The sequence below is a fragment of the Notamacropus eugenii genome, chromosome 1, assembly GCF_028372415.1.
Source record: "Notamacropus eugenii isolate mMacEug1 chromosome 1, mMacEug1.pri_v2, whole genome shotgun sequence".
Taxonomy (NCBI): domain Eukaryota; kingdom Metazoa; phylum Chordata; class Mammalia; order Diprotodontia; family Macropodidae; genus Notamacropus; species Notamacropus eugenii.
The window spans coordinates 278,839,044-278,983,222 of NC_092872.1; the positions used below are offsets into that span (position 1 = coordinate 278,839,044).

The following is a 144,179-nucleotide window of genomic DNA, read 5'->3' on the forward strand; positions in this document are numbered from 1 at the left end:
AAGAATTTCAAGCTCAATGAGTCATAATTTCAGGAAGATCATCCCCTCCATCTACACCTGGAAAGAATCATGAAATCATGAAATCTCATCACTGAAAAGGGGTCCCGTCTAGACTCTTATTATTTGTTTTGGTTTTTCTCTTTTCCCCCAATGGAATGGGATGCTTTCAGTTCAAATCCATTAAAACACCTATTATGCACCACTGAAGACAGCTAGATGGTTCAGTGGTTAGGGGGCTGCGCCTGGAGTCAGGAACATCTGAGTTCTAATCCTGCCTCAGATACTTACTAGCAGTGTGACCTTGGGCATGTCATTTAACTTCTCTTTGCCTTAATCCACAAGAGAAGAAAATGACAAATCACTCCAGTATCTTTGCCAAGAAAACCCTACTGGCAGTATGGCCCACAGGGTCACAAAGAATTGAATACAACTGAACAACAGTGACAATACACTGGGCCCTGGGCTAGGTGATATGGACCCAAAGACAAAAATTAAGCCTGTCCCCCTCCTTCAAGGGGCAGGACCTGCTCTCAAGGACCAGTTCTCCTCTCCATCAGAGCAGATTCCTCCATGCCTTAGTAGGCAGGCTGAAGTGTTGTTGTTGGCACCATCCCTACACCCGCTCAAAAAACAGAAAATCACCACCTGATGACCAACTTCACAGCAATGAGTCTGCCAAGCCAGCCTGGCTTGAGGCTCTAAGTCGCTGAGTCCATCTACTTTGGTAGAGGGAGTCTCCTCAGCCGAGAGGTCCAATTCCCCACCAACAAAAACTCGAGACCAAGGACCAAGGGGAACCCTTGGAGAAGTCCAAAGCATACATGGGGGGTGAGGGGCATGCACATGGAAAGAAGCCCACCCCACCTTCTCCTGCTCAGTTAAGTAAGTTTCTTTTTACCTGCTAGCTCTTTACAGTGAGATGAGTGACTTTGTCCTATTGGTTCTAGAAATGATTAATATTAATAAAAGTTAATTCAGGGGGGCGGAGCCAAGATGGCAAAGTAGAAAGACAAAAAAATGCAGACTCTCCCCACACAGCCCATAAAATACCTATACAGAGGGACTCTCAACAAATTTTGGAGCAGCAGAAGTGGAGAACAACAGAGTGGAGGAGATTTCCAGCCCAGGGTGACCTGAAAGGCCCATGGGAAACATCTATTGCACCGGATGCGGAGAGCTCAGAGCCCAGCCCAGCCTTGGCCACATATGCACGGCTCGTGAACAGCCCTCTGGTGCGGAATCTCCAGTCGAGGAATCCCCAGTCCTAGAAGGAAAGGGTCCAAAGATCCCTCAACCCACAGGCACCAAAGGTCAGTGACAGGGGTTTTTCAGCTGGCCAGGAAGGGAGAAGGGCCTTCCCATAGCTCCAACCTCAGGCAGCAGCCCCATAGAGGCCACATCAGGCAAGCGGCAGCAGATCTCAAGGCAGCCCCTACAGCAGCCCAAGACCATTGCTGGATCGTAAAAACCCCTGGGGGCGCTGAGGGAGCTGGTCTTTGTCTTGCACTGAATCATGGCCCTGCCCCCACAGCTTGACTGAATCCCATCCCCCCAGCCCTAACTTGGTGGAACTGGAGGTCAGAAGCCTGTGGAGAAGAAACTCTGCTAAGATTTCAGGCACAAAAATCCTTCCCTGCGCCCAGGCCATTACACACTTGATTGGGCCACCTTGGAGGAACTGATATCTTACAGATCCCCAGGGTATACCCTACTCTTGACAAAGGACCCAAAAGCCAAGTAATTGGTTGGGAAAATGCCCAAAAAAGGAAAAAAAATAAGACCATAGAAGGTTACTTTCTTGGTGAATAGATATCTCCTCCCTTCCTTTCTGATGAGGAAGAACAATGCTTACCATCAGGGAAAGACATAGAAGTCAAGGCTTCTGTATCCCAAACATCCAGAATAAATATTCAATGGACTCAGGCCATGGAAGAGCTCAAAAAGGATTTTGAAAATCAAGTTAGAGAGGTGCAGGAAAAACTGGGAAGAGAAATGAGAGAGGTGCAAGAAAAGCACGAAAAGCAAGTCAACAACTTGCTAAAGGAGACCCAAAAAAATGCTGAAGAAAATAACACCTTGAAAAATAGGCTAACTCAATTGGCAAAACAGGTTCAAAAAGCCAATGAGGAGAAGAATGCTTTCAAAAGTAGAATTAGCCAAATGGAAAAGGAGGTTCAAAAACTCACTGAAGAAAATAGTTCTTTCAAAATTAGAATGGAACAGATGGAGGCTAATGACTTTATGAGAAACCAAGAAATCACAAAACAAAACCAAAAGAATGAAAAAATGGAAGATAATGTGAAATATCTCATTGGAAAAACAACTGACCTGGAAAACAGATCCAGGAGAGACAATTTAAAAATTATGGGACTACCTGAAAGCCATGATCAAAAAAAGAGCCTAGACATCATCTTTCATGAAATTATCAAGGAAAACTGCCCTGAGATTCTAGAACCAGGGGGAAAATAAATATTGAAGGAATCCACCGATCACCTCCTGAAAGAGATCCAAAAAGAGAAACTCCTAGGAACATCGTGGCCAAATTCCAGAGTTCCCTGGTCGAGGAGAAAATACTGCAAGCAGCTAGAAAGAAGCAATTCAAGTATTGTGGAAATACAATCAGGATAACAGAAGATCTAGCAGCTTCTATATTAAGGGATCGAAGGGTGTGGAATATGATATTCCAGAGGTCAAAGGAACTAGGACTAAAACCAAGAATCACCTACCCAGCAAAACTGAGTATAATACTTCAGGGGAAAAATTGGTCTTTCAATGAAATAGAGGACTTTCAAGCATTCTTGATGAAAAGACCAGAGGTGAAAAAAAAAATTGACCTTCAAACACAAGAATGAAGAGAAGCATGAAAAGGTGAACAGCAAAGAGAAGTCATAAGGGACTTACTAAAGTTGAACTGTTTACATTCCTACATGGAAAGACAATATTTGTAACTCTTGAAACTTTTCAGTATCTGGGTAGTTGGTGGGATTACACACACACACACACACACACACACACACACAGAGCACAGAGCACAGAGCACAGAGCACAGAGTGAATTGAATAGGATGGGATCATATCTTAAAAAAATGAAATTAAGCAGTGAGAGAGAAATATATTGGGAGGAGAAAGGGAGAAATGGAATGGGGCAAATTATCTCTCAGAAAAGAGGCAAGTAAAAGACTTTTCAGTGGAGGGAAAAAGAGGGGAGGTGAGAGAAAAAAACACGAAGCTTACTCTCATCACATTCGACTAAAGGAAGGAATAAAACACATTCATTTTGGTATGAAAACCTATCGTACAATACAGGAAAGTGGGGGAGAAGGGGATAAGCAGGGGGGGGATGATGGAAAGGAGGGCAGTGGGAGGAGGGAGCAATTTGAAGTCAACACTCTTGGAGAGGGACAGGATCAAAAGAGAGAACAGAAGCAATGCGGGGCAGGATAGGATGGAGGGAATTATAGTTAGTCTTACACAACATGACTATTATGGAAGTCATTTGCAAAACTACACAGATATGCCCTATATTGAATTGCCTGCCCTCCCAAAGGGAATGGGTGGGGAGGAAGGGATGGGGAGAAGTTGGAACCCAAAGTGTTAGGAACAACTGTTGAGTATTGTTCGTGCAACTAGGAAATAGAAATACAGGTAATGGGGTATAGAAAGTTTTCTTGCCCTACAAGACAAAAGAGAAGATGGGGATAAGGGAAGGGAGGGATGTTAGAAGAGAGGGAAGATTGGTGATAGGGGCAATTAGAATGCTCGGCGTTTGGGGGAGAAATGGGGAGAAAATTTGGAACCCAAAATTTTGTGAAAATGAATGTTGAAAAGTTAAATAAATAAAAATAAAAAAAATAAAAGTTAATTCAGTTTAACTATTCCTATTATTATAGCCTATTATTCTACTACCTCCCCACCTCCCACCCCCATACACAGTTCTTCCATCAAGGAATTTTGTCTGTAAGAAGAGCACACACCTCTCCCCCTTCTCTAGGGCTTTCTGGTTTCCCCCACAACTATCCAAGAATGTAGAGCAGTACAAATAACACTGTACCCACTGTTCAAATGGGTTTAGTGACTTGCTCAAGGAAATACATGCCCAACTCAACTTCCCTGGCTCTCCAGTTATACATTTTTTCTGTGCAGTTTCTCATTTAGAAAACCATGCGACCTGCTGACACCCACCATCACTCAATCAACAAGCATTTATTAAGTTCCAGCTCTGTGCCAGGCACCAGGGACACAAAGAGCCTGTGCTTCTCTCTCACTGCCCTCTGAACGAGCCTGGGCTTCAGTTCTCCAAAAGGGTGCTGCATTCCACCACTCAGTGCCACGTGATAAGGCCAGAAGAAGGTTAAAAGATAAGCCCTTGTTCCAAGAGCAAGCTGGGGGTCAATCAGCAGCATGTGCTGAAGACTCAATGAACAATGTTTTTGGAAAAGAATAGGTGGTTTCTTTCCTCCCACTCCCTATCCTCCCCATTAAAAAAATCCATTTAAAACTGCCCTACTCATCATAAAAATGAGAAAGGGTCCCATATGTACAAAAATATTTATAGCAGCTCTCTTTGTGGTGGTCAAAAAGTAGAAATCAAGGGAATGCCCATCAATTGGGGAATGGCTGAATAAATCGTGGCATATGAATGTAATGGAATACTATTATGCTGTAAGAAATGATGAACAGGAAGACTTCAGAGAGGCCTAGAAAGACTTATATGAACTGATGCTGAGTGAAAGAAGCAGAACCAGGAGAACTTTGTACCCAGTAACAACCATTGTGGGTGAGGAATTCTTCTGGTAGACTTCATTGCAATTCAAGGATTTAAAAAATTTCCAGTGGTCTCTTAAGGTAAAATGCCTTCCACGTTCAGAGAAAGAATTCAATTGCAGAATGTAGCAGATCATTTTCTTTTGTATTACATTTTGGTTTGTTTTATGATTTTAATTCATTTTAATTCTTCTACGCAACATGACTAAGGTGAAGATGTATTTAATAGGAAAGTATGAGTAGAACCTATATAAAATTGTATGCTGTCTCAGGGAGCAACGGGGGCGGGGGGGAGGGAGGGGAAAAAAATCTAAGTTATATGGAAGTGATTATAGAACACTGAAAACAAATTAAATAAAATACTATAAAAATAATATAAAATATTATAATATAAAAAAAATAAAATACCTTGTAATCCCTCACTTAGAGGTCTTGGGTCATTGAGACCCAATTACTGCTAGACTAATAAATTGATTATGTTCAGAAAAAAACAATAAAATAAAACTGCCCCACTCCCCAGGCCTGCAGACAGCAACTTAAGATGTTTGGAAAGCCCTCTGGAAACACAACAGGCCAGCAAGGCCTGCTCAGACCCCTTGGCCTCTGGAGCTGCTTACTGGGAAGAGGGAAACAGAGGACACTAGAGGGATGATGAAGACCTTGCAAGAGCTGACCAGAAGTAACAGCAAGCTAAAGAAGGAGAATACAGAAAAATGAATGCTCACTGAGCACATCTACAGGTCAGGTCAGCTTGAACCATCCTACTGATCAGAAAGGATGTAAAGTTTGTGATCAGGTGCTATTCATCTGGAGGAAAGGACATTTTTATTGATTGTCCTTCCAGACTTTGAGAAACCATACTATCACAGGGCTGGGAGCTCCTATCAATAATATCGATATCCCAGCTCTCCTACGGCTTAGTAGATGGTCTTCAGGGGGAGCTATGGCTAGCAAAACTTCCTCCTCTGGGAGGCAACCTGTGAGTTCACCTAGGCCAGCCCCGGAGACAACATGAATGGAAACCTTTCAGCTGTGTTGGGCCTACCTGAGCTTGTGCTGTGCTAACAGCCTTGAAGGACCAAAGGTCACCATCCAATCACAATGAGGCCCTAGGGGACTACTTCAATAGAGGATTTTCTTAATTGTAAAGTTTATCACATAGAAAACAAAGCAAAGCATTAAATAATGACAACTCTATAACCTGGGAATCCTAAAACACTCTTAAGTTGCCAAGAAAGGTACTCATTGATATTGACAGAGGCAGTTTCCTCATTGGGACCTCTTAATACCTATGAAGACACAGATTCAAACCAAAAGAAAAAAGACAATAGTAAAACCAAATCAGAAAAATTTGACAAACAATAATTTATACAATATGAAAAAAAGATAAAATTGCATAATTTCTTCTTACAGATGCTGCCCAGTGTTTCTTACCTAGCATTTCATAAGATTCACTGATCTCTAAGCTCTGAATCTTAGGAATATTGAGCTATTTGACCACTTATGAATAGCTGATTGGCTAAGTAAAGAAAATAAATGGAGTTATATGGGGAAACTTAGAGGTTTTCATATTCATTCAAACATACACACGCACACACACATATCTCAAATACACTTTCATATATTTTCTCTTTTCTAAGTTTGTCTCAGCCTAAATGTCCCATGGACATCTCAAAGTACACATGTCCAAAATGGCATTCATCATCCTCCCTACAAAACCTATCCTGTTTACGTATTTGTCTCTAAATCCCTAGCACCCAGCACATTGCGCTGGTATGTAATAGGTGCCTCATGAATCTTGCTGCGCTCAGTCAGATGGCAAACCACCACCATCACTCCAGTCACTCTGGCTGCCAATATCAGAATAACCCCAACCCCTTCCCTGTGTCCTGTCCTCTGTGATATACTGAATCAGTAATCAAGCCTCTTCACTACATTTAGCCAAAACCCTAGCTGGGGTCCTTATTACTCCTCACCTGAACTGTAACGACAGCCTTCTAATTGATCTCTCTACTTCTGACCTCTCCTTTTTCCATTCCATCCTTCACACGGCTGTCAAAGTAATATTCTTGAAACACAGATCCGACCCTCCCAGCCTCTAAGAAGAGGAAGGTGGAAGAGCAAGCATTGACCTGGGAGATGTGAGGCTGGAGACAGAGAGGAGGGAACAGCCTGATGGACCAGAGTTAGGTCAGTTGGCTGGAACATGGAGCCCATGGAGAGGAAGAATATGCCATAATCCTGGAAAGGCAGCCTAGAGCCAAAGAGCCTTGGATGAGGGAGGGAGGGAAGGAAGGGAATCAGCATCTTTATAGCATCTCCTACATGCCAGGCATCATGCCAAGTGGTTTTTACAAGCATTGTCTCATTTGATTCTCACAATAGTCCTTTGAGTTAGGCACTATTATTATCCCCATTTCACAGCTGAAGAAACTGAGGCAACAGTTAAAGTGACTTGCCTAGGGTCACACAGATAGAAATAATAATAGCTAACATTTTTGAGCACTTATTGTGTGCCCAGACTCACAACAACCCTGGCAGGTAAGGTGCTATTATTATCCTAATTTTACAGATGAGGGAAATAGAGGCAGACAGGGAAAAATGACTTGCCCAGTGGCACACAGCTAATAAGTATACAAGGCCATATTGTATCAGGTCTTTCAGACTCCAGGACCAGCACTCTGTCCACTGTGCTCCAACTGCCTCTGATACCAAGATAAGGAGGCTGCATTTTCTCCTAGAGGAGGTAAGCAGCCAATGAAAGCTTTCAAACATGGTGGCGAATATGCTGAACCTGTCCCAGGTCAGCTTTCATTCATTCCTCATTCAGCCAGCTTAAGTTAAGTACCTACTATGCATCAAATACCAAGAAAAGATGATTGGCCTAAAAAGACCCAGTCAAACACAGTCATCACTCCCAAGGAACTCAGGTCCTAATGTGGAGAAAGATCTTGTGGGGAAGAAGCCTTTGGTGTCAAGTTTCTGAAAGGAAACTTGTTCCATAAAAACATTCAATTGCAGCACTAACACAGAAGGACGTCTGCGATCTACAGTGTGGGGTGGCTCTCCTTTGGCTTCTCAGGCACTTTTCTCCTTGTAAAACAGCCCTTTTGTACTTAGTGACAGCTTTTGTTTTTATTTAACCTTCATTTCTGAATAGATCCCTCACCCCCCATTCCCAGCCCATGGAACAAATTTCTAAAAATGGCAGGGGCTGGGGGGGTGAGGGGCAGCTCCACAAAAACCGATCGACACTGAGTCAGATGATATTTGCAAACTCCATACCCACGGTTCCCCACCGCTGCAAAACACATATTTATACTTATTCTCTTTATGGTTATTCTATATATACGGGTATATTTCCTTTTATCTCCCTCATTAAATCTAAGTTTCTTGCAGGTAGGAATTATTGTGTTCTTGGTCCGCCAGCAGCCACAGGGTCACTCTGGCTTATTATAATGAACAAGTGGCCACTTGATTTCTTTCAGTTCTTCTTTTCCTTCTTTCCATTTACATTGCTGCTGTCCTTTTCCAACAATATTTAAACAGAGGCCCAGAGTTCGAGATTTCTTCCTCCCATCCTATACCACTGGGCTGATTCCTTGAAGAGCCCAACATTATGTTTGGTGCAGGATGCTATGAAGAAACAGCTCCTCCAGAAGCGGTAACCCCGGGGAAGTTTCTCTGGGAACAAAGCCACCACCATGAGCTCATTCATCCACAAATCTTTTCTGAACATCCCTGAGAGGGCAGGAGCTGGAGCCCTCCGAGCCAGGGACATGGAATCCAGACACAGAGAAGCTGGATGGAATCATGAACAACAAAAATCCCAAAAAACCCCTAGCCATTAACCATGACTCAGCTTTCAACGCAGAGGCCAAATCTTACACACCACTTCCCAAGAAAATCTTATTTCCATAGAAAGATGAGGCCACCATACTGAGAGCGATGAGGAAATTTACAACAAGTGAAGTCATTTACCTGGAGAGTAGGATTCTTTTTCTTCATCTGTTTTCCGGCCACTCTAGAGAAAAAACAAACACACAATAAGCCAAATTTCAAAGCGCTCATAAGGCACTAGAGCAAGAGGTGAGGAAACACAATGGAAATGAACTTCACTCTATCATTCACATTGGCTGTTACCCACAATAAAACATTCACCTCTGCGGCAGTTTCCCTCATTCTCCAACAGAGCCTACGAAGGATCAAGGGGGTCACGCCTCGGAAATGCTTTCACTTTTATATCAGAGGCCTCTGCTTTTTTTCAGGAAATGAATGAAATAACATTTATTAAGCATTTACTCCAAGCCAAGCACTACACTCAGTCCAGGAAACACAAACCAAAGGTGAGACAATCTCTGCCTTCAAAAACCGTACGTTCTTATGTACAATATAAGAATAAAAACCACACGGGGAGGGAGGGGCCAAAAAAGGGCTAGGATCTGGGAAGTCATTGGAACAGAGGAATGGGACCACAGGTCACTGATGAGTACACCCTTTCCAGAGGCCATGGGAATGCCATGCCTAAAGGAATGGGTCTGGTGCTGATAGCAGCCCCTCTAGGACTTAGCAGAGGGGCCCGATGTCACCACCCTGCAGCTGCTCAATGCTGGGAAAAACACCCCATGGAACGTGGTGGTCCATGTTGGGAGACTGGAGGAAACAGTCGAGCTGGTAAACAAGCAGCAGCAAGAGGGTTTCCGAACAACAGCCACACAGTACACCCATGAGGCCAGTTGCTGCTTTCAAGGGCCTGGATCCCCTCTGGGCCAGGGGAGAGGCATTGAAGGAAGATTTGATCAAACAAAGCCAAGACAAATGAAGAATGAGAGCATGCTGCCAGTAACAATCACGCACAACAGCGAATCCTAAAACACAGGCGATTTTTTAAACAACTTGCTCTTTTAGATGGTGTGAACTGCTGTTCTGTCCACTCAGGCAAATAATCAAAAGGGCATGGCACAGAAACCAGGAGAGAACAGGGGGAAAAAGCTCACTTTCTCAAGTCAAAAGTGGTAACTCCTGTGGGAAAAGGGAGAAAAGTCTTAGGTTTCCTTTCTTTAACCAAAAATAATGCATTGTTTAATAATAAATTGGGGGAAAAGGCAAAGTAAACACTCGATCACCCAAGCCCACCACTGATGGCAGCCTTCCACATGGGTTGTAAAATTACATTATCCTAAAGTCTCAAAAACTCACCAAAAGTTAAATAGTGATGCAATAAACACACTTCATGCCAACATGAAGGATTTCCTCATAGCCAATGGCAAACAAGCTTGGCTCAGCCAATCAAAGCCACGAAGGTAACTTCTCTGTCTCCGCAGCAGGCGGGGCTCGTTGGCTCCCAAATGAGATGGCATCTGTCGAGTGTGTGGCTCGCAGTAGGCACCTAATAAGTGTTTATTTCCTTCCCTCTTTACCCTACCCGCACTGCCATTTCTAATCTCTAGGCCTATGTTAGAAGCACTATGCTCAAAGTAAAGCAGGTGAGAATCCCACTGGATCTTACTGTGGGAGGACAAATTAGAAAAGTGTCCAGATCTGGGAAACATGTTCTAGAAGGACGCTGATGAATCAAACACATCCCAAAAATAGCAGTCAGGATGTGGATGAGACTCAGTCAGGGTCCCAGAGGAGCTGTTGGGGTGCTTAGCCAGGACAATGGAAGATTCAATGGGACATGCTAACAGTCTCCAAGCACCTGAAGGGATGTCCTATGGAAGAGAGATTAGCCCTGATCTGCATGGTCTCTGATGGACAGAATGAGAAATAATGGTGGAGAGGAGGGGAATATTGTAAAGAAGTAAAGTTGGGGTGAAATAAGGAAAAACTTCCTGAGGATTAGAGCCGACTGAAAGTGGAAGGGGTTGTACTGAGTGGAGGGGACTGCCCATTGCTTAAGGGCTCTAAGAAATGGCTAAATGTCCATGGGACCACCAAGGCAGAAGGTCACAGACTTCAAGTTGCTAGGGACCTCCAAGGTCATCTAATCCATCTGCCCCACCACTGAAAATAAGGTCCAGGAAAGTTAAGTCCAAGGTTACACAGTTAGTTTCAGAGGCAAGGTTTGAACCCTGGTATTTGCACTTACAGTCCAAAGCTGTCTGTCAGACACGGGCCCCTGAGGCGCCTTCCCCATTCTGGACGATTCTCTGTTTTCATTTGAGTTAATTTTGAGGCTTCCAATACATGTAACCAAATATTTTTCTGCCACCCCCATCCCCACATTCTCTTGGCACCCCCAGATTTTCTTCTTTGTCAGACTCTCCACCAGTACAGCTGTATGAGGCTGTGAGAAGGCTCATCTTCAGACAGTCAGAGGAAAGCCGCCACAATCACCAGCTCCTGGGTCACCTTTTTTAGAGCCCGTTGGGAGCCAAGCAGCCCATACCACTCATCTGACAGATGAAGACACTGAGATCCAGGCCAAGAATGAGCTGCCAAAGAGGGAGAGAGGAGGTCCTCAAAAGAGAAGACGCCAGAGACCAGAGGCACAGTCATACCAGTGGGCCTTTCCTATCAATCAATTTTGCAGCCAGTGATGCCCCTCCCCAAAGACTCCAGTGCCAGTGTTGTGGCTGACCACAACTTAATGAGATCAGGGGAGGGCATGCTGACATTCTAGCTGACAGAATTTCCTGGAGAGGTCCTGGCTTTAATGGTGCCCATCCTAGGGGAGAAACTACATAGCACGATGCCAGCCTCCTTTACAACGGTACCCCAGAATGCACCGGCCAAGTCCCTCAGGGGCTTATATGGTCACAAGAGTTTGGATTTCATTGTGGAAGGGACCTCAGACATCATCCAGATGGCCTCTCTCATTTTACACAGGAGGAAACTGAGGTCCAAGAGGTGGGCTTGACTTGCCTGAGATCACTCAACTAGTGCGCATCTGAGTCTGAATTCGAATCCAGGTCCCCGGGGGCAGAGTTAGGGGGCTCTTCCCATTCTACCACACTGTCACCCTGCCACCCTAAGGTCACCCTGAGGAAGAAAAGCCAGGGAGCTAGAGAAGGGCATCCCCTAAAGTCACCCTGGCAGGAGCAGCTTGGGATTTTAGGGCAAGACAAAGATTTCATCTTATGAGGTCAGCAGAAGACCCTGAAGTAGAGAGATAGATTGTTTGTTACATGCTGACTCGCACCCCCCAGCACCTGAAGGTGAGAATGACAATAATGATAAAACCTAACATATATATAAAATATATTATATATATTACATATATATGTGCATGTGTATACACACACACACACACATTTCTGGGTACTACACCAAGCACTTAACAATCATTATCTAATTTGACCCTCACAACCTAGGAGGTATATACTATTAATATCTCCATTTTCCAGATGAAAAAATTGGGACAAACAGAGGTTAAGTGACTTGTCCAGGGTCACACAGCTAGCAAGAGTCTAGAGCCAGACCCAGTGCTCTGTCCACAGCACTGCGTAGCTGCCTCTAGCTTTACCTGACAGGGGCAAATCATGGTTCAGTCTGTTTCTTCCTGGTATGGAAATCTCTTCATTGAAATTCTTTTCAGCCACTCACTAATAAATCATATTTTTACCGAGGTAGTTAGAGGTGGAGTGTGAGGGGACTTGTCTTCCAGCCTCAGAGCCTCTTTTTTCAAATTCTGATTGGCTCTTTGGATGAGAAGGGGGAAGCTGCTCCCAGCTCTAGAGTTTTATGCAATTTATGAATCTGGGTCATATGCTTTGCATTAAAAGCTCAGTGTTAACAAATTGTTAAGAAAATGACCTAGGAAATATACAGCCTGCTTTGAACATACAAAAGGTCCAAGTTCCTCTGAACTTCCAGTCCTTTCTCCCCCTCTTCAGCTTACTCAGGATCATCCATCAGGAAAGGAAGGAGGGGACAATCACTTCCTCAAAACCAATCCCCTTGGGTGGCTGTTCACCAAAGAGATCAAAGAAAGAGGAAAAGGATCCATACATACAAAAATAATGAGACCAGCTCTCAGTGGTAGCAAAGAACTGGAAACCAAGGGGATGGATACCCAAAAAAGTGAAGTACCCCTGGTAAAGAAGTTTCGGAGAGCTAGGGCCTGAGTTCAAGTCCTACACTTCCTAGCTGCATTACCTTTGACAAGTCACTTAGCTCTCTGGGCCTCAGTTTCTTTATTTGTAAACAAAGGGGTTGGACGGATGACTTCTGAAGGCCTTCCCAGCTCTAAGTCTGAGCTATTAGAATTGTTTCTGGGGCAGCTGCCTCTGGCTGAGAATCCATGATAGGTCCCACAGCAAATGTCAGAAATTAGATTCAATCGCGTGCCTTCCTATGCCAACGGCACGCTGTCTTTGGTTTCATGGTGACTATGCCACCAGTACCACCCGGCACCCACAGGAGCACATCTGGACCTCAGCCCTCATGTCATTAGTCATCAGCGCTGGCACCAAGGCCAGTCGATAAAGAGGCCCAGACAGCATTCATAAGCAACTAATTGCCTCCTGAGCCACTTCTCCAAAGCAAACCTGGATTCTAAGGTGGTGTGTGTGCGTGTGAGTGCGCGCACACGTGTGTGTTTTTAAAGGCACACTAATAATATTTACTAATAAGGCCCACCAGGCCCAGAGGCCTCCGGGTGCTAGTGAGAGGTAATTAACTGTCTAGAGAAAAGAGATCAGGCAGTGCAGCCAGGTTCACAGACTCCCAGGTGAAAGTGTGGAATCTCTGCTGTATAATTAGATCCCATCCATTTCCCAGTAAGCACAATGTAGAATGAACCACTGGCAAGTCACAACACTTTAGAGCCTCACTTTGCTCATCTGTAAAATGGGGCTCCTGCTGCCCTATGGCTCACATGAGAGGAGGGCCCCAAGGACCAGGAATCACAACATCTCACTCCAGTCCTGGCTCTTTGACTCTCTCCAGTTGTACTGCCCAGAAGGCAAAGGAGTTGGATTCAAATCCTGCTTCTTCCACTTGGGCACTGTGTGACCATGACCAAGGTCATGGAACCCCTTCAGCTCCTTCTGGATCCACATTCAGGGTCCTACATTTACTGACCTATTTTAAATGGAGGCCATAGATCATACACGGACATTGGAAGGGACCTCAGAGTCCACTTAGTCCTTATTTTACAGATGAGGAAACTGAGGCCCAAAGCAGGGAGTGCCTTGTCTAACATTGCTAAGTACGTGTACTTCCTTGAGTCCACTGCCCTGGCCACTGTATCACAACCCTTACACAGTAGATACTTATCACTATGATTAACATTTATATAGTCTTATTAAGTGCCTACTATGTGAGAGCGCTGTGCTAGGTCCTTGCTCTCAAAGTGCTCCTTTTAGGAGAGACAGCATGATAACAATTATGTACAAACAAGAAATATGCAGAATAAATTAGCTACAGCCACACAGGGAAAGGACCAAGTCTAAAGACTGGGAAGGACTTCCTCTAGAAAATGGGATTGGAGCTGGAACCAAGCAAGCCAAGAGGTGGAGATTGGGAGGGAGAGCATTCTAGCCATGAAGGAAGCAGGAAAAATCAGGTGCCTGAAGTCAGGAGACGAAGCGTCTTCAGCCAGGAGCGGCCCAGGGCCTGGTTACTGGCTCATGGAGTCCCTGGGCATGGGGCAGCATGATAAAGTAGAGGAAGGCCCACAGGTTAAGACATTTGATCCTGGAGGTGACAGGGAGACACAGGGCTTTGAGGCTGGGGAGGGGGTGATAAAGTCTGACCTGAACTTTGGTCAATCACTGTGACAGCTGAGTGGAGGGAGGCTAGACCAGAGTGGGGAGAGATTTGTGGCAGGGTGGTGACAAGGACCAGGATACACCAGGGCAGGAGCAACTTCAGACAAGAGGACAAGACAGAGACAAGAGATGTCACGAAAGCACAATTGACAGGCAGAGTGGGAGTGGGGGTTGGGGAGGGAAGAGGGTCAGAAGTCAGTGGTTCCTCCACTGTGAGCCCTTGACAGTAACAGCACATTGTGGAGGAGGGGACCACTTGTCAGGGTTGGGGAAAGACAATGAGTTCATGTGGGGCATGCTGAGTTTAAGATGGACATTCAGGTCAAGGCAGGTGGAGATGAGAGGCAGGGTCAGCAGAGCTGGACAGATAGCTTGGAGAAACATTAGCATAGAGAAGTTCACTGAATCCATGAACGCTGATGAGATCGCTAAGTGAAACAGTGCAGAGGGACAAGAGGGTCCAGGACAAAGCCTGGGGGACACTTACAGTCAGCAAGCAAAGCCTGGATGAAGATTAGGAAGGAGACAGAGCAGTGGACAGATGGTGGGGGAGGGGGTGGAGGTACGGAGGGGCATCAAGATGCAGTGATCAGCAGTGTCAAAGGTCCCACACAAGTCAGGAAGGATGAGAAAGGAGATCACTGGTATCTTCGGGGAGGGCCATTTCAGTAGAATGATGAGGTTAGAAGCCATAAGTGGTAGCACAGAGGATACAACACCAGGCCTGAGTTCAAATCCAGCCTCAGACACTTACTAGCTGTGTGACCTTGGGCAAGTCACTTAGCCCTGATTGTCTTAAAAAAAAAAAAAATGAGAAAAAAGGAAATGCCTCAAATGCAAGGTTTTAGGGGATGGGAGAGATACAGGCATGTTCATATAGATTCAGTGCCCACAAACATGCCCAGCTGCTCTCAGACTCCCCAAACCCTCATGTAAACCATCTGTCCCTGTCACTGTCCCATATTTCTTCACTCTTTTATGTTGAAACTCCTCAAAAATGAGGTATTTCCTATGGACAATAGGGACCTTCACTTTCTCTCCTCTCTCTTAACTCTCCCATATGGCTTCTGACCTCATCATTCAACCGAAATCCCTGTCTCCAAAGTTACTAACACACAAATATATTACATGATGATAGTATAAATGTAGTATATATGGTATGTAATAAATACATAGATGGCATTTAAAGGTATGAAAAGTGCTTTATTCACATTATCTCACTTGATCCTCTGTAATATTTGTTGAATTAAATTGAAAAAGCCCATAAAAACACAATGAAAACCATAAAACACTAAACCAAAGGCATTCATAACACTATCAGGCTATTTTTCATAATACAATGAGATTTCAAAACCATATTACTCAAGTTGATTTCTGCAGTAATAGTTCTTGCTTTGCCCCCAAATCTGGAAGTCAGTTAACAGGACATAAGCCCGGTGCTATCCCACTGACAATCACTTGGCCAAGTCTTTTCCCTCATTTCAATCTTGTGGGGTAATGGCTACAATTATTAATAATCCCATTTAACATATGGGAAAACTGGGGCTGGGAGCAGAGAAGTGACTTCAATAATTCAATTCAATAAACATTAAGTACCTACCATGTGCCAAACCCACTACTGAGCTTCCCTAGTATCACAGACCTAATATGTATCTGAGGCAGATTCATCACTCAGGTCCCCTTGACTCCAAGCTTGTCTCATATTAACTGTCAGCACCTTTTTGATGAAACAGTCCTCCATAAAGACAAGCGCTAAGCCAAGCACCAGCACTCTGCAAGACCATGGGCTGTCTCTGTATTCACTCTGGATTAGGGATCTTAACCTTCTTCTGGATCATGGATCCATGTCTTTGGCAATAATTCTAACTCTGGTTCTCAGAACATGTTTTTAAATACACAAAATCAAATACACAGGATGACAAAGAAAGCCAATTATAAAGAAATAGAGCAATCAAAGTTTAAAATAAAAAGAAAAGTTGGCAGACCCTGGGCTAAGAACCCCTGTGCTAGAAATATCCACTTTCAAGCTGGTGGGTAATCCAGACAACACCAACCAGCTCCATCTATTTGCTGAAGGTCCCATGTCATTGTGGACCAAGAACCAGGGAGGTGGCTGTTGTCCCTCCAGCACACATTCCCACAAAAGAGCCAGAAAGCTGGGCTGCAGCCTTGGAGCATCAGGGTTAACTCTGCCTACAGGAGACTAGATCTAGGCCTGCTGGGCAAGAGAAGAATGGAAGTCAGCCTGGAGACTGGCAAGGAGCTCCTGGGACCCCAAGGAAGCCTCTTGCAGGCTCTTTTTTGCACCATCTTGCCAGCTGTTTTGACTCTGAATGGTTTCTATGTTGTCTGGAGAATTACTTCTCCCTGAGGGAATGGAATAATTTGACTAAAAGGACTATTTGTCAAAATCTTCTGGTCCTCAGTGGACCACGGTACTAGAGGCAAGAAAGCAAGCAGCACACATAATCACCTTCATTAGCATAGAGCACCGAATGCCAGAACTGCAAGGGAAAAAGCTTGTCTTCTCATCTTACAGATGGAGGAAACTGAGTCTCAAAGGCAGGAACTGACCTCAAGGCCAGAACTGAGGTCTTCTGTGAACTGTTCTCCCCATTCCTTGATCCTCTGGATCCTGGCCATCTGAACCCTCTTGCTACTCACCAATGGGGTGATCCCCCGTTTTTGCCATCTCTGCTCGAGCTCACCGTCAGTTCTGAGTTTATTTTCATACATAAGCCCAGCTGGAGCAGAGGGAATTAAAAACCAAGGAGGATCATCCCACCTCCCAGAAGTCCACAGCCAGAGATGTCTCAATGTCTCTGCACATCTGCATACTCCCTTTGCTAGCAACAAGCCACTGGACACTCAGTCTGCACACGAGGCTGCGAGAAATGGGGCTGCAAAGCAGCAACCCATTCTGAAAAGCTTGTTTGTTTTTCCCAGGAAGAATATTTTTACACGGATTTAAGGCAGTGACTTCAATAAGGTGAACAAAAAGACCAGTTAAACCAAGCCAAACACTATGGAACTGAACTAATACATTTTAGTGTTGGTGAGGAGGCGAGACTTTCTCACATCTTTTCCTTGCATAGCTGAGGGCTTTGGAAGCACACCATTCAAATGCTGTCAGAGGTGGTCAGTCAATTTGTTCCTTGCTTGGAAAGTTGGGCATAGAGCTCATATCAACAGAGTTGTGCACATACTCCATCAGAACATGGGCTCCCTGAGAGCAGGGGCTATGTTTTGGCCTTTCTTGATAATTCCCAGGGCTTTAGCACAGTGCCTGGCACTTAGTAAACAATCATAAGTACTTCCTGACTGTTGTAATGGCTAGAACCTTGGACAAGCCCCTTAACCTCTCTTAGCCTCAGTTTCTTAGTCTGTAAAATGAGAATAATTATAGCGTCTGCCTCCCAGGCTTCTTTGATCCTATGAGATAATACATGTAAAATGCTAGATAGATGTTGGCAATTATTATTACTGTAAATCCCAAGATTTCCACCAGAACACTGGAAAAGAGGCAAACAACTCATTCATTACACTGTGGCAAAGTTCAAAGCAGATAGTCCTCTTTACGCTCCCCTTTATGGACATTATTTCATCTGCCGTAAAGAACTGGAATGTAGAGACTGAATTATCCATCTCCTAACCCAAGAACCCTGTCCTGTGGAAGAAAGAGCACTACATTTGCAGTTCAAAGAACAAGGTTCAAGTCTTGATGGCTACTTGCCACCGGCAGGATCTTGGGAAAGTCACTTCCCCCAATCTGAGTCTTAATTTCTTCATCTATCAACATGACAGAGCTGAAATCTCCTTCTCTCACTTCCAGTCTCAGTCTATTTCCCCCAAAATGGGACCAGACGGTCTCTGAATTACCTTCCAGCTTGAGAGCTGACAACTTTGCACAACTCTGCCTCATGTAATCCAATTCACAAGTCAAAACATCACCCCATGATGTCACTGATCCTCCTTGAAAATGAAGGACGAACAACAACTGTATAAATCTATGATCTGTCAAAGCACCAGTTTCCCAGAACTAGTTCTCTAAGAACTGACCTCATGCTTTCAATCCACAGGTGGTCCACTCCCACTTTGGCTGGGCTACAAGTAGATACAGATTGCACCATGGATTTGCAACACATTGCAACAGTCATGGGGAAGTAAAAAAATCAGATATTGGAGGCTCAGAGCTCTAGCACTGGAAGCTTTCTAATCCCACTCCTACATTTTACAGATAAGGAAACTGAGGTCCAGGGAAAGGAGGGCATGAAGGGAGTGAATGCTAGAGAGAGAACCCAGGTCCTCTAAGTCAGCATCAGTGCCCATTTCCAAAAAAGACTTCCATAATGTGCTACTCCACTGCACCCAGTTACAGAGTTCACCTTGGATACCAATGTCTATCAACCCCATTCTGGTCCCACTTATTTTAGCACTTCACTGAGGTTGAGTAAGTTTACAACCTTGCTCAGAAGGAAAGGAAATGAAAGTTCCAGCTCCCCTGAATTCAACTGCTGTGAAAACCCCATGCTTTTGGAACTAGCTAAGAAGAACAGGACAGAAAGCTTTAAGGGGTAACAGAGTTAGAAGAGAAGTTAAGTAGGACCAAAGTTGTCCAACTTAACAGTTCCTTTCAGGAAAGTGATAGAGGGCAGGGTGGAAAGAGAGACAAGCAAAGTCAGGAGCCCTAGGCTTAAATGCAGACATATTCACAGTACAGCCAGGGCTAAAGGATGGGGGAGGGAAGGCCTTTCTCCAGTCAGATCCCCAGGCTTGGCATCTGTAAAGTGAATATTAGCTGTTAAGTACCTATTCTCCCAAGCTGACATGTGATAAAAGAGGATCAAGAGCAATCTGCAAGCCTTCAAGAGCCACAGAAACAGGGCCTGTCATTCTTATGACAGTCATTCCTGTTAATACCTCACAAGGGTGCTGGAGCATGGCAGCAGTCCCTGGGACCAGCTACAGAAATACAAGCTGTTACTGAAAACCAACTTTCCTTCTTTTCTTTTTTCTTTTGGAGACTAGGCTGGAAGGGCAGCAGCCAACCATGGGCCCAATGGCAATACCCCTGCCAGTGGACACAAAGGCTCTGCCCAGCTCCATTTCCAGCCTAGGTTGATTCACCCCTCTTATGGCAGCCTGCGGAGCCACCTGATTCCCAGGGGTTTACCATATTAATACCAGACAGTACAGACAGCCAATCAGCTTAGGCTACTACAACTCAGAATTCCTGCACTCAAATGGCTCACTAGCCTCACTCTCCCAACAGAGAGATTATATGTGTGCACCATCCACTATAGGAGAGCTATTTTCAAATGGAGGTTGTGAGAGGAGACTTGTGATCCTTGGATCACAGGGTTATTATAACCTTGGAGCCAGAAAGGCCTGAGGAGCTAATGCAATCTCATTTTACAGACAGAGAAACTGAATCTCAGGGAGGCAGATAGTGACATGGCAGGACTAGAACCCAAGTCCTCAGATTCCAGAACCCAATCTTCTTTTCTACCAATTCTTTTATCCTGTTGCTCATCTCTCCCTTATTTTTCTCAATTTTGAAATCTTCTTCTCTATATTCCATTAGTAAAAAGAATGACATTTCATGCACAGTGCTGAGGGTCCTAGTCGTGAAATCTGTTCCTCCTTTCTTTGCTAGGTTTTCAAAGTGGCCTGGTGATTCCAGTCCTGGTCCTATCTAGTTCAAAAGTCATATCCAATGGGGAAGAGCTAAGAAGCCCAAGATTCATGTACTCCCTTAGGTCTCAATATATCCAATGGCTAAATAACCCAAGAAAAACATAAAGGGAATAATCACTTTAAAACTCAGAACATGGTTTCTTTAAATACCCATTCCCCTCTCCCACCCCTCACACACACTCCACCACATATTTAAAATGTAACTGTCTACCAAAATAAAAATCTTATTTATGCACAATCTTTTTTCTGTTACATAAAGGGTGAGAAAACTTGGCCAGTAAAGGTCTGGGGTGGATCTGTGCCATCACCGGTATGGGGACTCCCAGATGAGAAAATATCTATAATGCAGATAGATGCCACCTCTGAGACTTGTCCTTTAGATAAGCATTAAGACACTGAGAGGTGTTGTGACTGGTCTGGAGTCACACAGACAGTATGTATCAGAGGCGGCCACTGAACCCAGGCTTTCCTAGTTCTTCTGCCTTATTTGGTTGTTCAGTCACTTTTCTTCTGTCATACCAAACTCTTTGTGACCCCATTTGGGGTTTTCTCAAAGATGCTGGACTGGAGTGGTCTGCTATTTCCTTCTCAAGCTCATTTTCCAGATGAGGAAGCTGAGGAACATAGGGTTAAGTGACTTGCTAGAGTTCCACCTAGTGCATGGCTGAGCCTGGATTTGAATTAAAGAAAATGAGGCTTCCTGACTCCAGGCCCACCAGTCCATCCACTGTACCACCTAGCTGCCCCTTCTATTAATTTTTCACTATTTTTCAAACTCCATACTTTTAATTAAAGGCATTCTGAAATCAAACACTGAGCAGCAACCCAAACCCTCCCCACCCACAGACAAGGGACACCAGTCTCTTTGTGGGATTCTCTAATCTTATCAACACAAAGACAAAATCTGGAGGATTTCCTTTTCTTTAAAGTGAACCAATTACTTTGGAATGAAATTAAAGTCTTCAAAACAAATACTCTAGGAACTGAGTGGTTGGATTAACATAATGTTCTAAACCACAAATTCTTTTTTTTAGCCTTTTTTTTTTTTTGCTGAATAGCCTTTATAAACAATATTACTTAGTCTGGAGAAGAAAAAGCAACTCCATGTTCAAACATGGAAGAGAAAACAATTGGCCAACTGCATGTCAGTGATCTTGGTTTCAAATCCCGGCAAAATTCTAGACTGTATTGTTAAAGGGATAATTCAGAGAGAAGACCAGTGGGAGCAGATGAGGACTGAAGAAAGCAGAACCAAGAGAAAAAGTTTCATAATGAATTACAATTGTATAAACAAAAAGATTGCCACAAGAACTCCAAGGTCAACCTTGGCCCTAGCAAAGAGATTGGGAAACACGCTGAACTTTTCAGTAGAGGAGAAAGGACTAACTACCAACCTGCCAATGTCTCTGAAGTGCCTACTCTATGCCAGGCACCGCATGGAATGTTGCCAACCCTGGTTGGACTGTCATTTCTGCTTAAATGGCTTTCTTTGTCTGAGGGAGGATATATTGGGCTAGGACTTTGGTGTATAACAACAAAGCTTTAAAAATGTGTCAGGCTAGTTTCCTAGTATAACATCCTGGGGATAGCTGACTTTTATTTGATGATCACAATTGCAGTTTCAGGATCTTAACTTATTTGTACAACATCAATTCATGGTTAAAGAAAGACCCCCAAAGAGAAAGAGCCACCCCCCCAACCCCAATCCCATCCCGAGGCAATACTTACTGTGGGACTGTTCTCACAGGGAGGAGGTACTCCCTGACATCAGACTTTCTGGCCAAGGTCACAAACATAGTGACTGACTTGGCATCAGAGAATCCTGGGTTCAAATCCCACACCTCACAGTTAAGAGCTGTGGGATCATATGAGTGAATTGCCTCAAGTAGGGATTTGATCCCCATGGGGACCTTCTACACTGGAATAATAGGAAGCTCAAAGAGGACTTGTGTGGGAAGTCTGGCAAATATTACAGCACACCAGAAATGATGCCACCTTTTATCAAAAGGATTGCATAACAGATAGTTCTGTGACTGCACACTCCAAATACAGGGCTCTCCACCTCCCTAGGACATGTCAACAGTTGCATGCATGTACCATCCACAAACACCTTTTTTATTTTGGACTTAACCCTGCTATTTCCCTGGTGAATGACCAATGAGAAATTCCCTCCACCAGGATAGCCCGCAATTCTGAGGAAGTCACAGTCCTGAAGGGTGGCCCGGGACACTGCAAGGCTAAGGGACTTGCCAATAGAAGTATGAGTCAGGACTTGAATTCAGATTCTCCCACAATTCCTGTTCCCAAATCTCATGAACTTGTCCTGACCAAGTGGGTCCTGAAGTCCTCGGATGAGTCTGTCCCAAACTCATTTTTGCCCCTAAACAGCAGGGAATGGAGAACATGCCCTTCACTTCTGGTGCCAACACTGTGGTGGCTCCATACTCAAGGGATACCCCAGTCTTCGGGTCCTGCTTATGCCCAAAGGAGAGGAGAGGACAAGCACCTAGCAGCACATACTGGCCTGACCAGCGTGCAAAGCCACCTGGGGGGCCATAGCATTGCCCAACACCGGCTGGAAAGAAAGGCACTTCTCTATCTCGGACCTTGACAGAGAGGGGTGCCCACACCAGGCAGCAAGAGGGGATTAAGAAGGACATGAGGAGAGAGCTTTACTCCTGCCCTGGATTCCACCCAGGCCCAGAATCAATGGGTCTGGGTTTAAATCCTGCTACAGTGTCACCTGGGCATGAGCCACTTTGCCAAGGCCCCAGTTTTGTACTCTACAAAATGAGGGAAGAGATCAGACACGGAAGGGTGGTTCCTGCTCTGGAGCCACACTCCTATCTTGCCTTTCTCAAGCTCACCTGCCCCAAATGTAAAATGAAGAGGCCAGACCAAATGACCAGATGCTTTGCTTTTGCACTGGCTATGACTGGCTGCCATCCTTTGAGACTCAGCCTCAAACCCACCATTTGTGGGGGGCCTTTCCCATGCCCGACCCCCACTGTCCTCCAGTTACCTTCTCCTTACATTGTATGTAACCTGTATGTAACATGTTTTTTCACATGTCATCTATAGGCAGCTCAGTGGTCAGTGAGTAGTGTGCTCTCCTTGGAGTCTGGAACACCTGAGTTTGAATTCTGCCTCAGGAACTTACAAGCTAAGCAAGTCACCTAAACATTAGCTGGCCTAGTTTTCTCCATCTGTAAAATGAGACCAGTAAAGGCACACCCCTCCCAGGGCTATTGGACTCTCCAGGAGATAAGAGATGAAGTGTTTTACAAACCTCATATGCACTGCACAACTGTTAGCTATTGTTACAGACCCTGGATAGACACTGAAAGCAGCTAATGACTTGAGTCCAAAATGGCGAATGGGAGCAGTCTAAAAGGAGAAGGAACGGGAAGAATGCAAATAAACACAAATAAGCCAAGAAAAGAGTTCCAGAAAACCAGTGAATGACATCTTCTGTGCCTCCAAGGCTAGCTCCACAGTCGTGACAAAGCCAAGAATGGCCTTAACACATCAGGTGAATCCTTAGGACAGAGATAGTAGAGGACCCCCCCTCTTTGGAGGGGAGAGGCTGGACAGGCACTCATAACTCAGGTATGGACTGGATGCCATGAGACCTGAGTGCAAATCCAGACTCAAGCAGCTACTATTTGTAGGATCCTAGGCAAATCACTTGGTGTCTCTTTGCCTCAGTTTCTTTAACTGTAAAATGAGGAATATAATATCACTTACATCTCAGGATTGTTTTCCCAGGATGAAATGAGATGTGTGTTACATGCTTTGTGAATCTTAAAAGTACTACAGAAATGTTAGTCGTTATATTTATTATTCTGACTATTACTCCACCTCTCAAATTTTGTGACTTGGAGTTACAAGTTAACAAAATGCTTTTCCATACCCAAGAGTGAAAAAGATGCATAAAGTTATTTCTGTGTTTATTTTTGAAGGCAACGAGATAAAATGGATAGAGGTTTGGTGGGGAAGACCTAAGTCTTGGGTTCAGATCCTCCTCTGACAGTTACTAGCTGGGGGGAACACACAAGCAAACTACACAATATTTCTGAGCCTCAGGCACCTCAGACTCTTGCAATCTGCCCTACTGAAGATAGTCTCAAATGGGACCCTTCCACATCAAGGAAATCACTGAACTGAAGTCGGGGTCAACAGACACTGGTCTCTTGAATAAGTCCCCTCGCCCCATACTACCTCAGTGTTATCACCTGTAAATTGGGGCTAAGAATACCCCCAGACCCTTCCTCCCAAGTCCAAATGAGAACATGTATGTAAAGCACCAAGAAAATGCTGATGGTTCTCTCTCCTTTAAGAAAGCTGCAAGCCAGTCTTCAGTCCTCCTCATTGTTCATGATAAAAGCAAAAGGCTTTTAAAACATCAAAGTTTTAAAAGATAAACACAAATCGGCTATTTATATTTCAACTGCAAAAAGTCCAACAACAACAACCTTGCAGGGCAGGGGGAGGAAATGAACTATTTATTTACTCAAAGAATGATTCCAGAGGAACACAGTGACCAGAACAAGACATGTGAATGGCTGGTAATATTCTCCAAGGCTGATTATTAAACACAAGGAGTCCATCGAGGACCTCTGGGCATCACTAAGACTCACAGGAAGCTGCAGAGAATAGCCTGAGCTGCCGAGGTCTGGGAGCCAGCTGCCCACATCAAGAAAATAACAGCCCTGTTCAAGCAGGCGGCCACCCATCCAAGCAGGTAGCCTGAACAGGCAGCCATCCATCCAAGCAGGGAGCAGCTCCTCCCAAGGACTGGTCATCTCTCTGTAAATTCCACCCACAGAGATGAAGGTAACATAGCAGCCAGCAGAGCACACACTTCTTTCTAGAGCCCTTGGGAGTTTACACACAGTCACTCCTGTGAGCCCCACAAACGCTCTACCCTGGGAGGAGGAACATCGCAAACAATGCCCGGAGTAAGAGTCATGGGCACCCAGAACACTCAAGGGCCAGACCTAGGGCAGAAAGCACCTCGGACATCATCTGGGGCAGACGTTGTAAAACTCTTCGGTCTCAGAAATGAATCCTTTACACTCATAAAAATTACTGAAGATCTCAAAAGTGTTTGTTTATGAGGGTTATATCCAGAGGCATGTTGGCAAATATTAACAATCGGCTCTCCAGGAAAAGAACCGTATTTCAATACACTCAAGTTTCAACAGCATTATTATTATTATTTTCTCCACCGCTTAAGTCTAGGTAATCAACTAAACAATAAATGAATTCTTATTTGTAGCATTTGCTGATTTCCAAGGTGCAAACATTCATGATGAACATTTTACGATCAGCTCTTGGGAGTTGATTTGAGCTGGTTCTAGCATGCCCCTGGTTTTACTACATAAGAAACTAAAAGTTCTTAAAATTATTATGAAAAGAGATTTGACCTCACAGACACCCTAAAAGGGTCTTGACTAAGTGGTAGAGCCGAGATTCAAACCCAGATCTACAGATTCCAAAGTTGGCGCTCTTTGCCTTGCTCCCAAAGTCAAACCAGTGAGGTGAGAAGGTAGGGGTCAACCCTATGGAATGACGTCCTGTCCACCACCCTTCTTGATAGGAGGAGCACAAGGAGAGACAGCAAGTCCTCTCCAGTTCCCTCAGATGGGCAGAGATTGGCCAAATATTAAAGGCACAATCAACAACCAGTTCAAGCAGGAGTCAAGAAGGAGAATTGATGGAGAAAACCATGCTGCCCCACGTCTTGGCTAGTGGGGGGGACATCATACCACGCAGAGTTTGGGGAAGAGAGAGACAACGGGAGAAGAAGGGGCTCACGCCGGCAAAGAAAGCAGCAGCCAGACCAGGGAAGGCCACAGGCCCACAAGTTTGTATTCTGTCTTAAAGCTCTCTGGGCCTCAGTTTTGTCATCTGTAAAATGGGAGGGTTGGACTATGCTTTCCCTAGTATGTATGTATGATTCTGTGAACATTCCCCAAGCCAGTGTTTCTCAGATTATATTGCAAGGAGCCCTGAAATCCCCCAAGCTTGTTTGCTCATTTATTTTAAATCAGCTTTATGGTGTTTGTTAACAGGCATCCAAAATAATAATTTTGGAGGATTTTAATACCACAATTCTACTAAAGTTTTGCTTAAACTGAAGAGATCTCCCCCAGTGGCAAGAGATCTCTGGGAGGGGGTGTTTTCCTGTCATTTCCCCAATAAAAATAGTCCCTTCTATTATAACTGGAAAACAGTTGGCACACAAATAAAAAAGGCTTTAGTCACTGTGTGGAGCTGGGAGTGGACAAGAGACTCAATTCAGAGAGATTAATCAGGAGACTAGCCCAGTCAAGGCATGAGCAGAGCCTGAACCTGGACGATGGTGGTCCTATAAGTGGGGAAAAAGCAGTTATGTCTAGCCCTCTTGAAGGCTGCCATGATGAGGAACTCAACAGTGACTCCTTTTAAAGACTCCCACAAGAACTCAAGACAAACATTTCTTCAGCATATCCTAGGTCCCAGGGACCAGGCTAAGTGCTCAGGTTACTAAGAAAGGCCAAAAACAAAAACAAATCCGCAAAGAAACACCAAATAACTTACATTCCATAAATATGGATTTTCTATTTGGAGGAAGCTAGGTGGTAAAGATAGAAGGCAAATGATCATGTTGACTTTAGGAGGAACTGAGCTGGATTCCTGCCTCAAATATGACTGTGTGATACTAGGCAGCTTTCTGACTCAGTCTGCCGAGATGTAAAATGGGGATAATAATAGCTGCTTTTACACAGGGCTATTTTGAGGATCAAAGGAGAAAACATCTGAAAAATACTATTTAAGTCTATAAAAATGACAGCTATTATTTTTTCATTTATCTGTTCAATCACCATTTATTAATAATATAATATTTATAACAATATGATATTTATTAGTAATACAAAAAACATAAATTTATTAAATGCCACTGTGAGTCATTCCAGCAAGTTGGGAGAGTTCACTGTCAGAAAGCTGACCACCCGGCTCACACAGAGGGGTGTGTGTGGGGCTGTCTGCCAGGTTCTGTGCAAGACCCTCAGGAAACAAAGAGTCAATAAAAACAGTCCCTGCTTCAGGGAATTTCCATTATAACTGGAAAAGAGTTTGGAGACAAATAAAATAGACAATTTTATCACTGGCACGTGAATCACTCGTTAAGGTTTACAATGCTCTTTATATGGACATGTCATTTTATTCTTCTAACACCCATGGGAGATAGGTGCTAATATGATCCCCATTTAACAGGTGGGGAAACTGGGGCAGATAAAAGTTGGGGGCTCACATAGTTAAGTCTGACCATGCTGTCCACTGAACTATTAAGGAACTCCAGGGCAAGGTCAGGGGAGGAGGAGGGACAGGGGACAAAAGAGTAATGACCTCATGGAGGAAGCAGAGGAAATGCAGAGATCTGAGGGAAACAAAGAATGCTGGGAGCCAAAAAGGAGAAAGTATAGATGGGCACAGAGGACGGCCTGAGGACATTGAGTCTCAAGAAGGCAGCAGGCCAGTTGGCTGTTCAGTTTGTAGAATTACAAGGGGAGCTAATCAGAAATAACTGGTGGTGAGGGGGACACAGCACTGGGGCCCAGAGTCAGGAAGACCCAAGTTCAAATCCAGTCTCTGACACTTGCTGGCTGTGTAACCCTGGGCAAGTCACTTCCCCTCTGTCTACCTCAGTTTCCTCAACTGTGAAATGGGGGTCATGATAGCCCCTCCCTCCCAGGGTTGTTGTGAGGATCAAATGAGGTCATATGTGTAAAAAAAGTGCTTCGCACAGTGCTGGGCACCTAATAGGGGCTTAATCAATGCTTACTCCTTTCCCCCTTCCCCTCCGGAATCAGCCTGAAAAGGCACACTGGAGCCAGGTCATGGTGGTATCTAAATGCCAAACAGAGAAGTTACATTTGAGAAGATTAGCCAACAAGTCAAACACTCTAAGTCAAGTCAATTAGCATTTATTAAGCACCTACTGTGTACCAGGCCCAAGCAACGGGAGACAAAGAAAGGCAAGCCTGGCCCTGCCCTCAAGGGCAGACAATATGGGAACAACTCTGAACAAGCCAAACCCAGGACAGACTGGAGATCATAACCCAGGATTCCCCGCAGGCCCAACATGCCCCTGATGCCCCTCTGCTTCCCAACTTCATCTCATCCAACTCTGATGTTCAGAGTCGCACTCCTCCCTCCCCCTTCAAGGCTAGTAGCATCTAAAATACCCCTCAGGAAGCTTCCTGACCCTCGGGCCTCATCCAGCCACCACACTCGCCCACCCACCCAATTAAGTCAAACACCAAGGAATTCATTCCCATTCACCCAAGATGAATTATTTCTAGCCTGTGACAAAGGGTTCGTCTGGAAGTCAATCCAAATTAGAATTAATACCCCAAATCACACTAGCAAACCAGGGTCACAAAGCTGAAGTCCAGACAAAAAGGGACCCTTGCACCCCTCACCTCACAAGCTCAGTCTCATCCGTGAGCTGGAGCACTGGGTGCTGGGGGGCACAGAGCAACTTGCTGATTTCTGAAGTCAGTGGGCCCTTTCAGCCCCCAAAGAAACCTGCCCCTTCAAATGCTCTGCCCAAGCCTTCTGGCCTCCCTCCTCCCCAGCAGCTTATTTTCACATTCCAAAGTCCTAAACCAAATAAAAAGAAAGTTATCTGTGCCCAGAAAACAAAAGGGTCTGATAATCTTATCTAGCCGTTCCTAAAATGCCCTTTTCTGTACTCAGACACCAGCCTCCAGACAGGCTGGGCTAGGTCTGTGTCAATGGGGCCGCCCAGACAGAAGGCACTGAGATAACTCACCAGCTCTCCTATGATCTTCTGATAATCGTTTTATTAGCTGTAACCACAAACATCTCCACCATCGCCTCCATTCTCAAGATTACTAACCAGAAAACTAAAACAAGTTTCATAAAATGCTCAAAAAATGAGGCCTTCTCCCCAAAGAGAGATGTGAGAAACCTCCCCCCCCAGGATGGGGGTGGGGCTGTAGTGGCCACAGTGAGTGGAAGGGCAGGTGGGAAGGTGGGCAGATCATGGGCAAAACGCAGAGAATCTGAGAGAGAAGAAAAAGTTGGTAGGGATGAGGGGTAGGGGGAAACAGAGAGAGAGCCTGGAGAAAGACCAACACTTGGGGGCTGGGAGAATCAGCCAGGTAAATGTCCAAGGAGCCACTGTACAAGAGGAGAACCAGAAGCCAAAGCTGGGTATCCGGAGATGCGTGAGATCAGGAGTGTTCCCCAGCAGCAGAGAGGTGAAAGACAATGAGGCTACAAAGAGCCCCTTGGGGTCAGCAGTCAGGAGAGGCTGATGAACTTGAGGATGGGGTCTTCAGAGAGCTCAAATCACAAGCTTCATGGTAAAGGTAGAAAAGCAGAGATGGTGAAGGCACCCAGGAAATGGCTCCTTCTAGGAGGCTGTCAAGGAAAAGGAAGAAATATAGAAAAGACTGGTTTGAGGGGATGGCAAGGTGAAGGGAAGACGCATTTATGGGCAGAACAGAACAAGTCAATGGGAGGAGCCAGGGAGAGACCCAACAGTACTGGGAGCTCAGAGAGCCAGAATCCTTAATCAGAGAAGCCAGCAACAGGACAGAAGAACCAGTGCTCGTGAAGGGTAAAGATGGAAAACAGGGCAGGAAGTTGTGCTCCCACAGAAGACATGGCATGTGCTAGGCACTGCTCTGGTCTTTCCCCCTAAGTTATTCCTTCTTCCATTATCTCCTCACCCCAACTCACTGCTGACCACTGCAAGAATCATCGTTCTGGCTCAGGAGAACGTAAGCAGGTCAAGGGCAGGGCTGGTTTCATTTTAGCCTTTGAGTCTGTGCGGCTCAGAGTAGGCAGGTGACAATGTCTATGGAACCGACTGGTCATCGGATCACAGTGAGCCTCTGTTAAAAATCTTCAGTGGCTCCCTTCTGTTGAAGAGTCCATTTCCTGGCATTCAAGGCCCTTTACCAGTGGGTATCAGTCTCTTTTTCAGCCTGATCTCACCCTAGTCTCCTGGTCCAGTCTTGGCTTTCTCTCTATTGGAATCTCAGCCATCCCTGCCTCCTGACTTCAGGACCGGCTAAAGGGGAGGCTCGTGCAGACAAGAAGATCCAATGCCCTATGTGTGCCAAGAGATGCTGATTACAGCAGCAGCAAAGGACTCAGCTTTCCAGAGGCCGTTTCTGACCCCCAAAGAAGAAAAGCTCCCCTGAGAGACGGTGACCCAGCAAACATGGGTCTCTAAGTAGCCACCCCAGAGTATTTCCTGGGACAATGAGGGGAAGGAATGGGATGAGAATCAGCTTTCATTAAGCTCCCACTATGTGCTAATTACTTTACAAATATAATCTCATCCAATCCTCACAGCCAACCTGGGGGTTAGGTACTATTATCCCCATTTTATACTTGAGGAAAACAGAGGATGATAGAGACCAAGTAATAAAAATAATTATGATGATGATCATCCCAATGATAATAAGAGCTAACATTTGTATAGCACAAACTCTGTGCCACACACTGCGCTAAGCACTTTGAAATGATTTCATTTCCTCTTCAAAACAACCCTGGGGGAGAAGTGCTATCATTATCCTCTAGACAGATGAGGAAACTGAGGCAAACAGGGTTAGATGACTGGCCCAGGGTCACCTAGTTAGCGTCTGAGGCAGGATTCACTCAGGTCTTCCTGACTCCAGGCCTAGCTCGCTTATCCATCACATGGGGAGCTAACGGACTTACCTTTCTGGTGACCTCGAATACTCTTCCTACACAGCTGTCTCTTCGCTTCCCTGACCTTGGATCCCATCGTCTGCAGGGGGCTCTGGTGGGGCCAAAGAATCTTCTTTGGGCTCAGTCTAGATCTTATATGTAAATAGTTACTGCCTTGTCACTCTATTTAGAATGCATGTGAGCACTTAGAAAGCCACGCTGGGTGCTGGGCCTCTCTGTATGTCCCTACGCATCCCATAGTGCCTGGGGCATCACTATCTCCAGTACTTAGAGTGTTTTTTGACAGTGAAAGGTGGAGACAGGCCTCAATGGCCTCTAAGCTACTCAGAATACAGGCCTAAGGGCATCACCCCAAAACCCAAGGAGCAAAAGTCAGGGAGGGATTAGAGTCCACTGGAGAGCACACTGACCCTGAGGCCTAGGTTCAGATTCCAGCTTGGCAACTTTCTCCCTGTGTAGCCTCAGCCTGTCTGTTCCCCTCAAGCCTCATTTCTCTCCTCTACTAATTGAGGGTACTGGTATTGGGGGAATCACACAGGACCTCTCCACCTCAAGTCATCTGGGCCCAAGTCCCAAAGACCAGGAGCAGGTACTCTTTGAAGGGCCAGACCAAGCAAAGCCCTTTAGGGTACCTGAGGTGGCACGGGGAGGTGCCGTTCCGACGAACACTTTTGGTGATTCCTGGGCCTATCATTCCCTGGGCAAAATGAAGGAAAGTCATTGGATACAGAGGAGACAAAGGAGAATGAGGAAATCAATATCAGTCGTAGCTTCAAAGATGATCTCAAAGTTGCTTTAAAGAGTAGGCAGAATCAACCAGCAAAGGACAGGAGTAAAATTCTGTAACTGTTCTTGATCAGTCCTCCACAATGCATAACGTAGAGTACACCTTTCTTTTCAGAGGCTGCACCAAGTTCTCTGGTCCATGGTGATCCGATTTTCTGTTGCGCTATGGTTAGGCCTCCCATGTCCAGGCTCTCTCTCCTCCCCCACAAACAATCAAGCCACCACTTTGGACGATGGCTCCAACAGTTGAGAAAGGATGTCTCTGCACCAGTAGAGAGTCAGCAAGCACACCGGGAATCAGACCAGTGGGGACTCACATATGCATGGATCTTGATCCCAAATCAGCCATGAAACATAATGGAAGTCAGAAAATCCGGGTTCAAATACTCATTCAACCTGGATGACCTTAGTCAAGTTCATATCCCTCTCTGGGCCTCACATGGGTCTGGATGATATCAGAGTCCCTTCCGTAAGTCCTTCACGTTAGAACAGAAACACTGAGGGGGGTAGGAGGGGTAATGCTTCATCCTTTACACTTAAATCTACAGTACTCACCACAGTGTCTCACACCCAGATCCCTGGGACTCCTTCCTCAGGAGTCTGTCAGTCAGCAGCATGGCATCCCACCTCCATGTCAGAAAAGCTGGAGTCCAAAGATGGTTCTTCTCTCCCTGGGCCCTAAATCCAGCCGTCTTGCTTCAGGCTTTGAACCTCTTCAATGATTCTAAGTTGGGTCCTTTGACAGTGATTCTGCGGAGAGTTTATTCTTGGAAATCCGCCTGAAGCTGAAACTTAAAGTCTCAGGGAAAAAAAAATCAAGAATTTCTGAGGCAGCTTTGAACTAGGTTTAAAAAAAAAAAGAGAGCCAACTCATTTATGTAAAAATGATAGAACTCACTATTTGAAAAGAAAAATTAAGTTCCTTGGAAAAAACCTACAAATTCATTTTTTAAAAATAAATACCAACTAAAAATGCAATCTTAGTCAACTACTGGTCTAAGCTAGCAGCAGCATCACTGACACAGACCTTTATGGCATAAAAGCATCTCTTGAGTCGTCTCTGGTTTCTCAGCTTTCATTCTTTCCCTTCTCCAATCCATCCACTGCAAGTTAATAGCCCAAAGGCCATGTCACTCTCCTGTTCACAGTCTTCACTGGCTCCCTATCACCTTGAGCATGAAATACAGTCCAGTCTGGCATCCTTCTAGTTACTCCACCATCTGGCTCGTTTTGCTGTTCAATCACTTTTAGTCATGTCTACCTTTTTGTGACCCCATTTGGGGTGTTCGTGGCAAAGATGCTGGAGTGTTGCCATTTCCTTCTCCAGCCTATTTTACTGATGAGGAAACTGAAGCAAACAGGGTAAAGTGAGTTTGCCCATAATCACACAGCTAGGAAGTATCTGAGGGTGGATTTGAACTCAGGAAGAGGAGTCCCATGCCTGTATGTGTTCCCTTCTCATCTTGGCCCTCTTAGAATCTAAGTACAGTATGATCCCAGGTGCTGGGCTCTCTCCCTCTGTCTTTCCTTCTCCGTTTCTACACCGAATCTCCCCGGTGAAATATAAGCTCCTTGAGGACAAGAACCTTTTTTTTTTAACTTTGTATCTCCAGCACTTGGCACATAGAAATTGCTTAATATATGCTCGCTAAATTGAAGTGCGTTTGATTAGAGCCCTATGACCCAGCCCAATCACTGGACCACAACATTCTCCACATCTACCATTTTCCTTTCCACATCTTTTGTCCGCACTGGAACATGTTCCAACTCCGAACTTCACAGTCCAAGACACCCAGGGAGTAGCAAAGTTAGGACCAGAACCCAGGTCCCATGACTCCCCATCTGTCTCCAAACAGGGCTTCACAAATTTCCTTCCAACCCAAGTCAGTCCCAAAATTCAGCGATGGAATATTTAGCTTTCAAGAAAAAGAAGGGGAGAGGGAGTGGGGAGAAGTCAGTCTGTTACTTTGGAGCAGAATCCCAACCTTGAGGTGAGGCTCTAATTAAAGTCACAAAGGTTGGCCAGCAAGTCTCCAAGGATCCTTTGGAAGGAGCTCGACTCCATTGGGCATCCATTGAGCTGAGCCAACTCCCTTCCCTCCTCTCTGACCTTAGGAACAGGGGTGGTGTTGAATGGAGGAGCTCAAGGGTCAATGGCCCCATCTGGGGATGAAGATATAATTTTTAAGGAATTTTTTAAGGGATTGTGAGAGGAAAAACTCCAACTCATGTGAGCAGGAAAAAGGAAACACACTTTGGGGTTTGGGAGAAAAATATAACAAAAATACTTGGCAAGAAGATCTGGTGACCTGGAGCGCAGACCCCGTCACACCCTAAGTTAAAAGAGGCTTTTGTGGGTTGTCTTGGGAACCTTCCACTTTTTCTAACATTGTTTCAAGCAGAAAACACATTCCAAGTTCCAAAGGCCTGACACAGGACCTTCTGGCCTCTGGGTATTGGCGCCCTTGTTTACGTGGGACTTCACAGGACTCAGCACCTCCCAACAGTCCTAGGTCATTCAAGGAGAGGGGAAAGAAAAGGGGCATAGAAGCTGGAGAAGAGAAGACTTAGGGTGATGTGAGAGTGGTTTTCAAGTATCCAGCATATGACTAGAGACTCCAGATTGTTCTGCTGAACCCCAGAGGGCAGAACAAGGACTAACCTGCAAACATTACAGAGACCAGTTTAGCCTGATGTGCTAACAGCCACAGCCACAGCCATGCCAAGGGAAAGGGCAGCCTCTCTCAGAAAACAGCAGAGCCCACACATTGAAGGCCTTCGAGATCCTCATTACCTTGGCAGGCCAGACCAACAGGTGGTTCCATGACCTTAGGACCCATAATATGAGAGGAAATCACTTCTCTGGCGCCGTAAGCCAGGACATCGGCCAACCTGAAGCAAGAGAACCAAACCCAAGTCTCCCACACACCCACCACCAGAGGCAGAGGAGCAGAGCTGGAAAGAAGTAACACAGGTGTGATGCAGGTGGATTTACTTGAGACCCAGCTGCCTCTTCAGGCAAGAAGCAAACAAAAAGTCTGGGGGGAGAGCCCCAGAGGTCAGGGGTCCTTCCTGGCACATGGGGCTACTTTCACTGCCCAAATGACAGTCTGGGGTGCGGCAGCCTGAGGGTATTTGTATTTTTTAAATTACAATCCTTAACCTTCAGGTATAGAGTGGTTCATTTCATTGACAATCCATGAGCGTTTATTAAGCTCCTATTGTGTGCCAGGCTCTCAGCTAAGTGCTGAGGATGCAAAGAAAGGCCAAAAACAGTGCCTGCCCTCAAGGAGCTTACAACTTAAAGCAGGAGACAACAAGAAAACAAGTTCTAGGTGGAATAAACAGGAAATAACTAAAAGAGAGAAAGTACTAGTTGAAGAAAGGGGAAAAAAGGCTTCCTTCAGAAGGTATGGTTTCAGTTGGGACTTGAAGGAAGCTGGAAAAGCCCCAAGTTGGAGCACTGCAGGCACGGAGGATGGACAGAAAAATGTCTTGTTCTTGGAACAGCAAGGATGTCAGTGTGCCCAGACTGAAGAGTGAGGGGCATAGGAAGTGGTACAAGGGGTAAGAAGGCTGGAAAGTAGGCAGCACTAGGTTATGAAGGGCCGTAGACAGCCTCTGCACTGCCCAGCTGTGCCCAGAACACAGATGGAGCTTAAGAAATGTCCACAGATCACCCCGTGCCCTTGCACATCTTTTCTTCTGAGTCATGCATTCCTCCAGGGCAGTCTTTGGGCAGTCCAGCCCTTGTTTTGAGCCACTGTTTGCTCATGCCCACTGGGAGCTGCTATGCTGCCCTCTGGGTGACCCTGAACTTTGGGTCTTTGGAGTCCATGGAATTCCAAGACTCGCAGTATCACTGAAAGAATGCTGATACTAAAAAGGCTTTGTTTGGGGAAGAAGTGTGGGATCATTGGGAGCTGGGCACAATTTCCCAAAGGATATCCAGCTCACTCACCCGTCCTCTTAATCTTTGAAGACACTTAACTGTAAATCCCCCCCTCCTCTTGGTGCCCTTCCATGGAGGAAATTCTAAATCTAACTACATTGCCCTATCCTCTCTGCTGACCTCCAATCTGGCATCTCTAAAGGCCTTTCAGACATCTCAAGCTGGCAATCCAGCAGACATATCCACAAGGGAACAATCTTATCTTTCCCCATAAATCATCCTCCTAATTATGGTCAAGGGAACCACCATCATTCCAGTTACCCCAACTCTGACCTACAGGTCATTCTGAACTCCTTGCTCTCCCTCATGCCTCCAATCCAAACAGTTCTCAATGTCTGTTGGTTTCACCCTTGCAGCCTTCTGCCCCAACACCACCACTGCACTAGTGTAGAACCTCACCACCTCACTCCTGGGTCACTGCAATAGCTGCTGGCTGGTCGGCCCACCTCAGGCCCTGCCCGCTTCAGTCCATCCTCCATTCAGTCACCACAGTGACTTTCTTAAGGCACAGGTCCTACCATGTCACCCCCTACTCAGTCAACTCCAACAGCTCCATCTCTTCCCTAGGATCAAACACAAAATTCTCTCACATTCTATTCAATATATTCCGTACAATCAACACTACTAAGCATCTACTATGTACCAAGCACAGTGCTGGGCACCAGTAACTCAAAGACCAAAGGGAGACTCTTATCTCAAGCGCCCAGGGCCTGGCACAAAGGAGGTGCTTAATAAATGCTTATTGAATAATCGTCAGAATAAGCAACAGACAATCTATGTGCTCTTCAGGGGGCCTCACAAAGTCAAGGGAAGTAGAGGGAAGCCCCCTAGTACATTGGGAGAAGTGGGGCAAGAGTCACAAGGGACAGACATCTTAAGATCACAGATCTGAGGTCATCAGAGACGTACCTTCAAAGAAAAAACAAAATGTGCTTCACTTAACCTCAAAAAATGGTGTACAGGGAGAACATCCTACCCAGGAGGGGTAAGGATTCCTAAGAAAAAGGGTGCCCTCTCTGCCTGCTAAAAGCATCTGGAGTCATTTGGTTCATAAAACAGAAAACTGCTTTAAGAAATAATATATCTCTGAAATCAATACCAAGGCAGCCAAAACATGCTTTGTCCTATTTGCTGATTCATAGCTCTATCATTAGAGGAGAAAAAATCCAAAAAAGGAGAGTTTAACTGACAGGACAATCCTGGCCTGAACTACAAATAATAACAAGAGGTCATCCTGACCCAGATGCTATGGGGGAATGAAGATGTCAAGAAAAGTGAAGGATTCAAAGGAAACTAGAAACTGGCAAAGAGCCAGGAACTCTGGGATGGGAAAAGCCTGAAAATCAGCCAGCCATTCAACTCATCTCCAGTCTAAGGAGAGGAAACAGCCCAGGAAACCCTGCAGGGAGGAACCCAAGAGTAATGCCGGTGGAAACAACACTGATGGTCTCCTGCCTTGCTAACCTCACCTGTGGCGTCTGAGACTCCAACACACACAAAGGAGGAGAGAAAAACCCCATCAGAAAAGGTCTGGTGGGTGTGCAGATTGACACAACTGACTCCTCTGCCTTCATAAGCCCTGACTGACTTCAGCAAACATATATGAAGACTCAGTAAGATGTTGAGCTGTCAATGGATAGATGGGTGGGTGGATGGTTGGAGAGAGAAAGATGGACAGACAGTGCAATTACCTCAGGCCAGGCACTCCACAAAGCACTGGGAATATTTGTTGTTCAGTCATCTTCAGTCGTGTCTGACTTGTGACCCCACTTGGCATTTTCTTGGCAGAGATACTAGAGTGGGTTGCCATTTCCTTCTCCAGAACATTTTACACATAAGTAAACTGAGGCAAACATGGTGAAATGACTTGCCCAGGGTCATATGGTTCATAAGTGTCTGAGACTAGATTGGAAGATAAGTCTTCCTGATTCCAGGCCTGGCACTTTAGCTTCTGTGCCATCTCGCTGTCACAGGGAATACAAACACAAGTAAAAACCATCACTGCCCTCAATGAACTTCCATCCCAGTGGGGAAAGACCACACATAAAAGGGAGCTAAAAAAGCAGGGGAGAGGAGGTAAAAGGGCATGTGCTGGCTGGTCCAGCCCTCAAGGAAGAGGCTTGATTGAGCTCTCAGGTGCTAGCTTGGGTCCAACCAAGATGCAGCCAAAATGCCAAACCTGAACAGAATTCACCCAAAGCCAGTGGATCAAAGAGAGAGATGAGGAACCATCCCGATCAGGAAACCATGCAAAGTTAAGGAATGGGGGGCTGCCTCCCCACTAAATACCTTCTCTTTTCTAACTTAGTATAGCATCTTCCCCATCATTATCACATCTCATCTGAAATCCTGCCATTCAAAGATTCACTCCTAAGCTTTATAAAGCAGTCCTTGCTTTAAAATACAAATATCCCAGGCCAAACTGTCAGTCATTCATACTCTAGTACGAATGAGTTTGATCTGCTTACTTTCCTCCCTTTAATTCACTTGGCTGAGGATATCAGTCCAGACTTAACAGGTCTATATAAGTCTGAGGTGCTAGATATGCAGGCGACAGAACACAATCCCAAAGTCAGAAAAATCTGAGTTTGAATTTTGCCTCTGGTACATACTAGCTAGGTAACCTTGGGCAAGCTGCTTCATCTCTCAGTGTCCCAGAATAGTTGCCAATGAAAATGAATAGGAGGCATTTTCTATACCAGCAAAGTTACAAGTCTGGACACTCCAAAAACCCAAATTCTGGGTCTAACACTGCTCCAACACCTTCTCAAGAGAAGTGACCCAGGGAAAGAACAGCCCACATAGCTTCCAGCTTTGAGGGGCAGGGGAGAGACAAGTTGGCAGAGTCACTTGCTCCAGGTCCCATGATAAGACAAATGGTTCTGTGGGTGGCCCTGCGAGGGCTAAGCTCAAATGCTACCCTGACCCCCAAAGAAAGAGACTGAGAGCCTTGTGAAAGTGGGCAGGAGGGTCATTTTGAAGAGGGCACACATCTGCTGTCAGGAGAAAGGACAATTTGTAAAGCTTCTGGGAAAGGAAATCTGCCAAGCCAAGGACTGCAAGTGTCCAGCCTCCTCTTTGGGGCTCAAAGGGAAAGGAAAGGTCACTACCCTCACTTGAACACACAATCCCCACCCTGACTTCCTCTGGCACTTAGCAGCAAGAAACATCAACAGAACATAGAAAGGGCAGGGGAAAACGAAACTGGACCAGATTTGGTCAAATTAAAGAAAAGGTTTATCACTTTAGAAGGTGAATCACAGAGGAAGGAAGAAGGGATACCCCCACCCCCACCTCCAAGGTCCAAGCCCGAAAGTACAAGAGCTGAAATAGGGCGGGGGGGGGGGTGAAGGAGGGAGGAAGAGCTTAAAAGCACAAATTTTTCAAACAGGAGTGACTATATTGTGTGGATTTTTTTCTTTTATTCAAACTGCTATCTATTAGTAAATTTAATTTAAAAATTTACTAATTAACATAAATATCAAAGGCGTCATGGTACAGTAGACAAAGCATTGGGTTTGGAGTAAGAGGACCCAAGTTTAAATCCTGTCTCTCTCACTACCTGTGCAACCCTGAGAAATGTTTTAATGTCTCTGGGTTTCCAGTGCCTGGAACACAGCAGGTGCTTTGCAAATGGTCACCGATGGACTGATTGATTTCCTCCCCTGTGAGAGGGTGGACGAGACAGCTTTTGAGAAACCACAGGTGGTGCTGCAGGATCTGAATTCAAATCCTGTCTCAGAAAATTATCAACTTTGTAACCCTGGGGACTTTCAACTCAGTTTCCTCATTAGTAGAACCAGGGGGCTGGACATGATAACCTCTAAGGGCACTTTCAGCTCTACAATCTTCTTACAGATTACCTATACATCTCTGTAATGCAAAATTCCCCACCCAAAATGCCTTCTTCTGCCGCACGCCCCCTTCTGCAAAAAAAGGAGGGAGACTAATTTTCTGACTCTTCTCCAGGACCAAGTTCACAGAGATCCCAAAGCATTCAGTTTCATTTTCTGGTTGTTTACATTGTTACAATCACCACGTATATTTTCCCTGGGTCGCCTTCTAGGACTCTGCATCTGTTCAGTCTTCTCAGCTTCTCTGGATTCTTGATTTACCATGCCCTAGGGGCAAAGCTCTTGCTCAGGCTCTTTGGACTTACCTTTATCTTCTGCTGTTCAGTCCAACTAAGGCCTCATGGATTCCTGGAGGTGACTGTGAGTCATCAAAAGCTTCCCAGTGAAGAGTAAGCCAGGGAAAGTGCTGCCAATCTGGAAAGAAATAGAAGAGAGCCCAAATGAGGGGCTGCACTGACTGGACAGGGGGCAAGGGCTGTCCTTGGCATCTTTTTGTATCTCTAGAGCCTAGCACAGTGCCTGGCACATAGATGCTGATTGATGGACTGAATTAAATGAGGACCAGCCTATGGATAGTGACAACAACATTTGTCTGAGCTCACATTTTTACAATGATTTAGGAGATGCAAAAGCTTGACCTGCATAATCCTATTTGAAGTGTCATTACCTTTATTTTGTAGAGCAAGAAACTAAGGCTCAGAGGCCTGCCCGCAGAAACATAGTTAGCAATAACAGCCACTGACACCTCTGACAGGGAAAAAGATATGGTTAAGGTTTGCAAAACACTTCACATTGGTTATCTCATTCAATTCTCACAACAACCTTGTGAAAGAGGTTCTATTATACCCACTTTTCAGATAAGGAAACTGAGACTCAGGAAGATTAGGCTCTTAAATTTAAAGCTAGAAGGACGTTAAAGGTCATTTAGTACGACCCTTTCATTTTGCAGTTGAGGAAACTGAGGCCTTATCCAGAGTCACACAGCGAGGAAGTGTCTGAAGTCAGAATTGAGCTCATGAAGATGAGTCTTCCTGACTCCAGACCTAGCTCCATCCACTGCACCAAATAGCTGCCCTTCTCCCTAAATACTCATTCAAAACTCAGAAAGAAAAGGCTTGGCTTGGGGCTTCTGGTCCGAACCTGGGATGTCTTCAGTATCAGGAGCTCTCAGCATGGAAACTCTCTCCTCTGATGCAGACAGACAATTCTTCTACTAGTGCTAGTTTTAGAGAAGGGAAAAGTGACTTGTAGGGTCATGTAACTGGTGAGTGTTAAGAGACAAGATTTGAACCCAGGCCTTGAGACTCTAAGGCTGCTTCTCTAGGGCTGATGACACACCCTATTTCAAATGCCCACTTTTAGACTTTTAGAAAACAACATCCCCAAACCAAACCTCCCAGGTGAGACACTCAGTTCACTCTTCCAGGGAAGTACCCTCTCCCCCTTTCTCCAGTATTTTCAGGCAGTTAAGAAACTCCTACAATAGCGGCTTGGTTTGTTGTGATTATTTTTAAATGAACAAGCTGCCGTGTTCTTAGCAATGACCAACCACCACAGCTGGAATCAAAGGGAGCTTGACACGGAAACTCCCTCAGACAGAGGCACCATGAGGAAAAAAAACTGGAGAGACAGCTGGATCTGGAGTCAGGGAGACCTCATGCTTCCTAGTTGGGTGACACTGGCCAAGTCTCAACTGGCATTTCAGTTTTCTCATTTGTAAAATGGGGATAATAAATACTCCAATGCCTGCTCCAGAGAATGAATGTGAGACCCACTCAGATGAGAACATAAGCGCTTTGCAAAAGTGTCGGAATGTCAGTTACTATTATCATTAGCACTATATAAAATAATTATGAGGGGAAGCTAGATGGCCTGGTGGATAGAACACCAGTCCTGAAGTCAGGAGGACCTGAGTTTAAATTCAGTCTCAGACACTTACTAGCTGGGTGACCTTGGGCAAGTCACCTAAACCCGGATGCCTAAAATAAATAAACAGATTAATTGATTGGTTGATCAATTAACTAAATAAATAACTATGTCACTTAATATGTCAACAACACAATCATCCAAGAGAGAAGGCAGCATCAGGAGGAACAAAGAAATTGGAGTCAGATGACCCGGATTTAAATCCGGCTGTATTCTACCTATGTGATACTGAGCGAATCACTGAAGTACTCCCAGTCTCAGTTTTTTCATCCGTAAAATGAGAGGCTGGTAGCAAATCAAGAAAGATGCCAAAAGATGACGATGTTGGGTTGTGGACAGCCAGGCATGTGAATGCTTTGTTGAAGGAATGACATTCGCAACTCCCACCCTTCTGGACGAAGTGTGGAATAATACAAAGGCGGTGATAAAATGTCCATACCCTCAGACCCAGAGACTGGCACACAAATACTTCAGAGAAGACCAAAAGAAAGAAAGGTCCCCCATACACCAAAATACTGATAGCAGCACTTTCTGAGGTAGTATAATGACAGCGTCATCACCCCCGGTTCATCATGCAGAGAGTTGGGGGAAGAGGGGCCGCAAGACCACAAGGAAAAAGATGAAATTTTACCAAAATGCCCGAGCCCAAACACCAGCATCCTTCCCCTTCTGAGAGCTCACTAGCAGGATGCTTCTCCCACATCCTCTCATCATCTCCACTTCCAGAAGGCTCGGATGTCTTCAAGACTCAGCTCAAGCACCCCCTTCAGCAGGAGGCCTGAATGCGGGTGGGGGCCTTCCCCTCCTCCCTGGTCCCCCCTCAGGTTCCACTGTATTGCAATCTCATCATTATTATTGACAATATATATATACATACATATATATATGTATGTATATATATATATATATATATATACGTTGTCTGCTCCAAGAGAATGTAAGCACCATGTGGGAGAGGACAGTGTCATTTTTGCATATAACCCAGTCAGGCAGGAGATTAATAAATGCTCACTGATTGATCAATAACGATAAAGAGCCTCCAGCAAAAAGAGAGGCCTAACGAATGGAGCAGAATACAAGCTTCTGTAGGGCAGGGATTTTTCCTTTCTGTCTTCCTTGGGCTGCCAGCTTCAGAGACCTCCCCACCTCTCTGTGTTACTCAAAGGGTCCCAGACTTTCAGCCCATTCTTAAAAGGAAGGCTCTGCTTTTAACCCTTAATGTACAGGGAAGAATGTGGAGGTGGAAGTTTTGCTTGGAAAGGCAGAAAATAAATGTTTATTCATTGAAAACAAAATGTTTAAAGGTATTTTTTTTAAAGCCCACCCTAACATATCTGGCAAGCGCATAAACACAATATAGAAGAAACCATCGGAAAGGTCCCAGGAGGAAGTAGCACAATGCAAGTGATTGTCAGAAACAGTGCAAGCAGGAAAGGAGGAGGGGGACGTGGGAGGACAAGGGCGGATGGAATGCCAAGGACTTGTCCCACTTCCCTTTACGGGGCCAAGGGTCATGCTGGGTGAATGGCTCCCTTTCAGTCATGGCTTTGGGGGAACAGTTTGTAGGTGACTCATCTACCAACCACTAACATTGTTCAACTTCTTAAGAACATTTCCAGTACTCCAAGAATTTTTTTCAAGTGTCATTTTTAAAAAGTGCTGTACTAACTAACGGAGAAGGGCTGACTATAGTCCTATTTACAGACTTGTTATCAACTCAGGAAGCATTTCAGAGGTGCCATGGAGATCCTGGGAGTAGAGTTCAAATCTAGCCTCAGACCCTTCCTAGTTATGGGACCTAGCTGAGTAAGCCACTTAACCTCTGCTATCTCAGTTTTCTCCGACTATAAAATGGGGATCAAACCATCACCTACCTCCCAGGGTTGCCATAAGGATCAAGTGAGATCTATCTGTAACTCGTTTAGCACAGGGCTCAGCATGCAGTAAGCATATAATAAATGCTTGTTTCCTTCCTTTGCCTAGTCATTAGTTTATCTGTACGTCGTCCACCATATCTTAGGGTCACTTGTTCCCATCAGTAAATGATCAGGTGCTTGCGTTACAAGTGGCCCCTTTGGTATCCTCCGCTGGAGAGCAGGGATTTCAATGGCACACACTTTCCTACTGACCCCTGAGCAATGATCATTGGTCCAGTCTCCCAGCTGCTCTGCCCTTCAGGCCCTGGGCATCTCGTCAAGATGGACATTACTGTCTGGACTACACAGACACAACAAGGTTACTCCCCTACACCCCCCCTCAAAAGCCAGGTCACCTCCATCCTCAGCTCCCAGTTTCTCAGACCTCAAGAATGTCACCATTCTAAGGGGAAATGGAATCAGACACCCATGTCTGTCTGAGGAAGGTATCAAGACTGAGTCAGACCTCTGAGGACATGTGACCACTCAGCCTCGGACTCAAAGTCCCTCAGAGCAGAAGGACACTGTGGTCTTGCACACAGAGAAGCCTCCCACAAGGATCCGGTAAACAATGGGGATCAGAGGACAAAGGCTGTACCCAACACTGAGCAGCAGTAGGTGGGCACAGACAGGGCAGGAAATACTATGGGAAATCCAGCCATGTCCACCCCCTGGAGCTGTAAGAAGCAATGGGGTCTGCAGCCCATAAAGGGAATAATCAGCACCACTACTGCCACCATCACCACTGTGGTATCACCACCACCGACCTGGGCATAGTACATACCTCAGAGCCCCACAGGACCACTCCGGGACAGAAGCACTATTTTCCCCAATACTGAATCCCTTCTCATCTCATCGCTATTCAAAGCTCTTCCCAACCTGACTCCAGGTGCCCTTTCCAGACTTAACCTCTTCCTCCCATGTGTGTTCCTTACAAACGCCTGTCCCCCATGCCTAGAACTCATTCCCTCCTCATGACCACCCCTTAGTGCCTCCCCTTTCAGGGGTCCACTGGGATCCACCCAGCTCTAGGTACCCTGCTCCAGCCCATCCCATATCACTCCAAATTTCTCATTGTGTTTCTGTATCTGCGAGCAAATGGATGAGATCTCAAAGGAATGAGCTCTTGGGGGGCGAGTCCCTTCTTTTTGTCTTTCGGTCATCCCTAGCACTGAGCTTAGGGACTGGACTGTAAGAAATTCAAGACAGAGAAAGAGACAGAGAAAGAGAGAGAAGAAGACAGCAAGAAAGGAGAAAGTTGGCTGTTGTCCCTCATCTTTGAAGAGGACCAAAATGACATCACCATGATAAAGTGAAATTTCACTGTGTCCAACTGTGGTTGATCAGACCAATACAAGCTCAGAATGCTCTACCACAGGTTGGGCACAGATAGTCTGTTTGAATATTTGGGGTGGATATCCCAAATTTGTGCATCCTATGTTTACTCTGTGCTGTCTCAATTCTGCTTTGCTCAAAGAGCATAGCACCCTTTCTGATGTGGGCACGCCATGCTGAGTAGTTCTGTGCCAGTGTCTCCCATGTGGCATAGTCAAATCCAAAGTTCTTAAGAGCAACCTTGAGAGTGTCCTTGTATCACTTCTTCTGGCCACCATGTGATCATCTGCCCCATACAAGTTCTCCATAAAATAGTCTTTTTGGCAAGCATATATTTTGCATTCAAACAACATGGTCAGCCCATCACAGCAGCGCTCTCTGAAGCATAGTTTGAATGCTTGGCAGTTCAGCTCGAGCAAGGACTTCAGTGTCTGATACCTCATCCTGCCAGGTGATCCTCAGAATCTTCCTAAGACAGTTCAAATGGAAGCGATTCAGTTTCCTGGCATGATGCTAGTAGACTATCCATGTTTCACAAGCATATAACAATGAGGTCAGCACAACAGCTCTGTAGACCTTCAGTTTGGTAGTCAGTCTAATACCTCTTCTCTCCCAAACTTTTCTTCAGAGACTCCCAAACACTGAGCTAGCTCTGGCAATGAGTGCATCAACCTCACTGTCAACGTGTACATCCCTGAAAAGTACACTACCAAAGCAAGTGAACTTATCCACAGCATTCAAAACTTCTCCATTTGTTCTAACTGTGTGGTTCCATGTATTGATGGTGTGGTGGTGGCTGATGGGGCACCTATGCCTTTTTGGTGTTAATTATTAGGCCAAAACTAGCACAGGCAGCAGAGAATTGATCCATACTTTGTTGCATCTCAGTTTCAGAGGCTGCATTGAGTGCACAATCATCTGCAAACAGAAAATCATGCACCAACACTCCCTCCACTTTGGTCTTCGCTTGTAACCTTTTCAAATTGAAGAACTTACCACCAGTATGGTAGTTGACCTTGATGCCGTGTTCATCCTCATCGAAAGCATTTGTCAACATGGCTGAAAACACCATGCTAAAAAAGCATGGGAGCAAGCACACAGCCCTGTTTCACTCCATTGGTGACTGCAAAGGCACGAGAGCATTGTCCACTATCCAGAATCCGGGCAAACATGTTATCATGAAATTGACATACAATACTGATGAACTTCTCCAGGCAACCAGATTTTAACATAATTTTCCATAAGCCCTCACAACTAACAGTGTCAAAGTAAGAGACAGAGGGAGGGAGAGAAAGGGAGGGACAAAGGGAGGGAGGAAAAGGAGAGATGGAGAGGGGAAAGGGAAGAGGGGCAGATGAAGGAGAAGACATCTGTGCTGGGGGTCCTGTGACCCCTACCAGGCAGCATGAGCTCTAGAACTGTCTCATCTAAACCAGGTGTTTTTCCCTCTTTACTCCTCCCCAGAAGAGTAGTAATACATAATAATAGCTAACAACAGCATTTATAGAGCAAGTTAAGATTTACAGAGAGCTCTACAAATATCTTTTTTTTTATCTTCATAACAACCCTGGGAGGTAGGTACTGTACTACTACTATTCCCACTCTTCAGATAAGAAAACTGAGGCACAAGTAACTTGCCCAAGGTCACAAAGCTAACTAAGGCTGAATTTGAATTCAGCTCAGGGCTACACCTGTCCCCCACCCCCACCCCCCCACACACAGAGCAACGGTGCCACTTAATACAGACACACACCAGAGTGCACCACAGGCTGGACCTGGATCCTGGAAGACCTGAATTCAAATTCTGCCTCAGACACTTATGGACCCTGGGCCAGACATGTCACTTTTCGGAACCTCAGTTTCTTTATCTTTAAATGGGAATGACGACGCTTGTATCACTGGCCTCCTGAAGTTATGAGTCCTTAATAAACATTAAAGCACTCTAAAAATGGGAGGCATTGGGGTAATTATTACCATCGTCACCACCATTAAATAATCCCGCCCACCCCCACATTCAGTTCCATCCAGAACAGAGGCAATGGACCAGACCAGGGCAGGGGCTTTCCCAAGACCAGAACAGGCAGGCCCATCCTGAGGGTGCAAACACTAGATAAGGTGACCCTATCTTTGGCAAAGAGTGGGCACTTTGGCAAAGGTGGAGGAAGCATTTAACACTCCTGGGTTAAATAGGAGGTCCGTTCTCAGCTCTCTTCTTTCCTTCCTAAGGTTGGACAAAAGCAGGAAAGGGAGATTACTGCCCCACAACAGTGACCGGAGGAACAAACCAGAAACACCGCAACACCGAACGGGACTCTGGGCAGCCCCAGAAAGCTAGATGCCTGAGTCTAGGGAAATAAAGGGCAAAGGTAAAGTAGAAATCTATTTTGTATATAATAAATTCATGGCACATTTTCTTTTTCTTTTTTTTTTTTTATGGAGGGAAGAGTCGTGGTAGAGACTCCAACATTAGTCATTCACCTGTGAGATGGGCTGTCAATTGCCATCTCTGACTCCTTCCTCTCCCCCATCCCACTCCCACCTATCAAATCTATTGTTAATTCTTAATCAAATAAGAGACAGAGGCAATTACTAAAGACAAAATAGATAACTTTGATTACCTGAAACTGAAAAGCTTCTGCACAGATGACATTAATGCATCTAGCAGAAAAGAGGAAGTGGTCCAAGGCAGGGAAAAATCTTTGTGTCAAGTTTCTAATAAAGCTATGGGTGTGTGTGTGTGTGTGTGTGTGTGTGTGTGTGTGTGTGTGTGTGTGTGTGTGTGTGTGTGTGTGTTTGTGTGTGTGCGTACAATTAGCAGCTATTCCCCAGTAGATGAATGTTTAAAGGATGTGAACAATGCTCAAAAGAAGAACCACAAAGTATTCATAGCAATATGAAAAAATGCTCCCAATCATTAATCATAAGAGAAATACAAATCAAAACAACCCTGAGGTTTCACTTCACATTTTGTAAATTGGCAAAAATGACAAAAAAAATAGCTACAGTCAGTGTTAGTGAAGGTGTAGAATGATCAGCACACCAATACCTTGTTGGTGGAGCTGCGAAATCATACAACTATTTAAAAAGAAATTTGAAATTATGCAAATAAAGTGATTAAAATGTCCATATTCTTTGAACCAGAAATTCCCTTCTGGGCCTACACTCCAAGGAAGCTATCTATAAGAGAAAGTGCCCATGTAATGGCAAAATATTTATAGCAGCACTTTCTGTGATAGCTAAGAATTGGAAACAAAGTTGATGTCTCTCAGTTGAATGGCCAAACAAATTGTGGTTTGTGTTGTTCAGTCATTCAGCCAGGTCTGACTCTACATGAACCCATGGATTTGTCCATGGGGTTTTCTTGGCAAAGAAACTGAAATGGTTCGGAGACAAACTGTGGTTCAAGAATGTACTGAACTATCACACTGGCTGTAGGAAATGATTATGGGTGGTGAATAAAGAGAAGCCTGAGAGGATCTCCATGCAGATGGAAGTGAGCTGAGCCAAAAAACGTCACACAGTAACTACAACAATATAGACGGAAGGAACCATACACCAAAAGTCCCAAGTAAGTTAATAATTTTAAAATCAAGAGGGATGTGAATCAAGAGACATGCAGGCACCTCCAACCTACCCCTTGGTGGAGGTGGGAGGTCCACAGGGGTTACGTATTGCACATGGTTTCAGACTTATGTATCAATCAGTTGTTTTGGGTTTTTTAGAGAGAAAAAAACACAATATTAAGTCATATGGGATGGTTTTGGGGGAGGGGGATAGGGAAGAGGAGGGGGAGAGATATACTGGATATTATTATGTTCATCCTTCGTTGCCAAACAAGACCATGCCATCAGAGAAATGATGACATGACTTGCACTTGACTTTGCTTTGAGTGAGGGAGGGCTGTGCAGCTCACCAGCCTCACTTCTCCTCCAGAGCCATCTGAATCCAATGACCAGATATTGATCAGGACGACTGGAGACGACCCAGGATGCAATGGGAGACCTTGGTCTTTGCAGGTACTCACTTAGGGTGAGGCAACACCCATTCATTGAATTAACCTGTTTAAGAAGTAGCCAGGGCATGGCCCCTTTAATGAGGCCAAGAAAAATAAAGACATCAGGCTGGGAGGGAAACAGCAACAGTTACTACTGATAATCACTCTCAAGCTAGGAGGGTCTAGAGGAGCCCTCAAGCAGGGCCCCAATGGAGTCCCAGTTTCAGAGTGCAGTAGGTTTAAGGTTTGGGGAGAGGACAGGACAGGGGACAGGACAGGACAGGACAGGGAAGAGGTTAGGAGAGGAGAGGGGAGGGGAGGGGAGAAGAGAGGAGGGCAGGGAAATAGGAAAGGAGCCAGTAAAACCCAAGTCAACTGGACATCTTTTGGCCATTCAAGTTTATCTTCCTTTGGAGAGGAGAAGGAAGGGGAGGGGGAGGCAGACAGGAGAGGAGGAGGTGAGTTACCTAGCTAGCATTCAGCCGGCTGCATCTACCCACAGTGCATCCTGGCTCATCTCCAGTCATCCTGATGAATATCTGGTCACTGGATTCAGATGGCTCTGGAGGAGAAGTGAGGCTGGTGACCTGCACAGCCCTCCTCACTCAAAATAAAGTGAAGTGCAAGTCATGTCATCATTTTTCTGATGGCATGGTCTTCTTCGGCAACAAAGGATATTATAGTGATGTAAGAGAATACATGAATAAAAAATTATTTAAAAGAAAAACAGCAGCTAGGTGGCACAGTGGGTAGTGGATAGAATTCATCTTTATGCATTCAAAAGTGGCCTCAGACACTTAGTAGCTGTGTGACTCTAGGCAAGTCACTTCACCTTGTTTTCCTCGGTTTCCTCACATGTAAACTGAGCTGGACAAGGAAATGGCAAACCCTTCCAGTATCTTTACCAAGAAAACCTCATATGGGGTCACAAAGAGTCAGGCACAACTGAAATGATTGAACAAATGGATTTTACTCCAGCGCTGTGTCTCTAAGAGGACTGAGATAGCTCACCTGGAGGAGAAAAGTGGGCAAAGTGAGACGTACATGATGGGGTCTTCATGCATCTAAGTAATGTCCTTGTTGAAGGGACCAGCCCCCAAAGGGTAGAACCAGGAGCAGTGGGCAGAAGTGAGAAAAGGCAGATTTAGATCAAATGCCAGGAAAAACTTCCTTTGTAATGCGTGTTTCAAGATGGACTGAACCACTTGAGGTCACGTGATGATCCAGATGACCTTGAAGGTCATTTTATAGATGAACAAACAGAGGCCCAGGACAATGAAATGAGCTCCCCAGCATGTATTCCAACCCAGGGCCTTTGACAACTCCAAAGGCAGCATTGTTTCCACTACACCATGGGCTCACACACACAGGCATAAACATATACACACATGTATACACACATGCAAACACACAGGCACATACATAAACACACACACACACACACACACACACACCACCTCTCTGGAGTTGTTCAAGCTAGGGCTGTCAGCCCAACTTGTTGGAAATATTGTGAAGACACCGTTCCAGGCACCAGGGGACTCACTGCCCTCCCAAATCTGACCCCTCTCTCTGTGGGCACAGCCACAACTCTTGCTCAGGCCTTTGTTTCCTGGAGCCTAGAAGACACAAAGAGGGTAGCTGGTTTGTCCTGTCCTGGTCTCTCTTCCCTCCAAGACACCCTAGACCCAAGGGTCAGTTTCATCTCCTGCACCGACCTTCTCATGCACCTTCCAGGGCTCCCCATTGCTGACTCAACCAAAGCAAGAGTGTCAAATGGTGTCACTTTGTATGTGCAAAGTAATAATGGGCACACAGGGAACATCATTCAGAAAATATGGTCAGGAAAGGAGACAGGCCAGTCACATAGTGGCCTGAGAGATAGACAGGCCAAAGGCTATACTAGTCCTCACAGAATACGAAGAGAACCAAGAAGCTCTCCAGAATGTTGGGTCAGTCACACATGGAGGACATATGGAAGGTCAAACAGAGGATGAGAATCCCACAGAAAGAGAAGGTGTGGCTCAGTCCCAACTAGCAGACAGATGACCCACTGGCCCTAACTGCAACCCTAAATCCCAGGGGACGGGTACATCGAAGCAATTGAGACAGTCAAAAATCACAAAATTCTATATAAACAAGACTTGGAAGAAACTGGAATGCTAGTACATTGTTGGTGGAGTTGTGACCCTTTAATCCCAATATTAGCACTCTTTTCCCAAGGACATTATTCAAAAGGGGAAAAAGACTCTATCTATATGAAAATTAAATCTCTGCTTTACTTGTAATAGACAAACACAAGGAAGAAGAAGGCTGGCTGGATAAAATCTGCAGCATATTAAAGTAATGGGATATTAATTATCCCACGAAAGGGACAAATATGAAGGTCCTGAAGAAACACATAGAAGTATACAAATGTGCCTCAACACAATTCTGCACACGTTCCTTAAGACCTGAGTATGGGCTTGCTGTGGGAAAACAGAGACAAACAATGAAACCTTTCTTGCCCTATGTAGCTTCTACCTATAGAAGAGGAAATGTCCTAGAAGAAAACAGAACTGGGCAGAGAACACAGCCATGAGCCGTATAAAAGAACGGCACAAGGCTTTCTAAGTCTCCAATCGGAAAAGAGCTTTCTATCATTTTTATTATTATTATATATGAGAATATATACTTTTATTTTTTGTTTTATTTTAATTTTTTCATTTTGTTTACCATCTATTCTATTATGATTATTCCTATTATATCGATAAAGCTTAAATATCTTCCCGTTTGTCATTAGTTGTGTCTAACTCTTTGTGCCCCATTTAGGGTTTTCTTGGCAGAGATACTGGAGTGGTTTCCCATTTCCTTCTCTAGCTCATTTTATAAATGAGGAAACAAAGTTAAGTCACACAGCTAAGTCTGAGGCATAATTTGAACTCAGGCCTTCCTGACTTTAAGACACTGCACCACCTAGCTGCCTTTAGGATCTTCCACTACATGAAAGTAGTTTGGAGCTTAAGGCCTACCTTGGGACTTCACTCTACAAAGTGTTCATTTGTTTTGCTGTTTATGGAGGACAGGAAGACCTGGGTTCAAGTCCTGCCTTAGACACTTACCCACTAGGCAACTGTAGGTCAGTTATTGAATCTCTCTCTGTGAGCTTCAGAGAGTATATTAATATTATCTACTAACACTATCTGCTAATGTGAACTGCCTCTGCTTTCCTAGAAGGAATTCCTCCTAACAACTCCAGAGATGCTCAACATCGTGACATAATAATTAATATCAATTAATTGTTGCTTATCGTAATTATAATTCTATAACCTAATATTATGATCGTTAGTATTATTCATGATAATAACGTGATCTTGGTTCCAAACTCCAGGGAAGGTTTACTAATTCTTTCCTATGAGACAAAGAGATCCTGAGTTCAAATTCTACCTCTCATACAGCTTGTGTGACCATGCACAAACCACTTTATGTGTATGTGCATGTGTAAATGCGTATGTTTATACATATTTCATATTAATTAATATTTCATATTAAATGAAATAAGGAAGCCCCAAATAAAATGCACATTTTCATATTTTTAAATTGAAATAAGATCTGTACTTCTTTGTAACAGGTCCCTGACCCTCCAGTTCCAATATATCTCAAATTCCTTTAGTTACATGGTTTCCAGAAATAGAGCATCCCCTGGGGGGCCTCCAAGGCTGACTGCCAGAGCCAAGGAAATGATGCACGAATGTATGAAAAACAAGACTTTTCCAAAAGGGAGGAAGACGACATCCGTGCATGATCAAACCACATTAACTGAAAATCCTGGCGTAGACTTGGAATGGGATCACAGGCCTTGGGTCCGGCTGAATGGGGTATATTCTGGGATTTGGGGTTTGGGGCAGAGGAAGGGAGATAGTGACAGGGGGCAGTTTTTCCCTCCATCCCCTAGCAGCTTGCTAATAAAGCCAAGCTGGGGCAAAGAGGGTTACTGCAGTCTGCAGTGGGGGGTTTATTAAGAATGATGAGAAATGGTGAAGTTCCGGAGTCTTTCTTTTACAGATTTCTAGAATGTCTGAAGGTGCTCTCAACAACCTAAGAAAACAAGGTGTTCAGAGCCAACATACGCTATTAAGATTATCTGCAGTATGACAACTGGCAGACAAGCCTTTTCTAGAAGGGCCTCTCCAGGTCTCTTCTTCTCCTACAATCAGACTCTCTGGGCCCCAACTTCCTATGCTGACCTCCAGCTTCAGCATGGCTGGCCACGTGGCTGGACACTGGCCAAAGCGGTTTGCACAAAAATAGCTTCTCTACTTCCACCTCCACCTGCCTGGTGTCATGCAGTAAGACATGATGCTCAGTCCCGACAGGGTCAGGCATGGTGGTGCAAGGCTGGACGGTCTCCATGGCTGGGGATGGTCACATGAACTGGGGAGAGCCAAGCCGCCACAGCACTAATGCCCATCAGGCATCCTCACTGAGTCCGGTACCAAGAGGGTGAGCAGAGAGCCGCCAGGCAGCCTAGGGAGTGGCAAGCCAGCCCAGGCCAGACAAACGGAGTAGCTGAAAGCGGCCATAACCATCAGAGTGGGGAACAGGCCCTTTCAGCCTGGCTGAAACAGGGAGGTTCTCAGGTCTTCTCTCCCCATGAGTAGTCGGGATCACCTCTTTTCTCTTTCCCATATGAGGATTCATTTTCCTCCAGGTACAGTGGATCTTCTCATCAGGCTGCAAAGGCTCATCAGGAACCACTTTCATCTTGATAGCAGTGAGGAGGTGCAATGGATAGCAGTGCCAGCCAACAGTCAGCCAACCAACCTTTAGTATATGCCGAGAACAAGTGCTGAATTCAGGACAACCTGAGTTTAAACCCTGCCTCACATCCTTACGAGGTTGTGTGGTCCTGGGCAAATCACTGAACCTCTTTGAGTCTCAGTTTCTTCATCTGCAAAATGGGTCATCGTGAGGATCAAATGAGTTCGTCCATGCAAGCGGTTGTTCTTGGTCAGTCGTTTTTCAGTTGTGTCCAACTTCTGGGGATCCCACTTGGGGTCTTCTTGGCAAAGATCCTGGAGAGGTCTGACATTTCCTTCTCCAGCTCATTTTACAGATGAGGAAACTGAGGCAAACAGGGTGAATAAAATGACTTGCCTAGGTTCACACAGCTAGCAAAGTGTCTGAGGCTGAATTTGAACTCAGATCTTCCTGACTCCAGGCAGAGTGTTCTAGCCGCTGAGCCACCTAGCTTCCCCATGATATACTATACAAACCTTAAAGTTATACATTTATAATAAGTAGTATTTATATTAATTATTGAACATGATATTATCTCTGCTGTATAATTATACACAATCTTTAGGGTTAGAGTCAGAGTTGGAGAGTTAGGGTGAGAGTCGGAGGGTTTGAATCAGAGGGTTAGGGTTTGAGATGGAATATACATTATATCCTACATTATAAATGTAATGTTACATTTGTTACTTATTATAAATGTCATACTTATATAATAATATATAGCATTTCTAGATCTAGAAAAAGGCCCTCGGAGACCACTGAGTCTTTCCCTCTTGTTTTACAGATGGAAGCAGGGTCCCGATGGGGGTTAGGAGACATGCCCATAGACATACAGAATCCTCCAACAGGAAGAGTTCTATTCCCAGAGGAGAATCCTGGCCCAGGCTTTGCTGACCTCCCCAGAGCCACAGAGCTGGGTCACACCCCACAGATTCCAACTCCCAGCCCAGACTTCCTTCAATCCCCTTTCATCTTCCAGGAAGCTCCCTCTGACCAGTCAGGCTCACGCTGGTTTCCATTTCCTCTGAAATCCTATATCCCTGGCTGTGGTCCCAACAACTTGGCAATTAAGTCTGGAGTTGCTTACTGACTTCTTCCTATGTGTTTGGCTTACCTCTTGCAGCAGACTTTGATTTCAGGACCCAGTAGTTTGGGTTGTTTTTAGTCAAAAATCTGAAAATGCCAATCAACAAGGGGATGGGGGAGACAAGGGAGCAGAAATCCTCCACCGGCTCCTCTGGGGTCTTCCATTGGCCAAGGAAATCCCAAGACTGATGCCAACAAGAATGAACCAAGAAACATTCATGCACCAATACAAAGTCCACCATGTACCATGCACCAAAGCAGATATTCAAAATATCGAGGAAAAACCCAAGTTCCTGCCCACCAGGAGTTTATATTCAGTAAGATAAGATGTCCTACTGCGTGCTCCTTTGTTCAACTCAAGTCATTTCTTTAATCCATCCAACTGGCATTTAAGCGCCTGCTCTCCATAGCTGGCACCGGACAAGGACCTGGCTCTCAACTGGCCTTGGTCGCTATACCAACCCCCCTCTAGCCTGTCCTCAGGACTTCTCAGGTACACTGGCACCCTCTCTCCTTCCCTTTATTGCCAACATTCTGGAAACTCACCCCCACTCTCCCTTACCAAGCCCTGGGCCTTTGGTGGAAGCCGCTCTCTCCAAGGTCACCAGATCCTGGTCTCTTCCACGTGCCTGCAAGTCACTGATGCCTCACCACTCCCTGCTCCTTCAATAAACATCACCGAAGAGGCACTGCACAGCTTTGGGCGGGACCCATGGAGAGTGGGAGCTTCTCCTTTCTCTTAAACACCAAAGACACTCCGTCCAAAGGAAGGGTCCACAATGCCCAGCCCAGCGGTCATACCCAGGGCATCTGCTCAAGCCCTCTGCTCTGGTCGGCAACTTTATCAGGATGACCATACATCAATACGAATAGCCAACCTGACAAGGCACCGCAAGGGCCGCCATGTGATTAATATATCAATTTCTTTGAGCCTCTATAGTAGTTCAGGCATCACTTGTCCTCATTTTACAGAGGAGCAAATCGAAGCGCTGGTTAAAGGCCCTGACTTTAACTCAGCGGGCGAACGTCAGAGGCAGGATTCAAACTCAGGGCTTCCTCACTCCAGGTCCAAAACTGCTCATTCCAAAACCAGCAATTCTTTCTTGCTCTGCAGCACAGACCCAAGGGAACCGATGGAACCAGCACTACAATGTCATGCTTCTTTTGGACAAATTCTTTTTACTTGGCATCAGAATAGTGAAATTTAGAGTCTTATTAAACTAACTTTTGACATCTTAAAGACTTGAATTATGTTTTTGTGTTTCACAGCTCTACATTCAGAAATGGAAAAGTACCTTTGGGCTCCTCAAGCCCCACTCCTTCCCGGCTTTCCTCCTCTTCCTCCAACTGTTCCATCTTGGATTCCTCTGCTGATGGCTTTTGCTCCTGATGTCCCAAAAATCTTGGTGCCATTTTAAGGCCTAATCACTTAAACAGTTAAGCTGCTCTGACTTTGGAGAAGCAGCGTGGTCCAGGGGTAAGAAATGAGGGGTCAGCCAGAGCATCGCAGTTGGAATCCCTTCTCTTCCCCTTTGTAGTTGGGTCACTCTGGACAGCATGCTGTTGCTTGTCCTTCATTCTCACTTAGGACCTTCCCCTCACCTAGAACCTTCCCCTCTCGAGACCTCAGTTTACTGATCTGTAAAATAAAGATGTTGGACAGAAGCAGTCCTATCAAACTCAAACAGAAAATGGTCCCTGAGAGCCACATATGAACTTGGAAAACCAGAAATTCCCATGATCTATATTGTATTTTTATTTATGTTGCTCAACATTTCCCAAAGACATTTTAATCTGCTTCTAGGGGAGTTCTGCAGCGCTTGTGGCAGCAAATTTGGTCTAGAGGAAGCCAGTGAACCTTCCAGCTCACAATCTCCCATTGACCAGCCTTTGTCTGTCTCCTCTCCCTCAGAGAGTTCATTCACTCCTGGGCTTTTAAGCATCCCCTCTTGGTCTACAGCTCCCAAAACTACTTTCTCTACCTTCCCCTCAGCAGCTCCAACCTAGAGTTGGCCACTGCCTGCTGGACATCTCCATCAGCATCTCTGTCCCACCAGCACCTCCATGTGGCCAAAAAGAAATTCATCATTGGTCATCAGACTCTTGGGGCCACTTGTGCCTAATGTCCTGTTTCTGTGGATGGTGCCCTCCCATCCACTCAGACATGGTCAAGGTTCTCAACATCTAGGTCACCTGCAATTCTCTCTGTACCTAGTCAGGTGCAGGCTGTCTCTCCACCTTAGAGACTGGGAACTCCTTTGCATATTTCCAGCACTTAACACAGTGCCTGGTATACTGGAGATGCTCAATGCTTGGCATACAGTAGGTGATAATAAGTGCTTAGGGACTGCTGAATGACTCTTTGACTCTCACCATCCACCCAATCAGCTGGTAAGTCTCACTGATTCTACCACTACAATGGCTCTCATGTCAGAACCCTTGGTCTTCTCACCTCAGTTACTCAGACCAGCAAGGCTCATCAGGGTGACAGCATAGTCTCCTAGCTGGTCTCCCAGTGTCCTCACCCCCCTGCTTCTACCTATTGTGCACACAATTGCCAAAGGGCAGGTTTGCTCAAGATTCCAACCTCCTACTCAAAAATTCAATTCAATAAACATCTATTAAGCACCTACTATGAGCTGGGCCTTGTGCTGAATCCTTACGAGAAAAACACAGTCCCTGCCCTCAAGTTTAATGGGGAAGTGAACAACTAAAAGAAGTTGACCAGGGGAGAGGGGAGCAGAGGTCTCCAATCCAACTGAGGGCATCGTGTTCCCTGGAATCCAAACCACACAGATGCACCCGATGTAAAGTAGACAGTGAGCCAGGAGGTCCAGAGAGCTTTGGGAGTCCAGACATCTGGTCAAAGAGGAGAGGAGGCTGAGGGGGCCAGAAGGCGTCACTCCTCATCATCCAGAAGTCAATGCAAAGTCCTGACATCAGCATTCCAGGTCTTCTTCCCATCCTTGCATTTCAGGCTCCCGGGGCTGTGGGACTCTATGTCCAGACCAAATTGGACTATTAGCCTGTCTGCGAGTTTATCCCCCACTTCCCTGCCTCTGGGGCTCTGAAAAAGCCATCCACCACCCCACAGTCCACCTCTACTTCCCCAGAAGGCCGCCATCCCTGACACTTCAAATAATCCGTTCGTTGATTGCTTCTCCACTCCGATGGTCCTGGTACATAAGGGTGTGACTGACTGTCTAGTCATCTGTAAGCTGCAGGGAAGGGATTGTGTCACCTGTCATCCCTCCATCCCCGCTGCAAGAAAGGCCTGCTCACTTCAGTAAATTAAACAGCTAAACAGGGATAGAAAGGCCTAGGAAGCCCAGACAAACCAACAAAACCCGAATGTCACTAAGGCTCAACCAACCTGAACCGAGACGAAACATGAAGGGATTATCCAGAGAGGCAAATCTGTGGAAGGGGCATCACTGGAACAGAGGGTGGCTTCCTTGTGTGGTTTAGAGCACTGGGGTCAGTCTGGTTGTCTAAGGCTTAGAGAAAAGAGGCAGATCTAGAGGAAGATTTGTCTTTATGGGCTCAAATATGACCTCAGACACTTGCTAGCTGTGTGACCCTGGGCAAGTCTCTTCACCCTGTTTGCCTCAGTTTCCTCATCGGTAGCCTCTGCTAGGAATATCCCAAATGGAGCCACAAAAGACCAGAGATGACTAAAACAACTGAATAACCAAAAACAACCATCTTTCCATTAGCGTCAATCAGCATCTTCAGGTGGCACTTTAAGGTTTACAAAGCTCTTTGCAGACATTCTCTAACTTAAGCCTCACCACAACCCTCTCAGGTAAGTGCTACTGTTGTCCCTATTTTACAGATAAAGAAGCTGAGACTGGCAGCAGTTACTTTCAGTGGCTCTGCCAGGGTCATACCAATAGTAAGCATGAGAGGCACAATTAGAACTCAAGTCTTCCTGACTTCATCCATTCCTAAACTTCATCATGATTTCTTCTCACTGAGGGCAGCGCTCATCTTCTTTGTTCACTTTTGTATGCCCCCTCCCCTGCCCTTGGCACAGTGCCTGGCCTACAATAACCATTTAATAACAATTTTATCCATCTGTCCATCTACTGACCTAGTCTTGCACCTCATGGAGCTCACATTCTACCAATGGAGGAAGTAAATAGAACTGTGTATAAAGTAAATACAAAATAATTGAGGCGGGGGGAAATCATACAACCAGCAAATCAGCAAAGCTCTCCTGTAAGAGCAGGTTCCTGATGGGAACGAAGGACTCTTTGAGCAGAGGTGGGACAGAAGGGCATGTGTCTGTTCCCCAACCAAGGGCACTGGGCCTACCAGGGAGCTCCTCCTCCTCCTTCTCCATCCCCAGGGCTGATGTTCCCAAGTCTCCCACTCCCAGAACTCTGCCTGAATCAGGCATGAAGCCCCGGTCAGCGCTCTCTGAGTCTTCTCCTCCTCCCTGCTTCTGCCTCTCCCCAGCAGTTTTTCTAAGAGCAGCCACAGCGTGGGTCACATCAGCAGGTCAGAGAGCTTAGGGTTGGAAGGGATGGGCCTAGCCTAGTGTGGGCCCAGAGCCTACTGGAGGCCCATAGCCAAGCAGGGGGTCCAGAGCCTACTGGGGGCACAGAATTAAGCAAGGGGTTCAGAGTCTAGTGGGGGCCCAGAGCTAAGCAGGGCATGTTTCAAAGCTGGAGGGAGCTTTCGAGCTCCCCCAAGCTGGCTGACCCCCCCCCCAAAAGCCTGTATTCTTCTTTCAGCTCTTCTCCCTGATCAACCCTCCACATCCCCCCCAAGAAAACCCATCAGCCAGCAAGCCAGAGCCCACCCTCTCCTCCAATATCGGCATTTCTCGGGCACAGAACCAGAGTTGTCTCAGCTCCACCTCACATGACCCTTGGCCAGTCATTTAACCTTTATGCTCCTTCATTTGCTCAGTGAAATATTGGTGTGAGGTCAGACTATCTCTAATGTGCCCCATCTATGATGCAGGGAGGCTCAATAAGGAGACAGGAACCATACAGTCTCCATACCTGCCAGGCTCTTGCCATAATAAGGCCATCCTCAAGGATTCACAAGGCCAAGAGATTAAGACTTGAACAATAGGCATAAAAAGCCCAGTCCACAAAGAGTTTGGTCTCCTCAGGATTGTCAGAGATTCCCTGTCACCATGGGAGTCAACATGCCAGCCTGGAACCATCTCCAAGTGGAGTCATGGGGAGCTAGGTCCAACAGAACCAATACTAGCCTTCCCTTTGTGAAGTAAACTCCTTTTTGCCAAATGTGAGATGACCCACCAGTATCTCATTTCATTTCCATTCTGAATTAGGCTTGGCCCAGACTAAGCAGCAAAAGCACAAGATGTGGAATCTGAGGGCCTCAGTTTCCCCATCTGTCAACATGCACTGGTTGGAGGAGAGGGGCCTTGGAGGAGCCAGTGTTCTATGAGCTAGGCTGGAAACCACACTGTCCCACTCCCTACGTGTCTCATGGATTCTCTGCGGGCCTCAGTTTCCTCTACTATGAAACAAGGGGGTTAAAAGAGATGACCTCTAACCTTCAGTTCTGGAATTCATGATGGAGGATATATGAATAATGGAGGATATCACTATATCTAAAATAGAGGGCAAGAGAAATCTCAATAAACTGGGAAGTCAAAGGGGGTGGGGGAAGGAATCTCCCTGCCAAAGGTCCAGCCATCAAGGGTTAGGGTAGTCAGAACGACTGGCTCTGACTGAAGACCAATGGTCCCCACTGGGTCATTCATTAATCCACTTCCACCAGTCTTCCGAGGTCTGGTCTTCAGCCCTCCCCTGCATGTCTATGAATTCATGAGTAGGCCTCTTAAAATACCATCCTTTCATCTATAAAGCAAGGCTAATAATGCATCCTACCATGGAAGGATGCCATGAGAATTAATAAGGCCACAGTCCAGAGCTCAGAGGGAAGAGACAGCATTAGGACATCTATGCTAATAAACTAACCCTCCTCCATGCCAAAAAGGAAAAAAAAAAGCAGGGCTTTATTTCTTCTTCTCTTTTGATAAAAAACTTCTTAGGTGGAAGTATTATACCTCTATTATATAAAATAACGGAGCAAAACCTCATTTTCAGTCAATCGATGCTGCCGCCTACAGCGTCAAGGAGCCAGATGAAGGGGCCAGCCTCTGGGGCCTACACACTGTGCAGAGCTGTTCTTTAACTTCAAAAAAAAAAAGACACAGGACTTGGGCCTTTATGAATAAAATCATGCCATGACATCATGCACAAAGTTCTCTGGGAGAGAGGACAGCCCCAATAAGATGATGGGAGGCCTCACACCCCAATCCCTACATACAGTCACCAAGCTTAATTTAGCACTAAGTGCCAGATGCTGCTAAGTCCTGGGAAAACCAGAGAAAAAAGGTCAGCCCCTGTCCTCAAAGAGCTCCCATTCTAACAGGGGAAGAGAAGACGTGAAGAATGCTGAAGGGGGAGGAGGAAACAAAGGCCCCTGGCCCAGGGGGAGGGGGTCATTGGCTGCCTGACAGTCTGGAGAGGAAAGAGGCAGGTAACCTGAGAACGTTGGTGATGGACTCCCAGGTGATGGACCAAAGGTGGCAACCACACACTCATAATTGTATTTCGGAAATTCAGCCACGGGGGCAGAGAAGGAGGGTCAGAGCAAGGAAGATCTAAGAGAAGACATAGCTCGGAGGGCAAGGGGGAGGAGGAGGCTGAACCCAAACTATGAATGTGAACCATTCCCCCCAATCCTGTGGGCCCCAGTGCTGGGGCATCAAGGATGGCTCAGTGTCAAGGCATCTTCTCAGGTATCGATGGAGTACCTGTCACCAAATGGAGAGTGATGGAGGACTCCGGTCAGCAGCCACGTCTCCCCCACATGCATGCCCTGCTCTCCACTCACTGCGTCACTACATCCCCCTCTCTCATCACCCCTCACCCAAACTATTGTCCTGGTTTCCCAGGCTCCAGTCCATCCCCCCACATAACTGCCAAATGGACAGTCCTAAGACAGTCTGTCTCACCCCCTCCCCACAATCCAACCCCACTTCCCTTCCCCACTGAGAAATCTTGGATGATTCCTTAGGATCTGAAAGATAAAATGCACAATCCTCAAACTGGGCTCTGAGGCCTTGTGCAGTCTGATTCCCTTCTAGTCAAACAGGTCTGTGAAATGTTCCCCATAGAGAAGACCCCATCTGCCTCCCACCATCTCTCCCCTCCAAGCTTTTGCATACAGAACACTCCACTTCTAGAACACATTTCTGCCTCACCTCCTTCAAGGCATGGCTCAGGTATCAATCCCTTCGCTAGGTCTTTCCCAACACCACCTCCACCCCCTATGCATTAGTCCTCTCCCTCTTGAAATCTCTCTGCATGAATCCATAGCTTCTCTTCAGTGGCCCAGGAAAATGGGGGCTCCCTGCAGGCAGGAACTGTCTTGTTTTTGCCTGTACCCCCAGCACTTGGTATCTGCTGCCTTGAAACTGAACAGAAGCCCAGGCCAAGCTCGGGCACAGAAAGGGAGGCTCTGCCATCACCAGCCCCCTCCAAGGGTCACTAAGCTGGCACAACGCTGCCACAGACTGCACAGAAGATCAGAAGAGCTGTATCTGAATCCTGCTCAGATATGTATTATCTCTGTGACTCTGGCCAAGTCCCAGTCTCAGTTTCCTCCTCTAAAATGCGAATAATAATCACAGCTACCTCCCAGGGCTGGTGTCATGAGCCTCAAATGAGATGTGATTTGTAAAGCACTTGGCAAAGTATTTAAGAAATGCACTATCATTATTCTAGGTGATTCCACACTGCCTCTGAGGGGCTGCAGGGGAATCTAGGAAGGGCCTCATGACTAGCAAACACCCAGGATCCTCCAGAGAGCTACCTTGGGTATCTGGAGGGCTCTTATGAGCATTCTACTGGGGCCCTGACAACCCAAAGCACCAGGCAGAAGATTCCAAGGGGTAAACTTGGGTTTGAAACACGGACCCTGGGGACAAGTGAGAGAGGCCCCCAAGGCCTTGCCTTGGGAGGTGGAGAGTCCCCCTCACCAGAAGCCTTCAAACAGAGGCTGCACAGCCACCCATGGGTGGGTGGGCATCCTGGACTGAGACTCTGGAAGTTGGAGCCAGGACATCCCGCCACCATTACCAACACCACTGCATCAAGTGAAGATGGAGCCAAACCAGCTTGGGACTACAGCCAAGGCCCACAGATGACCCCCTTTCTTCCCATCTCTCCTAAGAGGGGAAAAATCCCCCCCACACACAATAGAACATAACACAGCATTTCATTCAGGCCATTTTTCTGCATAGAGAAACCAAGCAGATGGATTCTTCACCAGTGACCGGCAGACGAGGGCCCTATTCACTGAATCCATCATCAGGACAAAGGACAAAGATGCCTTCTGTCCCACAGCAACACCCATATTCATTAGCTCTGAACTCATTTTAGATACAACAAAACCCATTGCTTTTCCAATACCATTTCCTAACTATATTTTGGATGTTAGACCAATATAAACTTATTTTTTTATGAGGAGAGGGGAAAGGAAAGAGGTCTACACAAGAATAATTAACTCCCAATGTGGAAATTTCTTCCACTGGAGCAGACCATCAACTTATTTGTTACTTACAGACTAAAAACAGCTGCCTAAGCTATGGAATGGTCAAAGGACATAGATTTAGGGCTAGACTTTATGCTTCTAAAACTAAGACATATCAGATGTTGGGCCTTCATCCACCTGGCCACACTGACAGATATCACATGGAAGAAATCTTGGGTAACCCTGAGTATGCTCTCACCACATTTTCCTGAAGGATGCTGGGATCTATGAGCATGACAGTTATAATGAGCAGTACTGAGGGTCAATGAAGTGCTACAGATAAAAAAGGGTCCCTAGGTCTCAGAGACTTAAAGCGCATCCACCCTCTCTAACCCCATCACTGTACAGAGAGATGATCAAAATAGAATCCAAAGGGGTGACGGATAGGAATAACACGGTCAGGCTATGAACTCAACTGCTCTGGCTTCACACCATGTTCTTTTAACAGAGGCAGCTGGACAGTGTGCATCTGGTGCTGGACTCAAAGCCAGGAAGTGGGAAGTTCAAATCCATTTACAACTGTGTGAACATGGGCAGGGCCTGAAAGTCTGTAAGCCTGCTTCTTTATCTGTAAAATGGAGTAGTGCCACCTGTATGGTACATACCACACTGGACTATTACAAGGATCAAATGAGAACATGTAGAAAAGTATTCCACCAAGTGAAAAAAGCTTCCTAAATGTCTATTATCATGATAACTTTACTGATGCTACTTACACTATACTACCCTGTTGATGGTACAATAGGAGATATAAACTATGAATATTGGATTCTTTTACTTGGTTCTTTAAAGCCATCAGGCTAACTAGGGAGGCAAACTGACCTCGACTTAGGGGTCAGGAAGACGTGGGTTGATAGCGCGCCTCAATACAGACCAGCTCAATAATGGTGGGCAAATCTCCCAGTCACCGTTTCTTCATCTGTAAAATGGAGGTAATAATAACGCCTCCCTCACGGGGCTTTTGTGAGACTCAACCCTAACATACCTAAACCGCTTGGAAACTTCTCACTGCAATACTGAACCCTAATGATCATGAGTGCTTTACAAACAAAAATGAAGTCCTATGATGAAGGAAATTGTCCCGAGAGAAGTTTAGCAGAATGAAAACAAAGACTGGACTAGGAGTCAGCAGACTTGGACTAAAACCCTGACTCTGCTATTTTCCTTTCTTTCTCTGTGCCTCAGTTTCCCCACTTGTAAAAAAAGAAAGACCCTGTGATTGCACTGGGGAAAATGCCAAACTTAGAATCACAGGGCCTGAAATCTACCCAATGTGCCCCTTCTCCTAGATGTTTGATCTTAGACAAGTCCCTTTATTTCTGTGGGGCTCCATTTTCTCTCATGTAAGAGGAACAAGATGTATGATGCTCTAAGACCGCTTTTGGTTCCACCAGATGTATGATCCTATGACCCTGGGACAAGCTGATGCTAGAGCACTAAATCTGAGAAGATCCTCTGAGATCTTCATCCCCCTGGTGTTTGCAACTGAGACTCAAATGATTGAGTGTCTCTTCCAAGGTCCCAAAGCTAAATGATGGTGGTCAGATCTAGACGGATGGAACTTGGAGATTCCTGCTTTCTTCCCCAGTCCCTGTTCCTTTTCATGTGTTAATAACAGGCCATACATCTTTCTAAGGGGAATCCAATTTCCCAATTTAGTACACAGCAATTCAGAGAAGGGTGGGAGTGTTGTGGGCAAAGTTCCCGCCAGTTAGTCAGAATATAATTAGGGAGAGGTTCCCAGAGCCACCAGAGAGGAGCAGAGCACGTCAGAGAGCTGGGGAGGACCTAGCTCAATAGATGCTCATTATCTAATTAAAACTGATTCCTGGTCAAGACAATCGAGGCTACTCGCCAGTGGCCTCCGGACTCCTGCAAAGCAGATGCCTCCCCGCTTCAAGGGGCAGCCACTTCAGCCAGGCCATCAGAGTCAAGTTTGGATTCCCGGGAGCTTCTACTTGGGCCTTTGAGGACAATGAATTTAGAGCCAAAGGTCCTGAATTTGAACCCAGCTCCTACCTCAGGGACACTGGGCGAGTCAATTGTCTTTCCGGGTCTCAGTTTCCTCCTTTGTTGAAGGAATACTGGATTTGGAGTCAGAAGACCTAGGTTCAAATCCCAGGCTCTGCCACTTACTTCTTGTGACCTTGGAAAAGTCACTTAACTTTCACTGATTGACTTAACCTCTCTGGGCCTCAGTTTCCTAATCTGTAAAAAAAGAGGACTGGACAAATGACCCCTGACACAAAATGACTTCTAACTTTCCTTCTACTTTTCAATCTTTGGTCCTATGAAGAAGAAATAATCAGGCTATAAGTATAATAACAACTGACATTTGTAGAAGACTTGGAAGTTTCAAAGCATTTTATACTCACCATCTCATGTGAACCTCAAAACACACTAGTGAGGGAGGAATTATAGGGGCAGGGGAGAGCGGGTGTTTTCTGACCTGTGTTATCATCAGTATAGGGAACTTCCATTATGGAAACTCTCTCCTCCAGGGTAAACTGGCAACTCCTCTACAGTTGATCAACTCAGTGAGTCCCATGAGGCATGGCGCCCAGGTTTAAGTGGCTTAATATCATCATGAAAAGTGAGGACAGTTAAGTAACAAGAGAGAGAACTCAGCCCCAGGCTTCCAGATTCAAGGTCAGCCTTCTCCCTACCAGCCCAAACGGCCTCCATCATACACACACTTTCAGATATAACATAAAACTCAGGTTTCTCCTTAGTTGAAGATGCTTCCAAGTAACTGAATTTTTCATCTTAAGGAACTCTTTGGGGCAGCCAGTTGGTGCCATAGTGCACAGAGCACCAGGACTAAAATTAGGAAGCCTTGTCTTCTAAGTTCAAATCTGACCTCACACACTTCCTAGCTGTGTGACCCTGGGAAAGTCATGTAACCCTGCTTGCCTCAGTTTCCTCATCTGTAAAATGAGTTGGAGAAGAAACCACTTGCCACAGTATCCTTGCCAAGAAAAACCCCAAATGGAGAGTCAGACACAACCGAAACAACTAAGGAACTCTTCACAAAATTATTCCAGATTAGTCATCTCCCATTAAAACATATATTAAGCAAAAGCATCACTAACAAGAGACAGGAGTTTTTATAAGTTTTAATACCTCTTAACATTGGCAAAGAAGGGAAAAGCAAAGCAAAACCACCTCTGGCCAACATTCCACACCTGTCGTCCCCCAAGTCTCCTACGATAGTTAGGGGAGAGTAGTTTCCTCATCTTTTCTCCTGTTCATTTTAATTACAAACCATTCCGCCATTATTGTAATCACTGTGTAACACTGTTTTCCTCATCCTGCTAACTTCAGGCTACATCAGTTTATACAGCTTCTCCTAGGTTTCTTCAAATTCCTCCTATTAGTCATGAGACAGTAATATACCTTTGTATTCATGCAGGGCAGCCTGGCCAGCCATTCTCCAACATTCAACAAGCACCTACTTTATCTCCCATTCTTTGCTGCCATAAAAACTACTGCTACAAATAATTGGAACAAGTAGGACCCTGCTCTTTCTTCCAAATCTCCTCAGGTTATATGCCTGCACCATTTCTGAGTCAAAAATTGTTTTTCACATTAGCTCAACCAACTCCACTCCACTAACAGGGTATGAGTGTCTTCCCACAGTCCTCCAACATGGATTATTCCTCTCTCTTAACACCTTTACCAATTTGCTGGATGTGAGGAAGCCTGAAACTATTCTGATTTGTGCTTCTCTTACAATTAGTGATTTGGAGCAGTCTTTCAGATAGTTATTAATAGATCAACTGTTCTTTTGACTTTTAAGATTCCTTCTAGCTCTAAATCTGTTTATTTATATCCTTTGACCCATGACCAACTAAGCAATGGCTCTTGCTCCTCTCTATTTGTGTTAATTCCATTATATAGATGTGTGTGTGTGTGTGTGTATCAAACACACACACACAGATATTAACATCAAACATCAATATCAGAAATACAGAGATTATTTCCTTCTTAATAAATGCTTGATTGATTAGTTAATTGCTACAGAGCAGCTAGGTGGCATAGTTGATAGAGCACTTGGCTTAGAATCAGGAAAACTAATCTTCATGAATTCAAATCTGGCCACAGACACTTACTAGCTGTGTGACCCTGGGCAAGTCATGTCACTCTATTTGTCTCAGTTTCCTCATCCGTAAAATGAGCTGGAGAAGGAAATGGCAAACCGCTCCAGTGTCTCAGCCAAAAAAACCCCAAATGGGGTTACAGAGAGTCAGACAAGACTGAAACGACCAGACACCAATGAGTAATGCAAAACATTTTCCCCTGATCAACACCTTCCCTTCTTACCCTTATAACATTGACTTTTTTTAAGAATAAAAGCTTCTCAATTTCAAGTAATTGAAATTTTCTCTTTCATTAAAGAGTTTTTAACCAAACCCCTAAAGCCCACTGGAGCATTTCACCATGAACAGAACTGCGGTAATGTAATAAAATGTAAAAAAATGTAGGAGTCAGAGGGCCTGGGACCAAATCCTGGCTCTGGAGACTCAGCAAGTTACTTCAAAAGCCTACCAAGGGTGGGTAACCTGCAGCCTCAAGGCCACATGTGGCCCTCTAGGTCCTCAAGTATGACCCTTTGACGGAATTCGACTCTCTGTAGTAAAAGAATTTGCTCTATGAAGCTTAGATTCTGTCAAAGAGAGGACCAACAGGGCCACATGTGGTGTTGAGGCCACAGGTTCCCCACCCCTGGGCCTCAGACCACAATGTACTCATCTGTAAAATAGGGTAAGGACTTGGACTGATAAATCACGGTCATAGTGAGAGCTCACCCTTGTAGAGTGTTTACAGGCTGCTGGCGTCTGGGGTGGGCCCCATGCCAAGTCCAGCAGGCTGCCCAATATGCCACACACCCCTTGGAGGCTGACAAGAGATCAGTGCTTGCCTTTCTCATCTCAGTTTGATTAGGCTGAAACTTTGCTGGGAGGTATGCCCATGCAGGCTCAGGGACAAAGGATATTAAAACCTATTTTTCACCATCTCATTTTAAGGGGCCTAATCACCCAGCTCACTTCACACAGTATCAGCACCAAGATCTGTGGAGTCATGACGACAGCGAGCCCTTTCTTTGCAGAAACAACTGTTGAAACAAGTTGCTATTTTTTAGACAGAAAAAGGTCAAAAGGAGACAGAAAGACAAGGGTGGGACGGGTACTGATGGACAGCCTCAAGTTAGGGATACTAAATGATACCTATCCAAGGACCATCATTCACAACCTCTACAGGTATGGGGATTATATTTTTATACTCTTACTTGCTCATCTTAACTGTGGGCAGAGAGAAGAGGAGCTAGATTCAAATCCCAGCTCTGCCACGGACTGCCCAGGTGACCTTGGGCCAATCATTGCTCTGTTGGGGTCTCTTCCAGACAAGCTTATAAGTATCTGTACTTGTCAAGGGAGATTTTAAAAATCCATATTTATAAAGAGGGGAAGATAGCTCAATAGTTCTCTTTAAAAATGTTATTTCTACTTAATCTGTGTTCCCAATTACACATCAGAATCATATATTTGATAATAATAAGTAACCTTTGAACAAGGCTTTAAAGCTTTAAAGGGATCATTTAGTCCAACCTTGTTTTATATAGATGAAGAAACTGAGGCCTGGAGAAGATACATGACTAGGGCAAGGTCACACAGACCCTGCAGATGTCCTGCTGCTTACTCTAGGGCTCAAGTAGCATCTAAAACAATAATAAAAAAAAAACTTTGAGATTCATGATTTCATCAAGGTAGGCCCCTCCCAGCCCTGCCCTCTCTTCCCCTCCAAACACACACAACATATATATATACCTTAGTAGACAATAAGCATTCAGTGAGCATCTATTAAGTACTTCCTCTGTTTCAGGCACAGTGCTAGGGCAGGAAATCCAAAGACAGCTCCTGCCTTCAAGAAGCTCATTCAAGGAAAAGGGAGAAACAACATGGCGGAAGTAGATGGCAAAGAGAGGAGACTGAGAAAGAAACAAGCTGGTCTCAATGAGAAAGTTACCAAACCTGATGGAGGTTGATTGAAATGATTCTCTTTCCCAGCCTTTGGACCTTTGAGGAGCACAGTAATACTGAGAAGTGGCACGCAGTACAAATTCCATCTTCATTCAGCCCAGGAGAAAACCTTAACAGCTCAAAGGGCATTAAAAGGAAAGAGAAGTCAGGGGCTCCCAGCCTGGCTCTCAGCTCATCCACACTTAACTAGCTTTGTCATCTTGGTCAAGTCACATTACCTCCCTTGTTCTCAGTTTCCCCATCTGTAAAATAAGAAGGTTGAACAAGTGGCTGCCCATGACCCCTTGTGATTTTAAATCCATAAGCCCAAGAACAGTTTTACAGCTAAACCATTCACCCATCACTCCAGGGTTACAGCAAATAATCCAGTGAGAATTATTACAACCCATTTTAAAAAACTTATTATTTGATTCAGCATTACCACTTCTAGGTGTGTATCCCAAAGAGATCACAAAAATGACAAAAGCACCCACATCTACAAAAATATATATAGAAGCTCTTTGTAGAGTGGCCAAGAATTGGAAATTGAGGGAATGCCCATCAGTTGGGGAATGGCTGAACCAAGTTATGGTATATGAATGCAATGAAATACAATTGTTCCATAAGAAATGATGAGCAGATGGACTTCAGAAAAACCTGAGAAGACTTGTATGAACTGATGCTGAGTGAAGTGAGTAGAACCAGGAAAATATTGGACATAGTAACAGCAACGTTGTACAATGGCCATCTTTGACAGACTTAGCTCTTCTTAGCAATTCAACGATCTAAGACAATTCCTACACTCATGATGGAAAATGTTATTTGCATCCAGAGAAAGAACACTGGAGTCTGAATGCAGATTGAAACATACTATTTTTCCTTTTTTGTTATTGTTTTTTTTCTTTCTCATGGTTTTTCCCTTTGGTTCTAATTCTTCTTTACAACAAGACTAATGTGGATATATGTTTACTATGACTGTACATGCATGGTCTATATCAGATCACATGCCATCTTGGGGAGCAGGGAGAGAAAGGAGGGGGAGAAAATTTACAACTCAAAATTTTATAAAAGTGACTGTTGAAAACTATAAATAAATAAATATTTTTAAAACCTTATGATTACAAGTCTGACAAAATATTTACTGATACCTGTAGAAATAGGTTGCTTTCATCTCAGCTCACTCTGACAGTCTTTGCCAAAGTAGGCAGCTGTGTCTGAAGCTCAGCCAGGTCCACACAGCAGGGATGGCTAAGGATCAGTATCGGAAGCTGAGTGCCCAGGGCAGGAACGTCGGACACCGACAATTAGGAAATGCCTGTCGAGTGTGGAATGACCCTTGAGTGGCTTTACAGGACTGGATGACCTTCCAAAAGGCACAGAAAGAGACCTGAAATCTCTCAGTCAAAGCTGGCCCTCGGTGACCACAATGAGGCCAGAGAAGTCCCACTGCGACTGTGCCCCGGGGAGGGCTTGCTTCCCTCCTTCTTTCAGAAAGGTCTCAACATTGGACTCATCTGCACTGTAGTAAAAGATTAATTCATGTTTTTCATTCATGCATGTATCAGTTCAATGCAACCAATATTTATTTGGCATCTACTGGGTACCAGAGGCGGTGTTGGAAATACCACGATGAAAATAAAATAGCCCACACCCTCAAGGAGTTTATAATCTGCTTTCTAGAAGGAGAAAATGTTTACACACAGAAGTTGATACAAAATACTGTTCAGTAGCTTCGGTTGTGTCCAACTTTTCATGACTCCATTCTGGGGTTTTCTTCACAAAGATACCCGAGTGGCTTGCCATTTCCTTCTCCAGCTCATTTACAAATGGGGAAACTAAGGCAAATACGGTGAAGTGACTTACCCAAGGTCACTCAGCTTGGAAGTGCCTGAGGTCAGATTTGAACTCAAGAAGATGAGTCTTTCTGACTCCAGGCCTGGCTCTACGTGCACTATGGTGTCACCTGGCTGCCTAATACAAAGTAAATACAAATATTTTCAAGGTGGAAAAAGCTAACAAGGAGGGGGAAAGGGCTAGGAAAGGCACCTCTGGGAGCTGGGGACTGAGTTGAGAAGACAAGGAAGATATTCCAAGAGGTTTAGATGAGGCAGGAGAGCACTCTGGGCTTGGTAACAGCCTGTCCAAAGAAACGGAAGAGGCAGGAGAAGGAGAAGGAATGTCTACTTGGGGGTGGGAGGGCAGGGGAGATAATCTCACAGCAGTCACACTTTAGTGTGAATCCACCTGCTGTGAGCCTTTGCCGACGTGGTTAAACCAACTGCCAACAAGAGAATGGTGAACATGTTAATCATACTCCACTTGTTGTTGGGAAATAAGAACTTTCTTTTATTGTATTTATTAGGCAGGACCTTCTGGGACTCTACAAAGAAAAATTACACTCTACAAGGTAGAAGGAAGGAAGGAAGGAAGGAAGGGAGGGAGGGAGGGAGGGAGGGAGGGAGGGAGGGAGGGAGGGAGGGAGGGAGGAAGGAAGGAAGGAAGGAAGGAAGGAAGGAAGGAAGGAAGGAAGGAAAGAAAGAAAGAAAGAAAGAAAGAAAGAAAGAAAGAAAGAAAGAAAGAAAGAAAGAAAGAAAGAAAGAAAGAAAGAAAGAAAGAAAGAAAGAAGGAAAGAAGGAAAGAAGGAAAGAAAGAAAGAAAGAGAAAGAAAGAAAGAAAGAAAAAGAAAGAAAGAAAGAAAGAAAGAAAGAGAAAGAAAGAGGAAGGAAAGAAGGAAGGGAGGGAGGAAGAATTCTGTTAAAAGATAATGAGGAACAACGTTAGAATCAGATCTGCTTTGTTAGTCTGTGACCCGCCTGTCAAAACCAAAAACATGGCTGTCTGAATATTGTCTGTCTCATTCACTGGGCTCTGGGTTTTTGCCTTTCCTTGTATCTCCAGTAACAGCATGCAATAAGCCCTTTTTAAATAACCCCTTACTTTGTTAAAAATTTCCAAATTACATGTAAAAATGTTAACATTCATTTTTTAAAATTTTGAGTCCAAATTCTCTCCCTCCCACCCCTGGAGAAGGCAGGTAATGGGATATCATTTATGCACATGAAGTCATGCAAAACAGATTTCCATACTGTGGAGGAGTCTTAATAAGTAAGAGCTTGCTGACTGACTACTCGGCCAAGACAAGGCCCTGCCAGTGAGCTAAGACACCCCCATCCCACCAGCATTTGGCAAAGTCAGGGTAGCTTGTAAAGAATTCACGGTTGGCTCTCTTTTCCGCTCACACAGCAAACTCAGGTGTTGAAGGGACACAAGATCCTGGTGAAACCAGGTGCTGAACAGGCCTGTTCATCAGCCATCAGCAGCCCGTGAGAGGCCCCAGCAGTCATTGAGAACCAACTGGTGGGGCCCAAAGGGCAGCTCAGATGGGGAGTGCTCCCAAGGATGGGGCAGGGCTCCCCCTCTAGGAAGGTCTCTGAGCCATCAGGGATTGACTTCTCTCCCCTTGGTCATTATTCCCTCAGCACCTACCCAATCACTCACTCACAAAACCCTTCCTGCTGCTAACACTTGCAGACTAAGATTTCCAAAGCACTTTCTGCTGTCTTCTCATTGGATCCTCACAACAGATGGATCTGGGAGATGGAGACTATTCTTATCCTCATTTCACCAAAGGAGAAACTACATCTCAAATTTGCCAGAAAAAACATAGATAATAAGTCTCAAAAGCAGGATCTGAACCCACGTCTCTCCAAACTCCATGCTTCTTCCCCCTACATCACCTCCCTGTCCTCTCCTATGAGGAGAAAGAAGAGCAAACTCTCCAATCCCACAATACCATGACCAAAGGCCCAAATCTGGCCATGAAAGGGCCAGGGCCAGGGCCAGAGAGGGGACCAATGTGCAAAAGCCACCAAACCCAGAGAAGTCAGTGGATGCCCCGTGGTTCCGCCTTCCTTGGAGCTGGGCCACTCAGTGCCAACGGTTGCTTCTCCAAAAATAGCTCCCTGTGTGAAGCAGCACCAGGCCTTGGAAACCAAGGGCTTCTTAAAAAACAGCATGAGTTTCCCCATAGCAACGTGTTTTAGAACAAATCTAGAGAATTCTTTTTTTGGATGAGAGACCAAAGCACCAGACCCCAGGTTAAATTACCTACCTACAAATCTAGGGTACTCAATTTATTGAGCCCAAAGAGGCAGGTCAGCCTACTTTTGCGGTCCATCCTCCCTTGGGCCTCAGTTCACTTCCTCCATAAGCCAAGTTCTGAGGAGGAATGGTCATTCAGTGCATGGCCCAGCCAGGAAACAATGCCGCATTGCCAGAAACACTGCCTTCCATTCTGGAGAGCAGCCCACCAGCCCCAAGGGTCAACGTTCCATCTTCCCTCCTCCTCTGCAGCTTAGTTCATCCAACTCCACCATCATTCATTGTTATCAATTTAATATGCCATTTACATAATATTTTATGGTTCACAAAATGCTTTCCCTGCATTACAGCAGCTGAGCCCAGCTGACACAAACGCTGCAGGTATGATGCCCATCAGGCATGTGCCCATCTTAATATAGCCAGTGAGCGCCAGAGGCGGATTTTGAACTCAGGTCCTGACTCCAGGAGCTCACAATCTAAGGAGGGAGACAACATACAAACAAACATACACAACCAAGCTCCAGACAGGACAGAAAGGGATTATTTGGAGGAGGAAGGTCCTGGGACTAAGAGGGACTGAGGAGGGCTTCCTGGAGGACAGGGATTTTAGTTGGGACTGAAAGGAAGCCAGGGAGGTCAGTAATTACAGGGGTGGGGAGGGGGAGCACTCCGAGGCTGGGGGCGAATGTCTGGAGCTTGAATGATGGAGGATCTTGTTCATGGACCGAGCGGGGCCGGGGGGGGGGGGGGGGGGGGGGCAGGGCGTGGCAGTGCCCAGCCTGGATCCAAGTACAAATGATGAGAGTAAGGTGGAAGAAGCCCTTTAGAGGTCTAGGGAGAGAGAGAGCCCCAGGTTGGAGTTCCACCTTTTCCAGGCATCGTCAGGAAACAATAATGAAGCCAAGCTAAAACATGTTTGCCTGTTTATTCATTGCAGCCAGATCAAAGTAAGCATCACATACACCTGAAGGATGGACACACGGCACCCACGTATCTACGGACACTATAGCTAATCAGAAAATGGAAAACACTCTTTGAAAGTCAGAGGACCAACTCCCCAGTCTGCCATTGCAGTTTTATTTCCACTGAAAACCTTATTTTGGAGACAGCGTAAGGCAATGAGATCTGGGTTCAAGTGCCATGTCTCCAGTCTTCTAAGCTGTCAGACCACAGAGAAATCATTGAATTTCTTGGAACCTCAATTTCTACACCTATAAAATAGGGATAAGAGAACTTGTGCTCCCAACATGTCAACATCAAAGGGAAATTTTGATATTAAGCACTTTGGAAATTTAAGTGCTATACAAGCATTGGCTACCATATAGCTATCAGGTGCTTGGCACATAGTAGGTGCTTCAACTGTTAAAGGTATTTAGTTACTTGTTAGAATATGGTAGAAGAACCAGCATTCAACGTAACTCCCAGAATCCCTAACTCCAAATTAAAAAAAAAAAATTCACCAAGCAATAACAATTTATGTTTAGATTTTTTTTAAAGCAATACACCAGAAATACTCAGGGTAGGAGAGAGAGGAATGATACAGGGGAAAATCTGGGTTTAACAATAGCAAAACATACCAATAAAATATCTATTTTTAAAAAACAATATGCCATGACCACATATATTTGAATGAGCTCTGTTTTTCTTGCCTCTTGGGGGGAGAAGGTATACAAGAAGGAGGGAGGAAAAAGATTTGGAACTGAAAATAAAATAAACTGCTTTTTTAAAAATGTCAATTGTATTAGAGGTATGGATTGCTAAGGGTGTTGGAGGAAAGAAATATTCATTGTGGGACACACTCTATCTCCTTCTCTCCTCCCTTCCTTCCTCTACTTATCTCTCCCTTCTCTCCCCACCTCTTCCCCTCTCCCTCCCCATCTCCCTCTTCACCCTTCTCTCTCTCCCCCACCTTTCTCTCTCCTTTCTTGTACTCCCCCATCTGTCTCTCTTTTACACACACACACACACACACACACACACACACACACACACACACACACACACACACACACACACACACACACCCTCCTCTGCTCCCAAATTCTGAATTTCCCCTTTCCTCCTGATCCACAAAGTCCCAAAGACATTTCTAACAGCAACCAAAGCAACTTTGTGGGACTAAATCGTGTTTGGTGCAAACTCAGACAATCCTTTCCTCTTTCTGCTGACAACCTGCTTCCATGAACAATGGCCACCAATCCATTTTTCTTATTTTCATTTTCCAAAAAGCCACCCCAAACCACCTCTGAAAGCATATCCAGTCACCACTCAGAATGAGCTTTCCAAGACCCTCTCCTTGGGATGGAAAGCATTTCCTTAGGGCTTACTCCATCCTGCCCTTACAGTCAAGGGCTAGAACTATGAAGCACTTACTCTGTCATTCACTCAAAGATGCCTGCCTGCAAGGAGCTCCCCTTTTCATGGGAGCCTAGCCCCGCCCAGCCCAGCACTGGCATCCTCAGCCTCTAAGGATGGGTCCAGAATCACCCTTCACAGTGCAGACCGTATCCCCTGATCAGGAGGAGCTCCCCCAGTTTAGCACAAACAACAGAGAGAGTATCCCCAGTGTCTACTAAAAAACACCAGCTTGGTAAGGCCCTGTCAGCTCTTGTAACCCAAGGCACACCTTTGGAAAGCCCGGGACACCTCCAACCACAAGTGACTGTTTTGTCCTGATTACAAAACCCTGGGCATAACCACCCCAGGCAGGCTACACACTGAAATCAGAGAAGCTGGGCGAGCTTTCCTCGACCGTGAGAAAGCTGATGGAGGGAGAAGGACCCAAGGAAGTCCCAGGGCCAGCTTACTTCACCTCAAGCTTTATGACCAGTTACTACTCTTGCTGGCAGGCCTTATCTTACTTAAGACCACTACAATGTGAGGCTGGTTTGGCCAGGCTTCACGTGCACCATGGAGTTCCAAAGGGCTTGGCCAGGCCTAGGTCCCATCCCTTGCCTACACCAGGAGTTCTTAACCTTGGGGGAATCAGTTTGGTTGAGTTTCTTTTAAAAAGTATTTGGATAACTATATTTCAATATAATCGGTTTCCTTCTTTAATCTGATAGTTTTTATTTTATGCATTTAAAAACATTATAGAAATGCTCCCCAGGCTTCACTAGTTGGCCAAAGAAATCAACACCACGGAGAAGGCGAAGAACCCCCAGGGCAGACATTAATCAGAATTTCAAGTAGCCTTCTGTGGCATTATGCCCTGGCAGTGGATGGCACCTCAGAAGACCACTGGATGTTATCAGGCATGGTCTCCAAGGGTCCTTTAGAAACACCTTCACAAGGTCCCTCAGTAAACTTCACTCCTTCAATACATGGTAATTGAGAACCTGCTACATATGAGGCCCAGGCCAAGTGAGATGGGGGATTAAAACAAAAAGATACAGCCCCAGAAGATTGGGATGAACAGATTCGGGGTGAAGAAAGCAGAACCAGGAGAAAGAGCAGGGGCAAGGGCAGTACAGGGAAGCCAAACTCTGAATTAGTGCAAAGACCACAAAATATTTAACGAAACAGACCATCCTCTGAGAAGAGAGGTGGGGGACTACAGATGACGAATGCGCCATACTCAGACATGATCCTTAAATCACCGGCTTTAATTAACTGCTATTGCTATGACAGGGGAGGATTCAATGCTGGTAGAAGAGAGCAGTACATACAAAAATGCTGGTGATAGGAAAATAAAAGAAGAAAACAATAAAAAATTTTAAAGAAAAATAGAGCCCTTACCCTTCTGGAATCTAGAGTCTAGCACAACTCACTCTACTTATTAACTATTTAATTCCTTAGGTCACTACTCCTACACCCATATCTTACGATCCATCGAAAGACTGTCCATGTGTCCATCTGTTCCCAGATTAAGAAAATGCTGAATGTTGGCTGTTTCTTGATTGTGTGACCCTGGGTAAGTCACTTAAACGCTGGCTCTGACTTTAGAGGGGGCAGTTTACTATCTGTGAGACCTTTGCCTCTCTCAGCCTCTCTAGGTCTTAATCTCCTTACTCATAAATGAGGAAAGGGGGTTAGACTACAAGGTCTCTGAGCTCCCTTCTAAGTCTAGATTGATTAATATGAATTATGAATTTCTCTGAAATTTAGTTTCTTCACCCATAAGATGGGAACAATAATGCCTGCCTTTTCTGGAAAATTTAATTGCCTCCCCCACCCCCATCTTTGGTCTTGAGTCAGTCAATCACCAGTGACTACCACCCATCCTAAGAGAGATAGGAAAGCAAAGAGCCACTCCTGAGAGCCCCACCCACTCCACCCCCTACACCTATACAAGCCATGGCCCAACCCTGCCAAGGACAGGAAGGTTTTGTGGGAAGACTGCTGTCTCCAGCTGTTTCCCCGCCTCTCCAGAGGTACCAAAAACAAGCCGACTTTAGACATGAGGAGTGGCCTGCCCACCTCTCACCTCAAAGACAGCTGAGCACCATAGCAGAGAGAATCCTAGCCTTGGAATCAGGAAAACCCAAGCCTGAATCCTGCCCCTGATGCTTCCTAGCTGTGTGACACTGCCTAAGTCACTAAATTTTTCTGTGCCTCAGTCTCCTCCATCTGCCAGGACTCTTTCCAGGATAAAGTGTTATAATACTGGTAAAACGCATTTGGCGCACCTCAGAGTTCTACGGAAATACCAGCTATTACTGAGAGGAGGGGAGGTTAGAATTATTACAACACCTCATTTGAATGGGACTCCAGACTCAGATCCTCTGGTTACCTCAGCTTTGCCACCATGATGAACGTCTCCAATGTTGATCTGCACACACAAACCTCAACTTTGCATTTGGTTTCTGGGTTGTTTTCAACTTTCTGGCAAAGGCGGCACCCTACCTCCGCCCCTCCCTTCCTCTATCTTCAGGCAGCTCTAGCAAGCACCCCCTCTCCTGGCCTTCCAGAGACGTTTGTCCTCAGCTCCTTCTCATAGGGCACAGCACTGCAGGCTCCTCCTGGTGCCTCCAAGGGCCATGGAAGAAACCCAAAGAGAGCCCAGTGGAGAGAGCACAGGAAGGAAGAACTTGGGTTGGAATCTTGCCCCAAACACCCTCCAGCTGTATGGCAGGCCACTTTACCTCTCACTACTTCAGTTTCCATATCTGTTAAGTGAGAATAACCCCTAGCTCACAGGGCTGTTAGGAAACAAATTAGCACGTAAAAAGTGCTTTTAAAACCATAAAGTGCTGTATAAGCGTGAGCTGTTGTTGTCATCTGTGGCATTATTACAAGATCAGGACTCGTTGTGTCTACCCACTTCTCATCTAGTGAACAGCTGACCTGTGTTCAGAAGCACACTCAACACGCACACACCCCTAAAAGGAAGCCAATTTTTGAAAAGTTACAACAAATTTTAATAAAAATAATCATAAAATAATCATAAATAAATAATTAAATAATAAACACTTTTTGGTTCTAGAGAACAGATAATGAAATCTATGTTTCCCTCCCCTCCTCAGGAAGGTGAGAGGCTACAGGAACCACATGGTACATACATCATCATAAGAGATCCGTTTCCCTTGTTTTGGCTTGACTGTGTTTCTCTGTTACATGGGAAGGTTCACTTCAGAGGTAACAGTCATGAGGAAAAACATCTAAATATGATTGTGCTATAAAAGTAAAAAATACATCAATAAAACTTACTTTGGAAAAAAGAAAGTTCATCTCCCAATTGGGCTACAGCATAAGTGATGAATTTTTCAGTCTCAGAAACTGTCACAGAAAGACCATGGACTCCACTGAGGAGGAGTTCGGTTATCTGTGTTGGGAGAAGGCACCCCTTTTGATGGCATCCTTGGACATCCTGAAACATGAAACAGCAAGGAAGGCCTATGGCCACAAACCTCACAAAAGAAAAGGTATAGAAATGTGACAGCCAGTACCCACAAAGGGAGTTGCCAAAGGAGGGGAACACAAGCCCCACCGGCCCCAAGCACCGAGGTACAAAACCACCATCACAAAATGTTTTTAACATTCACTAGGCATAGACTTTGTGCACTATTCACATCCATTGTAGGGAGAACAACCCCATGAATGTGCATACTCAGACTTCTGTCAAACAAGGAATTTCAAATGTTGTACTCTGAAAAAGACAGCAAGAAACAGGCAATTCAATAAAAGTTTCTCAAATGTCTCAGAAATCTTTACTCACATTCGAGGGAGGATCCTTTCTTTCTCTTGACAGAATACTACCGGCTACTAACACTCCACAAGGTGTTCCTGGGTAGCATGGCCCAGGAAGGGAGAGACGGAGCTGTCCACACTCTGGAAGCAAAACAGAGAACCACGCAGGTAGGTTAGTAAGAGGGTTTGGGGGTACAGTACAGTGTTGTTATTAGAGTTAATTCTACTTCAGTTGAGAAAATATTCATTGTAGTAGAAAATAGCCATAAAGGTTAATGCAACAAGCATCTTCTAAGTGCCAAATGTATGCGGGTGGGAGAGTTTTAAGTGCCAGTCATTAGGCTGAGAGCTCCTTGAGAGAAGCAACTGTCTTTTGCCCTTCCTTGTATCCATAGCATGGCACAAGCAGCCACTTATTAACTGCTTGGTGACTTGTTAGCAATGAAAAGACAAAAACAGAGAACAATTCCAGTCTCACATTCCACTAGAGAAGGAAACTTGACAACAGAAAGGCGAGGCATGATTATTTTGATGAAGGAAGGTCAACGTACACCCACTGGAATCCATAAACTGAGCTCAGAAAGCAATGCACACAAGGCAGGGGGCACAGCCTTGGCAAAGGCAAAGAGGTAATCAGTGAACTACCACCACGATTCCAATTTGGCTGAAACGTAGAGGATGTGAAAGGTGAAATATGAAGTAAGCTGGAGACAGGATAAAATTTCAGTGAGGGACATAGGGAGTCACTGCAGCTTCCTGAGCTGTAGAGTGACATGGTCACATCTGGGCTTTAGGAAGAGTGTGTTGCCAGTTGCGTGAAAAATGGATCTTGGGGGTGGGGTGGGGAAGAAAACTCACAAACACACACCAGGTGGAATCCAGCAGAAAACAAGACCATGAACCTTTGGCCCTGACCTTTCCAACTACCCAGAGGACTCAGATCATGGCAGGCCTCCACTGGCCTCCTCCACTTCAGTGACCCAGGACTGATCCAGCCACATAGTGAGACAGTAACAATTCTCAGATAAAAGGGCAGATCTAACCCTGCTGTTCAGAGTGCCTGGGCCTCCCATGCCTCGGAAGCCTCCAGGACATCCCACTGCCCTGAAGACATAGCCAGGACTGCCCATTCTTCCCATAACACAAAGCTATACTAGTTACCATGAGAAAGCTACAACGGTCAAGCTGACTTCCAGTTTCCTTCCACCCTGTCTCTGGAAATCAAAACCAGGCTGGTTTGTCTAAGGACATGGAGTTGTGAGCTCTGGTTAGCTCTGAATTCACCCTGGCTGTAAAACTCCATGGATCCCTATCCCAAGCCCTCTCAAGGGAACCAGCATCCACAGAGGACAAGCACATTCACTTCCCATGCTGCCACCAGGGCAGGAGGGAGCTGAGAAGTTGGAGAGTGGAGAAATGCTTTTGCCCAACAAAATACTACATACACCTGCCTGTAAGTTGTTCAGGTCATCTTTGAGGAAACAGGCTGTTTTTTGTTGTTCTAATACACCTACAACCTGACCCACAGCAATCTAAAATGGCTTTGGCCGGGATCTGTAATTTCAACCGAGTTCAGAACTTTCACTGTGGAAATGCCATCCACTAAGGCAGATCAACAGCTCCCCAGAGCTTTCTGATGGTCACGTGGCAGGGCTTGAACCCAGAACAACTTGACTCCAGGGTTGGCCCTCTATCCACCTCTCTCAAGTTAAATCATGCTTCTGAAATGAATTTTGTACATCTATTCAAACACTTATTAACTACGAGCTTGTGATTTTTAAATGCTACTATTTATTTATTAAGGGCATGGTAAATTTTTCATTTTCATCCATTAGGAGTTATACCAGTTATGGCCCAAATGTTGGTATTTGTAGAAATTCTATAATAAATAATAGAAATTCTATAATGAAATTCTATAATAAAGGCTTAAAGGTTTCTATGCAATGTTAAATATCTATCTCCCTTGCCTGGGGTTAACTCAGTCCCACAGTATTATAGCCTCAGAAAGGGAAGGCGTCTCAAAGGCCATCCAACACCAGTTATTATTATCTAGTCTAAGACAGAACAGAGCAGGAGTCATTTCTACCATCTCCCCGACAGGGGCCCACCCACCTTCAGTTTGAATACCTCCAGAGAAAGGGAGCTCACTACTCTTCATGGCACCCCAAACCTCTGTGGAATAGCTCTCATATTTGAGACGTCCTTCGGTCAGGTCTCAGCCTGACTCCTGAGAACCCACTGCCCCTATTTCTGCCCCTTGAAACCAATCCTTCTCCTGCAGGACAATCACTTGTAAACCACCATCAGGATCCCTCTCCTTCTCTTCAGATTAGTACCCGGAGGTGTACAGTATATTCTCCATTCTGGTTGGTCAGCTCCGCACTCAGCCCCTCAGGTTCTTGTCCTTCTTAAAAGATGGCACCTAACCCTTCACACACTGTAATTCCAGCTATGACGTGAACAGGGCAGATCCTATCTGGATGCCACGCCCTCCGTGCAGTCCAAGACCCCACTGGCCTTTGTAGCTGCTATACTTAGTGCTTGCAGGCCCACTCAACCAGAAACACTTTCACAGGAAAGATTTGTTGTCTGCCTCTGCCTCCCCTATCTCATAATATTCACTTCTATTCAATTTCTTCATATTTTGGAAATATGTTTTACATGACTGCACCTGTCTAACCTCTATCAAACTGCTTGCCTTCTCAAGGAGGGGGAAGGGGCAGGAGGGACTCCTTTTGCCCCCTCCCCTGCCAAGCTTTGATCTATGACTTAACCAAGGCCCCATGTACAAAACCATCAGCAGGAGGGGAAGAGGCAGGTTCAGCCTCAGAAGAGAAGGCCTGGTCCATTTACTTAGCATGTAGGTGGCTTTAGAAAGTCTTGCCCACACACCACACACTTACATCTCTGCCCTTGATAGCAACAGCGCTTCCACATATTTACAATTTCCTTGAAATGGTGCCAAGTAATCTGGCCAATGAAGGCAGAAATCCAATTAAGTCATGAGTAAATGTCAGCTCCCAAATGCCAACGGCCCTAAGTAGCCACCTGGCATTTGAAGGAGCTCCCCTTGTTGCATCATTCCCCTCGCAGTGCTGCTCCCCTTGCCACACCGTTTTGTATTTCATGTACATGTCAACTTAGAAAATGTAAAGCTGGGACTTGGCACAGGAAGCAACCAGGCTGGAGATCTGGAGAGTGAGTACAGGTCTGATCCCAAGGGGCTGTGGGAGGGCATGCATTCTTAGAAGAGAGGAGAAAAGACCCAGGCCACATCTGGCCCGGAACATCACAACGCGCCACAGTCCAGCCTCCATCTCCAGCCCAGCCTCTCCACAGCCACCAAAATGAAGCATACCATGTCTCCCAGGCCCCTCCTGTGCTCAAAGAGCTCTAGGGGCTCTCTATCACCTTTGGGGCCAAGGACACACTCCTCCTTCTTAGGTATTCAAAGCCCTTCACAATGTGACCGCCACCTACCTCTCCAGATTCATTTCCCCTGACTTCCCTTCCCATTCTGCCTATTACCCCAAACTGGCTCCTTGATCTTGGCTCCTCTCCCACTCACCATGTCTGGAGAGCCCTTCTTGTGAGCCAAAAACTGGGGTGACTTGAGGAGAAGAGAAAGGAGAAGGGGAAGAAGCATTTTACTCAGCACCCTCTCTGGGCCTGACACTGTGCTGAGCTCTCACAATTGTCCTCTCCTTTGACCATCACAACAACGCTGCCAGCTGCATTCTCTTACTATCCCCATGCTACAGTTGAGGGAACTGAGGCAGATAAGGTGTGACTTGTCCAGGATGAAACAAGTGTCTGAGGCTGGATTTGAGCATAAGTCTTCCAGACTCCCGGCTCACAGTTCCATCCACTGTGCCACCTTATCCACTGGCTCTAGGAACTGCACTAAGGAATGAAAGGCAGGGGGCAGCTAGTTGGCATAGTGGATAGAGTATTGGCCTTGGAGTCAGGAGGACCTGAGTTCAAATTCAACCTTAGACACTTGATGCTTACTAGCTGTGTGATTCGGGGCAAGTCACTTAATCCCAACTGCTTTGATAAAAAAAGGGGGGGGGGGGGGACAGGATGCAAGGACAAAACTCAAAATAACACATACACACCCCATTCTCCTGGGGATGCCCTACCTCCCCCCAACACACACACACACACATAGCCACAAGGTCAAGGTGACTTGAGGAGCGATCTAAGGAACAGCTTCCTATCTGTAGGAGGCAGGCCCATTCCCTTTGCTTCCTGACAAACTCCGATCAATGTCCAATTATGGAGTACCTTGTGGCCTGAGACACCCCAGAAACTGACATTTCTAGTGTCACCCACCAGAGGCCTTCCATGTAAATAGTCTGATAAGTCAGCAGGGGGGTGCAGGCAGTGACTAAGCAGCTGGGTACACTCCCCTCACCCCATCTCCCTCTCTTCCTCTGTGTGTCTCTCCTTTTCTCACTGTCTTTCTCTCCTCTCACTGTCTCTCTCTCTCTACTGTCTCTTTCTCTCTCCTCACTGTCTCTCTCTTCCTCTTCTCTCCAATGGATTTTGGTATTTGTAACTCTTTCCTTATGCCACAACCCATCGATTTAAGTTTTAAATAATTGTTTTCAGTACAAAAGCATTCCTCGAAATGGACAAATGTATATGAGATAGAGTCTCATTTGGAAGGGACCCCAGCAGCATCTGGACCTACTCATACCTGAACAAGAATGGCCACTCCCACACACCAGGGGGGCTCACCAAGCTCAGGATGGGGAAATCGCCACCTCCCAAGGCCACTTATTCCACTGTGGGACATTGCTAGTGGTGAAGGTCTTTTTGGCATCAAGGCTACATCTGCCTCTCAGCAACATCCCCCAACTTCTCCTGGTTCTACCCTCTGGACTTTTCAACCTCAGTTTAGGAGAAAGGTCCATAGTTCTATAAAGGAATCGATCATTTGTTGCATTTTGACAAGACTTCTGGGATGGAGAAGCAAGTTTCAGGAGGAAAACTTCAATGTTCACAAACATAGACGTTGCTGAAGCAAGAAATGGACTGAGATAAAATCCCTCCCAAACCAACCGTCATGGGATGAATCTATCATCTCTATGACTGGCAGTGAAACAAAGACCACTGAAGGGTGATGAGCAGGAAATCAGCGTGGTTAGACTTGAGCCTGGGGGAAGGATGGGCTGATGAGAGCAGAGACTGGCCAGAATGGCTTTTCCACCCAGGGCTGTGACATCCATGCCCGTCCTTGCTGCTACAACGTAGGCAAGGACATAGCAAAGGGTCTTCCAAAAGTCCACAGACAAAAAACAGACAAGACTCCTGTAACAACAGAGGCAGCATCTCACTTTGGTGCCTAGATCCTTTCTGCCAAAATCTCAGACTCTCCATGCCAGCCACCAGCCCAAGTCTGCCTGTACTCTCCTGATCTCCCCGGAGCTAGAGAGAAAATACCTGGCATTAAAACTCCATTCCCCAACCAAAGAACCAGGCCAAAGTGACCACAACCTCCAGGTGGACAGATTCCAAGTCCCAAAGATCTTCAGTTTTACTCAACCTGTTTATTTGCAATGGATTTGCATATTAATTAGGTCTTCTGTCCCAGTAAGTTACATTGTAGTCAGACTTTGCCAATAAGTCATTCACCTGGAGGCCCCTCTCAAGGGGAAACAGAGGCACAGGGTTTTAGCTGAGGGCTGGATCTGACAGGAAGGCTTGGATTCCAATTCTACCCCGGATATTTATTAAGTGTCACAACCAGGAAGTCCCTTCACTTCTCTGATCCTCCCTTTCCTCACCCGTAAAATGGGGGATAATAAAACAACTATGTATCTCCATCACATGGTTCTTTTAAGAGGTTCCAAGAAAATGATGTCTATAAGGAATTCATGATCAGAAAGTCCTGGATTCAAATCTTGCCCCTGACATTATTAGCAGTGTGACCTTGGTCAGGTCATCAACTATAAAAAGGAAACAGTAATATCTGTATTGTCTGCAATGAGACTGTTGTGCACTCAAAACAAGATAACACATGAAAACATGAATATGTTAACGTTCTTATTATTAGCTAGCATTTTATAGCTCTCACTAGGTGCCAGGCATTGTGCTAAGCACTTTACAATGACTATCTTACTTGATCCTCATCATAACCTTGGAAGGTAGGTGCTATTATTATCCCAATTTTACAAACAAAGAAACTGAGGCAAACAGCATTTAAGTGACTTGCCCGGGTCACATAGGTAGCTGTCATTGTTTAAAATATTATATTACATAATTAATAATATTAATTATATAAATACTGTTATATTAATAATTATCCACTGTTATTATTATTAAAGACACCAGCAAGGCAAGACCACATAGTAGGGTCAGAGTTGGCCATGTAGACAAAACAACCTAGGTTTGGGTCTCCTCATCCATAAATATAACAAATACAGAAATCCCCTCCACTCCTGACCCACCCTAGCTGTGTGCCCCTGATCAAGTCACTTGACTTCTCCTGGATGAGGCAAGGCCCTGAGGCTTTAAGTTACAGAGAAGACAACAATTTGTGTGGAAGGAGGGAGTTTCCTCACCAAGGATTTCAGAGGCCAATGAAATCACAGTTTCATTTCAAGTGGAAACGTCCTCTTGTGGTCACAAGCAATGACCCATTATTCCACTGTGTCCACCAGGGAAAGGAGTCCTGGCCACCTCTGAAGGGGCAACAGTTACCACCTCCATTCTCAGAAGAACCAGGGGGAGGAAGGAAATGCCCCCAAAACAAGTCATCTTCTTTGTCAGGAATGAGCATCTTCTAGAGAAAGACGAGGGAAATGATTCCACTATTCAAGAGCAAAGACACCTTCTGGCCAAGCAGCAGAATCCAGCCCTGGCCGCCAGAGTTCAGAAAGCCTCAGAACCAGGGGAAGCAGAGGGCATTGCCTGACCTACAACAGGAGCCCCCCAACCCCTCGGCCCCCAAGGTCGGGCTTCAGAAGTCACCCAGACCATACCTTAAGGGCCTGCACTTCCCTCTCACAGGGCCCCTAGAGCCACAAGGGACCAGAAAGGCCACTGAGGTACATCATGTCATTTACAGAGGAGAAGGCCATGTTCAGGGAAGCCACTAGTGGAGGTGGCAGAGCCTGGATTCGAACCCAGGACTCTCCTGGCTTGAAGCCCTATGGTGTGCTATCTGTCACAAAATCCAACATTCTATCTTCACTATAACCTCTCCATCGTGAAACAAGACAAGAATTCAGTTCGGCGCAAGCACCATCTTCTCCACAAAGTCTTTCTAGACCCTTCCCTCAGCAGCCAGTGCCCTCAGACGTAAATCCTCCTAGCTATTTTTATATACAAGGGGAAGGGACCTTACTACGTGCCAGACACCCTGACAAGCACTTTACAAGTATCACCTCACAACAACCCCCAGAGGGAAGTGCTGTTATTATCCCCATTTCATGAGTGAGGAGAGGAGGGCAGGGAACAATGAAGTGACTTACCCAAGGTCACATCTGACCCTCACCCTAAATGCTCAGTCACTGCACTCTACACCATATCATTATATATATAAATATACATACTCTCTCCTCTTCATTCCCTACCCCCCCAATTTAGCTCCATGAAGACTAGGCTCATTTTTGTTAATTGACCACTCCGCTCTGGTTCATTTTTGTCTCTGTATTTCCTGTACTCACAGGCCAACCCTAAAGGCCTTTAATAAATGCTTGCTGAATACCTGACTCAGAAATCACTTGCAAAGTCCCAACAGGTTTAAGGTACTATGCTGGGCACTAAGCATTACAGGAAAATATGAGAGGCCTGGCCTCAGGAAGCTTGTACTGGAGTCATCACAAGATAATAGATCCAGAGCCTCCAGCCATGGCTCACGTACGGTGTCATGCCTGAGAGACTCTAACGGGAACTTGGGAAGGGCACACAGCCCACCTCCAGGCATCGAAGGTCCCTCAGCATCACAGGCTTTTAACCTTGCTAGCAATCTGGTGGACTCCTCAGAGTAATGCTTCTCAACAACTGAAGGAAATGGGGCATTTCCATTAAATGTTCTGAAAATAAAGATGTCATTCTTTTTTTCTCCCCATCCGAATTCATGGCCCCCTTGAAACCTACGCATAGGTTGAGGGGATGTGGAGGGAGGCTGTCTGGGGACCGCAGATTAAGGACCCCTGCTCCACAGAAAGGAAATTCCATCAATTAGTTCAGTCTGGTCTTAGATTTAGGACAGGGATGTCATATGTCAAAAGGTATTTACTTATTTCAAGACTTCAATGACCGATGATTTTGTCACAAGCGTAAAGAGATCCCAGCCCTCTTCTCTAGAGTGAAAAGGACCTCTGAGCAACTCTAATGCTCTCAGCAAACTCAGACTTCGGGAGGTAAAGGGATTTCCCCCAAAGTCTGACAGACTCGGGAAGCCAGGATCTGAAGCCAAGTCCTATAACTCCATACATGGTATTCTTTCCACTGCACCATACTGCCACTCTAGATGGGCCTCCACAGTCACTGCTGCCCAAAATAAACAAAGAAAACATCTCTTGGTAAGTACATCAGTAAAAAATTTTTCAAATACAAATCACTCAACAGCCAGCCTTCTGGTTAAACCAATCCACACATAGTTAGTAGAAACATAGTCTGCTGATGAGCAAATGCACAAAGCCTCATAAGCCTTTTAATTAAGCACTTACAATATACCAGGCACTGACCTAATCTCTGGGGATACCAAGAGAAAGCAAACCATGGTCCCTACCTTCAAGGAGCTAACTAACCTCTAACGGGGGAGACACCTTAGAGTAACACCCACCTCCCAGGCTTCATTTCAACCATGTCTGACTCTCTGTGACCCCGTTTGGTGTTTTCTTGGCAAAGATGCTGCAGTGGTTTGCCATTTCCTTCTCCAATTTATTTTTACAGATGAGGAAACTGGTTAAGTGACTTGCCCAGGGTCACCTAGCTAGTCAATCAACGTCTGAGGTGGAATTTCAACACAGGAAGATAGAGTCTTGCTGACTGCAGACCACCTAGCTGCCCCAAGACTTGTTAGGATCAAATGAGAAACTTAGAAGACACTTTTCAAACCTTCTAGTGCCATGTAAATGCTAGCTATTATTATTATTGATACCAACTGCAAATCCCAGGGCTAAGGAATGAATCCTCAGATCCTCCAAGGCAGAAATCAGAGAAGAGGCAGCTGTTAGAAATACTGTCTTTCTTCACACTGAGCTAATTCCTAGGGACGAGCAAGACCCCAAATTATGGAATGAGGGAAGACAATTGGACAGTTATCCTCACCTTGAAGCAACAAAATAAATCAATTTCCCTCCAGTGGCCTTAATCTATAAGAGGTGACAGAATCTACTCTACCCCTCCCTCTAGTCATAAAATGTCAAGAGCTCCGAAAAAGCATTCAGCAGGGGAGTATTGAGTGGAGTGATCAATTAACAAGTCTTCATGTTTGGGTTCCCACTGAAAAGCCCCTTCCCCAGCTCCACAGTCCTGGAAGGGAAGACCCCCACACCTCCATTCCAGCTCCTGGCTAAGACAGGGAGTCAACAGTCAGTTCAGTGGAGGAGGGGTTCGGGGAGAAATCAAAACTAATTCTTAAAATGGCCTTTCTGAAAAGTCCAGAGAATTCGCTGAACCAAGTTTCTAATATCAGTGCTAAGGGAAGGCCTTCACATCTCTGAAAAATGAACAATGAAAAAAAAAACAATGAACTCATTTAGTGAGCCGAGAGGCTTCTTAGCGATGACTTTGAAATGCAAGAAAGGGCAGCAAAACTGGTTTTTATTTGAGCGGGAATTTGTTCTATCTCCTTATCTCAAGAGGAAGTTAATCGTCCCAGTGATTTTAAATGTCATAAAATAGAATGGGAGAGCCAGAGGAGACCTCAAAGCTCATCTTGTCCAACCTTCTAATATTTTACAATCAAGAAAACTGCTCTTATAATCCCTTGGAGAACTAGGTAAAATCTCTCACCATCTATCAAAGGGCAGGCAGGTTTCTACGGTAAGGACCCCAACCCTAAGGGCCCACAACCACTCAAGGACTGATCGCCAAAGAGGGTCCCCCAACCACCAACCGCCAAGGAAGGTCCCAAACCACTGATCGCCAAGGAGGGTCTCCCAATGATTCATTGCCAAGGAGGGTCTCCCAACAACTCACTGCCAAAGAGGGTCCCACAACCACTGACCACAAGGGCAGATTCCAAACTATTGATCATAAAGGAGGGTCCTCCAACCACCAACTGCCAAAGAGAGTCCCCCAACCACTGCTGCCAAAGTCCATTTTGAAACAGACACAAGGGAGATGACAGAAGGAACCTAAAAGTGCTTTCAAGGATTCAGCAGTGACTGGGAGCCAAGGTCATAACCACCCAGTGCGCTGGTGTACTTGGTGCTCAAGTAACCTAGAGGTCTAACCCAGCACACAGAGGAAGGACCCCAGCTCCCCAGGCTCCCCAAGGCCTGGCTACCCTCCTTCCAAAACACAGCTCAACACTACCTAAAGGGCCAGACAAAACACTAACCCAGAGGTTCAGGATTTTCTCATGGGGTGTGGGCTTCTGCAATCTCAGAACCAGTCAAGTCCACAAGCATTTATTAAGCCCCTACAACATGCAGGCACTGTGCTAAGCGCTGGCAGGTTCTTCTGAGGCTCTGGTCCAGCCTGTTTGGCATAGAACAGCCTCTACATCAGCCCCACTAAGGGCTCAGCCTCACTACTCTGCGCTCTCTCCTGAGAAGAGGCAGGTGACCTCCTTAGGGCTACTGGGTGAGGCCACCACATTCCTGCCCCAGAGATCATGGACACAAGATCATCTGACTTCTTCAAAGCCTTGGTGTGTCCTGGTCCCCTTGGGCCTCCATCTGGTAAAGCCTTCTCAAAATCATATGGTTAAACTCATTAAACAAATGCACAGGAAGACAAAAGAAATCAGGGCTCCTGGGACACAAGGAAGGAGAAGGGAAAAACCATTTCTATGTTTCCTACTATGTGCCAGGAATGTTAAGGGCTTGTTACAATCATGATGCCATTTGATCCTACAACAACCCTGGGAGAGAGGTGCTGTTAATACTCTTGTTTTACAGATGGGGAAACTAAGGCAAACAGAGGTTAAGTGACTTGCCCAGGGCCAGTCAGCTGGTATATATCTGAGGCTAGATTTGAACTCTACTCTTTCTGACTCCAGGGGGTGCTCTGGGCACTCTGGCACCATCTGCCTGCCTCCAATACAGTTATGAAAATGTTAAAAGCTCCAAGTTCACAGTCCCCAGGTTAAGCACTCCTGATTCAATCCAACCTTCTGATAGTTCAGGGGAGGAAACTGAGAGCTCCGCCCAAGGACACGGAGATGTTCGGTGGCAGATCCCAAAACTCAATCCAGGTCCTTGGACTGTAAATCCAGTGCTCTTTTTCTTCCTCTGAGCTCAGCTCCCTCCACTGTGGCCAGTCACACAACCACAGAATCCCAGGATGGGAAGGGACCTCAGAAGGCATAGCTGCCCCCCATCTCCGAACCAGAATCCCTGAGAAAGGGCCATCCCCCTGACTCCCAAGGGAGCCCATTCTCCTTGGGACATCAAGCCTACAACTGACCTCCTCCCTGTGCCCTCTGGGGCGCCACTGACCAAGTCAATCCCTCCTCCAGAGGAGAGCCCTTCAGATGCTCGAAGGCCACTAGCTAGCTCCCTGAGCACCCAAGCCTTCCCTTCTCCATCATACACATCCCCAATTCTTCTAAATGCACAAAGCCTTTCATTCCCCTTATAGCCTTCCTCTGATGCTCTCTAGCTGTCAACTGTCTACTCCAAAAACTGGGACCCAGGGCTGAGCATCACACCATGGATGTGGCCCTAGCCACCCCAAAGTCACGGAGCCAATCACTTCCCTACTATTCCTGGAAGCTAGGTCTCCCATCAGACCACCTGTTTGCTCCTCATATTAGTGAGATCACATCCCTGGCAACCCAGCACCTCCTGAGAGCTTGGGATTTTGGAAGCTGTACTGCCAACCCAGGGTCAGGGGAGTCCAGCCAGGAAGTATCCTGGGCCCGGGAGGCTATCAACTACACCCAAAGGAAAAGGCCATGTACATCAGGCAGGGAACAGTCAAGCAGCATGTGAGCACCTACTATGTGCAAGGTTAGGAAGATACTACTAAAAACAAAACATCTAACCATAATGGCAAATGAAGGGGCTTTTGTGCTGAGAACTGATTTAGGCAAGAGGTACTCTGCTAACATCTACTACCTGGGACATCCAGAGAATAGGAGGCTTTAGTACTCCAGGAGATGGAGGTGCCCACCTAGAGACAGCCCATACTATCCATTCTCTAGATAAGAAGCAAAATTAAAACCAAAGGAGTCTCTGTTCTCCTGTGCCCTGACGTCCACCCGTGGCCATATAAAACAGAGGAGTGGGCACAGAGTACAGTGTGGGGACATGGGGATTCAAATGCCACTTCTCACAGCTACCACATGTACGTGTTGTATCTCTGAGTCAGGGGGAAAGTGTGGGGGTCAAAACACAATAAGGTATTTAAAAGTAAACTTGAGTACTTAGTATTAGTTATGGCTATGATAGAGGGGCATCCTGAAGAGTCAGTCTTTCTTTCTGTGGTTAAATCATTTCATAACCGACTCTTTGTGACCCCATCTGGGGCTTTCTTGGCAAAGATACTAGAGTAGCTTGCTATTTCCTTCTCCAGCTCATTTTACAGATAAGGAAACTGAAGCAAGCAGGGTTAAGTGACTTGCCCAGGGTCACATAAGTAGGCAGCATTGGAGGCCAGACTTCAACTCAGGAAGATCAGTGGAGCAACCAAACCTGATTTCAGAGGACTTGGCGATGCCAGGTGCATAGGGAGGTGGTGGACAACAGGTATAGAATGAGGCCAACATTTTCAGACCTGGCCAAGGCATAGATTTGTGTTCCTTAGTGATGCCTGTTTGTTCCAAGGGAGGATTTTGGGGGGAAGTATGCCTGGAATAATAAATGCCTACAATGGCTGGCTAAGTAAAAAGAGCCGCTGGCATTGGAAGGCAGCTGGGTTTGAGTCCTATCTCTGATACTGGGTGACTCTGGCTAAGTCACTGCCACTGTTTCCCAAATGAAGAATGTCTGAAATAGCTAACTGGAAAGCAGAAACAGTCTGTAAAGAGGGAAGCATGCCAAGGAGGTCAGCGACCAAATGAAAGGCTCCATTCAACCCCAAAATACTTAGAGCAGCATTTCGTGGAGAGTGAAATGCCTGCCCAGGTTATGGAGCAGAGATCTTAGGCCCTCTTGCAGCCTAAGAGTACGAGCATCCCAGCCCAAAGGAGATGAGAAGGCAGCTGCCCCTCAGCAAGGCAGGGACCAAAGGCTTTCAGGACACTTCCTAACAGACCACAGTTTAGACCAGCTCATTTCACTCAATTCTTTTTTATTCACCATTCCCCAACGACATCCATACCCTTCTCATCTGCCTTGGGCCAAGACTCCAACCTGGCTGGGGCAGTGGCAGGAGCAAGACCCCCTAGAAGCCCATCTCCACCCCCTCCCCCACCACTCCTCCTCCCCCCTTGGGGGAGGGAGGGAGGATGGGATTCAGGGATGGAAGGCCGGTCCCTGTTTACTCAGCAGGAAGGGCCCCACAGCCACAGGCTGAAGTCAAGGCCAGGGACCTTGAATCCCAGGACCAGGGAGCTGGGCAGGGCCCTCACAGCACCCCTCACTCCCTCTTACACAATTGGTCCTCAACACTTCTACTTCTTATCTGACAGGTCCCTCTGAATCTACAGTCATGTCTCAACACCCTGACCTGGAAAACAGAGCCCCAAAGGCTCTCTGGGCTTCAGTGACTCTCACTTCTAAAATGAGGTTTACAAAGAACTTCCCTTACATCAATCCTTTCAGGCAGATGTTGGAAGTATTACTATGTCTACTTTACAGAGGAAGATACTAAGGTTTGGAGAAGACTCGGGTCACTTGACCCAACCAAGGTCTTATGACTAAAGAAATGTCATCTGGGATTCAAATACAGCTCTCAACCAACCAAGCAGCCTGTGTTAGGTGTTTTTATGTGTCAGGCACCACCAAGCACTGGAGAGATAAAGAGAAAGGGAAAACCATCCCTGTCCCCCATGAGCTGGCCTTGTAATGGGGCAGACAAGGACAGAGATCAGTACACAGAAAAGACATACAGGTGACCTGAGGGGGAGGCACTAACAGCTGGCAGGGGAATCCAGAAAGGCCTCCTGGAGGAAGTGGAAGGAGGGCATGCCAGGCCCAGGAACAGCCAGGGCAAAGGCAGGGAGGTGGGAGAGGGAAGCAGGTTGCTATGGGTGGATCCCAAAAAACACAGAAGAAAACAAAATCGAAGATTCAGCCGGTTCATAGTGACCAACAAAGTAGCTGAGATCTGAAGGGGGATAGACCAGATCATCTCTCAAGGCCTGTCCCAATCACAGCCCACACAGCCTGGCTTCATATCTGCAAAATGGGCTGGCTGGAGTCTAAGGACCCCCATCACTCTCTGCATGCCCTACCATTAATGTCAGAGCAGGCCTTGCTGTGTGAGCTGCCCAGATGAGGAAGCCAGCAGGGCTGGGGCCTAAGGCCTGGAACTTAGAACCTGGAGTCTGGAACCTGGGGCTGTGGCCCAGAGCCTAGAATCTGGGGCGTGGACCCTAGAACCCAGGGCTTGGAACCTAGAGCTAAGCCGAATCCCTCCCCCCACCTCCCTAGGTGCCCAGATAGGCGTCAGTTTGCCAATCCCACCCCTGAATGTTTGGTCAAAGGCTGGAGCCGGGTATTAGGAACATGTCAGTGCTGAAACCTGAGTCTGTGAGAGCCAGAACCAAAGCAGGATTTGGAAATGGGCCAAAGCAGGGCAAGGAGAAGCAAAGCCTGTTTGGAACATAGGGGCTCTCGCTGCATGGCACTGGGAGGCCCTGAGATCAGCCCCAGGTTTCACAGTCCTCAGAAAACAGACAAACAGATGGGTAATGGTGGCCCATCTCCAGAAGGAGAACAATATTGTGGGAGCTACTGAGTCACTGATGGAGCGTCAGTCACCAAAACACAACCTGCAATCACTGGTGTGGCTGGAGCCTCACAGGCAACATCTCTGAACGCCAGGCAACATCTCTGAAGAGGGGTGTGGGTACCACACACAATGTTGAGTGCTCTACAAATATAACCTCACTTGATCTTCACAGCAACCTGGGAGTTAGATGCTGTTACTATTTCCTTTTGACAGCTGATGAAACTGAGGAAGGCAGTGGTTAAGTGACTTGCCCAGGGTCACCTAGCTGGGAAGTGTCTGAGGCCACATTTGAACTCTGGCCTTCCTGACTCCAGGCCTGGCCTCTATGCACTATGATACCACCCAGCTCCTGCAACTCCAAAAAGGGGCCAAAGGACTTGCCCAAGGTCACACAGCTTTAGGAACTGGGAAGCTAGGACTCAAACCCAGATCTCCTAACCCCAAACCTTTCTCCCTTATGTCACGTCCTGGCTTCCTCCAACCCCAATCTGGCCTCTCTTTCCTAAGCCCAATAACAACATAAAAATCTCCCCTCTCCCTGCCTTCCCTCTGAAATCCGTTCCATGTACACCACATATACCTTGTATGTTCACAGTTGTTTGCATGTCTTCTCCCTCATTAGAATGTCAGGTCCTTGACGGCAGGGACTGAGTTTCTGCCTTTCTCTGTATTCCCAGCACTTAGTCTAGTACCTGGCACATAGTAGGCCTTGCAGACAGAAGACCTGGGTCTGAGCCCCATGGGCAGTGTGACCTGGGGGAAAGGATGCTGGCTTTGGAGACAGGGGACTCTGGGCTGAAGGTCTGCCTTGGCACTGGCATCTGCTGTGACCCTGGGTGAGTCACCTTCCTTCCTGGGGCCTCATGAGGAAGGCTTCATTCAGTTCTTCCTATGACAGCCCCAGCCTCCTTCAGTCTCTTCCTCTATCAGAAGGGAGGGTTGTCCCAGCTAGCTCCTTTCAGGTTAGAGCTACGATCCTCTGACCTCATCTGGATGACATTCTGTCTCTGAATGGTTTCCTGATCTGTAAAAGAAAGGACCTGAACTAGCAGGTTTTCAAGGTCTTTCCCAGCTTTCAATCCTCTAATGCCAGCTCCTAAGTGGTTCAATTGGGGAAAAGGACAATCAGGAGAATTCAGCAGGGCTCGGATTCTCCCCCCTCCCCCAATTCCCTTCTGGTTTCCACCAGCTTTCTTTCATCTTCCCAGGCTTTTCTCAGGAGCCAGCATGAAAAAGAAATGAAAAAGGTCTTCAGACAATGTTATTTCTGGACTTTGCTCCATTATTAATAATCCGGCAGTATTGCTTTCTACTATTTTTTGTTTCAAAAGTAAAATGCTTCTGCTATAAATAGTTTAAAATCCTATAAATACTTGGAGAGAGGCATGATTTCATTGATGTGGGCACTTCCTCGGCCAGCCAGGTACCAAACCCATTGGCCCTTTGCATTCTGGGTGGCTCCAGTCCACACATGACCCCCCCCCCAGCCTCAATTCTGCACCCAAGAACCATCCAACTGACTCCCTAGGGCTCCGTACCCAGAGCACCTTCACCCTTCTCACAGCCAAGATTTAGAACTGTAAGGCCATCCTCAACTCAGACCTCGAGCTGAAAGGAGTGCCAAATGCCAGGTGTTCCAAGACCCTCAACTTACAGAGAGGAAACTAAGGCCACAGGAGATGAAATGACTTGTCCAAGGTCCCACAGGTGAGTCAGAAGGGGATCTGAACAAAGGTCTACAGCAAGCACTGCAGTTTCCTAAGCCCTCCCTGTCTAGTTTCTCACATACATCCCCTTTTTCTGACTCCCTCAGCCATCTCCTGATGCACTCTCACTACCTTTTTTCCTAGACATTGCAACATCTCAGATTGATTAGTCTGGCACTCCTGTCCTATGAACCCAAACTTCATACAGAGACCAGAAAAACCTTCCTAAATAAAGTCTAGATCTGATTGTGTTACTCACCTCCTCCAGAACCTTCAATTGTTTCCTATCACCATGTGTACAGAATATGAATTCCTCAGTTTGGCATTTAAAGTGAGGAAAAGGCCTTTGTTTGCATTTTTTCACATTCACCATGCCATCTCCCACCTCTCTACAGATGCCCACTAGACATGGAACACTCTCCTTCCTCACCTCTGAGGCTCAGTTCGGGTGCCACTGCTGCTGGATGACCTTTATGCTTAAATTACCCTCCACGGACATTCATTGGAGTCTCCTAGAGGGCAAAACCCATCTTTCCTTTTGTTTTTGTAAGCCTAGAACCCAGCCTAGTGCCTGGACTAAGGTCAAGACTTAATCAGCACTTGTTAGACTGACAGAATAAAAGCCACACAGGGATACAAAGTCCCTGCCTTCAAAGGGCTTAATTCTAACCAACGGACACAACTCTTTAAGTGGAGTAACGGTAGCCAGTGGTCCCCAGAATTAAGGGAGGGTGAAGGAGCCACAAGGCCCCCCTTTCAAAAAGCAATGGCAATGAGGGGGAGGAGCCAAGACAGCAGAGTAGAAAGATACACATATGCTAGCTCCAAACCCACAGCCCATAAAATACCTGTAAAGAAGAACTCCCAACAAATTCGGGAGCAGCAGAAGTCACAGAACAACAGAGTGGAGGAGATTTCTGTTCCAGAGAGATCTGAAAAACCGACAGGAAAGGTCCATTGTGCACCGTACCCAGAGCAGAGCCCAGCCCTGCCTTGGCCACGAGGCACCAAGAGGAGCAGATCCCGAGCGGGCTTCAGGGACGGTATCTCCAGTGGCTGCAAGGGTCCCTCAATCCACAAGCGCTGAAGGTCAGTGAGAGGGTCTCTTTGGCTGGCTGAGAGGGGAGTGGGGTATCCCCCATAACTCAGGCCCCCTCAGGAGGCAGCAGTGGACAGGTGTTCCCAAAGCAGGCAGGAACTTGGATCCATTGTTGAAGGTCTCCCCATAAACCCCCTGAAGGAACTGAGCCTTGCGTGGCGGCCCTGCCCCCACCTGAGCAGCTGAACTTAATCTCACACTGAATAGCATCCCCGCCCCCACTGAAAGCCCTGAGGCTGGGAAGCAGCATTTGAATCTCAGACCCCAAGCGCTGGCTGGGCGGATCTGGAGGCAAGGTAGGGGTGGAGAGGAAACTCAGAAGTGAAGTAGCTGGTTGGGAAAATGCCCAGAAAAGGGGGAAAAAAAATAAGACCATAAAAGGTTACTTTCTTGGTGAACAGATATCTCCTCCCTTCCTTTCTGATGAGGAAGAACAATGCTTACCATCAAGGAAAGACACAGAAATCAAGGCTTCTGTATCCCAAACATCCAGAATAAATATTCAATGGGCTCAGGCCATGGAAGAGCTCAAAAAGGATTTTGAAAATCAAGTTAGAGAGGTGCAGGAAAAACTGGGAAGAGAAATGAGAGACATGCAAGTAAAGCATGAAAAACAGGTCAACACCCTGTTAAAGGAGACCCAAAAAAATGCTGAAGAAAATAACACCTTGAAAAACAGGCTAACTCAATTGGCAAAAGAGGTTCAAAAAGCCAATGAGGAGAAGAATGCTTTAAAAAGCAGAATTAGCCAAATGGAAAAGGAGGTTCAAAAGCTCACTGAAGAAAATAGTTCTTTCAAAATTAGAATGGAACAGATGGAGGCCAATGACTTTATGAGAAACCAAGAAATCACAAAACAAAACCAAAAGAATGAAAAAATGGAAGATAATATGAAATATCTCATTGGAAAAAAAACTGACCTGGAAAATAGATCCAGGAGAGACAATTTAAAAATTATGGGACTACCTGAAAGCAATGATCAAAAAAAGAGCCTAGACATCATCTTTCATAAAATTATCAAGGAAAATTGCCCTGATATTCTAGAACCAGAGGGCAAAATAAGTATTCAAGGAATCCACCAATCATCTCCTGAAAGAGATCCAAAAAGAGAAACTCCTAGGAACATTGTGGCCAAATTCCAGAGTTCCCTGGTCGAGGAGAAAATACTGCAAGCAGCTAGAAAGAAGCAATTCAAGTATTGTGGAAATACAATCAGGATAGCACAAGATCTAGCAGCTTCTACATTAAGGGATTGAAGGGCATGGAATATGATATTCCAGAAGTCAAAGGAACTAGGACTAAAACCAAGAATCACCTACCTAGCAAAACTGAGTATAATACTTCAGGGGGAAAAATGGTCTTTCAATGAAATAGAGGACTTTCAAGCATTCTTGATGAAAAGACCAGAGCTGAAAAGAAAATTTGACTTTCAAACACAAGAATGAAGAGAAGCATGAAAAGTTAAACAGCAAAGAGAAGTCATAAAGGACTTACTAAAGTTGAACTGTTTACATTCCTACATGGAAAGACAATATTTGTAACTCTTGAAACTTTTCAATATCTGGGTAGTGGGTGGGATTACACACACACACACACACACACACACAGAGCACAGAGTGAATTGAATAGGATGGGATCTTATCTTAAAAAAATGAAATTAAGCGGTGAGAGAGAAATATATTGGGAGGAGAAAGGGAGAAGTGGAATGGGGCAAATTATCTCTCATAAAAGAGGCAAGCAAAAAACTTTTTAGTGGAGGGAAAAAGAGGGGAGGTGAGAGAAATACATGAAGTTTACTCTCATCACATTCCACTAAAGGAAGGAATAAAATGCACACTCATTTTGGTATGAAAACCTATCTTACAATACAGGAAAGTGGGGGAGAAGGGAATAAGCAGGGTGCGGGGGATGAGGGAAGGGAGGGCAATGGGAGGAAGGAGAAATTTGAAGTCAACACTCTTGGGGAGGGACAGGATCAAAAGACAGAATAGAAGCAATGGGGGCAGGATAGGATGGAGGGAAATACAGTTAGTCTTACACAACACGACTGTTATGGAAGTCATTTGCAAAACCACACAGATATGGCCTATATTGAATTGCTTGCCTTCCAAAGGGAATGGGTGGGGAGGGAGGGAGGAAGAGAAGTTGGAACTCAAAGTTTTAGGAACAACTGTCGAGTACTGTTCTTGCCACTAGGAAATAAGAAATACAGGTAAAGGGGTATAGAAAGTTATCTGGCCCTACAGGACAAAAGAGAAGATGGGGACAAGGGAAAGGAGGGATGTTAGAAGAGAGGGCAGATTGGTCATAGGGGTAATTAGAATGCTCAGTGTTTTGGGGTGGGGGAGGGGACAAATGGGGAGAAAATTTGGAACCCAAAATTTTGTGAAAATGAATGTTAAAAGTTAAATAAATAAATAAATAAATAAAAGCAATGGCGATGCCCGATTGGCTGACTGAAGGCAAGGCATGGCTGAGAGATACCCCCTACAGATTGGCTGACGTGCTCTCCCGAAGGACCGCAGGGTCTCTGGATTCTCGGCTCAATGCCTCTTACTGGTTACATGTTACCCTTGTTCCAGCTTCATGACCAACCCCTAGACTTAGCCCTTCAGTCACTCCAACCCATTCCATTTCCACATGAAGAAACTGATGCTGAAGGAGAATAAAGGAGGTGTCCTTTCTCATCATCCTCATCCTTGATGGCAATGGTTTCTCAACTACATCATTAATTAAACAGGGTTTAGATTGTCACCCAAAGCCTATAAAAATGAAGCCATAAAATTGCTTTCATGGGATGACCCATCCAGAATTCCAACCAACCAGCTCAGAAAAAGAGCAAGGGGGAAGGGAAGCAAGCCCTCAGTTTATCCAGAGAAATCAACCCAGGAAATTTTCTACTGTAAATGAGATTATTCCTTCTGGATATGGGAGGTGGACTGACGATGTCTGAGGGCCCGTCCAGTCCCACACGCTGGGATCCTCGGGCCTGACACTACACCTGGGTACCATCGCTATCTCTGAACTGAAATCTTCCCAAGAAGGAATCAATGAGACAACAGTCAAGCAGTTCTTTATGCTCCTAACAAAACCCCCACCACACAAATTCCAAGATGTAGAGTGGGAAGGGACCGCAGAGGCCGGTCAGGATCACAACACGGTTGGAGGGAGAAAAGAGCAAGAGTCACGATAAGAATGATTAAGATTCTATTAAAACTAACAATAGTCAGCTCTCACACAGAGCTTCAAACTTTGCAAAGAGCTTTTGACAAATAGTATCTCATTTGATCCTTCCAACAATCCTAACAGGTAGATGCTATTATGATCCCCATTTTACAGATGAAGAAACTGAGGCAGACAGTGCTTCAACACCACGTAAGCTAGGAATTGTCTAAGGCCACATTTGAACTTGCATCCTCCTGACTCCAGTCACAGCACTCTATTTACTGGGCCACCTGCTGCCCCCAGAAGTAAGGCACAAGAAGGCTCCTCGGGACCTGCCCACTCCCCGTCTAACCTAGGTGACATCACTTTCTCTACTTTCCTTGTGACTGGTCAAGGCCAGAAAGGCCCCCTGAGCATTCTAACTCCACTCCAGGACTTGCTGCCAGACATTACTTCTCCACTGCCCTAGATAATCAAGATCACATGACTGTCCCCCTTTCAAAGGCTTAAAAAGGTATTTTAAACAGTCCACACTGAAACGGAGTCCACCAGGCAGGAAATGGGACCAACCAGCACCCATGACCTGAGCACAGAGGTACTCTCCTGATAATGCACTGTGTCCCCTCCCCCACCCCCACTCCCTGGGAAACAGGCAGGAACATGAGCATGCCATCCACGGGAACCCTTCTCTCTTGGGATGCTGATGAGGGGAGGAGAGTCATAAAGTTGGCCAGTAAAACCAGGAAACTCGAGAGAGTCGGCAAAACCAGCTCAAAGGGAAGTTTTAAGCAGTTTTACACTGTGGGACACCCCACCCTTCCTCATATATAAAATGAGGTTGGACTCAGCGGTTTCTGAGGCTCCTCTGCAACCTAAATGGATGATACTATGAGCCAAAGATCACAAAGGCTGTCTGCCCATCAGGATACCTTAAATTCCTTAGAAGTCAGGTGTAAACTCAGTTTCAATTTTTCTAGTAATACAAGTTCTCAGTAGGTGCTTAATAAATGTCTGCTGGTTTGAATCACAGTAGAGAACTGTGTGTTCGTCCTTTGTTGCTGAAGACCGTGCCATCAGAGAAATAATGACATGATTTGCACTTGACTCTTTTGGGTTTTTTTTTTTTTTGAGTGAGGGAGGGCTGTGCAGGTCTCAGCCTCACTTCTCCTCCAGAGTCATCTGAATCCAGTGACCACATATTCCTCAGGATGACTGGAGATGACCCAGGATGAGGCAATGAGGGTTAAGTGACTTGCCCAAGGTCACACAGCTAGTGAGTGTCAAGTGTCTGAGGTGAGATTTGAACTCAGGTTCTCCTGACTCCTGCACTGGTGCTCTAGAGGATAACAGCATGCCATTATCATATGTTGAATAATTATGTTTTATTAGTTACCAATGTTACTTTGTTAATATTATTACAGTTCTCATTCTCCTCATTATGTATTTAGTGGAATCCAGACAGGAAGGGCGTCAGTATAAGTTAGGAAAAGAAACTCTTCTTATTTCTATCTTTAATGTTCAGAAGGTGATTATATAGTTGGATAAGGGGCAGCTCAGTGGTGCAGTGGATAGAGCACCAGTGAGGCCGATGACCTGCACAGCCTTCCGTCACTCAAAAAAAAAACAAAACAAAGTCAAGTGCAAGCCACATCAGTAGAGAACTAAGTATACAATGGGTGACTAATAAATGGCAAGGCCCTAACTTAGACTCCTTCCACATCTACCCATCCTTCAGGGTCTTGACTAAAATATATGGATATAAGCTAATTGGACAGACCAGACCAGAGCTGGTTGGGGTACCTCCTTCTGTCCCCAGAGGCCTACCACCCCAGTTGTATCCATTCAGCCCCACCCACCCCTGAATCAACCCAACTTTGGGCCAAAGTCCCCTTCCCTTCCAGAGGATGGTGGGGGCACTATCCAGGGGAAGATTTACATTTTCTTTCAAGTTTCTGGTTATAACTAAAAGTCCTTTTCCACCCCTACTCCTCCCTTACTTGAGGAGGCAATGAATGCCCTCAGAAGATTTAGGCTGATATCAACAACCATGTAATATACTAACCAGGGGCTTAGAGTTAGATGATGGCCCTCAGACCCACCAGGGAAGGCCCCCTGGTTCCTCCGGTTCCACCAGCCAGATATCAGACACCTTCCCTCTCCACTTTCGCACCCTTCACGGCCCAGCCCAAGCCCCCTGTCCACCAGGAGACCTGACAACAACCCCAAGACACTTGGCTTCTTTTTTCCTTCCAATTTGGATTGGGGGTTGGGAACTGCAGGAAGTGGGAAGTCCCTCCCCTGATGCTAAGACACAGCCTTTGATTTTCCCTGCTCCCCTCCCCTCCCTCTGGAGGCCTTTCCCCAAGCCCTAAGTAAGATGGTTCCTACTGTCCTTCAACTCCCTCTCCTCCCCCAAAAAATCTTCTTTGTGTCTTCTTTGCCTTCTTATCTGGGAACATTTTATATTGGCTGACCCAGAGCTCCTCCAAGGCAGAGGCTGCCTGCTTTTCCTCAGCATCGCAGGGCCTGGCACCAGGGATACCTCGGCAGTCCTTCAACATAGAGCCCTGACTACCTGCCCATGGCTGTGCTTCATAAGCCTTTGAAATGTGGAGAGAGGGAGGCCTGGGGTGCTACAGGGATCCATTACTCAGGTATCAAAAGCCCTCCTCGAATCCCGGGCTTCCTGACTCCAAAGCAAGTCCTCATCCTGTCCTCCCTCAATGCCTCCCCTCCCCCCACTTAGGAGCTTGGCCCCAAAGACCTGAAGAGCTGAATCTAAGCTCAGGCTTGAGTGGCTTTTGTGAAACCCTGGGCAAAGCAGTCTCTGCCTCAGTTTCCCCATTTGTAAAATGGAGCTTGTGATACTAGTGATTCCTGTCTCATGGGATTTTCTGAGAAAGGTCCACAAATACAGGTATAAAATGAGGGGCTTTTTTTTTAAAGAATGGGAGACAAGGACAATGGCATTTTTCTCTTACTGCGATAAACATCAACCACTAAAATCAACCTTTCACCTTGGCAAAAAGTCCTCAGAGCCACAACAGCCACTTTGGCTAGGGCCCTGAACGCCACTCCTTCCCCATTCCCTATGTTCACTCAGCTTTTTGCTCGACTTTGCCCTTGGGCGCCCATGGGCCAGGCTGGGGATGACCTGGGTCCATTTGGGGATGACCTTGGGTCCTGGGGGACACTTTTCTGTCTAAAAGCTTCCCTTTCCTGCTACCTTAATATTTATATTTTCTCAGTTCTCAGTTCCCTGGGAGGGAGGGATGAGGAGTTAAGAATTCTGAGGCAAAACTAGTGTAGAGAGCCCTGGCCCCTAGAAAGAGGGCTGGGGGTCACTGCTGGAGCTCGGCTTCACCCTCCAATCAGTGGCAGGCCTGAGTCAGCCATTTCTGCTCCTCCAAATCCAGATGGCACCTACAGGGCCCAAGCCCAGGCTGAGGCCTGCTCGGCCCAGCTGAGCTCTGTGGTTACCCTTCAATGGCTACCACCTCTCCCCTAACCCTGGATGGGGCTGGTCTGAAATAAGCCTGACTGGGCAATTTCTCAACTCAGCCAAGGCGGCAGGCTGAGCCCCAGGCTGGCTATAACCCTTCTAGACTTTACAAAGGATACAGATTTTTCTTTTCAAGGAGAAGCTGGGGTAGGGGGTCATTCAAAGCCCAGCATCACTTCCCAATCCAAGCCACAAGCAAATGACACCCCGCCCCCCTTCTAGGCTTCCTAGTCAATCCTGGGCCCAGCTCTAGGCCTTTCTCCACCAGTCAAAGGTCTGTCCGGACATACTGTAGATCTGCCAATCACAGAATGCCAATCCACTCTGCAGTCCCAGAGCTGGCAGGGTACTCAGATGACCCCTAAATGTTACATGGAGGGTATCCCCAAGAGGTTAAGTGACCTAGGACTTAGGATGACAGATCAGAGCTGGGAGGAACCCCAGAAGTCGCTCTGCCCAACCCCTTCATTCTAGAGGAAGAAACAGAGGTCCAGAGAACTGGGACAACCCAGGGTCACAAAGGGAGCCAAGTAAGCAATCAAGTTGGCATCCCAGTATATGGAGCATTGGACTCGGAGTCAAGAAGACTCGAGTTCAAATTCAGCATTGGATGCTTACTAGCTGTGTGACCCCAGGGAAGGCATGCTCAGTGCCTCAGTTTCCTCTTCCATAAAATGGACATAAGAATAATACCTACTTCCCAGGGTAACCATGAGGATCAAATGAGATAACACTTATAAAGTAGCTTACAAACTTTAAAATATCATATAAATGATAGCTATTATTACGCTGCTGCGGCTGTTGAGGGTGGGATTTAAATCCAGTTGCTAACTCTAGAGACAGGGCTCTCTCCACTTGACCAGGTCAATGGAGAGATGTCAACAAGGAGAAGCCACAGAGAGGATATGAGAGGTAAAGGGCAGTCATGGAACAAGAGGGACAGCCCACACATACTGGTTACCCTACTGGTAAATACTCGATGAAGACGTCAAGAAGTCGAGAAGCAGCTGCCAGTGTACTGGGCGACCCCTGGAAAGGACTCAAGGGCTCAGATGCGAGTGGCTGATCATGATGGGCTGCTGTCTATATCACTGAAGGGAGTGGTTGTGAGCCCACAGGGCCATCAGGACACATAAGCTTGGCTCTTACCAAAAAAGCTAAAACTTTACTACTAAGCATTTTCTGAAATTCTCCTGGAATTGACTGTCATGATTTCAGCTGCCCACCAAGTACCATACTCCCAAAAATGGGGAAGGAGGAAGGTGGCTCTTAGCTCTGCCATGTCCTGGGAGTTTTACTACAATCTACCACACCTTTCTTAAGCACTTCCTATGTGTGAAGACACATGCTAGGCACTGGAGACCCCAAAATCAGAAACTACAACCTGCAAAGAATCTTAAACTCCCACTCCACATCTTTACAGATGCAAAAAACAAGGCCCACAGGGATTCTGGGACTCCACCAAAGTCACAACGGCAGCAAAGAACAGAGCCAACTCCTACAGCTCTGAAATCAAGAGTACTCACCCCATAAGAAGCATCTACTCTACCAAGTAATTAGTGGTGGAATACTAGGTTTTAAAACTGGGAGGAACCTTAGCTGAGAAAACAAACCCAATTAAGTGAACTGCCCAAGGCCACACAGCACATAAGCAGCAAAGTTGGGAATTTGAACCCAAAACTTGATCTACAATGTAGTGTTCTTTCTACTTTCTTCTGCATGTCCCCTCAGACCCAAGATGCACCTGTCTATGGCTACACTCCTCCATCTCCAAGGTCCTCCCAAACACTGTGGTTTTAGAATAGGGCAGGGAGCTGAGGAAGCCAACAGAAAAACAGAATAAAAGAACCTAGAAAGAATGCTGCCTGACTGGCCAGGAAAGCATGAGAAGGTTTGCTACAGGCTTGCATCCCTGTGACAGCTCACCAAGGAGCATACTGCCTTCACTGAACAGGGTCATTCTTTTCAGGTGGGTGAGCCATTAAGGGGCCAAGCAAGAAATCAAGACCCTTACTGTCTGTAGTTAAATGAAATATCTTCTCCTAAATGTAGCCTGTAGGAGATGGAGAGGAAAAGCTGCTAGCAAAGCAGTGAAAAGGCATGGTCAGAGAGGGAGGTGAACCTTGAGAGGTTTCCTGAAAGCCAAGGAAGAAGAGAGAATTAAGGGGGGTGGGGATCAGAATTGGATTTAGCAAACATCAGGTCACTAGAGGCAGGAGGGGAGGGCCCAGGGAGAACAGGGGTGAGGGCCCAGGGAGAACAGGTGAGGGGAAGATGCCAAAACAGAGGGAGAAAATGAGGAAACAAGAGATAGAAGGGATCAATGAATGAAGACTCTTTGTTGTTCGATTATTTGTGTCATGTCTTCGTGACCCCCTTTGGGGTTTTCCTGGCAAAGATACGGGACTGGTTCTCCATTTCCTTCTCCAACTCATCTTACAGATGAGGAAACTGAGGCAAACAGGGTGTAGTTACTTGCCCAGGGTCACAAAGCTAGTAAGTGTCTGAGGCTGGATTTGAAATCGAGGAATATGAGGCTTCCTGACTCTAGATAATGCTCTGTTCATTGCACCATCTAGCTGTCCAGCGACTATTTACTCAGAGACAACTCTGGGCCAAATCAGTGTGATGGGCACTGGGGACACACAGTAAAGAAACAAAGAAACAAGTAGGCCCTGCTCTCAGAAAGTTTACATTCTAGCAGTGAAAATATCACATCTACACAAGTATCAGACCACACTGATGATTTCATTGATAATACAGAACTGCAGATAAGGAAATACCTTGTATCAATGTGATCTAATGAGGTTCTATTGGCAAAACACTTAGCATGGTGCCTGGCATACAGCAGGAGCTTAATAAGTGCTTGTTCCTTTCCCCATGCTGAGAACCTCAGTATCATCCTCAGCTCATCACTCGATCATCACTCTCACTCACTCACCGCCCCCCCATCCAATCTGTTGTCAATTTTGTGGCTACTATAAGCACCCTTAGCAATGCTCACAGTCACCCAATTGAGCTCCTAATTCAGGCCTTTTAAGTATCCTTGGTGGTCTTCAAGAATCAGATCAACTCTCACCTTCTGCAAGGAAACTTTTTCCAGTCTCTGCTCAGAGTGCCTTCCCATCTCAGCTTCCCTTCTGTTTCCTCAGTATAAATCTTGCATGTTCCTGACTGTTTGCATGCTGTCTCCATCAGCATGTAAGATCCTTGAGGGAAGGAATCAGGTTTATGCCTTTCTTTGTCCCTCCTGGGCCAACCTGTTAAACAAACTACTGAGAAAGCACATATTCTGTGCATGTGTCATGATCCTCTAACTTTCTTCACTGGGAATACTATGTGTGGAAAGGGCTACAGCTGCGGGACGGGAGAAGGTCCCAAGCTGAGCATACAGAGAATAAGCACCATGGATTCATGAGCTAGAAGGAACTTCCCAGTCCCACCAGAAACAATCTCTTTAAAAATAAAAATTATCTCTAAGGTCCTTCTGACCTCAGTGGTTCTAGAATGGGGCAGGGGGAAGGATGGGACTGGGGAAGAAAACAAGAAGACAGCATAAAAGACAAGAATGCTAACCACCTAGCACCTAGACAACAGGTTAAGATTTGCTAAGCACTCTACAAATATTATCTCATCTGATCCCCTCAACAACCCTCAAAGTAGGTGCTGTTATTAGCCCCATTTTGCAGATGACGAAACTAAGGTTAAAGGACTTGCCCTGGGTCACACAATTAACATCTGAGGCCAAATTTAAACTCAGGTCTTCCTGATACCAGGCCCAGTGCCCTAACCATTAGGCTACCCAACTGTCTCTAAATCATCTTTGTCTCAATGCCTAGACATCTTTGCATATATTTGCCAGTTCTGTCAATCTGACTTAGCAGATAACTTGTCTTCTTATCCACATCAATATTTTTAAATATTTCATTAATAATTACTGGCATTGGACTAGGCCTAGGATTTTACTGGCATGGAGAGCTCTTAGGGAGGAAAGTCCTTTTATCTATTCAGCTGGTGGTCTCAGAGAGCTACCGGGGGAAAAGAGAGGATAAATGACAAAGCCAGTAGATGTTAGAGACTAGACATGAATCCAGATCTCTAACCAGCAGATAAGAGTGACTCAAAATGAATAATTACTACAGTCTTTGTTGTTAGAGAACTCTAAGGTCTGCGTAGACTTTATCTCATCTGATACACACAGACCGACTCCATGAAGTTGGTAGTAAGAAAATTATCCCCATTTTACAGACGTGGAAACTGAGATTAGGTGCCAAGAAAAATACCCGCCTATGATCCCACAGCCACTAAGTATCAAAGCTAGACTTGCAACCTAGGTGTCCTGACTCATGTATCTACTCCAATGCCCAGCTGTCCCATTGTTAGAACATAAAGGCCTGGGGGGAGGGAGGGAGCCTGCAGAGAGAGACTTTCTCTAAGCAAGTGTGATAGATAGGGTACCAGAAGGCTATATGTTGAGTGAGTTTTCCTCAATTGGAGCACATTTAAAGTCACTTCTCCCAAAAGATGATTAGTTCCCCAGGGCCTGGAACATAAAAGGCTTGTTAATTAACAGGGGGACTTTCTACTTAAGAGTCAACCCTTTGGTAAGGCCAAGACTGGTCCCTAAACTATCTGGAGGGTGAATTGTTTTTCCTACGCCCCCTTAGCTTGCTGAGAGTGTACATACGTGTGTGTATGGGCTGAAATTATTATCAGGTGATGATATCCTGAGAATTATGAAAGGCACTCAGCAAAAAAGGAAGATTCATTTCCCAGGTAAAATCTGCCATCTGTCCATCCCTCCATATTAGCCTTGTCCACATGAGCCTGGAGATTTGCAGGGACTAAAGGCTCTCTCCAGGGTCACCAGAGGCCTCACCAGCAGCCAGCTGCTACTTCCTGCTGGTTCATAATTTTATCCAATCCAATCCAACTGAACAAGCATTGATTAAGCCCCTACTACATGCTAGGCATGGAAGATGCAAGCAGGGATAATCACAGGGCCTGCAATCCAGGTGATCCAAAAGCACAGGGCTCCTTGTTACCCATAAAGTGGTTCAATCATGTCCCACTCTTCATGACCCCAACTGAGGTTTTCTTGGCAAAGATACTGGAGGGCTTTGCCATTTCCTTCTCCAGTGTGTCCCTATTTTACAGATGAGGAAACTGAGACAAACAGATCACTTGCTGTTGTTAGAAACTCTTCTTAAGGATACTTTGTCAGAGAGGCAACAGCATGGGAGAGTGCCAAGGTTCCTAACCTTTTGGGTTAAGGGGTCACGACCATTCTGGCAGTCATTATGGCCAAGTCTATGTACCTACTCCCTTCTCAGAATACTGTTTTTAAATGCGCAAAATAAAATGCATGGGATGACCAAGGAAGTCAATTCTATTGAAATATGGTTGCCAAAATATTTTTTACAAGTTCATGAACCGAAGGTGAAGAACTCCCAATGTAATAGAAAGCTGGCCTGAGTCAGCTTGGTCACATGACCCTGACCAAATCCCTCTATCTCTCAGTGCCCCCAAAGCACAACAGTCACTAATCTGGGTCATTTTCTCCCAGGGAATTCCCACACCAAGGCAAGCCCAGATCCAGACTTCCTTAAGATGGCTTTTTCTTTCTTTAATAAACCACCAAGCATTTATTAAGCATCTACTGTTTACCAGGCACTGTGCTTGATGCTGAGAATAAATACAAAGATTTGAACGATCCTCATGTGCAAAAAACTCTAATGATTTTGAGTACGCTGGTTTCTACCATGGAAGGCAGTGGAGGACAGTGGGAAAACACCTGATCTGAGGTCAAAGATATGTGCTTAATACCAATGAGACCTTGGGCAAGTTACCAGCCCTGAGGCCTCAGTTTTCTCATCTCTAAAATGGCGGGGTTGGGTCCCTTTCCACTTTAAACCTATGACAACAAGGATAACTGCTAACTCATACAGTAGTTTAACCTTTGTTGTTCAGTTGTGTCTGACTTTTCATGACCCCATTTGGGATTTTCTAGGCAAAGATACTAGAATGGTTTGTCATTTCCTTCTTTGGAGTGGCCCCATTTTACAGATAAGGAGGCAGACAGGTTAAATGACTTGCCAGGGGTCATATAAAGCTAGTAAGTGTCTAAAGCCAGATTTGAACTGAGGAAGATGAATCTTCCTGATTCTAAGCCCAGTGTGTGATCTGCCTTCACCACCTACCTGAACTTTGAGGAAACCCATTTTAAAGATGAGGAAAGCAAGGCTGGGAGGGATTAAGTGTCTTGCCTAAAAGGATACTTTTAGGATCCTAAGGTACCTCCCTACCCACTTTGTCCAAAAGATCTTTTGAACACAAATGCTCTCCTGGTGATACCACATGGTAGACAACCTTGAAATGTCACCATCCTTAAGGAATCCAAGTTCTGAGTAGCAATGGGCACTACTGAGCCTCCGAGTAGGGGCAAGTCAACTCTAGTGGAGAAAGATGGAAGGAATTAAGCATTTCTTCTTTTGCCAGGCACTGGCCTAACAGTTAACTAATATGGTCTCATTTGATCTTCACACCAACCCTGGGAGAGGGGTGCTATTATTATTTTCACTTATCAGATGAGGAAACTGAGGTAGACTAGAGGTTAGGTAAATTACCTAGGGTTATACACAGCTAGTGAGCAGCCCCAGAAGAATCGCAAAAGTGTGGACCAGAATTTCAATGAATGAGGAAGGGATGGCCTCTCCATCATCAATGAGGCAGAAATACATGAGTATTTGAAACTCACCATTTGGAAATAGAAAACAGCTGGTTCAGTGGAGAGTGCTGGGCCTGGAGTCAGGAAGACCTGAGTTCAAATCCAGCCTCAGACACTCACTAGCTATATGTGACTGGGCAAGTCCTTTCACCTGTCTACCTCAGTTTCCTCATCTGTAAAATGGGGTTAATAATAGCACCTCAACCCCTGGTTTGTTGTGAGGATAATAACTGTAATAATAATTGTAAATAATTATTTTAAATAATTGTAAAGCCCTTTGCACAGGGCCTGGCACTTAGTATAAATGTTAGCTACTACTATTATTAAACCAAACATTTATGCCATAATTTAAAAATAGCTCAGTCAAATCAGTCGACAAACATTTATTAAGGTCCTACCATGTGCCAGGTACTATGCAAAATGTAGGGATACAGAAAGGGCAAAAAGACAGGCCCTGCCCTCAGGGAAGAGACAACATGCAAACAAATATATAAGAAATTAGCAGCAGGAAGGCACTAGAATTAGACCAGGTTGGGGAAGGCTTCTGGTAAAAGACAGAATTTTAGTTGGGACTTAGAGGAAGGCAGGGAGGTTGAGGAGGGAAAGCCTAGGGGCCAGTCAAAAAAAATGCCTGGAGTTAAGATGGGGTATATTGTTTGTGGAATAGCCAGGAAGCCCAGGAATACTGGGGAGGGAGCGAGGCCCAGATGTAAGAAGTCTAGACAGGTAGGAGGGGGCTGGATTTTATAATAGCAAACAGGGCATTTTGTATTTGATCCTGCAGACCATGGGAGTCACTGGAATTTAATGAGAAGGGTAGTACTTTCAGAAAATCACTTTGGTGGCTGAATGGAGAGAGGTATGAAATAGCGAGAGACTTGAAGCAGCTGGACCCACCAGCAGCTACTGCAACAGTGCAGCCATGGGATGATAAGAGCCTAACCTGCACTAGAGGGGACTGTCAGACAAGAGAAGGGGATAGATTGGCGACCAAGTGAAAGTGAAACCAAGAGGCCCTGGCATATGGGGGCAGGGGGCCAGGATGACTTGTGGGACTGATAGCAATAGGGAAGGCAGAGGGGATAAGTGGGGGAAAGATGCCTACTGGCCACTGGGTTTAAGATGTCTGAAAGGCAGTAGAAGATTGGAGGTCAGCAGAGAGACTGGAGCAGGCAAGGTAGAGTTGAGAAACACCAGCACAGAGAGCTGAAGAGATCACCAAGGTATAGTATATAGTATGTAGAAGAGAATAGGGAATCACACCAGCAGACAGTAAGGTCTCTGACTGCAGGGCCTGGCTGGTTGTGGATTTTATAGCACAGCTGTTGTTCAGTCACATCCCCATGATCCCATTTGGGGTTTTATTGGCAAAGATACTGAAGTAGTTTGTCATTTCCTTCAGCAGCTCATTTTGCAGATGAGGAAACTGAGGCAAACAGGGGTAAGTGACTCACACAGCTAGTATTTGAGGTCAGACTTGACTCCAGGCCCCAAGCTCTATCCACTCTGCCACCTACTGATTTGTTTGTTAAATTCAATGAGAAGAAAGGCCTCTGATGATCACTTGGCTAGAAATGGATGACTAGACTCCTTCCTCACTTGTCCCAAACCAAAAACAAAGCAGCAAAGACAGGGGGAAGATAGGGTGGGATTCTAGGTTCCAGCTGGGAAAAGGTAATGAGGATGATGAAGGTCCTGGGGTCCAGGAGAGGGAGGAAGAAAAGAGGCAAATTAAAACCAAAGGCCCCTGGACTGGAAGTCAGATGAGCCAGCTTCAACAGCTGCTACTTTATAGCTGTGTGTCCTGGGCCAAGACACTTATCTCCTGGGAAGGAAAGTCATTCAGTCACTCAATAAGCATTTATTAAGCACTTACTGTGTGCCAGACACAGAGCTAAGCACTGGAGACAGAAAAGCAGCCACATGGTCTATGCTATCAAGGAAGGAAGAAAAAAACATGCTAACAACTATGTGCATACAAGAGATAAACTGAGGAAATGGGAGGCAATCTTCCAGGAAAAGCTTGGGGCAAGGGGAGGAAAACCAGAAAAGGTCTCTTGAAGAAGGCAAGCTTTGAGCTGGGTCTAAAAGGAGGTGGCTGACCTAGGTGACATCCAAGGTTCTTTCAAGTTCTAAAATTATGATCTGCTTGAGCCTCGTTTCCTGACCTGCAGGAGGCCTTGTACTGACTATACATGATCCCTAAGGTCCCCTTTCCAGCTTTAATCCTATGATCCTATACAAGCACTTGACCTCAGTTTCCCCCTCTGTAAAATGAGGAGGCAATGGACTGCATGACCTCTACGACCTACGATGGCTGGTACTCTGGCAATGACTCTTGGTTTTAGGCACAGGGCCCTGGAAATGCTGATAAAAACCTGTTCATGTAGCCTTTCCAAAGTGGGGTGTGCCTGTCAGCCCTCAACAGCACACTGAACCGAACCATGCCACCACGCCATACCACAGGAGGCAAAGGAAGTTGGTTCCAGTGCTGGAAGGTTGCCACGTGCTGAATCACCAACATCTCTGGGCTTCCCTTGGCTCGTTCCCATCCAAGGACTGACCAGGCAGCAGGGACCCATACCCTCCCCCAGGCCCCACGGGCCTCGAAGATGGAATAACCCGCTGCCACAGGGATATGGACACTCATTTGCCAGTTTGCAAACGCAAAAACTGGAGAGGAAGGAGGCAAAAAGAGAAATGAAAAACCGGCCCCCCGAAGTTCCCAGCCCTCCCTTCTCCCTAGGATTGTTGACACTAGCTGACTGGAGCTGCCACAGGGCAGGCGGCCGGGCAGGCAGGATTCCAGGAGGGCCCACACCTCGACAAGCACCGGCCCTTCCATCTAAGCACCAAACAGAGCACAAGCTGCCCCAAGCGCAGGCCGAGCCGAGGGGCCGACGGAGGGGAGGAGCAGCCTCCCAGGCGTCAGCACAAGCCAGAGACAGGCCTCAGGGCCGGCCAGTCAGGCCAGGCGGGCCGCTGCAGACTCCCCAGCACCCCGCCTGCACCGGCCCATAGCTTTCTCTCGCGATTCCTCCAAACCAGGGGCCAGCTTTTGGAGGACTCCCGCATGCACGCACGCCAACGTCTGGTGCCCACTTGGCTGCCTCATCTAGCTTCCTCCTGCTCCTCCCCAGACCTCAGCAGGATTTATAAGGCAGTGAGAAGGAAAGAGTTAACCAGCGTCAGGCAGAGCCGGGTGGGAAAACCTATCAGCTCCCAGCCCCTGGCACCGAGTACCCCCAAACCCACCTCACTAGAGCCATCCTCAAGCCCAGGTTGGGGCTGCAGGAGGCGGGGAGGTCGAGGGGGCGGGCTGGCACTGGGGCACTGCCCTTGTCAAGAAGCCCAGCCCCAGAGTTGATCCTCCCCCAGTGGCGGCGGCAGGGGGCCGAGACGGCAATCGAGGTCCTTGGGGGTGGCTACTGCGGCCAGGCCTGGCCCGACTGAGATACTACCGGAGCTGGGGGGAAGGGAGCCCAACGCTCTGGGATCCTCCCTCGTCCTGCTAGGCCTTTTCCCAGTATCGCCACCACCCCCCCGCCCCCCACAGTGTGCAGCCAACCCGGCCAGGATCCGCCTCCAAGGCCTGGGGGTGTGTGGGGTGAGGGAAAATCGGAGCACAGCTTCCTCCCTCCCCCGCTCCCTCCCCACCTGTTATGGTGCAAGGGGGAAGGGCAGTAGGACTCCCCCCACCCCGGACCCGGCTGCCCCGGGATTGACTAAGTAAAACTGTGTTCTCGTGGGGCATCAAACAGTCCAGGGGCTGGCGTCTCTCCACCACCCAGAGTCAAGAAGCTCAGGGCTCCATCTTTTGGGGTCATGGAGCTCGGGGCAACTGAGAAACATGCAAGGATAAGGGTAAAACCTTCTGGCTGGATCTCCTTAAAAATGCCCGCCCCCTCTCCTCCCCCCACACTCCATACTTCTTCTGCACCCCCCACCCCCGCCAAACAGAGCTGTCTCACGCTCGCCCAGCTCTTACGGCACGCATCACCTCCTCAAAAGGGTCCACTAGCAACTCGCCCTCAGCCTTCTCCCCGCCCTCAACACCCTCTGGGGACCGACTGGGCGAGAAAGACGCCGGGCGGCCAACCCCACCCCCATGCCCCAGTTTGGGGATCCCAGCCCCCCTCCCCAGCGAGTCTCCGAGCGTGATCCGTGGCGAGGGAGGTGTGTGGCCAAACCCGGGGGCCCCTCTGCCTCTTCCGCGGGCCAGGGCGCTGCGCTTGCCAGCCCAGTCCCCAGCCGTCTGGCCGGAGCGGCTACAGTGTATCCTCTCGTAACCACCACCACCCCCTCCCGTTACAAAGTAGTGAGTTCTTTCCTAGCAGCCCGGGACTCACCGAACTGGGGAGAGCCGCTGGCTCTTCTGCTTGCAGAGCGCTCCGGCTCAGCCGGGGACCTGAATCCGGTAAGACCGCAGCACTCTGGGTCCGGCTTCGCTCCGACCTCCTGGACCTCCTTGGCGTCCTCCAGTTCCCGGCTTCCTCCTCCTCCAGCTCCTACCCTTCTTGCTCGCGGGGGGGAAAACCTTCCAGTCCCTGCCTCCCCTTCTTCTCCTTCTCCTCCTCCTCCCCCACCGCCTCCTTCCCCCTCCGCCTCCCTCCCCCTCCTCCGGCTGCTGCCTCGGTAGTGCGAAAGCTTCCGACTTGCAGCCCAAGCCTTGCCAGAGCTGAGCATGCCCAGTGCCGCCGCCCCGCCAGAGCCCAGCCGAGGCTCAGGCTCACGGGGCGGATTGGGGCTCTCCAGGTTTTCGCTACGGCCAAAGGGAGGGTGGGGGGAACTGCTGGAGGGGCGGGAGGGGTAAACGCAGCCCTGGGTTCTACGCGGAGGTTCCAGCCAATGCAGTTAAAGGGATGGAAGGAACGGAGAAAGTCTTAGAGAGCGTTAGACCTTGTAATGCAAGTCGAGACACTGAATTGTGGTACCCAGAGCTCTGCTCTGAGCCTTGCACCGGGGACGCAAAGGTGGAAATGACTCGGGCCCTACCCTCAAGGAACTTATATTCTACCAGCCCAGTCTCTGGTATCTATTAGGCTCTTGTTGACTGATCTAATTGATGTGAGCTCAGATATGGTTTGGTAAAAACATAGGGTTTGATGAGAGCAAAGGGATCAGCCCGAATGCCCAGAAAAGTTTAGCTAAAATCATGAGGAAGAGGGAATTCCCGAGCTGAATGGACATCGAAGGCCGAGAAACAATGTGAAAGGTCTCCTGTCTCAGGAGGGCATGCTTTGGAAGACACCCAGGAACCCCCTGGGTTGCTTCTGGGCTCAACTCCAGTGTCATCTTTTGGTGACACCTCAGGTGCCAGTGCCGCTCCTCAGGTCTGGCATATAGTTTAATTGGAATTCTTTCTCCAATAAAGTTGTAGTGGTGACACACCCTCCCATCCTCCATTTAATGAACTGGGGCTTGAGTTCTGGCCTTTTGGCTATGGGGCAGGCGCCTCTAGAATGACTCAGGAAACTCCTGTTTGGTCTTGTTTGGTCCCCAGTGCTGAACCACCACTATAAATTCCTTCAGGGCGCACTCTGCTTCTGGCATGCCTGTAGGTGCTTAAGGAATGTTAGGTAAATAAAGGACTAATTTAAGCCAGTCTGTTTACCGAGAGGGAAAACTCTGGCCCAGCAAGTTCCGGAAACTACTTGCCCAAGGTTACAATAGCCAATGGGTGTTGGGAGAGGATTTAACCTAAATCACCATTATGGACTTCGTTGTAGCCATAGGAAGTATTTGTATAGTGCGTTAAGATTTGCGAAGCGCTTTACGATTATCGCATCTCGGTCCACTAGGAGATTTATCAGGTGCTTGGATTTTGAGGGAATGGGAGCTGATGAACCAGCCCAGGAGTCCCGGCTTAGTCCTATGCCTGGCATACAGTAGGCACCTAATAAACGTTGGCTCCCTTCCTAACCACCCCCACCCCCGCCAAGTAATTGGGGCATTCTGGAGTCCGGGGAGGGTCAGGAGCAGAGGGGGAGCGGGGACTTAGTGTGGACACCCAAGACTGAACCACGCTAAAGTTTACTTAAAGACTTCTGGGTAGCCAGAGTGGTGAGTCTTACACCAGAGGTCAAATAGAAAACTCCCTGAGGCCCAAAAGGGTGGCAACAACGCAAATAAAGCCCTGTTTTATATAACAAAAGAGAGGTCGACTCAGGCCCCAAACCTACAGGTTCCTTCTCCGCCTGTACGCCAACACCGGTGACCTCCCAGGGAGAAAACGTTCCGGAGTGAGGGGCGGGGGCGAAAGCCGCGGGAGAACAGGGTGTGGGAGGTGCATACGGAGTGGATTAAGTGCAGAATTGGGAGTCCAGAAGACTCGGGTTCGGGTTCAGATTCTGCTTCTGACCTCTGTTAGCCTCCAGACCCAGGGTAAATCTGTTTCCTCGTCGATGGAAGAGTAAAGATGGTGCTCGTAGCTTGCAAAGACCCCGAGGGCCTGAGTCAGGCGAGGACATGGGCGGAGCACTTCCTAAACTTTCCAACAGCCTGCGAGAATTATGTCACCCTGCCTCTGCTCTGGGGGCCACCTTGGAGAAGGGTCTCCAGGGCCCTTCCAAACTCCGCCGATCTGGGATCCGGATTCCCTCGGTCATCTCTAACCAGGGTCGGTGACGTAGTCCCCTGCTGCTCCTCCCCCCGATTCACACCCATTTAGGATTTGCGCCCGTCATCCAGCGTCCCCCGGAGCTGAAGCCAAGGGGACTCTCCTGCCCGCTCTCCTGCCAGAACCGGGGTGGGGCGGCGGTGGAGAGCTGGGTCAGCGCCCAGGGGAGAGCCTGGGGCGGGGCTGCGGGCCGCCTCCTCTCGGGCTCCTAGGTCTTGGGCGGGGTGCGGCAAGGGCAGGGACGTCCTCGAGGCTCGGCCAGTCGGCCCCGGAGCTGCCTGGAGGCTCCCTGGGATTCTTGCAATCTGCGACTGCCACCCTAGGGTGGGCGAGAGAGGATGAAGGGTCCAAGCAGATGCGGACACGTGACTGTCCGAGCGGCCTCGGGGTAGCCATCTTCTCGCGGGCGGCCCGGCCGGCCCCCTCTGACGCCGGCCAATCGCCGGAGAGGGGAGGGCTGGACAGGAAGGGGGGCCTGGGACGGGCTGCGCACACACGCCCCGCCCACCCCCTCGGACACACCTCTGTGACCGTCACTTCCCGGCCTCTTTTCGTTTCCTCTGTTCTAAGCCGACCGGGCCTCAGGTGCTCCGCTTAAGGTTTCCCCTGCCCTCTTTGCCTGGCTTTGTGAATCCCCTTCGGAGGCGCGGTGCCCGGGAAAGCGGAGCGGACGGAGGCCGTAGGTCCCATCCCAGCCCTGCTCCCCTCTCCCCCAGCAGCTGGCCTGCAAAGCAGGGTGCCCACCTTACTGATGCAGGGCCTGAAGCCCTGCCTGAGGGCACACAGGTAAGCCGGGGCGGGACTCGACCATCCCAGGGTGGAAAAAATAGAAGGGCCCACAAAGGTCTTCCAACCCCGCCCCCTCATTTTACGGAAGAAGAAACTGAGGCCCAGATTGGGAGTGGTTTTGTCCTAGGGTTTTACGGTTGACACTTTAGCCCAGCCCCTCTTGAGTTTTGGGGGTAGTTTGCAGACTTAAAGTTTTATTGACTTAGAAAACTCCCGGTGTGGGAAGACTTCCTGGGCACATCAGTACCTGTGCTTGGGATCAGTCAACAAGCATTTATTGATCGGCAGGGGCTTTATGGGTGTTCACGGAAGACTATCAGCCACCCTTGGGTAATACCAGTTAACCGGCGCCTGAAGCCCGTGGGTCATTTAAGAGGGCGTGCACCCCAAGCTTGTAAAGATTACTCTCAGCAGAATGGGGGGATGGGAACGATTTGTTCCAACCGCCAGGAAAGCTGCTACAGCTTGGTCAGACATCAGCTTATCCCGGCCTTCAGTGGGCAGGACGACCTGACTTGGCCTGCCGCTGGACTCCAGTGACTCCGGAAGAAAGGGCAAGGCATCGTGCAACCCTGCCTCCCCTAAATCCAATTTGTGCAGGAGCCCCCGATGTCATTGCCCCTCTTGGGGAAAAGAGAGCACAAACAATTGAGCCCCAGCTACAGTCAGACACTTTTCTAAGTGGTGGGGATACAAATCGGGGCAAAGAGGCCCTGCCCTCAGGGATCTTACCATCTAATGGGGAGACCACCTGTATACAGGATAAGTAGGAAATCATTAATCCAGAGAAGGCTCCGGAATTAAGGCTTCTGTAGAAGTTGGGGTTTTAGTTGGGACTTAAAGGAGGCAGGGTAGCCAGTAGGTGGAATTGAGGAGGGAGAAAATGCCTGGAACCAAAAGAAAGATTGTCTTGTTCATGGAATAGCCAGGAGGCCAGAATTAGGGATCTGAAGAGTTCTTGAGTGAGACTGGAAAGTGTTAGGTTATAAAGGGCTTTGAAAGCCAAACAGCATTTGGTATTAGGCCCTGGAGACAATAGGGAACCACCGGAGTGTATTGAGGAGGGGAATGACATGGTCAAACCTGTGCTTTAGGAAAGTCACTTTGGTGGCTGAACAGAGGATGGACTGGTATGGGAAGAGACCTGAGGCAGACAGAGCCTTATTATAACAGTCAAGGAGTGAAGGCCTATACCACAATGGGGGCAGGTGCAGAAGAGAGAAAGGGGTGAGTGTTGCAAAGGTGAAATCAGCAGGCCTGGGTGACAGCTTGGATGTGGGGAAGGGGTGAGAGACCGTGGACAATCCAGGATGACTCCTAGGTTGTGAGTCTGGGGGAAGTGGTATAGCCCTCTACAGTAATATGGAAGGTGGGAAGTAGGGAGGGTATGGGGGAAAGAGACTAAGCTCTGTACTGAACATGCTGAATTTAAGATGTCTACTGGACAGTTCAAAAGGTTGGAGGTCAGAGTTCAGCAGAGAGGCTGGGGTTGGAGAGGTAGATTTAACAGTCATTAGCATAGAGATGGACCTTAAATCCATGGGAGCTGATGAGGTCACCCAAGGAAGCAGTGTGGAGGGAGAAGAGAAGGGGGCCCAAGAACAGAGGTCTGAGAAACACCTGAGGTCAGAGGGTGTGGAGGAGGACCCAGCATAGAAGACTGAGAAGTGCCAAAGGCAGCACTTGAGAGACCTTAGGGAACTTCTCATCCAGTCCAATCCAGTCCCATGTTTTACTTTGGACCATTCTTATGATTTTGCTGGCACTTATAACTCCCAGGTTAGGAAACTCCTCATCCCATGCAAATTAGCACCCCTTCAGAAACCAGAGAGTCATCTTAGAGAGTCACCTCTGGCACTGCATGGTAACCCAGCTTGCCCAGGCTCACCTGGATCCAGTGACAGAGGAAGCACTCAGACACAGGTCTTTCTGGCTGCAGGGCCAGGCTCTCCACAATTCCATCCTACCTCCCGTTTTTACTAGTGAAGAAACTAAGGCCCAGTTATATAACTGTATACACACACACACACACACACACACATATACATATGTATATATGCACACATACACGCCTACATATATATGTAGCTATAACTAAGGCCCACAGATAGGGGCTGTAGAGACCCAAACCCCTCACTAGACAGATCAAGAAACTGAAGGCTGTGGAGTTGAAAGGACATGCCCAAGGATACACATTAACTAACAGAATGGTTTTAAATATAGGCCCTTGGAATAGACGCTGTCAGCCATAAGTGAAAGAGAGCTAGTTTTCTTTTTTGCCCCCTGCTTAATGGTATTTTATTTTTTCAATTACATGTAAAGAGAGTTTTCAGCATTGACTTTTATAAGATTTTGACTTTCAAAATTTTTTCACCCTCCCTCTCTTCCCCTTTCCCCAAAACGGCATGCAGTCTGATATAGGCTATACATGTGCAATCATATTAGATACATTTCCACATTAGCCATGTTGTAAAGAAGAATCAGAACCAAAGGGAAAAACCATGGGAAAGAAAAAGAAAGAAATAAAATAGTCTACTTTGATCTGCCTTCAGACTCCATAGTTCTTTCTCTGGATGTGAGCAGCATCTTGCACCATGAGTCTTTTGGAGGAGAGCTAGATTTCTTTGTGGAGTTTCCCTGATTGGCCAGTGAATCAAAACAAGCAAGGAGAAAATGAGGGGTAAACTGATCCAACCATTCTGGAGAGCAATTTAGAACTATATCCAAAGGACTGTAAAACTGGGCATACCCTTTGATCTAGCAATACCACTACTAGAACTGTATCCCAAAGAGATCATAAAAATGGAAAAGGCTGCACATGAACCAAAATATTTATAGCAGCTCTTTTTGTGGTGGCCAAGAATTGGAAATTGAGGGGATGCTCATCCACTGGGGGATGGCCGAACAAGTTGTGGTATGTGAAGGTAATGGAATGCTATGGTACTATAAGAAGTGATGAGCAGGCAGAGTTCAGAAAAACCTGGAAAGACTTACATGAGCTGATGCTGAGTGAAGTGAGCAGAACCAGGAGCACATTGTACACAGTAATAGCAAGATTGTTCGATGATCAGCTAGGATAGACTTAGCTCTTCTCAGTAATGCAAGGATCTAAGACAACTCCAAAAGACTTGGGAATGAAAATGCCATCCACAACCAGAGGAAGAACTTTGGAGTCCGAATGCAGATAGAAGCCCACCATTTGCTCTCTTTTTTTTTTGTTTTTTTCTTTTATTTCTTCTTTCTTGTGGTTCCTCCCTTTACAATATGACTAATGTGAAAATATATTTAATATGAATGTATGTGTAGATCCTCTATCAGATTGCATGCCATTTTGGGGAGGGAGGGGAAATTTTAAATTCAAAATCTTGTGGAAGTGAATGTTGAAAACTAAAAATAAACAAATTAATTTTTTTAAAAAATATTTTTAAAAAGAAAGAAAATGAGGGATAGAGGGAGCCAAGCCCCCAGGATCAGAGAGCTCTCAGGACCCCAGGCCCTCGTATCCCAAGCTTAATAAATGTTTGTTGATTTTAAGGAAAGGCCTGTTTTCTTCAGGTAAGTTTAAGAAGGACAAAGGTCCTTGGAGGTCAGCTCCCTCAGTTTGGTGGTTCTCTGCTTCAGACTCCTGGAGCACAGGAAGGTGAAGCATTCTGTCCAAGATCACGCAGGCAGTCAGCAGGGGATCAGGGTTGGAGTGCAGGACTTGTGGCAACCAGTCTATAAAGAAGGTGACTGCCACTCCAAGCCCCAGAATTCCTTCCATCAGGCTGAGATTCCATGATTTTTGGAAGAATTCCTTTGTCAGCAGGATATTGGGTAAGAGTCATTGCTTTTACAGAGATTTGCAGCCAAGCCTGAATTTTCATGGGCCACTTTTATAATCCTGCAAGTTCCCGGGCCTTGGGGTTCCTTGTTTCTCCCATCAAATGAGGTGATATCTGGAAATTGCTTAGCACAGTACCTGACACGTAGTAGGTGCTTAATAATGACTTATTCCCTCCTCTAATGTAGAAGGGGAATTTTTCAATTAGTATCCAATATGAGCCCCAAATCTAATCTAACCAAGAAGGCGAATGTCCTGAGAAGTGAGTACCAGTCTTGGGAGTTGTCTCATGGGTAAACACAACATCAGGGCAAGTGGGTGGCACCATGCAGTGGGCCTAGAGTCAGGAAGACTCATCTTCCTGAATTCAAATCCAGCCTGAGACATTTATTAGCTGTGTAACCCTGGGGAAGGATCACTTACCCCTGTTTGTCTCAGTCTCCCCACCTGTCAAATGAGCTGAAGAAGGAAATGGCAAACCACTCCAGTATCTCTGCCAAGAAAATGCCAACCCTCAGAGAGAGTCAAACACAACTGAAAAAATGACTTAACAACAACAAAACCAGTGCCAGGAGTTTGGGACCCTTCTGGACTTTCTGAAGAGAGGGGGGGATTTCCTGAGTGCTGTCTTTCAAAAGAAAGGAAAGGATCTTGCCCCAGTGGCTCCTGTAGCTAGCCAGCAAAGGTATTCAAAAGACCAGTGATTGGCAGAGGGAGAGGGAGGGAGAGAGAGAGAGAGAGAGAGAGAGAGAGAGAGAGAGAGAGAGAGAGAGACTGATTAAGACCCCCTAGAGGGAGAGAATGTCCAGGAAATGGTTCCCCAATGGTAACCCCTTCGCAGGGAAGCTTAGTGCCAGACATGACAGCTAAGTGTCATTTTCTGTGCTGTGAAATAAAGATTTTCCTTTATGAATTTGTGACTTTGAGTGTTTATTTGAAAGCTGAGGACCTTATTGCCCATCTTTATGGAAATCAATACTTGTGTCATCTTGGAACTTTTCCCGCAGTAAATTTCCAGTATGGGCAAGAGAATTCAATGACCCTTTTGGTGTCAGCCCCTGAGGTCAGTGGATGTCTGTGGGAGCCCAGAGGCTGAGTGGCAGGGAGCATTTGGGGCACCCTTCGGGCCGTTGGTTACTTTACTCATTTTTTCCTGCTTTCGTGTCTTTGCTCCCTCTTCTACCGTTTAGGACTAAGCCTGTTCCATATGACAAACCTACATAAAGACAGCTACCATATCCTCTCCATCTCATCTCCTACCTCTTTATGCTCATCCATGAGGATCCATTCTCTAAAGATTAGAGGATTAGTTTTAAAAATGGAAACACGTCCTAGTGTTATTATGAAAATAGTTTCAGCATTTGGAACTCCCAGGGGTTTGAGAACCCCCTTCTGACCTGGCATTGCCCACTGTCCAGGCAATGACATAGCTCAGTGGCCACAACGTGGAGTTGGTACCATCATGTACAAACTCCTAGGAAAGGAATCAGGCTCAAAATGAAATGGGAGGAAGAGAGAAGCCTGAATTACCTCTGGGACATTGCACCAGCCTTTTAACAAGCAGAAATTGGTCTTTTCAAAACAAATGTTGTCATTGTTGGGAATCTTGGAATTCCAGTTTCCAAGGATTCAGTGATGAGTGACACAAAGGGCAGTGGAGAAACATGGCGGATATAAGTTGGCAGTATAAGTCATGAAGTCATGCAGAAGTCTTTGACTAGAAAAGGATGATGGTGGGTCAAGTCCTTACAAATGAATGAAAGAAGATTTTCCCCCAGAAGGACTTTGTGCTTTCTTGGCATTTGTTTTGTGTTTACTTATCTAAGATAGAATGTCAACTTGAAGGCAGGTGAGCTGTTTAAAACCTATCTTTGTATGCCTGGTACATAGTAGGCATTTCCATATTGCATCTGAAAGTGAATCCAATGCTCTCCACTCCTCTTACCAGGCCTGGTTGCTCTCCAGTTAGCCAGTGGCTTTCTTACAATGTGGCTCCTGAAATGGAACGTGATACTTCAGATGACTGTCCTACTGTGTGTGGACAGTCACTTCCTTAGTCATAGATAGCCTGCCCCTCTTTATCAATGCCTGAGAGATCCCATTGGCTTTCTTTGGCAACCTGACCACACTGGTGACTCATACTGATATGGTTTCTTTTGCCTTAGGGCTTTACTCAGATAATGGGGGGAGGAAGTGAATGTAGTTAGTTTCATCATGTGAAATGAAAAGAGTTAACACTAATTTTTCTTTTATTTAAGATCATTCTAATGGAGAGGTTATCCCACTCCTAGAATCCGCAGTTTGTCTGTAGTAGCCAATATCTGTTTTCTATGGCTTCTGGTCCATGAAGGCTCTGCCAATCAGGTTTGATTTCTTCCATTCATAATTGAAGGAAATGATCAATTTAAATTCAAAAACAGGGGAGATAAAGAGATGGTTTTTCCCCCAACCAAGTTCACAGATTCCCTGAACCTCTTAACAGGCCAGAACAAGACCTGTGATCCCAGGAATCTAAAATACTGCCTTTGATATGTATTATCTGTGTGTCCTTGGACAAGCCTTCTCCCTGGGCCTCAGTTTCTTCCTCATAAAACGAGAGTGGAGAGTGAGATTGGAGACAAGTAGAACTGGCTTCCTTCCCAGTCTCTCCTAGGTCCTTGATATGTGGCCCTGGGGAACATCTCACCTTTTAAGCCTTGGTTTCCCTTTCTATAAAATGACAAGGATAATGCCGCTACTAATTAGCCCACAGGGTTATTTGAGGATCAAATGAGAAAGTGGCTCCAAGGTACTTTGCAAATAAAGGGCCAGGTCCTGTTATTAAAGGGATGTAAACATAACATTCTAGTATAAAAGCATTTCACTGTCATAAACAGTGAAAATAACCTCTCAAATATGGTCTGTTCTTTGCAGAAGATCATAGGAGAAGGCTAGGGTAAAATTGAGTATATACCTCAGCCCCCCTCAAATGAGCTACCCTCAAGTCCAAGCATCTATTAGCTTGGATTAGCATCTGTTCAAAATTATAGCTCCTGAGGCCACCCTGGGGGCAGACCAATCCAGAGGACACACATTCAAAGCAAAAGGCATTTGCCTAGGAAAGTAAAGTCCAAGGAAAACAGATGTCCCCCTCAACCTATAAGGAGGCTCTTTTCCAGATAACTATATCATCTGAGAGAGGGAACACATACTAGCCAGGGCATATGCATGGAAGAAGGAACGGGACACATATATCAAGTATGCACATCCAGAGCAGCAAAGGCCCCTACTGCTGCATCCCAGCTGAGACCTTTCCCTGACTCTGAGCTTGCCTGGATAGCTCCCGATGAATTTTGCTGAGCCATGAAAATCGCCTTCATCACCTGTGCTGTGCTAGGATCTGCTGATTCAGAGAACCATAACTTTAGGATTCAGAGGACATCTACTTCACCCCATCATTTTCTGGATAAAGGCTGACTAAAGACACAGGAGTAAGTAGCAGAGCCAGGATCTGAACCCAGGTCTTCTGACTTGAAATCCAGTGCTCATTTCACTCTACCATGCAAATTCTTCACATTACCTTTGCCATCTGCAGAGCTGCAGCTGAGATGGGCCTCTGACCCAAAGAGGGATGGTTACCACACTTTTGTGTGTGTCTAGCCCATAGCACTTTACTAATTTATTCTTTGCTGTAATGGTAGAAGATGCACCCTAATTGGAGAACAAACATTTTTGTGAATTGTATGTTGCAAGTGCATATTGTGTTTCATTGATCTTATTTTAAAATATAGACCTGAGGTTATTATTTCATCCACCAAGGCTGTAGTTGAAAAGGACCTTACTGAACATCTGGCCTGTAGTACCTCTGGAGTGAGGGCCATCTTCACCCTTTGGTGTCCACCTAACACCCCACTCTCACCTGTGGCTCTGAAAAGCTGTAGTATGCCAAGGGGCCTCACCCTGGCAGACAGGCTAAACCAGGCTGAGGATAACCGACAGGCCTCAAACCCATCCCTTTGTTAGGGGGGTGTCTACTCAAACATGTGAAGACTTCTCCCAGTGGAAAGGGCAGATGAGGACAATTTGTTCCAGCAGCCATGAAGGTGCTGGAGTAGGTGCTGTGGGGCACTGTTGATGATTAAAAAGGCTCAAGACAGTTTCTGGGTAATTTGATGATTTTATTAATGAGGCCAGCATGTTATTAATCAAAGAGTGGCCATTTGACTATCTCTCTTAGACCAAAGTCCCTTAATGGGGGTGGGTCCACAGTTTACATGCCCTTCAAAGAGAAGGTGTTCTGAGGGGTGGCAATCAACTCTCATTGATTACCACAATGGAAGGTAGGCTATATTAAAATGAGTGTCTTAGGTTACTGTGACCTATGTCATCCAAATCTTGGTGAAAGAAACATCAATTTCCCTATCACCTGTCTGGCAAAGGGAGGAGCCACATTTTCCCAGACCTGTCTGAGCTAATACAGGGAGCAGGAATGTACCCATTAGCCTAAAATTAGGATGTTTTTTACTATCTGATTAGATCTTGGCCTGGGTAAATCTCTAAGAGAGATTCCCCACACTGGTTGGTTTCTGGATGAGGAATTAGAAAAGGGAAAAAGCCTTGATCTTAATACAATAATTAGTTATTAAATATAAGAGAAAAATAGTCATTTCTTATAGCACTTAGAGCTTGGTTAGACATTGAAGATTCCAAGAACATCCACTATATCCCAGACCTTTGCTGTTCTGAACTTTGTTTTGCCACTGGACTTTGATGATTCTAGAAGAGTGACCCCAACAAATTCACCCATACCATTTTACCTACCTCAAAGTCTTGTGCTGCCAGACAAGTGATGAAGCAGTAGATGTGGATACAAGGGGAGCCATAGTCACAACCCTGCTCACAGTTGACTGAAGCTACAGGGTCATCTTCTCACTAGACTGAAGCAACAGTGGGATTCAGCAGAACCCTGGGTGTCTGAGCAGCCTTTTGTAAGGACCACTCTGCTCACCTCTTGGTATGAGGAAGGGGCTACAAAAGATTGCCTAAAAATCATCTGCTGCACCCAACCTAACCCTGCCCTGCTTACCTTGGCAGGTGGGGATCCTACCCTGTGATTAAGACACAAAAAAATGTACAGAGAACTTACAAAGATGATTCTACTCACCATCGGTGCATGAAATGTGCACAGTGTTATTTATGGATGACACAAAATGCAGTAAGCCTGAGAGATGAACAGCTCCTGTTGCAAGAGAACTAAACAGTAGACCAGGATGAAAGAAAGCTGACAAGTGAAAGCAGTGTACCAAAGTTGGAGATGGATACACATTTTTTCTGGAGTGACTACAGTGCTAAGGATCACTATGAAGCTGGCATAGGCTTCACCATCAAAACTAATCTAGTCAAAAAGCTCCCAAAAGAAGTGGATGACAGGCTCATGACAATGTGATTGCAACTTGCAGGAAAAGACTACACCACCATCATCAGTGCCTATGCTTCCACCATGATGAATCCTGATGAGGTCAAAGAACATTTTTATGAAGTGAAGACCTGGAGACCCTCATCATTAATATACTGAAAGAAGATAAGCTTGGAATTCTGGGTGACTTTAATGCTAGAGTAGGCACAGATTATCAGACATATCATGACCTCATCACCAACATTTTTCCATTTACTCAAATGCAATAAAACTTTGTGGGTACACACTCAAAGCAAATAATGGTATTTAATAGACTATGTTATTATAAGGAGAAGAGATAGATGGGATGTCAAAGTGACAAAAGTGATATATGGTGAAGAGTACTGGACCAACTATAGACTTATCCTCTCCCAGCTAAACATTTGCATTCCCAAAACAGCAGCAATCCCCAAGGCAAGACAGCTAAAACTTAATATAACAGATTAGAAAGTTTCTTCATGTGTGAATACTCTGTTACTGACTTGGAGAGAAAGCTGAGCCAACACATGGTTGGCAACCATGGAGCAGTAAAGGAGTGGGCACCTTTCAAAGATTTGGTGGGCGAGAACGCTCACAAACATCAGGACTGGTTTGATGAAAATGATGGAGAAATTTAGAAGCTACTAAGATAAAAAACCAGGAACTCCACATGACTGACCAATAGGATTGTTCATTCATCTCCAATAAGGCAACGTTTAATTCCATCAGAAGTTAAAGTACAAGCAGAGCTTAGAGAGATGCAGGAATCTTATCTCAGTGAGAAGAGAGGTGAAATTCAGTTTTATAGTAACAATTTGAAGTGCTTTTATGGATGCCCTGAAAGCTATTTATGGTTCCAGAGACCTCTGGTGCATCTCAACTATTCAGTGCTGATGGAGCCACATTGATTAGTGATAAGGACATGATCCTGGAGAGATGGGCAGAACACTTTCATAATGTTCTCAACAGACTGTTATCAACTTCTGACTGTATACCTCAGGTTGAAGTCAGTTGCTCTCTAGTTGAAATTCCAACTGAAAATAAAAGAGGTTTTGAATGCCATTAGACTCCTCTGGTGTGGCAAAGTGCCTGGTGCTGATTCTATTCCAGCTGAGATCTACAAGGCAGGGTGTCCAGTGCTGACACAAAAGCTGACTGAAATTTTCCAGGTTATTTGGCAAGAGGGGGTTATACCCAGGAGTTCAGGAATGCTTCCATTGTCCCTCTTTATAAAGGTAAAGGAAGTAGATTGTCCTGTGACAATCACAGGGCTGGGGGGAGGGTCCTTTCTCTTAGTCCTTGCTGACAAGATTCTTGCTAGAATCCTCCTCAGTGGACAGATCCTTCGCCTGGAAGGTGGTCATCTACCTAAGATCCAGTGTGGTTTCAGAAAGGGCCAAGGAACTGTCAACATGGTGTTTGCTACCCATCAACTCCCGGAGAAATGCCAGGAGCAGAACAGAGGTCTGTATACAACATTTGTCCATTTGGCCATGGCCTTTGATATGGTCTGTCATAAGTGATTGTGGAAGATCATGGAAAAATGTGGTTGCCTGGAGAAGTTCATCAGTATTGTAATTCAGTCTCATGATGGCATGCTTGCCCAGGTTCTTGAGATAATGGATGATGCTCTTAAGCTTTCCCAGTCACCAATTGAGTGAAGTAGGGCTCTTGTGCTTGCTCCCATGCTTTTTAGTGTGATATTTTCAGTCATATAATCAGACACCTTCAGTAAGGACAAAAACGGCCTCAAGGTCAGCTACCCCACTGACTGGTAAATGATTTAACATGAAAAGGCTACAAACCAAGACCAAAGTAGAGGGAGTGCTGGGGTATGATTTTCTGTTTGCCGATGATTGTACACACAATGCAGTGTCTGAAGCTGAGATGCAATAAAGTATGGATGAATTCTCTGATGTTTGTGCTAATTTTGGCCTAACAGTTAACATCAGGAAAACACAGGTTCCCCACCAGCCAGCACTACACCATCCATGTATGGGACCATTGGTTACAGCAAATGGAAAGATTTCCTTGGCAGTCTACTTTCCAGGGATATCCACATAAATGATGAGGTTGAAGAACATATTGCCAGAGCTAGCTCAGTGTTTGAGAGGTTCCAAAGGAAAGTGTGGGAGAGAAGACGTATTAGACTGCCTATGAAACAGAAGGTCTACAGAGCTGTTGTGCTGACCTCCTTGTTGCATGTATGTGAAACCTAGACCAGCACCATGCTAGGAAATAGAATCACTTCCATTTGAATTATTTTAGGAAAATTCTGAAGGTCCTTTCTCAAGCTGAACTGCCAAGCATTCAAACTACTTACAGAGTGCAACTTCAGTGGGCTGGTCACCTTTAATGTCAAAAATGCATTAGCCCAAAAGACTTTTATAGAGAATTCACACAAGGCAAGCACACACAGAGATCAGAAGATGGACTGCAAGGACACTCTTAAGGTCTCTCTGAAGAACTTTGTAATCGATTGCCTGACACGAGAGACACTGGCATAGATTGCCTAGCATAGCATACCTGCATCCAAGAAGGCACTGTGCAATGCAAGGATCTAAGATGATTCCAAAAAACTCATGATGAAAAATGTTGTCCATGTCCAGAGAAAGAACTATGGAGTATGAATCCAGATAGAAGCAGACTATTTTCTCTCTTTCTTTTGCTTTCTTCTTTCTCGTGGTTTTTCCCTTTGGTTCTAATTCTCCTTTACAATATGACTAATGTGGAAATGTGCTTAATATGATTATACATGTACAGTCTATATCAGAGTGCACACCTCTTGGGGAGGAGAGTGAGAAAATTAAAAATTCAAAATCTTATAGAAGTGAATGTTGAAAACTAAAAATAAGTTAAAAAAAAAAAAAAGCAACGAAGGTGCCGTGCTCTATGAGCAAAGCAGAATTTCAGTAGCTCAAAAGAAACATGAGCTGCACAAGGTTAGAGACATCTCCACTCCAAATGTTCCCATGGCGTATTTGTGCCCAAACTGTGGTAGAGCCTTCAAGCTCATATGGGTCTGATCAGCCCCAGTCAGCACACTGTACCCTAACTGCAACAAAGGATAAGTAACTAACTGAACATCTAAATCAATCCTCTCCTGCCCCCATCTTATAGATGAGGAAACGGTGGCCCCCAGAAAGGAGACCTTGCTTAGTGTCACATAGGATCTCCTCTGACTCTCAAGTCCCTCACTATCCCCACTTGAGTTCCCTGCTCAAAACTTGTCTAGGGCACAGCAGGCACCAGTGGCATCCTTTTGGGAATCCTCAGCCTAACCAGACACACCTTTGGGCCCCATTCATGACCTAGCAATCAAATATATAGGCATTTGGAGCTTTTATAGGTATCCATGGGAATCCATTTCCATGAGAGAATTAAAGACATTCTGAATTTCAATCAAGTGATTTCTTCCTCTTAGCCCCCCACTAGGTTGGCAATATGGTTGGGCGAGATTAGGGCCTTTGGGCAAAAGTAAATTTGTGAATTGCTAAAGGGGAGGGGGGAGGGGTGGATTTATGTGTTTCTCTAGTCTACAGATAAGGCCGCCTTAAGTAAGGAAATTGCCACACAGCTATTTTAATAGAAACACATCCGAAAATCTATCACCATCATTCAGATTCACCCTGGGCTCCCAGCCTAGGGCTTTAAATATATCAGATATAGGAAAGTAATTTTAAAAAAGAGATATGGAGAGTGTAGGACACTGCAGCCACTCTGTTTTCCTCATAGGTCCCTGAGTCATTTCTATGATGTTGTCAAGGGCTACTCAGCTAGGTCTGGACGGGGCTTCAGAAAATCGCTGGTCCAAGTAGCCCATTTTACAGATGAGATCTGGAGTGGTATGATATCAGGGAAGTTGAGTTAGGGTTAATTGGTTTCTGTTTTCACTTAACACGGCATGGTTTGTTTCTAAAACTTACACTCACAAAGGTTAAATGACCTGTTCAGGGTCACATAGAAAGTGTCTGAGGCAGGATTTGAACCCAGATTTTCCTGACTCCACTATACCACCATCCTCTTTGCCCTTCCCCTGTCTTCTCCTTAATCAGCTTTGATTTCACAAGAGTCTACAAAGCACAAAGATTTCATTCATTTTCAAAATATGGACTAGAATTATATGTGTGGAGTCAAATCCTGATTCAGCTGCCCACTCCCTGTGTGACCTTGTATCAGTCAAAGCCTCTGGACTTCATTTTTCTCATCTGGAAATTGAGGGTGTGAGGCTGGTTGACTTCTAAGGTCCCTCCTGGCTCTAAATCCTGAAAAGGTCCTACAAATAGTTTTGATTTCATGAAGCCACCCAGCCAAGAACTTATGATGGCTCCCCACTGCCCACTCAATCAAGTTCAACTCAGTCAAACTCTTGCCCTGTTTTGCCCATTCAACTTTATATCTCATTAATTTTGTTCCTTTTACATTTAAAAGGGCAATGGCAAAAACCTGTGTCTGTTTTCCGCCCTTTAATAAATAAACTACTTGAGCCAACAAAGTCAGCACAGATTGCTGAGTTTTATTCCAAGCTCTTTTAATATGGTAACTCCGGACCAGATGTAGTCACCTCCTTTTTAATTAGGAATGCTACTACCTATCTCATCTTTAGTCCTAGGGAATCTATTGAAATTAATTAGACCTTTAAAAAGAATATAAACATCTATAAAGTGCTTTATAGCTAATGAGAGGTAGATATTATGCAAATGCAAGGAATTGGAATTTTATTACCTTTGATTGGCAGTGTTATATTCAGCCAGGGTGTGGTTGAAAGTTCATTAGGCTTCTGGTTTCAAATCTCGATTCCTGCCCTTCCCAGCTACGTGATCTGGGAAAGGCTGTCCCCACTTTCCTTGCTTCCGTTTTCTCCTTGGTAAGATTGTACTACCTACTTCCTGGGGTTGTTGGGAGGAAAATACTTTATAAATATTACATAGGAGTAATAGAAATGGTTTTCTTATTCCAGAGTATGAGCATTAAGGTAACAGTGCTGCCTCTAAATGCCAGCTATTGTTAGTGCTTCTAATAATTCTTCAATAAATTATTAATAAGCTCACATTTTTAGATACTTTCAAGTTCACAGAGTGCTTTACAGAGCTATCTGTTGGATCCTAACAAAAAAATCCCAGTGAGATGGTTGCAATTGTGAATAATAGCACTTACAATTTCTTCAGTTTAGGGAGAGAGCTCCCTTTACTGCAGGTTGGCCCCTCCTCTGCATCCAGAGGCAAAAATGACTTGCCTTGGAAAATGGCTTGCCTAGGGTCACATGGTCAGCATGGATCCGAGGCAGGACTAGAATCCAGGTCTTCCTGACTCCCAGTCCAGCTCTCTGTCCACTATATTTATGGTGGATAAAAGGAGAAGAGCAGACTGGAGATTGGAAGGTGGACCAAATGAAGGTTGCACGTCTAAGGAGAGCTGACTGGGCATAGCATGGCTGCCTCTATCTGTCCGTCCCAATGTGAAGCCTGGGACCCGGGCCAGAAAGGAGCGCGCTGCAGAGCAGGCTGGCAAGCAGACAAGATGAGCTCTCCGACTAGATGTCTTTACACGTCCCGGTGCATCTCAGATGCTCAGTGAGTTGTCTAGACCCAGCTTCTCAGACAACTGAGACCAGGAACAATTGCAGGGACCAGAGAAAGGATTTCTTCCCTCCCCAGCTTGGGAGAATAGAGATTCCCTCCTGGGCAAGCTGGGAAGAATGGAGGTGGAACCTTTCATAAAGTCATTTCACAGGACATCGGAGCACAGGGCATCTCAGAAGAACATTCGCTCACAAGACCCAGAGGGGGAAGCTACTGGCAAGGACAGCTTTTGCATCCCTTTACAACTGGAGAAACCATAGCTCTGGGAAAGTCATACTGGTTACCTGAATATCTAGACAGGATTGGAATCCAATCCCTTCCCATTACACTGGCTGATTTGTTTTCTATTTTCTACTCAGCTCTTGGAGGGAGGCATCCTGAAGCCTGAGAGGTTGGAGAAAGCCAGCACATTCAGTCATAATTTGGGGGGAAATTATAATCCCAAAGAGTGACTGTTCCATCTGCTGTGAGTTCAGATCACATATATTTAATGTAAACGAAAAAGCTTATCTCTGTATAGGATATTTCCATCCACTCAAGAAATATTTCTGTTAGCATACACCCACATGTACATGTCTATGACATTTTTACTTGCTTGCTAAAGGATTAGTAGCATATATATATATATATTTTCCAAGAGAGAGAGAACAGATTGACTTCATACAGAGAGAGCTGTGTGTGGAAGTCAGGAAGACCTGGATTTCAGTCCTGCTTTGGCCACAGACTGGCTGGGTGACATTGGCCAAATTTATTTTGCTTCTCAAGGCCCCACACAGCTCTCTCTGACCAGAAGTCACGAAGTTGGTGCCCATCTATGCTGGAGAGGACAGAGTGCCCAACACCAATGGCATCATAGATTCAAACCCTCCAGCCCAGTATGGGGAGAGGGGTGTATATGTACCTGTTTCCTTTTCTCTTGCTTGCTGAATTTCTGATCTCTGTGAGTCAGCCTCAGGACCCACCCCTTGCTTCTAGCCCCCTCCCAGACACACCCATGCTCAGACAGCTGCCCCCAAGACCCTGGAAATGAACCTCATCTCTCTGTAGTGAATAATAAACTCTGGAGGTTAGCCCAAAGCTGTGCCAGCCTTGCTTTTCCCATTTGCAATCCACTAGAAAGTCTGAAGATGCTAAGGCATAGATTGAAACCCCAAATCTTTGCCTTTTTTATTTCTTTTCCTCCATCATCAAAATTCCCAATGCCAGTTTTCAAACTATGTTTAGCTGTCTGAGTCCTTTCCAGCTGTTTCAGGAATTAAAGGAGATTTTACCAAAGGGATGGAATGTACAGAACAAAAAGCCTTCACTGTATGTGGCTCATTTTAATAATACTAACATTTACATAGCACTATGTATAACATACATATGTATAACACTATTGTGTTAAGACAATAAAGACAAATAAAGTATTATCTCATTTGATCCTCGTACCCCTGGGAGGTAGGTGCTATTATTATCCCCATTTTATAGATGAGGAAACTGAAGCAAATAGGGGTTAAGTGACTTCCCCAGGGTCACAAAGTTAGTAAGCTGCCTTGTCTGAGGCAACATTCGAACTCAGGTCTTCCTAACTCCAGACCTGGTACTCTATCCATTGCACCACCCACCTTCCCCTTAACTCATCTCTGGAAGGCTTAAGGTGTGGAATGCTGCAGCATGAATAGGATCAGAGAGTGTGGAGAATCAATGGAACTTTATAACCACAGAGACTGTTGGATCTTCTGTGTCATGGGCTTTAAGTCATATGAGGAAAAGGAAGGGAGGCCAGTGAAGGTCCTGGGGAGAGGCTACCCTTGGACTCAGTTCAGCTTCACCAGCTCTTAGTCTCTCTTACTAGTACATCATCATCATCATGGTGTTATCATTTGGATCTCAAAACATCCTGTAAGTAATTCTGTTATTGTTCCCATTTTACATAAGAGGAAAGTGAGATTAAATATGGACCAGATTCCCAGAGCCAGTAAGTATCTGAAACAAGATTAGGACTCAGCTCTTCCTGACTGCAAAACCAGTGTTCTAACCACATTGCCACCTAGCTGCACCCCTACCTTCTCTATCATAGCAAGGCACTTGGACGAGGCCAGCCAAGGTCCTGACTTTTAGGGAGGAAGGTGGGTTCTCGCTCTAGAACATCTGATTGCTTTCTTATGTCTGATGTAGCAGACAGAGAAACACTGTGGATTGGCTGCCTGGAATGAAGAGGATCCCAAAGAAGAGGCCCTGGCTCTGACTGAGTGTGGGGGACTATCCCCATGGGGAACAGTTCCTTCTTTCTGCCAATTCCCTACACAAAGTAGCAGAGGCTAAGCTTTGAAAGCATGCTTCTCCTTGTATTTCATTCCTGCCGCTACCCCGGGGTGCCTGGTGAATATTATTCCAGCTGTAACTAGGTTAACAGGACAATTATTCTCTTACCTGCCCTTCTCCAATGATGACAAGCCCATTTTCCTCCTCGAATTTCAAGCTGGGTTTTCATCCTAGAATGGATATTACGTCTCTCTTTGAGCTAAAAACTTCACAGCTCTGTGAACCAACACCATCTGTCTCGATGCATTTATGACTAGGAGATTAAACTGTTCCCTGTTTTGTTTGTTTATCTTCATTTATTACATCTTGCACCTTAATTAGCTGGCATTTCATTCAAGTCAGCAGCTGTTTACTAAGTGCCTACTATGTGCTAGACACCAGGGTTACTGAGACCCTAGTAATAACAGCTGCTTCTGCTTACCCCCATGGAAGGGGGTGTGTGTGGCATTTTTGTCTATTTCTAGCAACTCGTACAGTAGCTGACACCTACTAGGCACTATTGTTGGCTACATTGAATTGGAATCAATTGGAAGTGATCGGGGAAAGCTCAGCAGTGAAGAATCTTCACAAGCTAAGTAAGCCCTGAAAGATGAAAAAGGATGGGGGACAGGGGACTGGAAATGAGGACAGTGAACATTCCAGGCTTGAGGAACAACCATTCTTAATTCATGGAAGCCAGAGAAGGCAGGTTGATCTTGGAGATGCTAAAGGTTCTCAAAATCAGGTCATATGACAATCTGTTGTGGGAAGTGGATGAGTTTTATGTGGAGAAGGGGTTGGGGTAAGAGAAGTAGAATAGCTACCTTCAAGTATCTGAAGGGCAATGGCGAGGGTGGGGGGGACTGTTTCTGTGGCCCCACAAGGCAGAATCAGGGACAAAGGGGGGAAATTGCAAAACAAAGGATTGAGGCTGGATGTCAGAGAAAATGTAATCCTAGCTAATACAAAGTGGGATGAGCTACCTCTCCCCCCACCCCCAGGTAAGCAGATGTAGTTTCCTGCAGGAGAGATTTGTGATTCTTTTAGCTAGGATACTCAGTGTTTAGACCTGAAGCAAGACGTGGAGAGGCAATTGAGAAGCAAGGTACAGATTTAGGAAGAACTAATGCCATCTAGGGAGCCACAGACATATGGAGATGGCACCCCATCACCTTCAACACATACCTTGACTCTCAGGATCTGCTGCCCCAGAGCCTGGTGAGACTTTTCTCTTCTTAACAGTTCTCAAGGGGAAGACTTCGTTTACTCCTGGCTATTCTATTGCCTTCACTAATCTATAGGACTTCTCCTATTTCTGTTTCACTGTTTGTTTGTGTAAATATGACTGTTTGCTACCCATGATTGTCTTTTGTATAACTAACATCTGGTGGAAGGTGCTAAGCTGGCGAGACTAAGCTAACATCCTACCCAGAGCAAGCAGGAAAATTGACTTTTCTTTCAAACCCCTAAAAGAGCATCATAACCCTATATAATTCTGGCTCATTTACCTCCCTTAGAGGTAAGAGAGCAAGGGAGGGATTCTTCAGCCTAGCTGTTCTCGAACCTGCCTCTCCCTCCTCCACTAGGCTACTGGCAGGGCAGCCAAGTCCCATCTCCTGATCTGCCGGGTGGTAGAAACAGAGTAGTTCAGCAACCAGATCAGATATCTGTCTTCCCACAAAACCCATGGGCCAGTCTGTCTAGATTGGAGTCCATCCACATCGATATTCTGTAGGTGAAAACTAGAAGACCAGTCATCAAGGATGCTGTGGCAGTTAGATGGCCCCGTAGTAGAGGTGAGGATTTGGAGTCATTGAGATGCCGCAGACACTTGTTGCTTGTACGCCCCTGGGCAAGCCACTCATCTCTCTTAGCCTCAGTTTCCTTATCTGTAAACTAGGGATAATAGTAATACCCACCTCACCAGGTTGTTATGAGGATCAAAAGAGTTAACACGTGTAAAGTTTTTTGCAAACTTTAAAACTATTAAAATATTAGCTAATATTATTGCTATTTTTATTATTATTATATTGTAGAGAGGATTCTTACTCAGGAACTTGCTGGACTAGAAGTCCTTTCCCACTCAGAGATTCTGTGATCAAATAGACTTTCTAGTTTACTGAGGTTTAACCCTATAAGTGCCAAGATTCCCCCACCCCACACCCCACACACCTTGTGGAAAAGCTCAAGGATCTGAATGATTCCCTAAGTTAAACAGACTGAGCTTATTTGAATTTTTAAAGATCCAGCAGCTGCCTGTACCTCGAGGTCATCACTACTCCCTTCAAACATCGAGGCCACCCTGAAAATGTAGGCCCAGAACATGCGAGAGATTTGGGCTGTTTGGGACTCGTCCCTGGAGGAGTCTGGAAACCTGTTTTGAATCAGTTATCTTCTCGGCTTTTGATTCTCTCATAAAAACAGAATCATTATTAAAGTGAGAAAATGTTTGAAGAGCTTCAAGCCCATTTCCCTCATCTGATAAATAAACTGATTCTGTAGTGACCTCATTTCCTAAGGACTTCATGGATGACAGTCCCCTCCAGGCCCCCCAGAAAGGCCTTTGTATCTGCTCTGGCCACCTGGAGTCCCCCCAAACATCACCTAGAGGCCAGACTCTCAGACCTCACCCACTTTGTAGCCTAAAATAATAGCCTAAAATAGGCTATCATAGCCTAAAATAATAATACTGTAATAATAACAATAACTGTGGCTAGCTTTTATGTAGCTCTTTCAGGGTTGCAAGATCAGGCCACTGGACCTGTTGAGGTTTGGGGTTGCTGGGGACCCTAAAATACCAACATGCCAGGTCCTGCTTGAATGAATTCGACACAAGCCTTCTTAAAGCCAAAGAAAAACAAAGTTTATTAAAGATTCGCCATACTAGGTTGACTCTTAAGGAGCCTAAGCATTTGTAACACTTGTATTAAGAAGCGGGCCAGATAGAATCTCAGCTAGATAGTCTGAGCTGGATTGAATCTGAGCACCTTTCTGAAGGGGAGATGGAACTTAAATAGAGAAAAAGACTGAGGGAAGATTCCAGGTGTTGCCAAGAAGTCTGGAGCCCTAGAGATGGTCTTGATTGGGGAAGTAACGCTAAGTAGTAGCCAGCAATAGGATCAAAGGTAGGGAATATCCAAAGAATGCAAAGTAGTGGCCGTCTAAACAATAGGATTTTGATAAGATAGAGGTTATCCAGGCTGGGCTATCTCAACCTCAAGAGAATGCTAAATCAAATAAGGGGAATCCAAGGAGTTCCCCAAGGCCAGGCTTTCCCGGGCCCTTCAGACAAATGGAACCAAACCCCTCTTGGTCCAAGGGACAAAGGTCTCGGCTTGGGCTCGTACCCCATCAGACCCAGATGGCTCAGGAGAAGAAAGTGAGGTTGGTGACCTTGCACAGCCCTCCCCTACTCAAAGTCTAGTGCAAGTTATGTCAGCATCTTGATGTCATGGTCCTCTTTGAGAGCAAACGACAAACACAATCAGGGTTGCAAAATAGTTTTCAAATATTTCATTAGACCCTCACAACTCTGTGAGGTAGGCACTATTATTATCATTGCAGATGTGGAAACTGAGACCCAGAGGAGTTTAAGTGACTTACCCAAGGTCACACAAATGGTTGAGGTGAAATTAGAAATTGGGCATCCTGGAATCAGAGCTCCAGAAAGGACTTCCCAAGCCATCTAGTTTACAAATAAACAAAGGAGGGCCTAGATACCCCAAGGGATCTTAGTTCAAGGTCTCATAGGAAGTAGCAAAGTCAGGAATAAAAAACAGGGTCAAGTTCAGCATTGTTCCTACTGCACCATGATGCTTGGGTTCAAGTCCTGTCTTTGACCCATACTAGTCGGGTCCCTAGGACACTGACAAAGATAGGCCACTGATCTGCATCAATGGACAATTTCCTCAGTCCCCCAAAGCTCATATGTTCACATCTCCTTTCCTTGTTTAGCCCCATTCCGGTCAGTCTCCTTTGCTTATTTTTGGCATGGATAGGATGGTGTACAGCTTCCATTTTCTTGCCTTCTTCTTGTTTACTCTCACCCAATTTGTCAGTTGAATCTGATGGAGAACAAAAATTCTAGATTTGGAGTCCAAGGACCCAGGTTTGAATGTTCTCTCAGCTACTTACTATATGTATGACTCTGGACAAGATCTTTTCGGACCTTCCTATCCTCCTCTGTACAATATGGGGGTTGAGCATGATGACTTCTAAGGTCCCTTCCAATTCCAGAACTATGGTCCCGCAATCATAATTCCAGAATCCTTCATTTCCAGATTTGCCCTCCCTCTTCAATAGGGGTAGTGATGAGGAGATGGATGGAAGCATGATTGGGTCTAGAGAAAGAGGGAACTTGAGAGACCATTAAAAAAAACCTGGAATTTTACAGTTGAGGAAGCTGAGGCTTAGAAAAAGGGAGCAAAGACAAACCTGGACAATCTCTGCCTTCAAGGATTTTATATTCTATTGGGAGGGGGGGAGAAGATGGCTACAGTGATGTTAAAAAAAAGTTCAAGAGACATAGTTTCTGGTTAATTTAATCATTTTATTAATAAGGCTAGTAGGTTATTACCAAAGGATGGTCATTTGGCGATCTCTCTTAGGCCAAAGACTTCATGGCAGTGGGCCTTACAGTTTGTGTACCCTTTGAAACAGTAAGTGGCCAATGGGGCAGAGAGTGACCCCTCCACAGAGAAATTATCTCTATTTAGATCACCCCTGGATTACTATGCCAGACTACTCCCAGCTTTAGGCTATCTAGACAAAAGAATCTGCCTCCATCCAAGCTTGAGTAGAACACTACGGGCATCCCCATAGATTAAATTGCTTGGGTGGGGACTCTGATCAAGCAGAGTCAATACAATCTCATTATCAGAAACATCCTTCAAGAAAAGGGAACCTTTTAAAACGAGGAATTTAGAAAAGTGGAGAACCCTAAGATACTGGTTATTAATAATCATTTTTCACACTATATGTACATATATAGGTATATGCAAGATACAGAAAGAGTAGATAAGATCATGGTGTAATGTGGAGGAGGGAAGGAATGATCAGTAAGGGCCCAAGGGGGACCTGGGACTATAAATACAAAATTAGACGCCAGAACTTCTGTTTTATTGAGAGAAGGAGGTGACTCAAGCTGAGTCTTAAAGGGAGATAAGATAGGGTAGAGGTGAGGAGGGAGAGGATTCCTGGAATGGGGGACAAAAGCATGGAGGCTGGAAATGAAAGGTCTTCTGTAGGGAGAAACAAATGGGCGGGACTCTTCAGTTTGGCATTGAACACCCTTTCCAGTCTAACTCCAGTTGACATTCACAAGATTATTCCATTCTGTTCCCTTTCATTCACTCGGTTTCAGCCCTGGAACCCTGAAGGGAGAAGTGGGCAGCTGCCTTCTGAGGACCCATGTGGGTGGGAGTTGGGAAAGCAGCTTTGGGGAGTGGGGATGAAACAGGGCAACAACTTAGATTCTAAGAAAGAGAAAACTATAAAATTGGAAAGTCACAAGCTGTTAGTTACAATCACCTCTGGAGAAGCAGCATGATACAGTATTTTAGAGCAGGTACCCAAGGGCTTGGATTCAAAACCTGCATGTCCTTGGGAAAATAATAGTGATGATGTTCATAACAATAATACGCATTATTATTATAGCTAGCATTTCCAGGGCACCTTTAGGTTTGCCAGGTGCTGTACATATATGATCCCATTTAATTTCTCCAGGTATCAGTTTCCTCATCTGTAAAATGAGCAGAGTTAACTGACCTTTGCAGTCCCTTTCAGCCTGAGCCAGCATTTCCGTGATCAGGCAGTTTTGTTTCATTTTCATACTAGAAAGGGGATTTGGGGATGGGGTGAGGGAGGGTTATCCAGAAGCAACAGTCACACCAAAACAAACCATTTAATAGAAAAATTGCCAAACTGCCCCATCTCGAATTCTTTTTCATGAGAAATTGCTTCTGAAAACATGACACCATGCCTTTTGTTGCTGCTTAGCGCTTCCTAATTAGCAGGCTCCCTGACCAGAGGCACAGTAGAAATTCCATCCCTTATATCACACCATCCTGTGCTGCTGCCGGCACCTCGACTTCTCTGCCTTCGGAAATCCCTTCTGTAATGGTATCTACCATGTCTTACTCTCAGCAGCCTGGCCTGAATGGGTGGGGCCAGAGAGAGGAAGCCAGAGTGCCAAGCCCTATCACTGCTTTCTGAGAGGCTCTCTTAGAAGGAACTGGTTATTGAGAAGATTTTCACCCCCTTTCTGCTAAACCTGTTTCTAAAATGTGTCTTCACCACCAATAGAAATTGTGAGTGTGGACTAAGGAAAAAAATCAAAGAAGGAGTATAGAAATCTGGGGGTGGGAGAAAGGGGGCTATGTTTCCCCACTCTGCCACATGTATGACCCTGGGATGGGTCATTTACCTGCTAGGTGACTCAATTTCCTCCTCCATAAAAAGGTTAAAGGAGACAGAAACACAAGATGAGAGAAAACTGCCTGCATCTATCTGACCATTGAGTCAGAGAAGGGCAAGCAGAAGAATGATAGAAACACCCAGAAATTTGAAGGAGACCCAATCTATGAAAGGATCCAGCCCTCCCCCCCTCCCCCTGCCAAATGTATGACCTCAGATGTCTACACAAATACACCAACTAGGGGTTAAATGTGGGTGGAACTGATAGGAGGCAGGTCAGTGTCCTGGATCTTCCTGAAACTGGGAGGATGGAGATCCAGGAATCTTCTGCCTGGAAATCAGCCATTGACCCCTTAGAAAGATAGAGGCGGGGGAGATGTGGGGGCACTTGGAGAGGAGCCTCCTGCAGGGTGTATGTCCAACATCTTAGCAGAGTTTAAGTTGCCAGAGCTGAAAAGACTCAAGGAACATCCTGGACCTGAAGCAATCAGCCCACCAACCCACCAACCCAACCTTAGCATTTGCTAAGGCCCTGCCATGTGCCAGGCAGCAGGCAAGGTACAGAGGAGGGATACAAAACTCCAATGAAAGATGCCTGGCCTTGAGCAGCAGCAAACAGCATGTACCCAGAGAAGGAAATACACAATCCATGCATGTGAGGAAACCCAAGAATGAGGATGCGGAGATCAGCAGAGAAGAAAGCACAATTATATAAAGAGGACAGCTCTGACCTGGAGTCAGGGAGGCCTGAGTTCAAATTCAGACTCACATACACACTACTCTTGTGCTCCTAGTCCTGTCTTCGGGGCCAAGCATGATCCTTCATGACTGCTTCCCAGGCTGGCTGTTCAGCTGGGCCCCAGGGGATCTTGGGTGTGAAGGGATGTTTAGTTCCACCTGGCTGACTCATTGAACCCGCACCTCAAACCAGAGAGAAGAAAGGGTGCTTCAGGGTGGTGAAATCCCAAGAGCTTTCTTGGGGAAGAAGAGGGAACATCTCCAGCTGTCATTGCTATGGAGGGAGAGTAGAGGAGCCCTTTGGGCCAGATGCAGCTGATTTCTCATTCCCTCTCCTAGTCTGAACCCTTGATGAATAAATCCTTGTTGAATGCAAGTAATTTGAAAAATGACACATTCAAGGATAGCAAAACTTCTGTTTTTTTATGTGCTAACTTTTGTACAGTATTCTAATCTAAAGTCCAGACCATAGAAACAAACAAGAAACGAAAGAAAAAAGTAATCATGTGTAAAATCACAAACTCCAAATTATTTTCAATTTGTTATTTAAAATGTCAGTATTGACCTTAACAAAAACTTCCTTCTTTTCCTGCTTTCTCACCCCCTTCCCAACCTTTCCCATTCTGAGTATTGTCGGGGGGGGGGGCTTCATTTGTTTCTATTATAATTTGCATAGACCCAAAATGTATTCTTTTCTTTTGATCCTTTCTGTACTTTGCACTGAATCATTTATATCTTCCTCAACCTTTTTTTTTTTTTGGTTTTGGTTTGTTTTGTTTTTGCAGAGCTGCAACTAGGAATTCTTACGTCTGTGTCAAATGGGGAAAAGGGGAGGGGGATGGGACAAAGGGCAGCCTGCCCTGGGAGCAGTCACACCGAGAAGGAGGAGGCAACCCAGCTTGGATAACTGACCAGTTGAACAGTCAATGGGCCCCAACCCCTGGGAGGAGACAGAGGAGTGTTGGAGTGGGAGAAAGGGAGAGCAGGGAAGGCGGCTGCCCAGCAATGGAATCCTGGAGAATCCCTTCTACCTGCATCTAGCCCAGAGACTGGGAGAAGGTTTAGGGACATTGGGACTAGAAGAAGACCTCAAGACAAGGGTCCACTGAAGCTCTGGTGGGAAAGGGTCCAACCCCAATTATTGCCCCTCTGAGGCGAAGGCCTAGTCAACCCTTCCCCCTCAGTCCTACCTTTTGCAGTTCACTTTTCCTAGTCCCTCAGCTGCTGATGCCTTTCCCTCTCTTAGACTTGGCCAACTGGCTCTAGATTTAGACGTTAGGTTGGATAGAAAGCAATTTTGAACCTGATATAAATAACAGGAGGAACTTGAACATCAAGTAAAGCTATGAAGGCCTGTAATGGTAAAGAGGATCCTGTGTCAATGGGGTTTGCCAATGTTGTGTCTTTTAAACTATGGATTGTGATGAAACATTATGATTAAAGTAAGTTAAGCAAGTTACCATTCTGTGCTTTTCTCCTTAATCTATTACTTCTTTTATTAGAGACATACAGTTAATGCTCATCACTTCTCTCTGAGGTTATTTCAACCAACTTTGTCTCTAACTTATATGTACCAGTGGCAGTGGACGGACTGCTGGGCTGGGAGTAAGGAAGACTACTTTTCCTCAGTTCAAATACAACTTCAGATACATACTAGCTGTGTGACCCTGGGCAAGTCATTTAACGCTGTTTGCCTCAGTTTCCTCATCTATAAAAATGAGCTGGAGAAGGAAATGGCAAACCACTCCAGTATCTCTGTCAAGAAAACTCCAAATAGGGTCACAAATAATTGGACACAAATGAGACCACAAAACACCACCACCTGGGTATTTGCAGATGGTTTCCCCATCAGACTGTGAGCCCCTGGCCAGCAGGGGCTATTTTGCCATCTTTTTGTAGCCTGATAGCACAGTAC

At 45.9% G+C, this 144,179-nt stretch overlaps 1 protein-coding gene across 3 annotated transcripts; it reads right to left on the minus strand.

Moving 5' to 3' along the window:
• Positions 1 to 8,760: 8,760 nt before the first annotated feature.
• Positions 8,761 to 117,647, minus strand: LOC140517570 (uncharacterized). Of its 3 annotated transcripts, XM_072628938.1 has the most exons (6): positions 114,950 to 117,647; positions 96,956 to 97,039; positions 79,403 to 79,515; positions 78,895 to 79,054; positions 39,814 to 39,922; positions 8,761 to 8,787 (listed from the first exon to the last, which is right to left on the minus strand). In XM_072628938.1, exons 1-5 carry the CDS (start codon positions 115,284 to 115,286, stop codon positions 39,816 to 39,818), a joined length of 801 nt encoding a protein of 266 aa, XP_072485039.1. In that variant the 5' UTR covers positions 115,287 to 117,647; the 3' UTR covers positions 8,761 to 8,787; positions 39,814 to 39,815. The 3 variants fall into 3 exon arrangements, with proteins under 3 accessions (XP_072485039.1, XP_072485040.1, XP_072485041.1); XM_072628939.1 differs by lacking the exon at positions 96,956 to 97,039 and having other exon boundaries at positions 114,950 to 117,642; XM_072628940.1 differs by lacking the exon at positions 78,895 to 79,054 and having other exon boundaries at positions 114,950 to 117,642.
• Positions 117,648 to 144,179: the final 26,532 nt, after the last annotated feature.

Coding starts and splice junctions, on each gene's coding strand:
- LOC140517570 (XM_072628938.1), bottom strand. CDS start 115,286: ATGCTCAGCTCTGGCAAGGCTTGGGCTGCAAGTCGGAAGCTTTCGCAC. Junction 97,040..114,949: donor CAGCGGCTCTCCCCAGTTCG/GTGAGTCCCGGG, acceptor TCGGTTTTTCAG/ATCTCTCTGGAACAGAAATC. Junction 79,516..96,955: donor TTGGGAGTTCTTCTTTACAG/GTATTTTATGGG, acceptor TTTTGCTTCCAG/AGTGTGGACAGCTCCGTCTC.